The sequence below is a fragment of the Cryptomeria japonica genome, chromosome 8 (assembly GCF_030272615.1).
Source record: "Cryptomeria japonica chromosome 8, Sugi_1.0, whole genome shotgun sequence".
NCBI classification, from domain to species: domain Eukaryota; kingdom Viridiplantae; phylum Streptophyta; class Pinopsida; order Cupressales; family Cupressaceae; genus Cryptomeria; species Cryptomeria japonica.
The window spans coordinates 476329922-476474100 of NC_081412.1; positions in this window are offsets into that span (position 1 = coordinate 476329922).

Consider the following 144179-nt stretch of genomic DNA (forward strand, 5'->3'; position numbering starts at 1 on the left):
AATGAACCTAATACTCTACATTTCCAAAGTATGTTTAATATTGTCATACACTGAGATATAAGCATGACCATTAAGGATAAAATAATGGGGAAAAAAACCCCCAATATGTGCTTGCCCTCTCCAAAGATCATTATGTTAGACCACATGAAATAATTTGTTACTAGGGATGAATTCTTCTCTTACAACCCTACTTGCAATTAGCTCAAGAGAATCGAATGATTGAAGTAAATCTAGGGCATTTGATAAAAATATAGAAAGCAACTGAGAAGGAAAATTGATTCTTCTTGCCAGTGGGAATATAATTTCTTCCCCAATTAGTCGCTTCACATATTTCCTAACCTAAGAATTGTGAACTTTAAACACTTGCCCTAGGATTTCATCTGAAATATGGTCCGTGAAAGGCATTTCCTAGTGTTGAACTGAAACATTCACCCTGTAGTTGTGTGACATACACTGCACATGTGCCAAATGACAGCCTGAGCACCAATGAGTTGTTTGAATTTTGCCTTCATCTCAAGAAGATGAAATTTGTTGCATTTGAAACAAGCCGTATAAAATAGAGTGATTTCACACCCTTTTTCTCCTCTTTAGAACTGAATGCAGGAAGCAGAGTGTTAGACACAATGCACCACTGAGAGGGGGGGTGAATCAGTGGTTCTAAATCTTTTCGCTTTAGCTATCCTATGAGAGCATACCGGTTAATAGATCTAACTCAAAACAAACTTATTGGTTAGTGGAGATATCAACATAAATACAATCACACATAAAGGGATGTCCCATAATACCAGTATGTACGAGGAAAACCCAAGATGGGAAAAACCTTGGTGAGAAATTTTGTTGGAGTCTACTGCTCCAATCCAGCCTCACAAACAAAACTATTACAATGTTTAGGGCACCAACCCAAGGAACACAAACCCCTTATTTAGATCACCAACCCAAGGAGAACCAACTCCTGATTTAGGGCACCAACCCAAGGAGCACCAACCCCTAACTTATTTATGGGCTACAACCCAAAGGATCTACAACCCCTGCACCGAGCTACAACTCAGTGATCACAATAAACATTCAAATACAAAAGTAATATCCTGGTTACAAAAGAGCTTTGCAACTTCTGCACACAACTTCCTTCTATCGGTGAGACACCTTCTCTGCTACATCAGTTCACTCTTCTGCTACTTTTCTCAAGTGTTGCATTGCTGTTAAACTCTACTGGTTCACCTCTCCCCTTGTTCTGCTCTACTGGATCTCCACCTTGCTCTCTGCTCTTTACTAGTACAACACTCTGCTAGTTCTATGTCTGTGTTCTCTGTAGCATCCTTCACTTCTTCTCTGTCGGTATGGACACTACCGATTCTGCTCTGCTACTGGTTGAACACTTCAACTAGGTTCACCCTCACACTCAGTCTCTTCTCAAATATTCTTTGTGTACTCGATTGATTTTCTTCTCACATGCAAAGGTAATACACTTCGCAGCAACACAATATCCTTCTATCAAGCAGCAACTTAACTATGTCTTTAGCCTGCATATTTATAGACTGGTTTTCATGCCAAAAGCCAATTCAAATCTCAAGTGGTTAGGGTCTCCTCATCATCCTTGAGGCAAACCAAATCCAATTAGATCTTGCATGATATGATCTCTTTGACAGTCAAATATACATCTCCGCCATTAGCATGCCTTCTTGATCATGCCTTCTATCTTTGGCAATTTGCTTCCAGTCTGTCGACACAACTCAGTCAATCACCATATATGGCCAAGCTATTTCCTTCACCTACTCTAATCCACACAATCAATTTGTCCTAGATCTCAGGCCACACAACTCTGAAACTCTAACTCAAGCTTTGCAATCACCATTAATTTCAGACCAATCACAACTACCTCACTGACCTCACTTCACCGACCTATTCATGTTTCATCTATCACTTCATGCAAGTTTTCCACTTCATCTTTACATGGCATCACTATCGATATCCATCTCATCACACTATTTTGTTGGTTCATGCCTAGTCACCAAACACACAAATAACCAGTTTCATCTACCGGTAACCAAACCCTACCAGCATATAACACCTTGTTGGTAAACCTTCATGCCTACACCAGTTTAATCTTGTTGGTGTAGTACATCAACCAAGAAACAACCATGTCATTCTACAACAGCTATCAGAAGTAACACATCACGTGTAATTCCATCAGATGAAGGTCTTCCACTCTTTCACATTCTGCTCACTCAATTGTATACTGGTATCCTTGTTTACCATTAATTACCTAGATGATGTGATGTAATCATCCTCCATTAGTTCTGCACTGGTGGCAACTCAACACACCTTCTTCAAATGCATATCAAGTGTGCATCTCTGATCACACTCTCCTGAAACTTCAGTTTGTTGCACTCCTTTTTATCAGGTTAGAACATTATCTTCCTTGTTTCTTCTCTGATGATTCACCAGTTGACATACCGTGTCAATTATCACCAATGTAGATTCTGGTAAATGTGTCTACCGATGGGAAACATAATTTCCTTCTTGCCGGTGAGACACATTGATGACACCAAGTCATCACACTCCAACTTTTATGCATCAACGTTCCTTCAGCATCCCAGTATCACCATGTATATTCCTAGAGAGTCACTACCATCCTTCTTCATCAAATCGGTTCTCCTCTCAACTGGTTTGTCAAGATGACAAACACACCATCTTAGCACACCTTGTTTTCACTTGCTTATCCGGTGTGCATTTTTGATCTCATGCTCTAGAGGCTTCCTCATCTTCCACTTGTACAACTAGTCTCTACATTTCTATCTTAGGGAATCATTTTGTCGGTACAAGTGAGACATTCCTAAGGGGAGGATACATCTTCAACTTGACATATGTCTCAGTGGTTTTCCATATGTCATCCTACACACAGAGACAACATACTCTATCAACCTATCACCTGGCCTGTGATAGCTTCTCCATATGGTGGGAGACTTGCTAGTTATCCTTACACTGGAAATCATGTATTCTCTTCATTATGGTTTGTATCCACTACCATATCAACAACCCTTTTATAGAGTTGTTACATTACTGCACATCAATTATACTATTACATGTCGGTTCTTCCTTCTACATGAAGATGGTCACTTGATTGTCACCAATGACAACACATCAGCTCTTCTCCCTTACCAGTCCATCTTCTATTTTGGTAACATCCTATACCAATTGACATCAATGACAACACAATTCCAACAATCTCCCCCTTTGGCATTGATGTCATATCCGACATACTACATAATCCTTCTCCCCCTTTCATTAATCTAAGGATTCTAAGCACATGTAGTATGCAGTATACTATAAAATATTTCTACCCCTTTGACAACAATGGCAAAGGGCATTGTTAGGGTATCATTCCTCCTTGTATTTGTTGGGCACAAATAAAAATCTTTTGCCCCCTTTTTACCAAGTGCATCTCCCCCTTTGAAGGTTATGCACAAAATCATCTCAATCACCAACACTGGAGATGGAAATCTTAGGTACTGAACAACCCTTAACAACATACACTAGTCTCTCTCCTTCTTTTGCTCAAAACCAGTTGAGGAATAAATTTCTTCTCTTGTGCATGTGGTCCTACCGGTTTGCCAGATTTCTCTTACTTTCAACTGATGACCCATAATCCGATGAGCAATTTCCTTTCCAATATTATCAAGCATCTTCTTAAACTACTTTTGTGTTCAGTATATCTGATATTTGTTAGAAGATATGGCCTTGAACTCCCCCCAAAACACAGAATTTGTATCTTCATCTTATTCAATCAAGTCCTAAATTGGGACTCACATCGATACCTATGACATCCATCATCTTGACCACAATGCCAACTCTAGGTCACATATACAATTGGTTGAGTCATAAAGATGTATGCTCATAAGATAAGCTACTGGACTAATGCATGTCATTCAGGTCCTTTCCAATAACACTTGATACATAACCTCATCAATCTAGGCTACCAGAGTTACTACAATGATCTCTCAACATCATTGACTTATATAACCTGCAACACTGATCAACACTCATATCGGTAACATGTTGCACATATCGATCTCTTATCCCCACCCAAGACACTTTCCTCTTTACCTTTATCTCCCAGTTCCAATGACCTCTACTACTCATTCATCTCACCGGCAGTAGCTTGTTCTTCTTCTTGTCCACTTTCACTAAGGGGATGAATGATATGATCAACATTTAGCTCCTCCTTAGACCTGTATCTCCTTTAATCCATAGGAGATATCACTAGTGCATTGAATGCATAGTGCCTATCCATAGTCCTACTGTCTCGCTTCTTCCTCCATGTTTGCTTGGTCTCACTTTTCTTCCCCTTTTCAGTCCAAGGAGAAGGTTTCTTCTTCTCTTCTGGATTAATCCTTGCACTTCTGGAATCTGCATCATAGCCAAAAGTGGTGATATAGTAGCACACAACATCCATCCCAACTTCATGATTGGGGAACCTCTTAGCATTTCGATTAGACCATCTTCTTCTGGCCATCCCATTGTATCCTGTTGTTGAAACCAGTGGACCCCTTGATCTTATGGGAACAAAGTCTCTTCTACTTTTGTTCCATGCAATATTTTGTCTCTCATATGCTCTATATCTATTTATATGTTGAGCATAGCTACTAAACCGATAGTCATGTGACAAGAAGTTAATTCTTCTGTAGTTATGACTTTTATGACAAGATCCATTACACCTCCAACAAATGACATTATTGTTTCTAGGAAGAACATATTATCTATTCCTAGACATCATTTTGCATTCATCTACCCTATGGCCGTATTCCTTGCATGCAAAATAGTAACCGAAAAGAGGAGGCACATTACTTATAAATTTATTTTTCCAAGCTTGAGGAGACCTTACTGGTTTAGTGTTTCCATTTCTGCTTCTCCAGGTTTGAATCTTGGATCATCCACATCCTGCATCTCTTCCATCCATTTTCTCCTTTTCCTGTACATGCTTTGTCTTATGGACATCAACATTTCCTTGTCTTCTATCGGGAGGAGGTCTTCTCCTATTCATGCTATCGGTAAACTTTCTTCCCTCATCTTTCCTTTTTCTTTCAGATCTACATTGTATCTCCATGCAACACCAGCTTTCCTCTTCATGTTTTCACCGGTTGAAGTCTAGTCAACCTTCTTTCTTGTAGTATCTTTGACTGTAAAGGTTTGGCTTTTTCCATTTTTTCTTTTAGGAGAAAAATTGAATATCTTTGTGGGAGTTCTCCTTGCTTGTAGAGCATTCACCGGTAGCACAACCTAATCCTCCAATATCTTTGGAATGTTTTTATTTACTTAACATTTTGTCCAAGGCCTCAGTATTGCCATCATACCGGATCCTTATCTTGAGCTCATTTTGACATTTCTCAAGGTCTTTCCTGATGCTCTCCATTTCTTCTTTCAGCTTCAGACACTCTTTGTCCTTTGTTTCCACTTCTAGGTGGAGATCCTCACATCTTCTCTCCTTATCATTAAAGATTGATTTCAACTCACCAATCAATCCTTCTGCCTCTTCTAGTTGAGATGTCAATATGTAGATATTTTTATTTGATTCTTCAAGGCATATTCTCAACCTATTGCATTCATCGTGAACTAAATCTTTGTAATTCTTAAAATCCTTTCTAACACTTTGCAGCTCATCTAGTGTACTTACCAGTTCACTTTCAAGATCTACTTCAGCTTCATCTTCATCATAACTCCCAAACACATCTTGTCAGTGGAGTTTGTCTACCTTGTCACACTCTAATGTGTACACATCATTTTTTGTCTCTTGGGCCATGCAGAGATGAGTTTCATCTTCATCAAAACTACAGCAGCTGACCGATCTGCTATCAATAATTCCACATGTCTTCTTTGTTGTTCTTCATGTTTCTACAATCTGATTCAGCAATGCATGGCTCATTTCCATAAATCTTCTTTACTCTATCCCATAGACTCTTTGTTTATTTACATCTTTCCACCCGTGAGGAGACATTACCAATGAGCCCACTGAGTATAGCCTTCATGGCTTCTTCATTGCATATACATCTTCTTTCTTCTTCAGTACCATTGGGAGGACAGACATTTTTAGGGAGACCATTAGCAACCACCATCCAGACATCATAACCTAGGGAAGACAAGTAGACTTCCATTCTAAAACTCCAAATAGCATAGTTTGATCCATCAAACATTGGAGAAGGGATTCACATTACACAAACCATTGTGTCCTTAAGCCAGAATCTACCCAAGCCAGAGAAAGCTCGTCTAACTGGGAACCTATGCTTTGATACCAATTGTTAGACACAATGCACCATTGAGAGGGGGAGTGTGAATCAGTGGTTCTAAATCTTTTACCTTTAGCTATCCTATGAGAGCATACCGATTAATACATCTAACACAAAATAGACTTACTGGTTAGTGGAGAGATCAACACAAATACAATCACACATAAAGGGACATCCCATAATACCAGTATGTACGAGGAAAAATCAAGATGGGAAAAACCTCAGTGAGCAATGTTGTTGGAGTCTACTACTCCAATCTATCCTCACAATAAAAAATATTATAGTATTTAAGGCACCAACCCAAGGAGTACTAACCCAAGGAGCACCAACCCCTGATTTAGGACACCAACCCAAGGAGCACCAACCTATAACTTGTTTATGGATTACAAGCCAAAGGAGCTACAACCCCTACACCGAGCTACAACTCAATGATTACAGTAAACATTCAAATACAAAAGTAATATCCTAGTTACCAAAGAGTTTTGCAACCTCTGTACACAACTTCCTTCTGCCAGTGAGACACCTTCTCTGCTACACCGGTTCACTCTTCTGCTACTTTTCTCAAGTGTTGCATTGTTGGTAAACTCTACCAGTTCACCTCTCCCCTTGTTCTATTGTGTTGGATCTCTACCTTACTCTCTACTCTTTACTGATACAACACTCTGATGGTTCTATGTCTATCTTCTCTACAACTTCCTTCACTTCTTCTCTACCAATATGGACACTACCAGTTCTGCTTTGCTACCGATTGAACACTTCAACCAGGTTCACCCTCACACTCAGTCTCTTCTCAGATATTCTTTGTGCACTCAACTGATTTGCTTCTCACGTGTAGAGGTAATACACTTTGCAACAGCACAATATTATTCTATCAAGCAACAACTTAACTATGTCTTTAGCCTGCATATTTATCGAATGGTTTTCCTACCAAAAGAAAATTCAAATCTCAGGTGGTTAGGGTTTCCTCATCATCCTCGAGGCAAACCAAATCCAACAAGATCTTTCCTGATCTGATCTCTTTGATATTCAACTATACATCTTTGCCATTAGTGCACCTTCTAGATCATGCCTTCTATCTTTGGCAATCTACTCCCAATCTGTTGCCATATCTTAGTCAATCACCATAAATGACCTAGCTGTTTCCTTTGCCTACTCCGAGTTGCACAATCAATTTGTCCTGGATCTTGATCCGCACAAGTCTACAACTCTACCTTGATCTTTGTAGTCACCATTAATGTCAAACCAATCACAACTACCTCACCGACCTTACTTCACCAACCTGTGCATGTTTCATCTGCCACTTCATGCAAGTTTTCCACTTCATCTTCACGTCGCATCACTGTCAGTATCCATCTCATCACACTATTCTATCATTTGATGCCTAGTCACCGAAAACATAAATAACCGGTTTCATTTACTAGTAATCAAATCCTATCGGCATATAACACCTTGTTGGTAAACCTTCATGCCTACACCAGTTTAATCTTGCTAGTGTAGTACATCAACCGGGGAACAACCATGTCGGTCCACAATAGCTATCAGGAGTAATATATCATGTGTAATTCCATCAGATGAAGGTCTTCCACTCTTTCACATTCTTCTCACTCGGCTACATACCAGTATTATTGTTTATCAGTAATTACCTAGATTACACGATATCATCATCCTCCATTAGTTCTGCACCGGTGGCAACTCAACACACCTTCTTCAAATACATATCAGGTGTGTATCTCTTATTACACTCTCCTTAACCTTCATTTTTCTACACTCTTCTTTATGAGGTGATAACCTTATCTTCCTTGTTTCTTCTCAGATGATTCACCACTTGACATACCATGTCAACTATCACCAATGTAGATTCCGATAAATGTGTCTACTGATGGGCAACATACTTTCCTTCTTGCCAGTGAGATACATTGATGATGCCAAGTCATCACAATCCAACTTTTCTTCATCAACCTTCCTTTAGCATCCTCGTATCACTATGTATATTCCTATAGACTCGCTAGCATCCTTCTTCATCAAATTGGTTCTCCTCTCAACTGGTTTGTCAAGATGACAAACACACTATATTAGCACACCTTGTTTTCGCTTGCTTATCGAGTGTGCATTTCTGATCTCATGCTCTAGAGGCTTCCTCATCTTCCACTTGTACAACTGGTCTCTGCATTCAATCACTTGTCTATCTCAAGGAATCATTATGTTGGTACAAGTTATACATTACAGAGGGGAGGATACATCTTCAACATGACATATGTCCCTGTGGTTTTCCATATGTCATCCTGCACACAGAGACAACATACTTTGTCAACCTATCACCTAACTTGTGATATATTTTCAATCTCATGGGAGACCTACTAATTATCCTTATATTGGCAATCATGTAGTCTCTTCATTTTGGTTTGTATACACCACCATATAAACAACTGTTTTACAGAGTGGTTACATTACTGCACATCAATTATACCAGTACATGTCAGTTCTTCCTTCTCCATGAAGATGGTCACTTGGTTATCACCAATGACAACACATCAGCTCTTCTCCCTTACCAGTCCATCTTCTATTATGGTAACATCCTATACCGATTGACATCAATGACAACACAATGCCAACATATAGTATAGCTAGGTGTATTTATTAAGCAGTTGTTACGATAAAAGATACCACCTATTTCTTGAACCTTGAAAAAATATGATAACTTATAGAAGCAAATAAGATATCACATGTGGCAATCTCGCATGCATCGGAGGCTTTGAAGTGGTATGGAGCACAAATTAATACTTGTGAAATCATTTTGTGCATTACATCCTTTATGCAAGAAAAGGACTTTCGCACATGTATTCTTAGAACTTCGATGAATATAAGTACACATACATCTTTTTCCCCTGCCAATTATAATTGCTATTATTATCAATAAAAAGAATGCAAGATTTAAAACTTGCAATATAATGATGATCATACTTGATAATTATCATTCCCGTGTGAGAAACATTCATGATAAAGTTTGCTAACATTCATAAGATATATTGCTTGCTAGTTTCCTATCTTTGTTAAGCACAATTCCTCCTTCACAATGTCTTCCATGTGAGAAAATAGTTTTAAGTCAATGCCATGAATTGTTGAGTCTACTTCTATGTTATTGCACCCCATATTTGCTAGGTTGTCAACTAACCTATTGCCTCCTCTATATGTGTGTGAGATACTGTATGATTTGAACAAATCCAACAGAACCCAAACTTGTGTCAAGATATATTGAATGTGCCAATTAAGAAAAATCAAAAGACCATTCCTTACATAATGAGATATACTATTGTTCTCTGCTCTATCATCAGTTGAAGTGGCTTTGTATGCTTTTTTTGATCTGCAACCATGCCTTATTTCTCACTCATCTTACCTCTATATCCTCATTCTTAGGAAATGAGGTGACCTTTGACCTCAAGATTTATTAATACCTTTAACCTCACTATCTTCATATCATAACTATATCTAGCACTATCCTCTTAAGGCTTGATTTAGAGCTCCTATGACTGTCACAACCTACAATGACTTCTTTTGGTCTAGGTTACTACATTTTCTTTGAAACTCTATCCTTTGTCAATGAATTTTTTGTGTAGAGGATATGCCTTCACAAGTTTTTCTGCTTTAACAGTCCCATATACCTTTGGTCTAGATAGAAAAAAATGCCCTATGAGCTGTTACTCACTATATATTCTAGTAGTTTGACAATTAAAACTATTTTTTTCTGACAGAGATCCTTAATGAAAATCAAAACATCCTTTGAACTTCTTCACAAAAAGACACACAAATGCAGAGAAAGAAAAATAATGCTTTCTACATCAGGGTCTTTGCTTGTTAATCTTTGCTTGGAACTAACCCCATATATTGCTACAATAACAACACTATCTTCCTGTAATAGTCACAAATACTTAGGACAGTCATAACAAATGGGGTTCATTCTCAATTCCCCTTCACATCACTCTCAATTCCCCATACCCGATCATATAACATTAATGATTCATTCATCCATTAATAGCATATAACATTCATTCATTCATCCATTAATATGTTAGGATTCCCAAAGATACTGAGAGTGGGGGTGAATCAATATCTAACCGGTTATAAGATTTTTAAACTTAAAACATGTAAAGCATATCAATACTGTATACCGGTAAACAGAAAGTAATGCAATAAACAAAGATAACAACAACCACATGAAAAACACACCATAACACAGTAGTTTAACGAGGAAACCCGATGTGGGAAAAACCTCGGTGGGATTTGTGACCCAAAATATTCACTAGAATAGAGGCCTACACATGCAGGAAGGCCAAGTGCCTAGAGCTCACTGCTCAATTACAAAATGGGAAGTCTCACTGACTTACAAAATGGATTATATAAATCCAATGTCTTGTACTATTTCAAAATAGCATCTACTATTCCAGATCTAGTACCGATTTTAGCTCTGCTTCATACATAAACCCTTAACCTATAATTGGCATAATAGGTCTGCCTTATTTCGCCTATCTTCATCCTTCATACAATACGCAAAATTTTTCTACAATGATCTCATACATATATGAGTCATTTTCCAACTTTCCAAGTCATCTTACAATGATTTTACAATAATTTACAAAATATATTATAAATAAAATTCATGTCGGCTTCTGTGTTGGTATACTTCCTTTCACTGTCGGTGGTCTGTGTGCTGGTGTAGAGTTTGTCCTTGCTGGTGTCAGTAAATTTTCTTGCTGGTATCATAGGATTGCAAGGTTGCCATCAATGACAAAACCTTCAATCAACTACAATATCTCATTGGAGTGTGCATTTGCCAATAATCTCCCCCTTTGGCATTGATGGCAACACTCATGAGAAAAATCCAAAAATGTCATCCAAAAAGAATCTGCCAGAATTGTCTTACCAAAAATTGTGTACCAAAATAATATGTGCTCCCCCTGAGTTGATGAGCTATTTGCTAATTATTTTTCTCATTACCACTACTCCCCCTTTGGCATCAATGACAAAGGTTGTCAAAGTGTCAACTCAATGTGGTTTCTAGTTTCATCCTTGTAACTGGTTAGTTACAATCTGAAAAAGATCTGCCAATACCAGATTCAGGCTCTCAATGAACGGTTTGCTATCTTTTAATGCGGCCTCTATCCTCTGAATTGTACTAGTGAGGTGTTGCATTTTCTATGTCAGTGTTTTCTGTCCTTGAATTAAAGCCTCAGATATCTCTTTTCTTAAGGAGGTGAGGTAGTCCAATTTTGGACTAAGTCTCCATTTTAGACCTTTTGCCTTTCCTTTTATTCTTTCCTTTTCTTTTTCCAACTTTAGAAGTTCCTCCTCAAAACCTGTTATTTTCTACTCAAAAACTGATAATGGTTCAGATGAATTAATGAAATTATTAGCTAGTTGATTTATTTCTTCCTGTATCTTGCTAATCTTCTGGTCTATATCTACTGTCAAAAAGTTAGTTTTACATGTATCTCTGTACAAGGTTTTAAATTCTTTTAGTGTACTACATAGTTCCAGTAAAAGAGTGTCAAATTGTCTTATACACTTCTTTATTTCTTCTTCAAATAATTTGAGTTTTTCCTTCTCTAGTTTCTCCTTGAATGCTTCCTCATTTATTTGTTCAACTGTCACAGTGTTGTGAGTAATATACTTAGACAATGTGTCAAGTTGATTCAAAGAATCTTTACTATCTACATTACACTTAGGTGCTATCATTTTCAAAATTGGAATGGTGTCATCAATTGCTTTGTATGCTTGTGAGCTACACTCTTTTATCTTCTTAATAGAATCCAAAAGAACTTCTATCACATTTGTTGGTTTGAATTCTGCATTGGAAGAACCAACAATCTATATTCTACCGGTGGGAGCAATTTCTTTGCTTGTGATGACCTCTGGTAGGTCAGTTTGTGTTTGCATTTCTTTAAGCAAAGATTTGGATTGCTCAACTATTGTCGATGGCACTGTCTCTGCATGAACATGTTGTTGTGAGGGAGCCTGTTGCTCTGCCTGTTTCTCAGTGTTGTCACCTGTTGGTTTACCTTCTGTGTTATCTATTGTCGGTGGCTCATTTGCCATATCTGTTTTCCCTATTGAATCCTTATCTACCACAATATTGACTTTCTGAATGTCAATGTTCATTGTTTATAACACCTTAGAATCAAGATTTGTGTCCTCATGTGGTATGCCCATACTCTCACTAGCTGATTGATTGTCAGTGGTAACTACAGGTGGAGTATCTAGAGGCAGTGGGGATAAGTTATCTGTTATTTTTATGTTGGGTGGTCCACAAACCTTACCTTTTCCCTTACCCTTTTGTTAAACCTTGATGGATTTAGGGCTTCAATATTCTTCTTGCTTGTCCTTCTCTACAAGGAATATGTCCCATGCATTAGTTGTTTCCTTTGTTACCTCATTCACTCTACCAACCATAAGTGCTACATGCCGGTGTGCAGTTGAAAATACTGACCGGTTAGCCTCGGAGATCAGTTCATCTATCTCTTTAGGTGAGTTGATAGGATATACAACAAGTAGTTTTTCAATTTTTATTTTCTTATCAAGCTCTACAATAGCTTGCCTTCTAGCTTCAAGTCTTTTGTACAGTTCTGCCGATATTTCATCAACAACTTGCATCAAAAATTTCTTGTAAATATCCAAGTGTAGGATTACACTGTTTTCTAAATTCTCCTTGTCATCAGTTGATAATGAGTCATATAATCTGTTAATGTTTTTTAGCTTTCCATCCCCTGTTATTTCATTGAGAAGTTTGTCAATTGGAGCAATGGTTTGTTGAGTCTTCTTCTTAGGGGTTAACTTCTTCTTTGGAGTTAATTTCTTAGCTGGGGGCCTTACTGCATCTTGTTTCTATCTGGTTCTTCTAGGAGAAGGTGAAGATACCAGTGAAGGTTTCCTTTTTCTCACAACTCTTTTGAATGCAACTGGTATATCACTTTCTGAAGAAGTTCCAACCAGTGAAAGGTGAGTTTCTGGTTGAAGTGCTTCTAACTCATCTTCAGTAATACCAGTTCGTTTAAGTACATCTTCCTTAATAGCTTTTTCTTGCTTGGATCCTCTTCTAACTATTGCTTCAACCATTTTAACCTTTTTCTTTTATTGAATTTGTTTTTCAATAGTCTTAGCACTGCCAAATACCTCTTCTTTAGGTTCCATAGGTGCTTCTAGGAGGGCTTTTGCATATGTTTCTATTATGTGGTCATCAGTTTCATACCCCATTTCAGTAACCCAGATGGTTCTTGGGATAATTGCCTCCATCCAAATTTCATCCTTCTTTATAACAAAATAGATTTCATCCTTATACTTGTTCATAATTTCTTGTGACAGTCTGACTTTGGTATTCATCTGAGCCTTCAATGCCTGAAAATACTCATTTATGTTCTTTTCTTTGTTCTCTCCCATGTTGTTTAGTAAATCTGACAACTGTTTACCTACTGGTATATCAAAACCAAGATTTTTGTTACCGATACTAGGTACTTGTTTGGTTATGTATAGCATTAGACAGACAAGTAGGTTTCCAAATCTGAATGTCCCCTTTTTGTCTTTCTTTATCTTTCCCAAATTGTCAATTAGTTCATCTTTAAGCCATTCACACACATCTATTTTTGCATTATCATTAATCATGTCATAAGCACTCTTTATGCATAGGCTAGAGACTAAATTTAACCTATTTTCATGTGTGGTTTTGTAGCCTAAGATCATACTGATGAATCTAACATTGATATCTGTTACATCATTTACCCTTAAGGATCTCTTATCAGATGTTGTACCTGTTAGGTTAATAACTAGGTCATTTGAGACCTTCTTTATTTTATCAGGTCTGTTACCAGTGGAGGATAACCTTGTCATAGTCTTTACTGCTTCTTTTGTGATTTTGTGAACTAAGTCCAACTAGAAGAATGCACCATGTACCCTTCTTAGTACTATCCTTATAACATCCTTGGGAAAATCTGGGATACTGAGAATTTCAGTGAAACCTAAGATTTCTACTATCTTGTGTTCAGGTTTGATATTTCCGAATTCATCACAAATTATAGATTTATACATATTCTTAATTTCCTCATCACCTAATTCATCTATATGACAATGTATGTACATTCTAGGGTCTTCAACAAAAACTACTCCTTTAGGAATTTGAGAAAATGCACCAATATTATCATCTTTCTTGGTAATTTCGGGAACTAACTAGAATACAGGTCTAGGGTGATTAATAACTTTGACAACAGTAGGGTTTGCAATGAATTCAGGAACAGATGAAGAAGCCATGGTTATAAATACCTTTATCTGCCTTAGGAATGATTGCTTGATGAATTGCTTCACTTCTTTGCTTGGAATGCCTTCGCTCAGGAATTTTCGCGCTCTTGAAGCTTTGAATGCTCGGTGAAATGAAAATGGAGCCAAAACACTTGTTTTATAATGTTAATTTTGCCAACCACCACATTTAATGCTCATCGGTTAAGTAATGACTTAACTTATCTGCCGGTATAGAAGTAATTTCAACTTCTCACCATCGACCGAGGGAATAATAGCATGTTTCACATTTGATTGCCAAACCCTCAAAGGAATTTTCTTCAGTTAGATGAAGAGTCTCCTGCCAGTGGAGTGTTACTCTGTTCTGCCGGTAGAGGAGTATTCCTATCACTATTTAGTTCTGATTTCCTGATCTATTGTTTTGAGAATTCCTGCTTTACCTTTCAAACTAGGACCTTTGTTATTTACCGGTGAGGACTTGCTTCTACAAAATTTAGCAATATGTCCAATCTTGTTATAGGCATAACAAGTCACATTATTTTTCTAAATAGCTTTCCAAAATCCTATGCTGGTTTGTGTTCTGCATTGATTAGATAAATGTCCAAATCTTCCACAAACATAACATCTTACATTCATTCTACAATTTTCTGAATTATGACCAACTTTGTTGCATTTAGAACATTGACTAGTAGGTGTATTGGTATTATGATAATTTCTAGATCAACACTGATTTGCTCTATGACCATACTTGTTACAGTTAAAGCATTTGCCATTAAATTTATAAGCAGTAGGTTTTCTTACCAGTTTGCTTTGATCCTGTGTGTTTGCAGTACTAGAGCTTTCACCAGCTTCAAAGCCAAGGCCACAAGTGTCACCGCTAGGTTTCTGATTCTTCAACAAGTCACCAAGTTCTTCTGAGCTTTTCTTGAATTTTTCTTTGTGTTGATTTGCAGGATCCAATTCTCTTTCCAAGATTTCTTTCTATCTCATAAGTTCATTTGAGTCATTCTGTGTATGCATAAGATCTATCTTCAACATATTATTTTCATAGCTAAGTCTTGTGTTCTCATTTGCAGCATCACTTAGTCTTCTACTCAAATCTTCTTCATTTCTCTTCTTATCTTCAATTTCCTTACCAAATTTCATAGTCATATCCTGCATCTCATTCTTTGTTGCCATGTTTTCTTGTTTCAGCTTGTTTATCAGATCACTAAGAGTTGCCTTTTCATCATTCTCATTTTGCATCTTTTCACAAAATTCTCTTCTCTTGTTTCTTGCAATGGTAATATTTTCTTGAAGTGCTTGAATAATAATATCCTGTGTAGCCTTTAGATCATCTTCAAATTTGATATTTTTCAACTTTTCTGCATCATAATCTGGAGAGCTGCTTCTAATTGCTTCATCAAGTTTTCCATCTCTACCGGTGTCAAGATCTTTCTCAAGCTATTAGACTTTTGAAAATAGAGGACTAGGCTCTGATACCAATTGTTAGGATTCCCAAAGATACTGAGAGTGGGGTGAATCAGTATCTAAACGGTTATAAGATTTTCTAAACTTAAAACATGTAAAGCATATCAATATTAAATATCGGTAAATAGAAAGTAATGCAATAAACAGAGATAACAACAACCACATGAAAAACACACCATAACACAGTAGTTTAACTAGGAAACCCGATGTGGGAAAAACCTCAGTGGGATTTGTTACCCACAATATTCACTTACTGGCTAGTAAGAGAATATTACTGCTACAATAGGGGCCTGCACATGCAGGAAGGCCAAGTGCATAGGGCTCACTGCTCAATTACAAAACGGGAAGTCTCACTGACTTACAAAATGGATTATATAAATCCAATGTCTTGTCCTGCTTCAAAATAGCATCTACTATGCCAGATCCAGTACCGGTTTTAACTCTGCTTCATACATAAACCCTTAACATATTATTTGCATAATAGGTCTGCCTTATTTCACCTATCTTCATCCTTCATACAATACTCAAAAATGTTCTACAATGATCTCATACATATATGAGTCATTTTACAACTTGCCAAGTCGGCTTACAATGATTTTACAATAATTTACAATATATATTATAAACAAAATTGATGTCGGCTTTTGTGTCGGTATACTTCCTTTCACTGCCAATGGTCTATGTGCCGGTATAGAGTCTGTCCTTATTGGTGCCAGTAAATTGTCTTGCCGGTGTCATAGGATTGCAAGGTTGCCATCAATGACAAAACCTTCAATCACCTACAATATCTCATTACAGTGTGCATTTGCCAACATAATAACATATAACAATCATTCATTCATTCATTCATTCATAACATATAAAATTCATTCATTAACATATTCACATTCATTCATTAACATATAACATTCATTGTTTTAGTTTTTACATATTATAAAAAATATGCATGTTGTCATAATATATTTACAATCACTTTTTTTTGTTTCTTTTTTGAAGCTAAATTGAGATGAAGTGGAACATCATTTTTTAAATTATTTGTCCCCCCTTCAGTTGTTATGCCTCCTGCTCATGATCTTAATACATTCCTAGTCGTGTACTCATGATGTGGAGGCTGCTTCAAGGGGGGGTCTGCTACAATAACAAAGAAATGTTAAATTGATATGTTTTATTATTATTATTACAAATATTTCATTAATTAAAAGATCATTAGAGTGGTGCTCTTTACCTGATGGGGCCACGTCATGTTCCTAATCTTGGCTTATATCCTCACGCTCAAAATGATGAACACCCTCTAAATCCTCTATAGTTAAAACACGAAAGGTTACATTAATTAATACACCAATTGCAATTAAATTTTTTTAAAATAAAATTAGAGTGGTGCTCTCTACCTGATGGGGCCACATCATGTTCTTGATCTTGTTCTATATCCTCATGCTCAACATGTTGAACACCCTCTAAATCCTCTGGAGTTGAAAGATGAAAGGTTACATTAATTAATACACCAATTGCAATTAAAAATATTTAAAATAACATTAGAGTGGTCCTCTTTCCCTGATTGGGCCATATTATGTTCCTGATCTTATCTAGCCTGATCATGCTCAACATGTTGATCACGCTCTACATGCTCTAAAGTTGAAACATGAAATGCTACATTAATTAATACACCAATTGCAATTATAGATGTTTAATTATATTAATCCATAATGCGTTTTGTATAGCACATAAATACATCTAGTATCGGGATGCATATGGCCATGACCATCATCTGTAGGTTGTCCTCCACCCTCACCAAGCTGCATTCTAATGCCATGTGCAGTATTATCATTGCTTACCTATTTAAAACAAATAGGCACGTAATTACTTTATGGTGGAAATCAATATTAAATAGATTCCACAAGTATTCAATTTTAAATAAACTTCATTGAGTTTATTTACCTGTGTGTCGAATGAAGTGGAAGCTTGTGTTTTCCCTGTCAAGAATCGTAGGTGTTAAACCATGGCTCCATAGCCTTGCTGGAAGGCAATCTTTAGGTCATCTTGTATGGGCACTCTCTTGAATTTAGAGCCCTGCATTTTTGCATAAGGTCATAAATTTTTCTTAAATGGTGTGAAAAAACCAAAATTGTTTGCAATCTATTATTTGGATGCTCTATTTCATTTATTGATACAATTCATCCAGCTAATTTCATATAACCACCAAAGCCAAGTTTGTGTGGCCCATGTTTTTCTACTCTTTCCTTTGTTGTCTTCGATGTGTCGAACAACCTATGAAAAGTTTAAAATACGTTAGATTATGTAAAAATAAAGAGTGATCAGTATATAATAACATTGTTGATAGTATCACATACCTTCCTTGGCCTAGTGGTGTCTTTCCTTTTTTTATTTTCAGCCTTCTCCTTTCCATCCAACACTAGGTCCTTCCACTCCCTCTCCAGAATCAGGGGGGGCGATCATGCTTTTTGTTCTTCTCAAATGTTACCTATATGGGTCCCTCACATACTTTAGATAGGTACCAACATTCTTAAGGACCTTGGTTTGATTGAATGTGTTATTACCGAACAACACAACTAAACAGTTATTGAGCTCATCTTTTAAATCTTCATTTTGGGCATTCCATCGTGTAAATATGGTGGACCTGAAGATCTCCAATGTAATATCATTTAGATGTTTCTAAAAAACATCATTTCCTGCAAAACCATCATCGGATCATTAGTCTAAAAAGAGTGATAAATAAGTAAATTTTAAATGGATTATATATAATAATAATTAAAATATTTTAAAGTACCTGGGACCTTCTCTATCTTTATGGGAATGAAATCCTCGGTAACCACAAATGTGACTATCAATGTTCTCCTACAATTAATACGGGAAGATCCAATCAATGCTACTAAAACATCACCAATACTAGTGGTCTATGCATCCCCAAATAGATGTCCTAATGCATGTTCTGGCATTTGTTCGCTGCCAAAGGGTGTAGTACATGATGCCTGCATGCTATGTGTTTCTGACATTTTAGTCAATAATATAGGCACAAATGATGGGGTCGGATGATGTGATGTATGTGCAAGAAGATCGAGATCGACACTTGAGCCAACCCCTTCTCCCTGAGCAGCACTTGTAGTACCCTGATCATGGCCAACAACATCATGAGGATGTGAAAAATCCTGTAAAAATAACTCATATTTTAGTTCATGACATAAAAGAGTACAAAATATAAAACCAACTTGCGTTATAATTAAAGATCTCATGATACCTTACTTGCAAGTTTCGTGCTCTCTCAGTCAAGATTTTAACTCTTTTTCTTATCTCATGTGTTTGAGGCACTATGAATAACAACTGAAGGATTTTTTAATCCATTTTTTGGGTCTTCCTTATCATATATAGAGGGTTTCTGGAATGTGGGTCGATGTTATCATCACATAATAGTGACTGCACCTCCCTATGGATGCTCTCCTTTATTGATGGTGCCTTTCCCCAATCATTCAACTATGACAAGAGTATTAGAAACATTATCGAAATTAACATTATCATTGAGTGTGGATTGAGTTGTAGTATGAAAGCCTTGAAGGCAACAAGACAATAGGATTCACTCCCAATTATGTTTTCTTTATAAAAGATCGTGATCATAATCATAATGTGATCAGATAATGAAATCAAGGAATTGACAGTCCTAATTCGAGACAGTAACATGAAACAATGAGGTAAAACTATTGGGTAGAAGCACTTGAAGATGCATCACAATATATGCTCTAGGCTGAAGCCTTCCCCATACGATCAATGTCTCACTATGACAAAATTAAATATAAAAAATATTAGCGAAATGAAACCAAGAGACTTACAAAAAATAACATAATAATAATAATAAAATGGTATATTGGAGTCATTAATTTGAGGTTGGGTAAAATGGTATATAGTATATACCACCCTCATAGTAATTGTGTTTGTATCTATTAAATTCAAATTGTAATCAATTAGCAACTCTTCTCTTGCAGTTATTGATTTTATTACACATACGAATACATGGTTTCCCTTGCGCACCTCAAAAATGCAATTGGGTTTCTTATTTGTTGGCCCAGGTCATGAACTATTTATAAACCCTACAATATTCCCTGATGCTTTTGGCCTTCTCTCAATTTACATGGCCACTCCTTTATTTTGATCCTTATCTTTTAGTTGTATATAATTTGCTGACAGTGCATACCTACGCATACTTCGTGTATGTCGAACCAACTACATCCAATCTATGTAACTGTAAAGGGGTCCAACATATTCCATCAATTCAGTAACTTTGTCATAATAGACCTTTATGTAGTGCATGCAAAATAGGCCCAAACCATGTACTGACGATGGTGTTATGCGATATATACTCACATTGACACAAAAATCAGTGTTTATTGTAGGAAGTTCCTTGGGTACCCATTATTTCCATAAAAGGGCACCTCATTGTCGCCTATGCTCTCATCATCATAAGAACATGACCCCCCTTTAGCAAAAAAAAATTCCATGCGTTTATGGAATTTTCTTCTAATCTTTTCACCTCTAGTTGATCTCCCTCTTTTAGACCTACTACATGTCTTCCTTTCCTCTTCTCTTCCTGAATTTCCCTTGCTCGAGGAAGACAAATATGACAAATACCTATTTGGTGGTACCTGCACTCCATCAAATGAAAGAGATAGTTATGGAAAATTCCTTGAGGTTTTTCACGGTCCATCAAGATGTGATTGAGCATAACTATAAGGTGACAAAGAGAATCTACAAGAGATCATGGACTTAGTAGAGTTTTCCCAGAAGATGGACCTAGTTTTCCTCACCCTTCAACTTGGTCGGTTATTTTTCATGGACTTTAATTTGATTTAAAAAGGCATTGATAAAGGTAAGACATATGTCATCTTGTGTCATTAGAGATCCAAAAGATCATGCAGTGGTAGCAAGCTATGGGAGGATACCAAATGAAACCAACAACCTAGCAGAAGCAAGGGCTATGCTATTTGGTGTTAAATTGGCAATTAAAATTAAGGTCAAGAATCTTATAATTGAAGGGGATTATTAGAACATTATCACAACTTTGATCAAGTCTCAAACCCCCAACTGGCAGTTAGATTATATCATTCAGGAAGCAAGAGAATTTCTCTCTTGTCTAGATTCATATTAGATTATGCATTGCTATAGAGAAGCTAACAAGATGGCAGACATTTTGGCAAATAGAGGATGTGAACAAGAAGAGAAAAATATTACTCTTTCATCAAGGGAGCTCCATGAAGATGAAATTCTAATAGAGAACTTGGGAACAACTCAATTTACAGTTAAATAAATATGATATCTTTGTTGGAGATATCTGGTGGGGTGGTTTCTTGAATAGGGATTTATTTCTTTTTGATTTAGTGCCATGTTAAGTTTTTCTCTCCTTCATATATGAGTTTGGATATGCTTCTCCACGACCCTTTCTTCAATGGGTCTGACAATACACCCTCCAAATTGGTGAGCCCCTAGCTACAATAGCAATAACAAATATTTATGCACTGTATGGGTTCTTAGGGAGCACACTTTGTTAGATCCACAAGGAACGCACTATGCATTCCCTCTTCCAATGGATGATGCCTCAACTCAGGAGTCTGACATTGTTGCATGAGCAGAGCTCGAGAGGGTGATGAATTAGGTTTGATATTAGTTATCTCCCTATTATAATTTTGTTGCCCCCTGTTCATACTTTGTATATTTTGTTGGAAATATCCTATTATCCATAGTTGGGCAGTATTAGTCGAGGTGCTTTTAGTTTGGATCTTGTAATATCTATGTAATTTCTTCTTATTTTATATTAATATATTATAGGCCTTGACCTTTCACTTAAAAAAAAATGTTATTCTTTCTAATGTCAAGCCTTCTAAAAATAGTTTGCTCATGAGATTTCTCAAATTAGCTTCTTTCAACACAAACTCTTCATTCCTTATATCCATGTGTTAATTTTGGATACCCAATAGTTTGGTGCAATGATCTAGTACACTTTGACCTTCAACCATGTTTAGGTTAAATAAATTTATGTCAAAACCCATCATCCAAAATTGATTAAGGTTGATTGCATGCATTCTCCTTGTTTTAGGTTTGCCACAAGATCAAGTTATTTAACAGAAGATCAAGTTATTTAATTGATGAGCTAAAAGGTTCTATAATAAATGGTTCATAAGGCATAACGCTTCTTGTAGGTTTTGCAAAAAACACAATTTTCTGCCCCAATAAGCCCTACCCACTCAATGTAAAAAATCACTATCATTTCAACCCTGTTTAGTAAATTGGAAGGATTTTATAGTGGATTTGAAGATTAAAGGGAGTTGACCAAAATATAGAATGCAACACTTACAATGGATTTGCTGGCACTTGCACTTGTCTGTCCTCTTTCTCCCTCCATTTTTTAATTTCTGGCTAGTTGGATGCTTTGTGGGCATCTTGAAATATTTTTCAATTTTCAAATGGCTAGATGCTTTGTGGGTGGCTTGAAATTTTTTTCAATTTCTAGCTAGCTGGATTCTTTGTGGGCAGATTGGTATTTCAATTGATCTTGGTAGTCATTATGAAAATGGGGGTTCTATTGGGATTGCATACAGAATTGGATTATGCCTTGTAGTGTATCGCAGCCCTAATTCTGTGTTCCTGCATGCACAAGATTCAAATAACAAGCCAAATAGACTATAAGTTCATTTTTATACTTTCAAAAGAAAATTTCAAATTTCAAATTTCAAATACAATTTGGGTCCAATTATTTTCCTTCATTTTAATTATTATGTAAACTTGAAGCACAAAATATCTACAAAACACTTTATTTGAACACCTCCTAGAAGATATCAAGGCCAACAAATAATAATCTAATATTAATGATACATTATAAATTGCTCGGACATTCTAGAATAATATGCACATTTCACTAAATTAATGTGTTGTAATATTATTTATCCATTTTAGTTGGCTTTTGATTAAAGAGTTTGATCTAACATCTAATATCATGAAACATTTCCTCGAAGTAATCTCTTTAGTTTGCATGAATAAACGTCTTCATAGCTTAAATATAAGATAGATACAAATATGTAAATATATGCCAAGTCAATAAGAATAGATGGTGCAAAGTATCCAGATGGTAGATAAGGATATGATGATATGATTGAATCTTTTCTTACACCATGAAAGCTTTTAATAATTTATGATTTTGGGTCTATTTTAAAATGGATAGTTTAAACAAGATGTGCTCTTCATATATGAATTATGATCTTTAATGCATCCTTCACAAGTAGGACATTTTAGTGCTATAAGCAAATTATAAGAAATGGGTGGCCCTAGGAATTCTTGTTTATTATGATTAGGGTTAGCATTAGAATTATGGTTAGGGACATTTTAGTGCTATAGGAAATTTATTATGATTAGGGTTTGGGTTTAGTGTTAATATTTTATTTATAGTCATGGTTACGGTTTAATGTCATGGTCAAAATTATGTATAATAATGCATGGTTTATAGTCAGATTAGCATTAGGATTACAATTTGGTTTAGGTTTATGATTATGGTTAGGGCTAGGGTTTAGGGATAGGGTTACCTAGGATAGGGTTGGAATTATGGTTATGATTCATGTTTACATCATGGTTAGTGTTTGACGTAAGGTTTGGTTTGGGTTAGGGTTTGGATTTGGATTATAATTAGAGTTAAGGTTTAGGATTAGTTTCGAGATTATGTTTAAAAGGGTTAGGATTTAGGATTAGCATATGGTTAGGGTGAGGGTTATAATTATGGTTATGTTAGAGAGAGAAACAAAGGATGCGAAAGGGGGGGAGATAGAGGGGGGAGGGAAGAGAAAGAGTTGTCAAGGAGGGAGGGAGGAGAGAGATGTGGTAAGGGAGGGAGGGAGAGGAGGAGAGAGGATGGAAAAGGAAGAGAGAAAGATTAGAAAGAGTGGGGAGGGAGAGAAAGAGAGAGGCAGACAGAGGGATGGGGTATGGAGGAAGGGAGAGAGGGAGAGCATAATGGTTTATTATTTTCATCCTTGAACCTGATGCTCACTCTTAGGGGATGATCTAAACTTATTTTTGTAAGCAGTATTGGAATTGTCTTTTATATTGTAATAATGGTTCATCTTGCCCCTTACAACACCATACGACCCCTTAGGACATCATATGACCCCTTACAACACCATACGATACCTTAGCATATCATATGGTCCTACTTGGGGTGGTATGGTGTGCTAAGGGATCATATGGTATTGTAAGGGGTCATGTGGGTCCTAAGGGTCATATGGTGTTGTAATGGTGAGAAAATGGTGAATGATAAATCAAGAAGGAAAACTACCTTTTCCCTCAAAGAGAGATGAGAGTTTCTCTATCGATTACCATTCAAGCACTTTTCACCATTACTTTAGGAAGGGGGAGAAGGATAATTCACTAGATTCAATCTCTCCACACAAAGATGGTAGATTGAATTTCGAATGAATTGGGAATGCTAAGTTGATCCCCTCTCCTTTGTTTGATTTAGAAAGGAAATTGATTGAATTATGTAGTGAAACAGTGACAAAGAACTGATTATAACTTGAGATCGGAATATGGGATGAATTTGTGCACTCGGATCTGGCATTAAAATGTCAAGACGAAGTCGCCCTGTGAATTTGAGGAAAAATTGCCCAGACTGTGGTGGGAATGTACACAGTCCTTCAAAAAATCCACGAAAAGAAAAGGGTTTTTCCACCTCTACAAATAGAGCCCGAATCAAAAAGTACTTCTATAAACCTACAACATACACACAAAAAAGAGAAAAATGGGTTGGGATTAAGGATTTGTCTTTAGGTCAAACCCCAATTTTGGAATTAACCAAGTAATGAAAGAAAGTGCTTGCAAGTAGATGTAAATGAAAGACTGAATTGTAAATCACCTCGAGGGAGGTTTTAGTAGCAATGTTGATAGAAATGCTTGTGTGGAATTAAACATTGGAATCAATCTCCTCTTCAATGGTTGAATCATTGACTTGAATGCAACACCTAGCCTTGAAGGGAGACTTGAGAATGCTCAATGCTGGAAAAGAATGCTTGAATTCTTGAATTCTTGATTGGTTGTGAATTTATCACTCATCCAACTTATTTAACTAATTCAAATGAGAGGAATAATTCCCCTTAAATACATGTTAGTGGATTTGATATCATCACGGGCTGACATCGAGGGAGTTTCCTCCTTGAGGCACAACCCACAATGCATGCTCTAGGAAGGGTCTTGCCCCAAAATAGGGTAGGGACAGGGGTGCCATGCCCTTGTTCTAGAAGGAAAAGGGAACCATGCCCCTATCCAAAGGGGGATAGTGGCACCACGCACCTATCTTACCCCACTCTCTAGAGAAAAATGTGGTTGGGGTGATGTAGAGGCCAAGGAAGAAGTTTTTTTTGCAAGTCGAGTAATCTTCGGTCTCTGACCAGGATAGAGGATTTGAGTTTGCATGCATGACGACCCTAATGCAATCGAAAATTGCTAGGGTCATAGTTTTATGACACTACATTTAGCCCCAACTTTAGCGGGAGTATAAGTGTACATCAACACTGTCGGTAAAGTACAAGGAAACAAGATTGAAAGACTTCTACCACGTTAAGGAGGCAAGATGCACCAAGCCCCCAGTGGACTTAGGATCTTATGACTTCAATTGACAAAGTAAAAGGGAAGATCAAGAAGGGGAGAACCATGACTACATGTAGAAAAGTTCCCTTCACTATGAGTCATGAAAGCAAGGATACTAAACATCACAAAGAAAAAACAAAGTTCACTAAGTAGTTCTAAGTATCACAAGAAGGAAAGTATGAGCGGAGTGTATGCCCCCACATTAAAGAGATTGCATGTTCCTTATCGAGAGCAATTGATTTAAGGTAGGATACACCCAAGAGAGAAAGAAAGAGAGAATGTTATCGCAAGGATTTAGCCCCCAATCAAGGAATAAACCCAAGGATAATGAACACAAAACAAGAGGTAGTGTCTCTTTCCTTAGGGTCAGTATGTTGTATGATAACACATGTATACATGTATGTATATGCATATAATAATCTTCATTCCCTAAAGAAGGAAACTACCTTAGAATATAGGGAAGAGAGGATGTCTTTTGATTCAACATGAAAGAGACCAAAAAAAGATCTCAATGCTTTGCATCATCCCCAAGTAGACATTAAGGGAACAATAGAAGAACATGGTTACACATAGAAGAGTGGTCACAAAAGAGAAAGAAAAGAGAGAGAGAAAGATCTACAATGCTAATATTGCTAGTCTAGCACGCCATCCACCTCCCAATCTTGCTGATCACTATTTCAAGAAGAAGAGCAACATGCTAGAGGAGAGATAATGAGCATAGTAGATGGAGCTATCACAAGATCCAAACAAGGACTATGCTCATGTTGTAAGTCACTTTATTTGATTCTAGGAGCTAGGATTAGGGTTTGTGAAAACTCATCCGATAAATGTTTGTTAGCATCAACATACTCATACTCACTATCAGAAGCATTAGGATTTGTATTACCATTATGAATAACATTTTCACCCATTTCTTCATCAAATTTTAAAGAAAGAGGAGCAAGAACATGAATAGGAGTAAAACCATCACGTGTTTTATGTAATTTATGATTTGGAGATGTAGGCTGAACATATTACTTAGGAGAAAAGGGAATCATGTCAATTGTTGGAGTCTGAGGAGATTGAGTATTTTGAGGGATAGCTTCACAAGCTCAAACACGACGTCTTCATCGTTGCTCTCTCACACAAAAATTTTGTCGAGTATTAGTGGAAGGCTCATAAGGAGGAGGAATACTTTAAAAAGTAGGAACGCTTTTCTCCTTAATAGTGGAAGGTTTAGGATGAGGTCTTTTTGGTTGAACAATAGGATAAGTAGGCCTCTTCTCTCGATAAGAGGAAGGAGGTGGAATTGTGCCATAGAAAGGAGGAATATTAGGTATAGGAAGGAGACCAAACCCATTATGAGGAGGAGGTATAGGTATAACCTTAGGAGGAATATTGTTGCTCTCCTTTAGAGAAGGTAAAGTCACATACATACGGGTAGGTTGACAATCTTCCTTAGGAGGGAGATTAGTTCTATCCGCGAGAGGAAGAAGCTCATCTTGAAGAATAATGGGAATGTCAAGTGTTGGAGATATAGGCTGACTTAAGGATAGGTTCATATCATTCTTCCATTTTTTATAAGATTGAAAAAGAGCATCACTCCTTGATGGAAGAGATTGAAATTGTTTAAGCCAAAAGAGATCAATAGGAACACCAGGGATTCTTTCAGATGCATGAAATAATCTATGGCTCATAGTTAAGATTTCTCCATTGTGTGGAAATTTAAGAAACTTGTGGATTAAAGAAGAAATAGCCTTCATGGAAGATAGCCAAGGATAGCCCAACTTCACATGGAATTTCTCAGAAGAAGGTATGATAACAAAGTCAAAATCCACGGATTTAGTATGAACTTCAACATGAAGGGTGATAGAACCAATGGTAGGAGAAGAGAAGCCATCAAATAACTCCACAACCACATTAGAAGTATCATATATTGGTTTATGCAATTTTAAAGTAAAAAGATACTCTTCAATTATGACATTAACCATGTAAGAGAGATCAATCAAGGCACCACAAAAAGGGATATCCTTAACCTTTTCAACTATGTATAAAGGGCCATCGGGTGCTCTAATGGTCTCACTAGGGTCAAATGTAATACAAGGATCCATAGGCATATCTTGTGTTTCTACCATATTAACCAAGTTTGGAGCCATAGAGGTGAATTCGTCAAAAGTGAGAGAATAAGGCACAATCTCAATAACGTTAGAAGTGTGAGATGGCAAGGGATCAGTGAAAATCTTAAGATTTTGATTAGGAGTGATTGATTTATTCCCTTTATCATTCACACCTACCACATATATAGTATTATTATTATCAATCAAGTCTTGAACCTTATTTTTCAATGCAAAACATTTCTTAGTATCATGACCAGGTTGATGATGAAATTGGGAAAAGGAATTGTTATCAAAATAAGGAGAAGCAAGTTTGGAAGGATCAATTTATTTTATAGGATGAATTTTGATAACATTTATGTGCAATAACTAAGACATAATACTATGTAAAGATTCATTCAAAGGAGTATACTATCTTTCTCTTTGGAAAAAATTAGAAAGAGAAGGTACACCTGTTGCAGCATTCGCACGGTTGTTGTTGATTGGATCATTGAACTTGATGAATTGTTTTGCTGGTTTGAACTTTACAAATGGTTGTTAAACACTCTCCCTCCTATCACTCGGAGCCATAAGAGTGGATTGCTCCATTTGACTCATAACCAGTTGATAATTATGGAGTGTTGCGCACAACTGCGGAAAGGAAGTAAACTCAAACAAAAAAAGCTTTTCCCTAATATCTTTTTGCAAATTAGAAATGAAAATTCTTTAAATATCATTATCGCGTACATGAAAAGAAATTTGAGCACAAAAATGATTATATCTATCAATGAAATCAATCACTTTTTCTTTAACACCTTGTTTACAATGCATTAAATCAGTCAAAGTGATTTTAGGACCAATGTTGTTTTGAAATTGTTGGATGAAAGCATTTGCTAGTTGTTGAAAGGAAGTGATAGAATAAGAAGGAAAAGAGCAATACCATTGTAAGGCCTTATCTCTTAGTGTTCTTGTAAACAATTTTGCAAGTAGTCATTGATCATAAGCAAAATCAATACACAAGGTTTGAAATGTTTTGACATGCATAAGAGGATCACCTTTTCCATTATAAAGTTCCAATTGAGGGATCTCCACATGTTTAGGTGGTGTAGCTTTAACAATATCAAGATAAAGTGGGCTCACAACATCAAAGGTAGGCACACTAAGCTTGGATTGACTCTTAGAAGCAATTTGTTTTTGTAAGGAAGAAATGGTTTGAGCAAGATTGTTAATTGCCATTTCAGTAGAAGAATTGATGTTACACATAGGTGATTGAGAAGGTGGTGTGATGTTGTTGAAAGAAGGCATGGACTGAGAATAAGGTGGTGGGACATTATGATAAGTAGGCATTGGTGATGATTTGGTAGGAAAAGGGACACTTAAAGGAGGAATAAAGTTGTTGAATGAATTGCCCCCTTGTGTCACACTGAGTGGTTGAGGAATAGTAGGAATTCTCATGGAAGACATAGGTTAAGATGGATGTTTAAATGAATAAGAAGGATTGCCCCCATGACCTATGGCTATAGGAATGACATTTTGAGTTGAAGTAGCCATGATATTAGATGTGAAAGTAGGAGTAATAGTCATAGGATTAGTTAAAGGAATAGAGGAATTGACTTGTGTTAAAGGTTGTGAGTAACCTAGGGTTTCGGCACAACTCTTGATAGGCATGACATTAGAATCAACAATATGTGCAATGCCACACAATATATCAATTCCATTCTTATCACTTTGAAGCATGCACTTAAGACCTTCAATTAATAGAAGAGCTTCACTATTAGGGTACTCTTGGGACATCCATTATTTAAAGTTGTCAAATTGATTGTCCAATGTAGAAAGTTGATCTAAAGAAACCCTAGTTAAAGCTTCTTCTTAATCATAAGATCCATCAATAGGCACATGATTAGGATAGGAATAATTAGCATGATCCTCATTAATGAAGTCACCCAAATTAGGCTCCATCTCCTCGGTAACTAAACCTTCGGAAGCCTTAATTATAATGATTCGTTTAATGGGGATAAGATAGGTAGGACTAATAGTGGTAAAACTCATGCACTAGAGAGAAAATTTAAATTTTGAATTGTAGAACAAAGTTTACAAAATTGAATAATGCAAAATGCAAGGTAATAATGATTACACAATTTGAACTTTGTTGGGGGAAGAGGATGACACAATTTCCAAAAATGAAAGGAAATTGGAAATTTTAAAATTAGGGCCAAGGGAATACCACTTAATTTTAAAATTAGAATTTTTAAAATCAAGGCAAACAATAATTAACCTCATAATTTTAAAAAAATTCTTGAAAGTTTAAATGTTGAATTTTGAAGGTATTTCTGATTCTAGAGGGTTCAAAAATCGATAAAATCAGCCAATCTTCTGAATTTAGGCTATTAAATAAAGTCATAAAAGTCTCTCGAAATTCCAGGAAAAAAGTCGAGGACCGTGGTGGGAGCGCATATTGTCCTACCAACTTTTTTTGAAATTTTTTAGGGATGGATACTACGATGATTTTAAAGCTAACCCCAAAAAATTGGTGAATTTTACAATCTCTAGATGGGCGAAATGAAGGCGCAAATGTGAAAATAGGACCCTATTAGGGTTTTGAAGAAAAAGAGGATTTGAATTGCAATTTTGAAAAGGGTCAAACCTAATGGATAGGGACACTTTGAAAAATATTTATAAATCAGAATGTAACTAAAATTGATTTGAAATTCACACAAAATCCAATTGATTTTAAAAATTAGGGTTTGATGACCTAACCACTTAATTTTGAAATTTGAATTTTGGGAAAAAGGGGGAAAATTGAAAATTTGAATTGTAGGATTGAAGACAAATCTAAGAACAAACAGAAATCTGAAAATTAAATGAAAATTGAATTTTGGCACAAGTTCAAGATGATATTTTTAAATTAGGGTTTTAACAAGTAACCTCTTAATTTTGTAAATTTTAATTGCAAATTGAACAAGACAATGAGGAAATTGAATTTGACAATCAAGACAATTTTCAAATCTAAGATAACCACAAGCAATTTTTACAAATCACAAGTTCAATTTTAATTTTAAAACCTAAGATTTTTAATCAATTAACCACTAAGTTTGCAAAAAATTGAAACTTGTAAATGAAAAATATGCAAATTGGCTCAAAGGAAAGCATGCAATATGTCGGGTTCACCAAAATGTAATGGTGGGAAAATGGTGAATGATAAATCAAGAAGGAAAACTACCCTTTCCCTCAAAGAGAGATGAGATTTTTGCTATCGATTACCATTCAAGCACTTTTCACCATTACATTAGGAAGGGGGAGAAGGATAATTCACTAGATTCAATCTCTCCACACAAAGATGGTAGATTGAATTCTGAATGAATTGAGAATGCTAAGTTGATCCCCTCTTCCTTGTTTGATTTAGAAAGGAAATTGATTGAATTATGTAGTGCAAAAGTGACAAAGAACTAATTATAACTTGAGATCAGAAAATGAGATGAAGTTGTGCACTTGGATCTAGTAGTAAAATGTCGAGATGAAGTCACCCTATGGATTTGAGGAAAAGTTGCTCGGACCGTGGTGGGTATGTACACAATCCTCCGAAAAATCCGTGAAATGAAAAGGGTTTTTCCACCTCTACAAATGGAGCCCGAATCTGAAAGTAAAGTTGTGCACCTGCAACCTACACACAGAAAAGAGAGAAAATAGGTTGGGATTGGGGGTTTGCCTTTAGGCCAAACCCCAGTTTTGGAATTAACCAAGTAATGAAAGAAAGTTCTTGCAAGTAGATGTAAATGAAAGACTAAATTGTAAATCGCCTCAAGGGAGGTTGTAGTAGAAATGTTGATAGATGTGATTTTATGGATTTGAACATTGGAATCAATCTCCTTTTTAATGGTTGAATCCTTGACTTGAATGCAACACCTAGCTGTGAAGGGAGCCTTGAGAATGCTCAATGCTGGAAAAGAATGATTGAATACTTGAATGCTTGATCACTTGTGAATTTCCCACTCATCCAACTTGTTGAGCTTATGCAAATGAGAGGATGAATTCTCCTTAAATACATGTTAGTGGATTTGAATTTTGTCACGGGTCAACAGCAGGGGAGTTTCCCACTTGAGGCATAACTCACAATGCATGATCTATGAAGGGTCCTACCCCAAATTAGGGTAGGGATAGGGGTGCCACACCCCTGTCCTACCCCTTTCTCTAGGGAAGAATGTGGTCAGGATGATGCAGAGGCCAATGAAGAAGCGGTTTTTGCAAGCCAAGAAATCTTTGGTCTCCAATCAGGCTAGAGGATTCAAGTTCACATGCGTGAGGACCCTATTTCAATCAAAACATTGCTAGTGTCACAATTTTATGGCACTACAGGTGTGCTTAGGGCCCATGTGATTTGGACTTATTTTTGTAAGTAGTATTGGCACAACTTTTTATATTGTAATAATGGTTCATCTTGCACCTCAGGACACCATATGAACCCTTAAGACACCATACGACCCCTTAGGACACCATATGACCCCTTAGGACACCATATGATGCCTTAAGATATCATATTGTCATACTTGGGGTTGTATGTTGTGCTAAGAGCTCTTATGGTGTCGTTAGGGGTAATGTGGGGTCCTAATGGGGCCACACATGTGTTAGAATACCATATGACCCCATAAGACACTATACAACCCCTTAAGACATCATATGGTCTAAAAGGTTCATATGGTGTGCTAAGGGGTCATATAGTGTCTTTAGGGGTCATGTGGAGTCCTAGTGGTTCAATATAGATTTCTAATATTCCTTGTTCATGGAGGCCTAACTCTTTTCCTTGAAAATATATTTTTTAATAAATTATATTACTAATGGGATACTTTTTTCTTTTAAAACAAGATGCAATTAAATTTTGAGGAGGGTCGATACGGAATGAATGATAGTCTCGTGAAGTAAACTGGATTGGATCAAAGTGGAGAAACCCATTTGATAAGTATGAGGTTCATGAATATTTTGGATAGCTTTGAGGCATGGATAAGTTGGACTGGTATGATTGATAGGTTTGTTTAGATGAAGTGGTTTTGTAAGAGAATGAAGGTTGGTATGATAATGATGTTGATTGGCTTGGAGGTTGGTCTGATGGTTGGGGTTTGTAAATCACTATCGTAAACCTAAACCAAATCACAATCATAATGGTAATCTTAACCTTAATCCTAACTTTGACCCTAACCCTAGACCTTGCAAATCTAAATATTCACCCTACTCCTAATTATAATTTTGATCCCAACCCTAATAGTAATTCCAAGCTTACCCTTAATGCTAACCAAAACCCTATTCATAAACTCAAAACCTATTATAATTATAATCCAAACCCTAACCCTAACCATAATTCTACCACTAACCCTAAGTACATAATTCTCACCATGACATTAAACCCTAACCATGACTATAAATATTGAAATCTTAACATTAAACCCTAATCCTAATTATAATAATAAATATAAACCAAACACTAACCCTAATTCTAACCCTACCCCTCATTGTAACCCTAACCCTAATTCTCACCATGACCATGATATAAACCCTAGCCCTAATTATAATAATAAATATAAACCAAACCCTAACCCTAATGCTAATCCTACCCCTCATTGTAACCCTAACCCTAATTCTCACCATGACCATGATATAAACCCTAACCCTCATTGTATCCCTAACAAAGGTTGAAGCTATAGATGTTTTCTTATAAAAAATTTCACAATAGCACCCTAGATAAAATGTCTATTCCCACCTATCGAATGTGAATGTTGTGAAGCATATTTATCCTAATTATCCCAAAAACAATCACATGGGTTTGTTCATATCCTTATATATTTGTATATGATCCATACCTCATAAGCCTTTAGAACAAGTTTTAAGATAGCATGTGCAATCAATGAGGACCTCTGTCCATATGCTATCCGTTGTTTTGCAAGAGTCAAAAAATAAAGGATGTGAAATGGAAAACATTTCGCTATTTCACAGAGTCTAAAAATGAAGGGTGCAAAATAGAAAAGCTATCGTTGTTTCACAGGAGCTAAAATAATGATTTGTGAAATAGTGAAGACATTGCTAGTTTGTGAAATACGAAATTGAGAATTACAAAATAGTGAAGACATTACCAATTCACGAAAGACAAAAGTGAGGATTGTGAAATAGCGAAGAGATCGCCATTTCGCAAAAGACAAAAGTGATAATTGGGGAATATAGAAATCAACTCTATTTCATGAAGGGCATAAACTACCACTTGTGAATTGGTGAAAAGGTCACCATTTCACAATGACGAATAAAGTGGGTTTGTAAAATGTCATCAACAGTATTTAAGCAGATAGTGCACACATGTGGAGGCTAAAAAGAATTAAATGTTGTGAACTTGAATTAAGGAGATGACATTCAATTTAAATCACATCAAAAGTGAAAATTGAGTGTTAAAGAAGTGCGGAAGTGAGAGCCGAGCTGGTGTAAGAAATCATGGGGAGTTGGGAGCTGCAGACAGAGCTGAACAAGAAAGTCCATTTTCTTCTTCACTGCTCAAATTGCATTTAAAATAAAAATGCCTAAGAAGAAGGGGGATGTAGGAAAAAATAAACATCCTCAGGTCCCTTTACAGAAAGCCCTTCTAGATGCATTACCTGGGTCCGTAGATACCAGAACTAAAATAATGTTTCAAGATGTCTGGGGAGAATGTAGAGATGTTGACATTCCTCACACTGGTAGATCCTTTTTCTGGTATTTTTACAATAATAGAGATGAGAAAGTGCCTCAGTCCAATCCTTGGAATCTTGACTTACCGAAGGTCATAGTGCCAAATATGTTTATAGATGTAGAACTTATTGAGGTCTTGGCCCGTAATTATAAAAAATAAACAAGAATAGTCAAGGGAATTGACGGTAACCCTATTTTGGTCATCACAAGATCATGCATTGGAGAATTATTTGGCCTGAATAGGTAGGCAATTACCAAGATTGATAGGGAAGGATATTCGATGGATTATGAAAGGATAGTAAAGATTTTTGGACTACGAGAGGTAGCTTATTTGAGGAAAGAGATAAGGATAACAGACCAATGGCTGTGAATGATAAGGTTCCATTTCCTACACTCGAAATTCTGGATTTCTTTCAAAAAACATATCATGGTTGGTGTCAATTTTATGGTGATAATCATAGAAGTAGAATGCCAATGGATTTAATGTATATGTCCATGAGGATCCAAAACCCTAACATTAACTTGGAATTTGATATTGCTAGTGAGCTTGAAAGAATTTTGCACAATCAACTGGTTTACTGGAATACTAGTAGAACTTTTAAGAATTATTCTCTACTCTATCATTTAATACTCTTCCAAAATAGAAATGTGTTTACAGACTTGATGAAGTTAACTACTATGGATGGTCAGGGAAAAGGACTCCTAGTTCAGTTATGGTGTAGGATATGGGACAAGAACAATAGAGTTTGTGATTATAATGCATTTTGTGATGCCTTTATTATGTGGATATTTAGGGCACTTGGGGTTCAGGTTAATGAAAGGCTTCCTTCAAAGATAAGGGAAGTTCTCAGGCCATTGGAATACAACCCAAAAAAGGGTCACACTCATAATTTTGTTGATTGAATCTTCAAGAATGATCATACTCTCATTAGGGTATATGGATGCAAGTAGGCCCCCCACCAATTTCCATTCTTTGTATCAAAAAGGGTTGCCTTTTTAGAATTTATTTGGCAAATGATGTGGTTTGAGAAAGAAGTGAATGGACCAAGGAATAAGGGGATTTTCTTGCCCCATGTAGTCAGGTATGGTGGATTGTCTATTGGTTTTGGTTCCCCTGAACAAGTTCAGGATAATTTAAAGAAAGTATATTTTCTGAAGGATGGAAGTGAGAGGGTCTATGACCTTGAAATTTATATTAATTATTTTATAAAATAATTTAAACATCAAATTGACATGGTGGAAGGTATTTCCTGTAATTGCATGACTCCTCAAGATGTTATGAAAAGGTTGAAAAAGTGGAACTTATTAAAGAAATTATAATAGGATAGATAGAAGAAGGGGAAACCATGTTTTCATCATAATCAAACCCATGAAATACTGAGGATGGAGTTGTGCTTGAAAGATTTGGAGAAGTTATTTGGAAAAGCTACAAGCAGCGTATCACAAGAGGTTAATCTTGATCCTCCAAAAAGGTATAGAAAATTGATTATCCATGAATCATATTTAGAGAATGCATCAAATTCTCCCCCTCTAAAGAGGCAAAAACAAGATGAGAAGGTAACTGTAGTCCCTTATGATGATTCAGAATGAGAGGGGGATATTAAAGAAGCTTCTAGTGCACTCAAATTACTTGGCAAAGGTGAAGAGGTTTATAGATCACCTGGCTCAACATCAATATTTCAAGAGGAAGTCTATGGCTATAAGGCTCAACTTCCAAAAGGTTAAGAACCTATTGATTTTGTGGATGAAAGGGAAGCCATATCAGCAAGATTTGTTGAAGATGAAGACTTTATCAAAACACAATAATTCAAGAACTTTTGGATTCAAATCAAAATGAAATATTTCAACATAAAGTGATTGAAATTTATGGGGATTGAAGAATATAGACATGAGGAGATTATTCATCAAACACTCAAGGAGTTTCATCTTGATGAGGTTGATTATACCTTGGAAGAGGCTAGAGAAATGGTGCAGAAAAATGATATGCTCATTTTTCCATGTATGACTCTCAAACATTTGTTCTTGCTTGACCAAGTCATAAAACAAGAGGACCCTACATTTGTTGTTGAGTTTGATACTGATGACAAGATAAGTGGATCAGGGTACACTCCCAAAACTGAAGTTTTGGCCACATGGGTGAGTTTTAAGGGCCCTAATAAGCCCAAATTAGTTGACATTGTCAAAGGAAATGATGGAATGACATTAGTACAAATAATGGAAAACACTTCTCCCTTGGTATCAACCACAGAATTAATGCACAAAGCAATCTTTAATAAAGACCAGGTCAAAAATATGCAAGAGCAATTAGAGGAGGCATAGACTAGGGAGACACAAATGAACAGAGCCATCAATCAATTATACCTTGAGAATGTTGTTTTGAAGAAAGAATTGCAAAGATTAAAGAGTAGTAACCAAAGCAAGGAACTATTACTACATAAGGATACCTCCTATGTACCAATTGATGTAAAGGATGATGAAGTGTCAAAAGAAAAAATGGATAAGTATGCAAAGGAAATCACCAATTAAGAAGTATGAATGAAATTCTTTTACAGGAAATCCCTAAGAAGGTGTTAAATGATTTAGAGAAAGTACTCACATACAGGGTTGATTTGGTGATTAGTAAATGTGATGAAGTATATGTTGGATAACAAAATCTATTGGACATGTTAGCAACATTTTATAAACATAAGATACAATTAGATGAACTCTCCGGGAGGTGGAAGCCCTTTCATTATGATTTGATTAGGCTCCGTGAGGTTACTCAGAGGGATCCAGATGCACCTAGTGAAATCAAAGAAAAAAAGGAAATGATCAATACTATTATTAAGGAAATAGATTATATAGAAAAGGAAAAGGGATGAATAAAAGAAAAATTATCCTCCTTCTATAGTATTAAGCATTGGACGATCCCTGAATTCATTGATAAAGAGGGTCATGTAAGGAGTTTGGAAGAATGGAAAATAGAGTATAAAGACATGGTTTTGTAGATCATTTCCCATTTGAAGGAAGATAAATACTTTAGTGTTAAAAGTTTTAACATATTCCTAGATAGGGTTGGTGTATTGGAAAATAGATTCTCAAAGTTTGTGGTCGAAGTTCGAGCAATTACTAGCAAGAAATGGAAAGACTGTTTGCTCAGTATGTCATATATACTCCATTACCAATGGCCTACTCATGTTGAAATCTCAAAATGGGTAGACGAGTACTTAAGACCCTCCAAGATGTCTTCCTAGAGGAAGAAACAAGTACTCGAAGGAAAGGAGCAAACTAGCAGAAAATCACATGTTGAATCAGACCCTGGGATTATTTCTTCCTCATTTCAAGCATAATATTCTCCAAAAAAAATTTTAATAGTTATCTTCCTGATGTGTTAGTTTATTATGTTTTATCTTAAGTTGATAGTTATGAAAGGATGCAATTGTAAACAGTCCGAAGCTTATCGCTTCTCCCCATTTTGTATAAAAGAGAAACCAAGACTAAATTCTAAAAGACATTAGAAAATAGAATAGGAGCTAGATTAGAGGAAGAAGTATACCATGTACTCATACTTTGAAGATTAATATATAGATCCAATTTCATTTCTCTGCAATTGTGGTGTGGAATTACCTTCTTGTCAAATTGGTCCTTTGTGATTATTAATTCAAGGAATTAATTGCCATTTTTAAAACTTGTGCAAAGGAATTCCTTTGTGATTATTAATACATGATAGGCCATCTCTTTGCAAATACTAATGTTTATTAGGCTCAGGAATATGTTGACTACTTGGGGTTTGTTGATATCTTCATTAGAGATAATTAGTTGTTGCTAAAATTATTTTATTTTAGAAAGACATGTCTTTTCATTGAAAAAACACTTATTTTCCCTATATATGGGAAATAATTTTGTAATATTAAGATATACAAAATAGATATGATAATTAATCAGTTGTAAAGACTCTTATTTTCAAGCAATACAAAAGCTAGTTGTCTTATTTTCAAATGTGTTATGGATTTTTTCATTTCCAAATCAGTTCTTTGTTATAATTATCTATGGTTGATAATTTCTACTCTAGGGTAAGTGGATCAAGATGGTGGATAGAAAAGTGGCCACGTGCAAAAAAAAAAAAAAAATTCATAACCCATGCGTGTTTTGGAAATTCAAAAATGTGCTAGGCTTGGTAACACCAAGCCTAGCCAAAAACAATTAAAAAAACAAAAAGTTCCTCAAAACCCATACGGGTTTTGAAGAACATTATATTTTATAATAAAAAATTGAAAGTTCCTCAAAACATGTACGAGTTTTGAGGAACATAAAAAATTTTACAAACCCATATGGGTTTTGAGGAAGTTTTGGCCTAAGTTACCCATACGGGTTTTGAGGAAGTTTTGGCCTAAGTTCTGCATAACCCATATGGGTTATGTAGAACTAGGAACCAAATAGGAAGTGGGGGGAGAGAGAGAGAGAGGGGGGGGGGGGAGGGAGATTGCAAAAAGGATAGGGGGAGAGGAAGAGAGAGGGAGATTGGGAAAAGGATAGAGAGATAGAGAGTATAGGATAAGATAATGAGTGGGAGAGGGAGGGGGAGAGAGAGAGAGAGGATATTGGGAGAGAGGGAGAGGGAGGGAGGAGATGGGGAGAATAGGATAAAGAGAGGGAGAGGGAGGGCAGAGATGGGGAGAATAAGATAAAGAGAGGGGGAGAGAGAGAGAGAGAGAGAGAGAGAGGGAGAGGGAGGGCAGAGATGGGGAGAATAAGATAAAGAGAGGGAGAGGGAGAGAGAGAGAGAGAGAGAGAGAGAGAGAGAGAGAGAGAGAGAGAGAGAGAGAGAGAGAAGGAGGAGAGGGTGAGATACATGAGGTAGAGAGAGAACGAGAAGGAGAAAAGGGTGAGAGACTCGGTAGAGAGAGAAGTGTGAGGGGGAGAGAGATGAGATATAACTCAAGGAGGATAATTAGGGCTCAGAATAGATAGAGACGGTGATGGGGGAAGGAAGATGAGAGAGAGAGAGGAAAAGAAGAGAGACATGCATGCATACAAACATATATACATATATCTATATATAACTATGATATGCATATATACATACATAAACACATATTATATATGTATGTCTATACATATGTGTAGTAAATGATAAGTTTACAAGAGTACAATATTATGTCTTCATAACCCGTACAGGTTTTGTGAAACACAAAATAATGGTTTTAGTCCTACATAAACCATACAGGTTATGTAGAACTGTGAATAGGAATTTTTGTTTTTTAAAACCCGTGGGGGTTTTGGCTTGGTAAGAGGGTTGGAAAATGACCCTAAGGCTTGCAAGCCCATTTTCCCCCCCATTTTTGTCCCTTTACATGTTTTTTCATCTTCCAACATGATTTATTGACTTTTTTGTCATCATGTTTACAAATGATCAAGTGGGTATCTCTAAAATTACCACCATAATCTCAATGTCTTCTCAATTTTCTAACCATATAATTTTTTCTATTTTTGAACAAGATTAGCATAGTAAACTTTAATTTTCTTTACCAGTGCCTTGACAATCCTCACAAACATATGTCTACCATTTTTTTTAATAACTTTTGATATAATTGACCAAATTCAAAATAAATTACATATTATTGTTCTAGACTAGATTCTATACACTTTTAGAAAAAGAAGTTTGCATTTACTCATAAGTTTCTAATTACTCATAACACTTATAAATGACTTTATTTACTCATAAGTTTCTAATTTCTCATACATCAAGGCATAAAAATTTTGGTATCTTTCCAAACATGTTTTGACACATAAAGATTCATTTTACCAATCTTTTCATCCACATGTCAAGAGATAATGAAAGGGAAAGAGAGAATTGATTTCAAATAGGACATGACACTAAAATCTGCATATTAAATCTTGCCCTCCTATAATCATTAAGAACTTTGTTCACATTTATTTATATAGTTAGTTTTTTTTTTTACCACATGATAACAGATTAACCAATATAAACAGTCAGGTCATAACACAAGAAGATTGAACATGATGTCAACTTAGCAGATAATGGCAAATAGAATGCACAACAACTCATATTACTATAGGATAATATAATAAACAATTTAACAAGCAGTTCAACAATAGGGAAATTGTTGGAAATATGAAGGAATTAATTATGTGTTGCATCGATGTTTTGTCATTGATGTCAACACTAGCTGTTGTGGTTGGTTACCGACAGACAGATTTTGGTTACCGGTAGAAGAACTAGTGTTACTGGCAGAAGGGACTATCAGTTGGATACTACTGACATGTTTGGATCAATGGAATATGTTTGGTTTGATCTTTTTGGAGTATGTTTTGTTCATTTGCTATTGACTTGATGATCGGATTCTATCATACACTCTAGTAAGCCTACATCAGTAAGGATTTAAGGTTTTATCGGTAGAGCTTTTCCCAAGAATCTTTGACAGGACGTATAATTGGTGTTGGTGTGGCTTCTAGATGGAATTCAGGATGCAAAAGGTGATCTTAGTTCATACCTTGATTGATTGGAGATATCGATTTGGTGTGGTGGACCCAAATTATGTCCAATACCTATCTAGGTTATGGACTAGTGTCATGTTACATGTTCTCTACACATTACCACGATGATTTATGGACTCGTTAATGTTGTTTTGGTCTAAAGCCGACATGGCATATCATTGTAATATGTAATCAGGCATGGTAGATGCTATCACTAGTAGTTAATTCTTCTGGATTGTTGTCCAATTATATTGAGGTGGTTATAACCTCTCTGTAGTCAATGAGACTCATTTGTAATGAGTAGTACGCTCTAGGCAGTGTACCTTTTTGCATGTGCAGGCCCCTTATTGTATCACATACTTTCTGCAGAAGTATCATCTGACTGTGGGTAGGCCTCCCATCATGGTTTTTCCCTTTACCGTGTTTTCCACGTACAAATCACAATGTTATGTGGTATGGTTGCATTGTATTAATTCTTTGTTTCATTCTTAAGTTTTATTGCTTGTTGGTATCTATTTTTTTTATTTCAGTATTCAATGTTTATGTGCTCTGGTTAAAGGTTATAAAGTGGTTTGATTAATATAATTTGTTCAACTGATTCGCCCCCCTCCCCCCCTCTTAGTTATCCACCAGTTATTCTAAGAATTGGTATCAAATATTTGGTCCTCTTTTGCAGAAGCTTAACCACTTGAGATAGATCCTATGGCAACTAATACTTCAAATCCACCAACAACTATTTTCAGAAGAGAAATCCCTAAGCTTGATGGAACAAACTATGAGATATGGAAAATCCAAATGGAGACTCATCTTAGATGTATTGGCAATGATATTTGGGAGATCACTGAGAAAGGATATACACCTTATGATCTGACATCTAGCAATCCTGCTCCTGCAGACTTAGACAAAAATATTAAAAATGATTGCAGAGCTAGAGAAGCCCTCCTGTGTGCACTCACTGATCATCAAATCATGGGATTGACTGATAAATCATCTGCAAAGGTTATGTGGGATAAATTGAAAACTCTGAATTAAGGTGAACCTACTATCAAAATTGCTAAACTTGATGGTTACCAGGTAAGATATGAGAACTTGAAGATGGAAGATAGTGAAAGAATTGCTACATTTATGGAAAGAGTAAATGAGATTGTCATGGGAATTCAATGTTATGGAGGATATCTGAGTGAAGATGAAATAGTTTCTAAAGTTATGAGAGCCCTACCATTGGCTTACAAGATGAAGGCTGCTGTAATTAATGAATTGAGAACAATGGAAAATACTTCAGTTAACAGAGACATTCTGATTGGGAAATTATCTACTTTTGAGCTTGAAGAATTTGGACCCTCTGGAGCTACAAAGTCTGAACCTTCTTTTCATGCATCATCATCTATTGGAAAAAGTGATTCGAAAGCCCTATATGCAAAAGAATTGGAAGATATGAGGAAAGAGGATGAAGAATTTGAGCAACTCGAAGCCCTGTTTGCTAGAAGAGTACCTAAAGGACCAACAGGAAGTAAGTATGAAGGAAAAACACCTTTTAAATATTTTGCATGTAATAAGATTGGTCATTTTGCATCTAGATGTCCTAAAAGGAACGCAAGATTTGAATAAAGAGTTCATAAATAATTTAAGCCTAATCAAAACAAATATAGATTCAAGAAAAACAAACTATGCTACATAGCGGATGAGGAAGGAGTAAGTGATGACTCAGAAGATGAATCTACAAGAGACTCTGCTAGTGGATCCGACAATGGAAAGGAATGGGTGTTCTATGCTTTAAAGGAAGATGAACCGGAACTGGTTATCAAGAATGAAGAAAAGGCCCTGCCAGCAAACGTTGAATACAAGGATGAATAGGTAATTGATAGTGGATGCTCACATCATATGACTAGAGATAAAAGAAACTTTATGTCCCTGCAAGAATACAATGGTGGTCAAGACATATTTGTGGATGACAAAGCATGTATGATCAAAGGTAGAGGTATTATTTCTCTGGATGGAAAGCATAGTAATCATAATTTCTATTATGTAGAAGGTTTAAAGCATAATATTTAAAGTGTTGGTCAATTGGTGGATAAGGGATTGCAACATCAGTTCAAATATAGAAAATGCAAAATCATTAACAGAACTGGTTTGGAGATTGCAACCGATACTCAAACTGGAGGTAATATCTTTCACTTGAACATTGGTAATAAGACATGTTTCATTGTTCATATTGATGAGATTTGGTTATGGCATAAGAGGTTGTGTCATGCTAATTTTGATTGTATTGTTAAGATCAGTTCAACAAAGGCAGTTAGATATATACCTAAGATTATAAAGCCTCATAATTTAGTATGTAAGGAATGTCAATTGGGAAAGCAAGTTAGAACTTCTTTTAAGAGCATACATGATAAATATAATGATGTTCTTGATTTGGTTCATACTGACCTATGTGGTCCAGCAAGGGCCAAAAGCTTTCAAGGTGATAGGTACTTCATGCTAATAATTGATGATTATTCTAGAATGATGTGGGTGACTTTTCTAAGGGGGGGGGTCTGAAGCTTTTGAGAAACTAAAGATCTTCAAAGAAAAGGTAGAAACAGAAACTGGATTGAAAATCAAATGTCTGAGATCAGATCAAGGCAGTGATTTCACTTCTTATGAATTTAATAGTTTTTGTGAGATAAATGGAATTAAGAGATAGTTATCTTCACCCCAGACTCCTCAGCAGAATGGAGTGGTGGAAATGAAGAATAGAACCATTTTGGATGCAGCAAGAACCATGATGATGGAAGCCAAATTGCCTCACATCTACTAGAGAGAAGAAGTGAGTACAACAGTCTACACATTCAACAAAGTTCATATCAAAGGTGAAACCGGTAAGACTCATTATGAATTATGGTTTGGACATACACCTACTATTAAATATTTCAAAATTTTTGGAAGTAAATGTTATATCAAAAGGGATGATTCAATTGGGAAGTTTTATCCTAGATGTGATGAAGGAATATTTCTTGGATATTCAATTCAGAGCAAAGCATATAGATGTTATAACAAAATATTGTAGAAAATTATAGAGAGCACAAATGTGAAAGTGGATGAGTAATACAGAGATCAATCTATATCATGTGACAGAGAACTGACAGTGGAAATTATCATAACTGAACTGACAATGCCTCAACTGGTACAAGACACTAAGATGGTTACATCGGTACAATCAGAAAATTTAGTTGTGACTGATGATTAGAACAATGAACCTGAAGTTGAGAAGACACCAAGGTATGTAAGATTAAATCATTATGAAGATCAAATCACTGGAGATAGGAAAAAGGGAGTTATGACAAGAAGAAGACTAGCAAATGAAGAGGTATGTCTTATTTCTCAAATTGAAATGGCATTTGTTATTGAAGCTTGTAAAGATAAACATTGATTAAAGGCTATGGAAGATGAATTAGATCAGATAGAGAAGAACAAGACTTGGACTTTAGTTCCCCAGCCTAAAAATAAGAATGCTATTGGAACTAAATGGGTTCTTATAAATAAACTAAATGAGGATGGTCAAGTTGTAAGAAACAAGGCTAGACTGGTTTGTAAAGGATATTCTCAAATGGAAGGAATTGATTATGGTGAGACATTTGCACCAATAGCTAGAATTGAAGTTGTTAGACTATTTCTTTCCTATGCAACATACAAGAACTATAAGGTCTATCAAATGGATGATAAATGTGCATTTTTTAATGGTGAACTTGAGGAAGAAGTATACATTGAGCAACCTGATGGATTTTCACTAACAGATGACAAAGATATGGTTTGCAAGTTAAGGAAAGCATTATATGGATTGAAACAAGCTCCTAGAGCTTGGTATGCAAGGTTGAATAATTATCTTTTGAAGCTTGGTTTTACCAAAGGCAGTGCTGACAGTAATTTATATTACAAAATCACTGATGATGATATTTTGATTATTGAAGTATTTGTTGATGATATCATTTTTGGAGGTGAAGATAAATTATGCATGGAATTCTCTAATAATATGAAGAATGAATTTGAAATGTCTATGATTGGTGAGATGAGATTTTTCTTAGGTTTGTAAATTACTTAAACTAATAAAGGCATTTTTATCTGTCAAACTAAGTATCTAAGGGAATTGTTGAAGAAGTTTGGTATGGATAATTCCAAACCGGTAAGTACTCATATGGTGACAAGTGAGAAATTATCTATCAAAGACACATTTGCACCAGTAAATTTGACAAAGCATAAGTCTATGATTGGTGGCTTGTTATATCTAACTCAGGGTAGACCAGATATTATGAATGCAATAAGTATTGTCTAAAGATATCAAAGTAATCCTATAGAAAATTATGAATGTGCAGTAAAGAGGATATTCCGGTATTCGCAAGGAACAATAGAATATGGCTTATGGTATCCTAGAGATGTTAACTTCACTTTATGTGCATATACAGATTCAGATTGGGCAGGAGATACTGATGACAGAAAGAGAACTTCTGGTGGAGCTTTCTTTCTTGGAAATAAATTGTTTTCATGCATCAACAAAAAATAGTCATGCATTTCTTTATCTACTGCAGAAGATGAATATGTTGCAGCAGCAACTAATTGCACTCAATTCTTGTGGATGAAGCAAATGTTGAAGGATATCAAGGTAAATTACAGTGAACCAGTAGTTATCTATTGTGATAACTCTATAGCTATTTACATATCTAAGAATCTGGTATTTCACTCTAAGACTAAGTACATTTCAATAAAATATAACTTTTTGAAAGAAAAGGTGGAAGAAAAGGAAGTCAAATTGGTTTATGTGAACACTAAAGAGCATATTGCAGATATATTCACTAAACCGTTGTCTAAGGAATAATTTGAATATTTGAGAGACAAGTTAGGGGTATCTACCCCTTTGGTAGAGACTTAACTAATGGAGCAGAGCATCATTTTAGTATGCATCATCAACTTTATCTTTTGCTCCGGATTGATGTAGAGGTGCTACTACTCAGGGGGAGTAGTCAACTTTGAGATTCATAGGATTTTGATATCTATGTCATATCTTTGGCATTGATGTCAAAGGGGGAGAGTTATATGTGCAAAATAATGTCTTAATATGTCATGTGGGAGAGAGATTCAAATCACTTTCAGATTGGACTGCACTCCTCAAGGGGAATTGTTGGGATTTTTCAGTTTCTTCATTGTTATATCTTCTATGAGAAATGTTTGGCATTTCTTGGGACTTAGATGTTTTCTTTTTCACATCTAGTATTTCCACCAATGCCAAAGGGGGAGATTATTGGCAATATGAAGGAATTGATTATGTGTTGCACTGATGTTTTGTCATTGATGTCAACACTAGTTGTTATGGTTGGTTACTGACAGACAAATTTTGGTTACTAGTAGAAGAACTAGTGTTACCGGAAGAAGGAACTATCAGTTGGATACTACTGACATGTTTGTGTTAATGGAATATATTTGATTTAATTCTTTTGGAGTATGTTTTGGTCATTTGGTATTGACTTGATGATCAGATGCTATCATACACTCTAGTAAGCCTATACCGGTAAGGTTTTAAGGTTTTATTGGCAGAACTTTTACTGAGAATCATTAACATGATGCATAAGTGGTGTTGGTGTGGCTTCTAGATGGAATTCACGATGTAGATGGTGATCTTAGTTCATGCCTTGACTCATTGGAGACATCGTTTTGGCATGGTGGACCCAAATTAGGTCTGGTACCTATCTAGGCTATGGACTGGTATCATGTTATGTGTTCTCTGCACATTGCCAGGATGATTTATGGATTGGTTAATGTTGTTTTGGTCTAAAGCCGACATGGCATATCATTATAATATGGATGTATGTAATGATCTTATTGTAATATCTTTTAGCTGGCCAACGTAGTTGATTTAGGCCTTAGGTTTTGTATAAATTGATGTAAGATCTCATTGTAGATCATGGTCGTGGTCATGGAATGAAAAATCATATGCGAAGGAGATTTGGTTAATGTAAGAGGTCAAAGGCCTTTGGTATTGAGCTTAACCGGGACTGTAATCAAGCATGGAAGATGCTATCACTGATAGTTCATTCTTTTGCATTATTGTCCAATTATATTGAGGTGGTTATAACCTCTTTGTAGTGAGTGAGACTCCTTTGTGATGAGAAGTATGCTCTACGCAGTGTGTCATCTTGCATGTGCAGGCCCCTTATTGTATCACTTACTTTCTGCAAAAGTATCATCTGACTGTGGATAGGCTTCCCACCATGGTTTTTCCCTTTACTAGTTTTTCCACATACAAATCATGGTGTTATGTGGTATGGTTGCATTGTGTTAATTCTTTGTTTCATTCTTAAGTTTTATTGCTTACCGGTATCTGTTTCTACTATTCTAATATTCAATGTTTATGTGCTCCAGTTAAAGGTTATAAAGTGGTTTGATTAATATAATATGTTAACAATTGATTCACCCCCCCCCCTCTCAGTTCTCCACCAGTTATTCTAACAGATATAACACCCAAAGAATCATGGAGTAAATCTAGCAAATTACAACAAATCATGTGCAAATTACAACAAGTCATTGATCATGGTCTTCATCCAACTCTTTGTTTGTATCATCTGATTCATATTCAACATTATAAGGATTGGTCATATCATCATCATCATCATTGATATCAATTTCGATAATGTCATCATCCACACAGATATCATCTTCATTAACTTTAACTCTTACATCATCATGATCCAGTTCATCTTCTTCGACATCTTCGTCGGGCAAATCATCAACTAATTGTTGATCCTGATCATCATCTACATCATCTTCTAGTTCTTTGGTATCTTCTTCTTCCACCTCATTATAATTTATTGGCCTTCCTCTTGGATCATGTCTAACAACAAATGACCAACCTGGTTTACTTCGAACCTCTGAGTAAAATACCTACTCATATTGGCTTGGAAGAACATAGGGCTCATTTCCAGCTCACTCGAATGACCTTGTATTAACCATGGTAAATCCATTATAATGTTCAATAACAGTTCTGTCAGGATCATTTTCATTCAATCGTAGCCTGTACCATTGGATGATGAATAGAACTAATTTGAAGGACTTAAAGTCACACTTAAGTATATCATTCAAAATCACATAGTATTGATTTTCTAAAACTTCTATATGTATGTCGCTTCTAGATGAAACATTAGTCACCTAAAAGACTATAGTTATCCTAGAATCACAAGTTTTCTTTGTGTCATCCAACTTTTTGGTTCAAAATTTACAACCATTGCACCACATAGCCTTGTGGTGTTTCACCCGCAATATGTCAAACATATAAAAAATTATTGCATCATCAATTGATAAACATATTTATTTTTGGCTGAATGTATGCAAAGAAAAAAAAATCAACATATATATACATCAATAATATGATTGGAAATAATTAAATAATATAGGTGATTAATATATTTGTACATACCTATTTATCTCTTAAACCATGTGTTAAATCAATTTCCCTTGGTGTAACATTGGAATCTCCATTATGATGAGCTTCTTTAACCAATGAAGTCACACTGTCCCATGTTAATGCGTGACCAGATTGTTGACATCATTCAATCCATACTGTCATCCAATCAAGATTTTTTGCGATGTACAAATGTAGTGGATCCCACTCTTGACTGATTGTATAAAAAAAATTGAAATTCACAAATGACATATAATTAGTTAATTACCATGGTATATGACCTTAATTTATAATTGATTTATATTGAAGATTAATAATTAATTAAGTTTGTCCAAGGGATTGAGCTTAATTGGTTAAAACATTGGGTTCTCACTGTGGAGACCCAAGTTCAATTCCCAATAAGGACATCTAAAATGAATTCTAAGCTGTGACTCTTGGCCTTCAATAAAAATGGGGAAGGTCTAGGGTCAATCTAATCAAACATAATAATAATAATAATAATAATAATTCAAAATACTATGGCTTTGGCCTATTACCTACCAAAAATAATAATAATAATAATTAATTAAGTACAATATACATAAAAACCAAATGTAAAATGTATTCTAATTAATCTCCATGACCATCTTATAATTACCTCTCACTTTCCTCAATCTACCTTTCCCCATCAGGTACTCCCCTTCGAATTTGTTGATGGAGTTGGGATCCCAAATGCGATCTACATGGAAATTTGATGCAAAGTTAGGAAGATATTCAGTAATGTACACCATGATTTGGTATCCATATATCCCTCCACCATGGAACCCTCATGATGTGTTATTTGTCTAACCAAAGCCTTCAAAATTTTCAAGTGCCTCTCAACCATCCACATTGACCTTGTGTGTACAAGTCTACACAATTCAATCTCCTCAATTTGGTGTATGAGGTAGTGTTCTTATGCATTGAAAAATGTCAAAGGAAGACACTTTTGCATTTCACACATTAGATGAGGAATTTTTCTCTTCCAATAATTTATATCTTCTTTATGGATTTCTTTAGATGACAACCATCTACAAGTTCTTCAAGGCGCAAATATATTAACGAGATTTAACAAAAACATACAATATATTACATAAAAAGTAAAACAAATGGCAAATATAAGATCTATACAATGAATTGAACAAATATTGCTACTTACCTCATCTATTTTCCAAGATCATATATAACTTCCTTGACATTGTTGTCAAAGTTGTCTCGGAGAGATAGAGGTAGAACATACTGCAACAATTATAAAATGATCTTTTCATTATTTTTCCAAAAGTAGTAAACATAATACAGTGAAAAGTACATGCAGTATATAAATATATATATATAATATACCAGAATAATTACCTTAATGAAGGTATGCCAATCATGTGTTTTCATCCCTGACCCAAATTCACCTTTCTTTGTTATGATATTGTTTATGTTTGCAGCAAATCTTTTGGGTTGTATGGCTTCTTTTATAGCATTGCTTTCCTGCTCCGTTAATAACCAAGGAAGGGCACTTATATTAATTTGGACTCCATCGCTATTTAATTGAATGACATTTTTCATTGCATGATTGGCTTCCTGAATGTCACTTTTGACATTTTTTTCTTTTTCATGTCTTCCATCCAATATTTTTCATAATTTTTCTATTAAATTATTTATGATATGCATTGTATCAAAAAAATGCACAATTTGTAGCTTCTCATAGTAGGGCAACCTACTAAATTATCTGGGATAAATTTTTCATCCCTGCGGAAGTCGTCCATTAATGCCTTGATGACCTGTTGACATTGTTGGCATTAGGTTGTCATTCATGTCAACTAGTATGGCATGTTCACCGGTGAGTAAGTAGTGGTGATCGGTATGGGTGAAGTAAGACACGACGATGTCAATCCATATATGTGTGAGAAGATAGAAAGGTATGTTATCGGTACACATAAAATGCATCATCTATCGGTAAAGAAGAACCACCGACAAGGCAAAGCAAAGAAACAAAGAAGAAATGAAGGATGTGAACCAATATACACAGAGAAGTTTAATGCTATCGGTAAATGGACTAAGTAGATGGACCAGCATGTTTGACGGAAGGCCAAGTTGATCCATCGATAGAGAAGAGGTCAGCAGGTGTGAAGGTCCACTGATGAAGTTAGGTTATATCGGTAAGTTGAGTTGAACTGGTAGTTTGTCTTGGTCGATGAAGGATGTCAAATTGACATAGCAGACTGAAGATGATACCAAACTGACATTGCAAACCGAGCATAGGTGGATGTTGACAAGGGTGACAAGTGGAAACTAGGTGGCGATCACGCAAAGGTCGGTGAAGTATTTATCGATTTAGTAGTCAATAAGAAGGTCGACATTAATGAAGAACCCAAAAAATCATGGGAGGATGGTAGAATATTGCGGCTCAAGGAAGATAAGGTGACAAGGTGATTGAACTGACCTTGAAAGGTGATCTGATCTTTGTACCCATTTGTCGAAGGAAACAACCAAGCTATTAATGGTGATTAATAGAGAAACACAAAAAAGCATGTCGTAGACATCTCAAAATAGAAAATACACATTGAAAAGAGAGGAGATGGTGGTGTTGTTTGGTGTGATGCAAATCACCACTCTTGAAAATAAAATCAGATCAAATCTAATACAGATCAATTTGGTGAAGGTAAAACCTAACACGACACAGTTTGAATGCAACCTTTAGGGGGAACCCTCACAGATAAATGGGTGAACTCGAGACTCAAATGGATTGATGCTTGATGTGAGGTGTGAGAATAAAGAGAGCCTAAGAAAGAAGAAAGACTATCTATCTAAGAGTTATTTCTTAGAGAGTCAGTGTGTGTGTTAGCAGGTCACCAGTGAGAGGGTTTAACTGGTGGACACAAAGTAACTGGTAAACTATTATAGTCTTAATAGACAAGCCTACCAGTAAGGAGTGATTAGTTAGGAAGGCATCCAAGTATGACACTATTTAAGTGTGTGGATTAGAGAGAGAGAGAGAGAAAGAGAAGAAAGGTTGGGAGTAACCAGTGAGTGATTAGAGAAAGTAATTTGATAACCGGAAGTGTGAGAACCAGTGAAGAAGAGAAGGTTATTAACCAACAGACATTATTTGATCAGGTGTTGCAAAACTCATTTGCAACTAAGTTCTATCATTGCATCAAAATTATATTTCATCACATTACACAGAGTTGGTGCTTGGTGCAGGGATTGGTGCTCCTTGGGTTGGTGCCCTAAATCATTGTAATATGTTGTTTCATTGTGAGGCTGGATTGGAGCAATAGACTCCAACATCATTTCTCACCAAGGTTTTTCCCATATTGGGTTTTCGTCATACATCCGGTGTTGTGGGTTATGCATTTGTATGTTTGGCTCTTCTAATATCCCCTCTTATATTACCAGTAGGTTTGATTGTTTAGTGTTTAGGTTGATAACCGGTATTCCAAGCTTGATTTAAAAATAAAAGTTTTTAAGAACCAATGATTCACCCCCCTCTCAGTGGTACATTGTGTTCAACACGACCTTCATGAAGCATATAAGTTAAACAAATTAATAATGGCAATCATTGTCAATTACAACATGATTGAACAAAACACAATATAAAAATATAAATTCCAAACATATCATATATGATAGATAAACAATTTGATCCAATGTATAACCTTGACAATTAATTCTATTATATTCTAACTTCCATAGGCGAGGAGTCATTCTTCATGGTTTTGATGTTGTCTCTTCTTTCCCATTAATTTTTTTTTTTCAATACTATGATACTTATGATTTCTATGGTGGAAGTTCTTATACTCATCAAACACCTACTTTCCTAAACTTTTTGAACGATGAGATTTCATCTTTGGACCACAAACAAGACATGCAAATTTTCCCTTTGTTTGAAGACTTGCAATATCATATATAATTGGATTAAATATGTCAATTTTTATAATTATACATAAAGAATAGATTATTTAAAAAACATGCATGATATCTACTTCATAAAATTAAATATCATTAAAGTGCAGTGGAACAATATAACATACCACAAAAATGTGTTATCCCTAGTGCATCATGAATTCTCCATACAAGCATTGCATGGAATTGAAATTGTGTTTGTCCTATTGGTCTCGAGACATCATACATAGTGACGCCATTCCATAACTTTAGTAACTCGTCAATAAGAGGCTCGATATATACATTCATATCTTTAACTTGGAACTTATAACCTAGCCTATTGAAGATAAATATTACATAATTATTATAACCATTTTACGATAGTACATATAAATTAATCTACATGACTATTAAATGAAAAAGATATAAGTCATTATGCAACAAATAAGACAAATGAGATGCTACTATGCTAAAGAAAATTGATGTAAGCAAATGCTTGGAAAAATCATTGCCAACATTATGTGCTTCCTCTTTATTGACATCTGTGGAGGAATGTTATTGTTGATTAAAAAAACATGCCACACTGAGTAAATAGATCTCATCTCTCCAAATCGATTGACATTGTCCACTGCCAATGAAAGCCTGAGATTACAAGGTTCTTCTTTAAAGTGTGGCCATTTTTCCTCCATGTCCCTAAATGCAGAACCATTTGCAGGCATTCAAAGAATATCATATTCACTTCTATTTCGTGCATGGTAATCCATAAATTGTGCTAATCTTTCACACCTAAATAATCATTGCATACATGGAATAATATGGGAATATAATGAAGAACCTTGCGAGCCACCTTTTTTGTTAGTTGATCTCTTCGATATCTACTGATATGACATTAAGGGCATTCTTTTACAAATTCATGTTGTTTATGATATAAAATATGATCATTGGTACATGCATCTATTGCTTGATACTCCATTCCAATATCTTTCATAATGGTAAATAAATATCGATATGAGCGAGGTAAAATATTTGATGGTGGTAACAAAAATTCACCTATCAATCTACAACAAAAAAATAATTTGTTAATTAATATAACGAACATTAATGGTACACATTTCATCCTTTATTTACTAGTGATGAACTAACAACAAAATAGATGAAAAAAGATGACATATATAACATACATTAACATCTGTGAGATTTCTATGTTGGATAAACCATTCATAACCTTCAAGTTCACTAGCAACAATAGAGTAGAGAGAAGATTTGTTTGAGAGCCTTCATAAAGAGGCTCGTAAGCCTTCTCAAGTAGAGGTAAATCATGAACATCATCAAAGTCATCTAGATCATCATCATGATTAGAGACGCCACTAAATGTGACATGGAACAATGTATTTTTACCATCATCTTCAACTTTGTTTTTTGGCACATGATCATCTTATTCCATAGGATCATTAACTTCATCTTTGATATTTACAGCTTCGTGTTCCTCCACTTGCAAATCCACATTCTTCACGCCATGATAATCCATATCATGTGCCATAGGGCGCCCCACCTTTATAATAATGATTGACACAAATAAACCATGATCATGATCAAGTGATTTTTTATATATATTAAAAATAATGTTAAAATGATATATTTATAAATTCAATCAATATAAAGGCATATAATGAACAACTTACCAGTGGACAATGTGATATTTTGCCAAGATCAAGGGCACAATGAAAAGTATAAAAAAGAGACAAAAGAATGATAAGAACAAACTGTTTTCTCATCAATATGCAAATGATCAACTAGATTCACCAATACAATGAATATAGGCCTGCTTATATAGGCAAGGCCATATGGATGTATGAGCACACAATCATGACATGTTTCTCAATGAGAAACAAGGGTAGGTAAGAAATACTAGGGGTCGGTAGGAGAAATAATATAATATTCCACAAGAGGTGGATGACGCACCCAATGTGGAGTGTAACAACAAAATAAGACCACAAAAGGTGGAATTTATCATACAAGCTATATCCCTATGTGCACACTTCCCTAAGTGTCTCAAATCCAAACTATGAAGAGATGCATTATCCTAAGTTAACTTAAGTAAAGTACAATAATATCCATAATGAATATTTATTTACACCAACACCCACCCTTAACTAAAACTTAGGGGAATGAAGACTCAAGTCAACAATGCAAGATGGGTCCCGGCTACTAGGCCATGATAGGTACCCATGTACAATATGAAAATGCAAGAAAAAATATGCAATGCAATCTCTCACAAATGGACAAAGAGAGAAAACCCAGTGGGAAAAAAACTCCACCCCAAAAGAGAGATGAATGTACAAAATACTGTCAAAGAAGAAGGAAAAAACCTCAAAGAGGAAAAAGTCCCCCCAGAAGAGAGGAAGGAGAAGTTAGCTGACCCCCCCCTAATGAGACATCCTGCACCCCCAAGAGAGCTTGAAACTGCTGAAATTACTCTCCGTGTAAGGTTTGGTAAATATGTCAGCAACTTGCTCTGTTGTAGGACAATACTGCAAATCAATGACCTACTCCAGAATTAGCTCTCTAATTTAGTGCATGTGGATCTCAATATGTTTGGTCCGCTGGTGCTAGACCTTGTTCTTCAAGATTGCAATAGCACTCTGATTGTCACAATGTAGAACTGTCGGCTGGGCAGTGGTGAACCCAAACTCTATGAGAATCTATTGAAGTCAAATGGCCTTAGTTGCTATGATAACAGCTCCTCGATACTCAGGCTCAGTCAAAGAGAGAGTAATAACATGCTACTTCTTTCTCTACCAACAAATGGGGCCTGAACCAAGGTGAAAACTATAACTTGAAGTAGACTTATGATCATCAAGATTGCTAGCCCAATCAGAGTCTATGTAACCAACCAAACAAAGTCTTGTGCCTCCTGCATAGTGAATCCCATAGTGATGTGTACCCTAGATGTAATGAAGGATGTGTTTGGCAGCTTTCCAATGAAGCTCATGTGGTTCCTGCATGAAGCGGGAAACCGTGCCAACTGCAAATGAAATATCAAGGCGTGTATGACTCAAGTAGATTAGACTACCCACAAGTTGACGATACAATGTGGCATCAACTGGTGGAGAAGGGCACTAAGCCTCAAGCTTGACTCCTAAAAGAAAGCGAGTCAGTGCAAGCTTACAATAATCCATATGAAAGCATGCAAGTAGATCAAGAGCATACTTGGTCTGCAATAGTGTAATCCCAAAAGGTGAGTGTGAAATCACTATCTCGAGAAAGTAGTGCAAAAGACCCAAGTTAGTCATAGCAAATCTGTCATGCAAAGCAGATTTGACCTTGCTAATGATGGATGTAGTGCTCCCTATAATGATCAAATCATCAACATAGATCACAAGTATCAAGTGAGAGTCATCCTATCACAAAATGTGGACATTCGAATTGAAATGACACTTGGTGAACCCTACCTAAGAGAAGAAAGGAATCCATCTTGGTGTACCAAGCCCTGGGTGCCTGCTTAAGGCCACAGAGAGATTTCCTTAGTCTGCAAACCAAGTATCCTGGACGAAACCTTGTGGCTACTCCATATAAATCTCCTCATCAAGGTCACCATGGAGAAAAACACTCTTCACATCCATCTAATGTACAACCTAACCATGAGCTACAGCAATAGCAAGTGTCAAGCGAATGGAGTTCATCTTGGCTATGGGCACAAAGGTCGCAGTATAGTCAACACCTGGCACCTGAGAGAAACCTTTCACAACAAGCCGAGCCTTATACTTATCCACACTACCATCCGCTGCAAACTTGGTTTTATAGATCTACTTACATCAAACCATCTTTCTCCTCTTAGGGAGAGAGACTAACTCCCACGTGTTGTTCCTCATCAAGGAGCTATACTCTTCCTCCATAGCTTGGTCCAAATCAGGAACCCCTGATGCTTCTAGAAATGTTTGTGGATTAGAAGTGGTAGCAATGAAAGCATGTGGATGATCTTGATGTTGTGATAGAGTCCTCCATGTATCTGAAGGATCCCCAACAAGAGAACCCACTGACTCAAGTGTCTGTCGAGCCCAATGAGGTCTAGGTGGAGGAGGAGAACGATGCTCCTCAACTGCACGTGGACCCTACGGAGATGTAACCCTGTGAGTCAGAGTTGAAGGATTCTCATCATCTGAATCACTGGCATCACTATCCTCAATGGAGGAAGGTGGAGGAGGTACAGAGGCTAAGCTAGGAGAGATTTCCTCAAAGTGAACACTCCTCTCAATAAACACCTCATGTGTCTTAGGATCCATCAATATATATGCCTTAACACCCTCAAGATATCCAACAAATATGTAAGGCCGACTCTGAGGTTCTAATGCCTTGCATTTATGCGGAGGTATGTGAGCCCATGCTAGACACCTAAAGACTCTGAAATGTTTCACAATTGGTTTCCTACCAACCCAAGCTTCAAAAGAAGTAATACCTTGCAAAGCTTTGTGAGGGACCCGATTCTTTTTTTGGTGGCACAATTAATAGCCTCTGCCCAAAAGGTGGGATCAAGAGAATGTGCATGTATCTTAAACTAGCCATTTCTTTGAGAGTTCTATTCTTGTGTTGTTTCAACTGCATTCTGTTGTGGAGTGTAAGCAATAGAATGTTGAAGATAAATCCCCTCAAGTGTACAAAAATCCTCAAGTCTTTTGTTCACATATTCCCTTCCATTATATGTACGAAGAATCTTGACCACTTTCCCGAATTGCTTCTCCACACAAGTCTTGAAGTCCTGAAATGTGTCAAATACTTCACTCTTATGAATGAGAAAGAAGACCCAAGTGAAGTGGGAGTAGTCATCAATGAAGTTGAGGACATAGCAGGACTTAGTAAATTAAGCTGTTGGAAATGGACCTACTACATCGTTGTGAACAAGTTGAAGAACATCCAAAGCTCTCCAAGCTTTCCCATTATCAAACTTCTCCTCAGGATGTTTGTCGATGGAACAAACTAAATATACACCCTCAGAAAAAGTGATTTGAGGTAGACCTCTGACCATGTCTTAGTACTGAGCTACTGAAGATAGCGATAGTTGAGGTGACCAAACTGCTCATGCCATAGCTTACTTTATAAATTTGAATGAGTAAGAAAGGCCCTAGAAGGAAAACTTGGCACAAAATGGGAGAATTAATAAAGCCTTGAGTTGTCATTGACTTGTCCCACTACTACCAAAGCATCATCATCAAGTTCCTTTACCACAACTGAATCAGGTGTAAACTCAACCTTTTTCCCATTCCCATAGTGAGTGATTTGGTAGATAGAGAGAAGGTTGGTAGACAAGTTAGGAACATAAAGAACATTCTCAAATGTTCCATCATCAATGTCAACTGAACCTTTCCCTTCAACCTCTACATGTGTATCATCACCTATGTAAATGTGAGGTACCTTACATGGCTCAAATGAAGAAAACCGCTCCTTTGTAGAAACCATGTGATAAGAGGCACCCGAGTCAAGTATCCACTTCTATGAAGAACCTTTTGTAGCCACAAATTCTTGTCCTTTTCCCTTAGAATATGAGGAAGAGGAACGAGATGAATCCCTCTTTGGGTAGGCAAATGGAAAGTTGATGTTTTTTTTCTTAAGAAGATTTGTCAACTCATCAACTTTCTTGGTGTGGCATCGATGCTTATCATGACCATACTTCTTGCAATATGCACAAGTTGGTTTATCATTCTTAGGTGGAGTCCCCTTCTTGGAAGAGGATGAAAAATCGCCTTGTGATGGAGAGGATGATTGCCCTTTTTCTTGTTGTGGCTTTGACTTAGATTGCTTCTTCTTGTTGTTGGAATCTTTGCCTTGACTCCCTTGACTTCCTTGATTAGCCACCAAAGCATTGGACTTTGAAGACTTGAGAAGCCCCATGTTCAACAACTTAGATTGTTCCAATATTAACATTTCTATGAAAGCATCAAATGAAGGCATAGTGTAGGAACTCCCCACTATCAAACGATGAGTTTGGAAGCTAGAAGCAAATGTTGCATATTCAGGTGCAAGCTTGTCCAACAAGTTGAATATCAACTGAGCATCCTTTTTGTCAATTCCACAATCCTTAAGCTTTGCTCTTAGCTCATTTCCTTTGGTGACATAATCTTGGATTGTATCAAAACTCTTGGGATCCAAGTTGGTGAGCTCATTGTCAATCTTGTAACTTCTAATTTCATCAACTTGACCATACAATTTCTGAAACATATCCCAAGCCTCTTTGATTGTTGTACACTTCTCAATGTAAAAAATGAGGTCATCTAATACATACTTATGCAAATTTCCAAGAGCCATGCAATTCTTAGTGAGCCATTCTAACTGAGAATTAGGATCGGCCTTAGGATCTGGTGTTCCTGCTATTGTTCCATCTATGTAATGCGTGAGACATTTTTCTATTAATTTTCTCCATACTTTAATTTTCCATGATGCATAATTATGTGGAGTTAAAAGTGGAAATTTATAAGGAATCATTGCAACAAAAATGAAAGAGCACAAGGAAAGAGAGGCACAATCACACAAGACACCTCCAAATTCACTCAATCAAAGAGCCCCCCTAAAAAAAGATGATTTGGCACTTTATACTTAGTGCCTGTACAATGGGCCACTTACAAAAAATGGCAAAGTGGACTTCTGATTTCAACTTTTACAACTGCCTCAATTAGGCCAAAAGAGACTCAAACTAATAATCCAAGAGATCTAAACTAAGATCCAAGCAATTTACAAGTACCAAATAGGCCAAAAAAGACCAATATCTGAAAGTACAATTTCCACTCAATCTTTGAAATCTGATCATAGATTATGAAAGTAGATGAAAAAATATGCACTTTAAAAAAAACAGCACCTGAAAAGGAGTATGAGCTCAAACGAAGCCTTTGAAGTTGCAAAATTGAGGATTGGATAGTTACAGCTGAGAGAATCTGAAAAACCTGTGCACCAAAATCATAAAATAAGCACACCACTGTGAAGAGAATGAGAAATTAGCCCAAATCAAAAAAAAATTGCACCCAAAAAAGGAGAAAAATTGAGCAAGTTATGAGCCTCCAAAGTTGACCCAAAAATCCAAACTGCTCAATGGAGAGGGGTCTAAATTTTTTTCAAAAAATGTTGTCTGGGCGCTGACTGAGCGGCTGACTGTGCATTGTTGATTGGGCGCTGACTATGCGTTTTTGACTAGGAAGAAGGTACGGACCCGCAAAATTATTATTATTATTTTTTTTTTTTTTTTGAGATCCAAAAATTTCGTACCATACCACCCGAATTGGGCAAAAAATTTCTCCAACACCCAAATTTTGATTTTTGCCAAAATAGATCAAGTTTATGCTTGATTTTTATGGAAATGGCCTCCTAGACACAATGGTGAGGTCAAAAACACTCTAAGATGCCTCCAAAAAATGTTGTCCCTCAAATCCAAAAATAGAAGCCTTCTAAGATGTCTCCAAAAACCAATCAATTGAAGCCCCAATGACTCTGATACCATGTGAGATTTTTCCAAGATCAAGGGCACAATGAAAAGTATAAAAGAGAGACAAAAGAATGATAAGAACAAACTGTATTCTCATCAATATGCAAATGATCAATTGGATTCACCAATACAATGAATACAGGCCTGCTTATATAGGCAAGGCCATATGGATGTATGAGCACACAATCATGACATGTGGCTCAATGAGAAACAAGGGTAGGTAAGAAATACTAGGGGTAGGTAGAAGAAATAATATAATATTCCATAAGAGGTGGATGACCCACCGAATGTGGAGTCTAACAACAAAATAAGACCACAAAAGTTGGAATTTCCCCTACAAGCTATATCCCTATGTGCACACTTCCCTAAGTGTCTCAAATCCAAACTACGAAGAGATGCATTATCCTAAGTTACCTTAAATAAAGTGTAATAATATCTGTAACGAATATTTATTTACACCAACAGACGATAATCATGTCCCCCTTCAACATGACCATGTTGCCTACAATGTTTCTCAGTTGTTGTGATTAAAAGTCTTCTCGTCTTTAAGCCCTTGCAATTATTACAAGGACAAGAAAATTTCCCATCACCCTTTCTTTTAAATCTACCCCACAATCTATCAAGTGTTTCTTCATTTTGTTCTGTACTAATATTATCTGACATGATTTTTCTTTACCATGCTTGAATATTTAGATAAATTGTTGAAACAAGGCTCCAATCAACAAACCTACCCACAAGACCTTCTTGGAACAATTTCTCATTAGGATTTAACACATAACAAGGCCAACTTCATGGATACAAGGCTTCAACAAAGGAACAACATGTTCTTCAAAGGAACAATACTCTTGATCAATAGGACAGTAGGGAACAATGAAACCATGCTTCAAACATATTGCTTTACACATCCATTCATGATATCAATGCACCTTCACAAGGACTATATATGAAATTTGGATTCAGAATTTTGCCACAAGGATCAAACTCTAGGAAAAAGACATTAAACCTTGTAATGCAACCTTTTCCAGTATGCTTTTGTTTTGTAACAACACCCCCATCAAGTTTGTGAACTTACTGTCAAGGATCAAACTTACAAACTTTTGTATGCTCATTACAATTGTTAACCTTCCACATGGATCACCAGGGGATTTGGGGTACTTTCATGGATGTCTACATGCACTTGAGGCAAAATTCAAAATGTCCTTAAGGCCTATAAATAATGGAAGACCAAAAATTGGAAGAAGTCATACTTTGAAAGTTTATTGTGAGGACAGACCTAAATAGTCATCATTTGTTCATCATTATCATACAACTTCATAAAGTAGGTAATAATACATTTGTGATAACAATCATGGTTCTTTAAAATTAAAAAAAAGTGAGATTCAACTACACTTAACAAAAGAAAACTTCCAAACTATAACTGCCACTGTTTTTTGGATAGTTTGACAATGGCCTTCAAATCAGAGACTAAAACAACATAAAAAAATCCTTGTCAAGTGACTATAAAGGAATGTTTAGATTACTCACAATATTATGTCAACCTCAAGTACCAATTGGAATCATCAAATAGGTATGTAATTAAATATATTAGAATAGTCGGCTAGAGAATCAAACTATATACTCATCGGCTTACCACAAATTAAGAAAGTTTGCGCTAACAAAAAAAACTCATTGGAAATAGGTTGACTTTAAGCAGTCATCAGAGTATTGTCGAAATAATGATGAAAATTATTGTTCATCAAAATTCTGACAAACATCAGGGACCAATTTAAAGAAAAAATTAAAATATCACATTAAATTGAAAGGTACCTAACAAAAGAATAAATTAATTCACTTTCATCAAAAAATTTGGTCCAATTTTGATCTCAAATGAGTTAGTGTGTCTCTCTTACACTTGGGATCTCTCTCTAGTCTCTCCCTCAACCCCACCTCTCTCTCTCTCTCTCTCTCTCTCTCTCTCTCTCTCTCTCTCTCTCTCTCTCTCTCTCTCTCTCTCTCTCTCTCTTCTCTCTCCCTCCCCCTCCCCCTCACTTTCTATTTCTCTCTCAAGTCGCTATCTAATTCTATCTAAACCTATTTCCCTCTCTCTCTCCTACTCCCTGTATCTTCTCTCTCTCCTACTCCCCGTATCTTCTCTCTCTCCCTCTCTTTCGCTCTCTTTTTCTCAGCTATCTCTCTCTCTCTTTCCCTCTATCTCTCTTTCCCTCTCTCCCTCCCACTCACTTTCTCTTTCTCTCTCAAGTCTCTCTCCCTCTCACCCTCTATCTAGATCTCTCTCTTAGGTGTCTCTCCCTCCCCCTCCATTTCTGTTTTTTTCTCAAGTATTTATCTTTTCCTCTAACTCTCTTTCCCTCTCTCCCACCCACTCCCTTTCTATTTCTCTCTCAATTCTCTCACCCTCTATCTATCTCTCTCCTCCTCTCTCTGATGTCTCTCTCTCCCATTCTCTCCCTCTATCTTCCATGTCCCTCTCTCCCTCCCATTATTCCCTTCCCCCCTCCCTCCCTCTATCTCTCTCTATCACCCTCTCTCATGTCTCTCTCTCCCATTCTCTCCCTCCCCCTCCCTTTCTCTCTCTCTCTCTCAATTCTCTCTCTTTCCCTCTAACTCTCTCTTTCCTCTCTTCCTCCCACTCCCTTTCTCTTTCTCTCTCAAGCCTCTCTCCCTCTCCCTCTCTCCCTCCCATTCTTTCCCTCCCCCCACTCTCTTTCTCTCTCTATCTCTCTCTCCCCCTCTCTCAAGTGTCTCCCTCATATTATGTACCTCTCTTCCTCCCCTTAACTCTCTCTTTCTCTCTCAAGTCTCTCTCTCCTACTCCCTTTCACTTTCTCTCTCAAGTATTTCTCCCTCTCACCCTCTCTTTTTCTCTAAAATCTCTCTACTTGTCTTTCCCTCTCTCCCTCCCCCATCCTCTCTCTTCTCTCTCCCTCTCTCTCTCCCACACCTAACCTAAGAGAGATAGACCTAAGAGAGAGAGAGAGAGAGAGAGATCCTAAGTGAGAGGAAGGGATGGAAAATGATCAGGAGACCAGAGAGAGCCCAAGTGAGAGAGGGAGGGAAGAAGGGAATGGTTGAGAGAAAGAGACAAGTTGATGGAAAGAGAGGAAGAGACTAGAGATAGAGAGAGCTTGTGTGAGAGAGATAGAGGGAGGAAGGGAGGGGTTGAAAGAGAGAAAGAGAGGGGTTGAGGGAGGGAGAGGGAGAGAGAGAGATAGAGAGCTCAAGTGAGAGAGAGGGAGGGAGGGAGGTAGGAATATCTCTCTCAAGTCTCTCCCTCTTTTTATCAATGCCTACCTTCCCCTCTCTCACTTAGGCTCTCTTCCTAGTATATCCCTCTTTCCATAAACCCCTCTCTCTAAACACCTACCTCTCTCTCTCTCTCTCTCTCTCTCTCTCTCTCTCTCTCTCTCTCTCTCTCTCTCTCTCTCTCGGGATCTCACTATCCTTGGTATTTTCCTTTCTTTCCATCAACCACTTGTTGGCAACAACAATGAAGGAAACCTAAGAGGGGGGATGAATTAGATATCAATAAATTAGATAATTTAAGCACAATTTTAAATATGATCAATTGCAGCAAGAACAAAGATAAGCACGATAACAACAACACACATAACACCAATATTATGACATGGAAAAACTGGTTAAGGGAAACACCACGGTGGGAACCTAGCCACAATAAAATGATACTCTTCAGTAGTATGTGAAAATATTACAATGTGGAATGCATGTGCATTTAGGAACACTTCCTAGACCTCACTGCTCAAAAAAACAATAACCCAGAAGGCTACAACCCTCAAGGAAGGTTCACTACCTTACAAGAACATTCAGAAAACAATCCGATTTACACGAATTATAAGAATAGCATCTCAAAAATCCTAATGATAGTTCCGGTTAAGCACATATGTTTTCTCTGCAACACTCTCTGCTCTACACTTCTCACTAAAAGATGAATTTTCTTTTTCACACATACACCACTCTTTGATAATGTAGGCACAACACTTGTCTCCAAATTACATGAATATGATACCTATTTATACAAATCATCAACCTTGACAACAAGGTTGGCTCAACCCTTAAGACCTAATTATAAAATTACATCACATGATACATATATTAACCATCAAACCAATACAATGCCAAGAGGACATATGATGGACCCAAATCAGATCCTCAAACATGCAACCACCATAAATCTCACCAAGATCGTCAGCAACATGCTACACCACTGACAATGTCACATAACATGAATAACATCACCAGACCCATAAAATCTTTAATAAAACACACAATGATCAATACAAACATGGATAGAAAACACCAACAAGCATGTCAGAACCATCCGCAATAGCTGCACCAAGACCACTTAATCAAATCTTCATCGATCAACACGTTGATACTCAAGAACACTTTAATAGCAGCAAGTAGGACTAGAAAGATAACTTGTGAAGCACCAAATCATGAACCATCTGAATTGAAGATACACATGAACATCCCAAACACTCTCCCAAATCCACAACTCAAGATATAATCATTCTGGAGCACAACAGATCAAATACCAGAACACTAAAAAACCAATCCTCATACTGGAATCTATAACTCAATCAAATCACCACATAGCATCATGAAACCATCATTGAATCAAGTATCTCTAGTTGATTCAACATATCAAACAGATAAACCAGTCAGATCAATTCTCTGCAATCACTGGAACACCAAAACATAGGAATATGTTGACATCAATGACATCATATCTTAGGAGCAGCAATATCCAATAATCTCCCCCTTTGAAATTTATGGCAACATATGAATGTGAAAAAAAATCAATGCAAATAAATAAATCAACACCAACGATCTCCCCTTGAGATCATGCACACAAAGCTTTCAAGATAAGGCAGTTTTTCACATGCTTCTCTCCCCCTTTGACAGTAATGCCAAAGATGCATATAGATCGTGCATCTCTCCCTCTAAGAAGAAAAATTTCTCCCCCTTATGATAGACTCAAAAATCTGAACATCTGAACCTCAGACTAACTACTCTGGCTGAGTAGCAGCACCTGCTCATCAATCAGGATAAGAAGATAAGGCTATGAATGTCACCAAATTTATGCATCTCAATGCATCTAGTTCTCATCAGGAGGGGCAAAGACCCCTAACTTATCTCTCAGATATACAAATGTATCTACAGGCAAAGGCTTAGTGAAAATGTCTACAATTTGATCCTTTGTAGAAACATACTCCAATTTGACTTCTTGCTCACAGACTTTCTCCTTCAAGAAATGATACTTGACTGATATATGCTTTGTTTTAGAATGTAGTATCAAATTCTACATAGACTAAACTAGATCTTACCAAACAACAAGGTTACATTGAACAAGAAGCCATATCGCCAAGACTTGACCAAAGTCACAACGAAGTAGGAGATATCAATATGACACAAAAGACCTGTGAAGCCTGAAAGAAGTCACACTGATAGGCGAAGTCATATCGAAAGATCTTGTATCGACAAGATAGTTGAAAGTTACACCAAAATAGGGACATCGGTATGATACAAAGGAGCTACACAGACCAAAATAGATCTCACTGAAGTACAAAGTCACACCAAACTGCAAATTTGTTGCTAAGACATGAAAGACCTCATACCGAAAAGTTTCAACTCTGTAGATTTTCAACAACACATTTTTGAAGCAAGATTGACAAGACCTGATGGAACTACAAAGCAGTCAGGGCATCTTGCCAAAGTGAGATCTCACCCCTAAGAACACGGACACTCAAAGAGTGGCAATAAACACACTATGAATCGACATGAAAGAGATCCCATGCAATGATGTCAATTTTAAACCACGTGAATCCAACTAGACCCAACACATTTGCACCTCATCTCTTTTATCTTCTGCAACCATTTATTCTCCCATTTAGCATATTGACATCAATGACAACACTATACCAACAATCTCCCCCTTTTCCATTGATGTAAATAGTTAGGAACACTCAGGCCTCTTCTCCCCTTTGACAACAATGGGAAAGGGACTGCCTACCTTTCTCATTTCATCTCTTTTCTCGGCTAGAAATGCTCCCCTCATGACACATATTTTGGAAACACATCTACTAACACACAATTTGGAAACACATTTTGTTGACCCTTATAAGCTATGATAGTCTTCCCCTAAGAACCAAAATCAATATGCCTGAACACATAGGTTCAAGGATGTAGAATGTGAATCACTAAGCTCCCCCTAAACCACAACCCATTAAATCCACTTAAGTGCTAAAGGAAGGAAGGACAATGCCCAACCTTAGTTTGAGATATTCAAAGGTGTCGTTAGGTAGGGGTTCTGTGAAATATCAGCCACAATCTCACCAGTACAGACATATTCAACCTTGACTTCCTTTTTAGCTACCTTCTCCCTCAAGAATTTATACTTGATTGCTATGTTTTTTGTTCTTGATTGCATAGAAGGGTTCTTGGAGATGTTGATTGCACTTGAATTATCACACTTTATGGAGATTGGATCAACAAACTCTACCTGGATGTCCTTGAGTGTTTGTTTCATCCAAAAAACTTGTGAGAAATATGTAGCAGTAGCTATGTATTCAACCTTAGCAATAGATAAAGAAATGTATTCATGTTTTTTGTTGTGCCATGAAACTAATCTATCACCAAGGAAGAAAGCTCCACCACTAATTCTCTTCCTATCATCCACACAACCTGCCCAATCTGCATTTGTGTAGGCTTGCAAAGTAAAGTCATCATTCTTTGGATACCACAAACCATTATCAAGTGTACCCTATATATATCTAAAGATTCTTCTCACAACATTTACATGAGATTTCTTTGGGGCATCTTGAAATCTAGCTACCATGCGCACTGCTTGCACTATATCAGGCCTAGAGGTAGTTAGGTACAACAAGCTTCCAATCATTGATCTATACAAGGTCTAATCAACATTAGGTGACTCATCATCTTTTCTTAGTTTTCATCCAATCACCATGGGTGTTCTGACTTCCATTTGGAACTTCTTCAACATGTTCTTAGCATACTTTATTTGTGAGATGATATACCTTTACCTAATTGAGATATTTGCAAACCAAGAAAGTAGGACAACTCTTCCAACAATGACATTTCAAATTTTGATTGCATTTGATTAGTAAACTCTTTACACAAGACATCCTTATTTCTAACAAAGACAATGTCATCTACATACACAACAATTATGATCATGAGATTGCCATCTATTTTGACATACAAGTTTCTGTCAGCACATCCCTTTTTGAAGCCTTGTATATGTAGATACTTGTCCAACCTAGAGTACCATACTCTACGTGTCTGTTTCAAACCATACAAAGAATTCCTTAATCAACACACAAAGTCTAAATTCCCATTTCATTGAAATCCTTTGGGCTGCTCAATGTACACCTCTTCTTGAAGGTTGCCATTTAGGAGCGTAGATTTAACATCCATTTGATACACTTTGTAGCCTTTGTATGTTGAAAATTCCAAGAATATTCTAATGGCTTCAAGTCTAGCAACAGGGGAAAATGTTTCTTCAAAGTCTATGCCCTCAACTTCTGAGTAACCTTTGCATACAAGCTTGGCCTTGTTCCTTATCACCTTGACCTCTTCATTTACTTGATTCTTGTAAACCCACTTAGTTCCAATGACATTCTTATCAATTGGCCTTGGTACTAAATCCCAAGTCTTATTCCTTTCAATCTATTACAATTCTTCCTCCATTGCCTTCACTTGTTTCTCACTCTTGTTGACTTCATTGTAGTTCCTTGGTTCCATTTAAATCATGAGACAAAAATTTACTTTTTCATTGTTCCTTGCATGTCTTCTCCTTGTTTGTACTCCTTCATTCTTGTTTCTAATGATCTGATATTTAGGATGGTTCTTTTGCACATATCTATTTTGGGCCTTGTTAGTAACTTCTTCTTCATTTTTAAATCACTCTTCCTCTTCATCACAAGGTTCCTCAATCTGATTTAATATATTTTTCTTTCCTTTATGCAAGTCTTTATCAACTCTTACGTTTATACTTTCAACAACTTTCTTAAGGCATTTTTTGAAACACTTGTATGCCTTATTGTGAGTTGGTTAGCCTAAAAAGATTCTTTCATCACACCTTGCATCAAAGCTTCCTATTCCTTCCTTATCTCTTATGATGAAACATTTTCTTCCAAAAACTTTTAAGTATTTGATAAAGGGTTTCTTGTCATACCATAGTTCATGTGGTGTCATCTTGTTGTTCACTCTTAGTTGTGCCCTATTAAGTGTAAATAGTTGTGTGTATTGCCTCCTTCCAGTAGACATCAGGTAGATTTGATTCATTCAACATTGTTCTTGCCATTTACTTGACTGTCATGTTCTTCCTTTCCACAACACCATTTTTTTGTGGTGTTCTAGGAGCAGAATATTGTCTTTTAATTCCATGTAGTTCACAATAATCTTCAAATTCATTTTATGTAAACTCACCTCCTCGATCTAATTCTCAAACAATTCAGCTTCTATCCAAAAAAATTTCAACCATTTTTCTAAAAATTTTGAACCTTTCAAATGCTTGTGACATTTTTACAAGAAGGTAACCCATGTCATCCTTGAAAAGTCATCTATGAGCAACATGAAATACTTTTCACCATTGAGAGATCTTGTCCTAGTGGGACCACACAAATCAATATGCACTATTTCCAATGGCCTTGTAGTTGAGTATTCCTTTGTCTTTAATTTTTCCCTAGTTTGTTTGCCTCTTTGACACTCATCACATATGGTGTTTGTTGGCCTGATAATCTAAGGCAAGTCCCTTACATAACCTTTTATTCTTACCTTGACAAGGTTGTCAAAGTTTATGTGACCTAATCTTCTATGCCACAACCAACTCTCATCTACTAGTCCCATCAATCATTGTGACTTAAAGCATTCCTTCAAATTGTACACATTTCCATCAATCCTCTTACCTTTTGCAGCTAGTTTACCATTGATTTCTTTTCTGATTTCACATTCCTTGGAGTCAAATGTAAACATGTAGCCTTTGTCATGCATTTGACTTATAATAAGTAAATTGTGTTTTAATCCTTCAACATAGTATACATTATGAGCTTTCAGCTTGCTATCAATATCAGTGTTCCTTTTCCTTTTATTTTGATTGAAGAGTTGTCTCCAAATCTGACTAAACCTCCATTCCAATCTTCAAACTTTATGAACTTTTTCTTTGCCTTTTGTCATGTGAATGGAGCATCCACTATCGACAACCCATAGGTTTTCCCTCTTTGTATGCAATGTTGTTTTCACTATTAGACTTGATTCCTTTTTGTCATTTTCTTTTTCTACCCACACTCGTTTGGTTTCTTTTATCTTCTCTACTATAAAATTCTAATTAGATGTGGCTTTTGGTTTCATTCCTAGTGTCTTTTAATGTTTAGCAACCCTTGACTTGTAGTGCTTTTTTATATGACTATAGTTTTGATAATAGTAGCACTTTATATTTTTATTAAATGATGAAACAAAATGTTTTCTATATGACTGAATTATTTTTCTTCTACATTCATAGCTTTTATGACCAAACCCATTGCAGTGATAGCATACAACATTAATATCCCTTAGAACATTAAAAGGGTTCTTGATTTCATAACTAGGAGGAGTTCTATGCATAAGTCTACAATATGACACTTTATGTCCATATAAATTACATTTATAGCAATAGCCATGAGACAGAGAAGCATCCCAATACTTATTGTTGGAATTATTCCTCATTGGACTTCTTGGAGCATCATATTTTGGTCCTCTAATTTTCTTCCTCATGTCCTTGACTTTGTTGAAGCCATCATCATCCAGCTTTGCCTTTCCTTTAAGATTAGCATTATTTTGTCATAGCAACAACATCATTATTTTTCTTTGGAACATTGCTAACCTTGAAGGTTTTCTCAAGACCATTCATGCTTGAAGATAAAAAATGTATATCTCCTTTTGATAACTTATCTCTAGTGCAACATTGTCTAGCTTCATATCCCACACCTGTAGAATATTTTGAATGTTTTTGCTTATGCAGCATATCATTCAATGCAGTGGTGTTGCCCTCATACTTCATCCTTAGCTTGAGATCATCCTTGCACTTCTCAAGCTCTTTCCTAAGATTCACAGCTTCTTGCTCCAAATTTTGACACTCCTTTTCTTTGGATTCCAATTCTAATTTTATCACTTCACTCATCCTTTTGGCTTCCTCTAGTCGAGTTGTCAATGTGTTGATATTCATTTCACACTCCTCAAGTCTCTTGATCAACTATTATTGTTCATCTATGAATGACTTCTTGTATTTGGTGTGCTCTTTATTTAGTCTCTTAATTTCTTCAAGAGCACATAAAAGTTCTCCTTCAAGGTCAACCTCAACATCAACTTCATCTTCCTAATTGTGAGATTTTGCCAATATCAAGGGCACAATCAAAAGCATAAAGAGAGACAATAGAATGACAAGAACAAATTGTATTCTCATCAATATACAAAATGATCAATTGGATTAACCAATACAATGAATATGAGCCTGCTTATATAGGCAAGGCCATATAGATGTACGAGCACACAATCATGACATGTGGTTCAATGAGAAATAAGGGTAGGTAAGAAATACAAGGGGTAGGTAGGAGAAATAATATAATATTCCACAAGAGGTAGATGACCCACCGAATGTGGAGTGTAATAGCAAAATAAGACCACAAAAGGTGGAATTTCTCCTACAAGCTATATCCCTATGTGCACACTTCCCTAAGTGTCTCATATCCAAACTACAAAGAAATGCATTATCCTAAGTTAACTTAAGTAAAGTGTAATAATATCCATGATGAATATTTATTTACACCAACAGCCCCCTTAAGTGCAACTTAGGGGAATAAAGACAAGTCAACAATGCAATATGGGTCTCAGCTACTAGGCCATGATAGGTACCTGTAAAGCGGAAAAATCAAACCCTAGTCGTTCTCCCTTCCCCAACTCCGAGGAGAGAGAAGGGAGAGTCACTAGGGTTGACGGTTTTCACTTAGGAGGGACTTTACATTCAAAAGAGGGGTTGAAACCCACAAGATCCAATCCCACGCAATGCAAGATTGGATTCTATATGAGTTTCAAGGGTTGTGATAGCAAGGATACCCTCTTTTGTAAAGAATGTAGATGGAAAGATTGAACTAGGAATGCATAGAAAGTGAGAAAGATGCGCTTATAAACTGAGATAGGGATATAGGATGAAGCTGCGGACCTGGAATTAGCAGTAAAATGTCGATATGGCGCTGTCCTGCAAATTTGAGCAAAAGTTGACGGGACGATGGCACCCGGCATGCACACGGTCCTCCGAAAAATCCGCGAAACGAAGGGGGATTTGTTCGTCTCTGCACAAGGATTCCAGATCTTCAATTTCAGCTGCGTACCTGCAACCTACACACAGAAAAGAAAAGACAATTGGGGGGTTAGGGATTAGGGGTTTGCCTTTAGGTCAAACCCCAATTTTGGAATTAACCAAGAAATGAGAAATGCTGTAAATGTAAATGTCTATAATGTAAAACAAGTACTAATACCTTGTTGTAAGGATGTTTGTATCCTTATATGCGAAGGTATAGATGTTGTTGTTTGTTGTATTGTTGTATGTTGTATGTAGCATGTAGTATGTGATCTCCTCTTCAATGGTTGAATCCTTGTCTTGAATGCAACACTTAGCCTTGAATGGAGACTTAGAATGATCAATTGCTTGAAGGAATGCTTGAATGATTGAATGCTTGAGTATAGTTTCCACGCTTTTTCCATCATATCGAATGAAAGAGGAAAATGTAGTTTATATACTTGTCAATTAGGGTTGATAGACTGATTTTCCTGACCTTAGGCTGACCAGGAAAGATAATTTTCCAATTTGCAAACAAAAAGACCCGAGACCCCATAGGAGACCGGGCCCAAAATAGGGCCAGGGACCAGGGCGCTGGGCGCTCTGGTCCCACCTCCCGGGACAGCAGGGTGCAAAGGAGGTTTAGGCCAGGGTGCAAGAAAATGCAGTTTTTGGTGTCATGAGCAAGTTTCGGGGTCTCCATTCAAGTTTAGTGTTGCGTCGCCATCGTGAAGACCCAAATGCGGTCGAAATTGCAAGTGTCGCAATTTTAGGATGCTACATTTAGCCCCCACTTTAGCAGGAGTATAAGCGTACGCTCATACTTCTGGTAAAGTACAAGGAAACAACATTGAAAAACTTTCACCATGTCAAGGAGGCAAGATACACCAAGCCCCCAGTGGACTAAGGATCTTACGGCTTCGATTGACAAAGTAAAAGGGAAGATCATGAGGGAGAACCATGACTGTCAGTAGTAAGGTTCCCTCACTATGAGTCATGCAAGAAAGATATCAAAAAATTTCAAGGAAAAGCTAAATTTGTCAAGAAATTTTCAAGTATCTTGAAAAGATATGAACGGGATGTATGCCCCCCTATGTTAAAGTGATCGCACACGCCTCACTGGGGGTGATTGCTTTAAGGTAGTGATACATATAAGAAATGAGAAAGGAGCACGTTATCACAAGGATTTAGCCCCCAAGTGTGAGATAAGCCCAAGGATAATAGATACAAAACACAAAGCACAAGGTGACTTCGCTTTCCTCGGGGTCAGTATGCTATATGATAATTCATGTATATCATATGTATGTATGCATAATTGTTCTTCATTCCCCAATCAAGGAAGGTCACCTAGAAGAAGGGAACAAATGTGTCTTTTGAGTCAACATGAGAGAGATCGAGAGATCTCAATGTTTTGCATCGTCCTCAAGTAGACAACACTAAGGACAACAAATAGAAGAATGAGAGTAACACATAGAAGAAGTAACGAAAGAAATAGAGGAGAAGAGAATCTGCTATGCTAATGAAACTAGTCTAGCACGTCATCTACCCCCTGATCTTGCTGATCAATGTTTCGGGAAGGCAGGGAACATGCTAGAGGAGGAACATCCAACACAGCAGATGGAGCTATCACAAGATCCAAACAAGGGCTATGTTCATATCCCAAGCCACGGTGTTCTTGTCTAGGAGCTAGGATAAGTGCTTTAGAAAATTCATTAGATAAATGGTTATCAATATCAACAAGTTCATATTCACTATCAGAATGAACAGGAGAAGTAGCATTTTCATCATGAATAACATTTTCATCTATATCATCATCAAGATTTATAAAAATAGGATCTTTAACTCACACAGGATCAAGACCATCATGCATCTTATGTTTAGGAGATTTCAGCTCAATCGTCGGCTGAGGAAAAAATGGAATAATGTTTGTTGAAGGTGTTTTGGGGGATTGCAAAGTTTGAGCTCTAAGACGACGCTTTCGCCAATGTTCACGTGCAGAATGATTTTGTCTAGTCTTAGTAGGAAGTTGAGAAGATTGAGGAGGAGGAATGTTCTCATCCTTATCACTTGGGTGTTTAGGTTGTGGTCTCTTAGGCTGAGCAATAGGAGAAGAGGAAGGTCTCTTCTCTCCATAAGAGGAAGGAGGAGGAACTGCTCCATATAAGGGAGGAATACTCGGTTTAGGAAGGAGACCAAGTCCATCATGACAAGGAGGGATAGGTCTACTTTTAGGAAGTTTATTAGATATAAGCATAGTCACATCCATAGGGATGGGTTGGGAATATTCTTGAGGAAAGACATTAGTTTTATCTTTCAAAGGAAGAACTTCCTTCTCAAGAATGATAGGAATGTCAAGTTTAGGTGTTCTAGGTTCACTTAGAGATAGGATCATATCTGTTTTCCACTTTTGATAAGATTTGAAAAGATGATCACTTCGCGGAGGAAGAGATTTGAATTGTTTAGGCCAAAAGTAATCAAGAGGAACGCTAGAAGTTCTTTCAGCTGGTTTAAAGAGACTATGATTGACAGTAAAAACTTCACCATTATGGGGAAATTTCAAACACTTGTGAATAGGAGAAGCAATAGCTTTCATGGAAGATAGCCAAGGATAGCCAAGCTTCACACGAAATTGTTCGGAAGATGGAATAATAGAAAAGTTCACATCAAGGGATTTGTTACGGACCTCAATAGGTAATGTAATAGAACCAATTGCAGGAGAAGAAAATGCATCAAATAGTTTCACAACCACATCTGTTTTGTCATAGATAACTTGATTCAATTGCAAAGTAAAAAGAAATTCTTCAGTAATGACATTAACCATACAAGAAGGATCAATAAGCACTCCACGGGAAGGTGTGTTCTTGACTTTTGCAACTATATATAGAGGACCATCAGGTGCCCTGATAGTTTCACTAGAATCAAATGTGATGGAAGGTTCTTTAGGGATTTTCTGTTGCTCTACAAAGTTAATCACATTCGGATTCATGGACACAAGATCATCAGGTGAGACAGAGGAATCAGTAGTATCAATCACATTAGAGGTATGAGAAGGTAATGGATTAGTGAAAATCTGAAGATTTTGGTTAGGAGGAGCTACAGATGTATTGCCTTTATCATTCACACCAGAAACAGAGATAGTATTATTATCAATCAAATCTTGAATTTTCCCCTTTAAAGCAAAACATTTTTCAGTATCATGCCCAGGTTGACAATGAAATTGACAAAAAGATTTGTTATCAAAATAGGGTGAATTAATCTTTGCAGGATCAATTTGCCTTATAGGAGGAAGAGTAAGCACATTTTGTTCCAATAACTTATTCATAATACTATGCAATGATTCATTCAAAGGAGTAAACTTTCTTTCTTTCTTGAAAAACTTAGAAATAGGAGACACACCTGATGCTGCATTCACATTGTTGTTGATGATGTTTTCATTGAATTTAATGGACTCTTTGTTCGGTTTAAACTTCCCAAATGGTTGTTGACTACTATCACCCTTATCACTCGGAGCCATAGGATGTGATTGTTCCATTTGACTCACAGTCAGTTGATAATTGTGAAGAGTTGCGCACAACTGTTGGAAAGAAGTAAACTCAGAAAATAGGAGTTTTTCTCTAATGTCTTTTTGTAAATTAGAAATAAAGATTCTTTGAATATCATTGTCAGGCACTGGAAAGGAAATTTGAGCATACAAATGCTTATATCTACCAATGAAATCAGTCACTTTTTCTTTAACACCTTGTTTACAATGCATTAAATCAATCAAAGTAACTTTAGGACTTATATTGTTTTGAAATTGTTGAATGAAAGCATTTGCAAGTTGTTCGAAAGAAGTAATAGAATAGGAAGGCAACGAGCAATACCATTGTAGGGCTTTGTCTCTTAATGTTCTAGTAAACAGTTTTGCAAGAAACCTTTGGTCATAAGCAAAATCAGTACATATTGTTTGAAAGGTCTTAACATGTGTTAGAGGATCACCCTTACCATTATAAAGCTCCAAATGTGGAATTTCAACATGTTTAGGGGGAATAGCTCAAACAATGTCAAGAGAAAGTGGGCTCGCAACATCAAATGTGGGCACACTAAACTTAGATTGATTCATAGAGGCAATTTGTTGCTGTAAAGAAGAGACAGTTTGTGCAAGATTGTTAATGGTCGCTTCAGTCGAAGAGTTCATATTAGATGTGTTAGATTGTGATGGAGGTGTTATGTTATTGAAAGAAGGTAGAGAGTAAGGTGGTGGGACACTATGATAGTTAGTCATAGGAGATGATTGGACAGGAGGAACGCTACAAGGAGGAATGGAATGATTAAACGAGTTGCCCCCTTGCGTCATGTTCATTTGTGGTGATATAATAGGAACACTCATTGAAGGAGTGAATGAAGAAGTTGGATTGAATGAAGGAAGAGGGTTAATTGAAGAAGAGGGATTGCCCCCATGACTGGTGATCATAGGAGGAATGTCTTGTATTGAAGTAGTCATTATGTTTGATGTAAAAGTAGGTATACTAGCAATAGGAGTTGTCAAAGGAATAGAATGATTGTCTTGAGTAGGAGGTTGTGTATAACCTAAGGTTTCGGCACAACTTTTCATAGGCATCACATTCGAATCCACAATGTGTGCAATACCATGCAAAATATCAATTCCATTCTTATCACTTTGAAGCATACGTTTTAGACCCTCAATTAAAGGAAGAGCTTGACTATCAGGGTATTCTTGAGACATCCATTGTCGAAAATCGTCAAATTGGTTATCCAATTTTGAAAGTTGTTCTACAGAAACCTCATGGAGAGCTTCTTCATCATTAAGAGGATTAGAGGAATTACCCATGTCCTCGTTAAAAAGACCATTCAAATTAGGTTCCATCTCCTCAGTAATTAAACCTTGGAAAGACTTAATTCTAAGGCTTCGTCTAACGGGAATAGTGTAAGTAGGACTTATTGTTGTAAAACTCATGCACTAAAGAAAGAGAGAAGATTTTGAATTTTAGAGGTAGCAAATTTCAGTAAAACCAGCCAATCTTCTAGATTTAAGCTGTTAAATACAATCAGGACAATCTCCCGAAATTTCGGAAAAAATGTCCGGGACCGTGGCGCTTGGGGTGCACACGGTCCTCGCAACTTTTTTCGAAATTTGCAGGGATGAAAGTTATGATGATTTTACAGCTAACCTGAAAAAATTGAGTGATTTTACGATCCGTAGATAGGCCAAATTAAAGTTGCAATCTCAAAATTGAACCCTACCAAGATTGTCAAAAAATGCAAAATTTGAATTTTGAAAAAGAGAGGGAAACTAAAATTTTGAATTTTATGATTTTAGAGGGAATACCAAAAGCAATGCAAGTTTTGAAATTTGAAAATTGACTCAATTTCACGCAAAATTCAATTTTGAAAGCGGAAATCAAAGTTGTTGTAATTAAGCACTTAATTTCAAAAGTCACAAATTGCAAAAATTTGAATAAATCACTGAAATTTCGAATGAATGCTAACACACTTTTCAGATTTAGGACTGTAAGAAACACAATTTTGACACAAATTTCAATTTCAACAATTTTTGAATGATTAGAAGCCTCAATCCAAGCAATCACTAAACCAACTTTGACTGTAATTTTGAAGGTGTTAAGATTGATAAAATCAGCCAAAATTCTGGATTTTAGCAGGAAAATACAGTAAGATCTCGCTCCCGAAATTTCGGAAAAAATGTCGGGGATGATGGCGCTCGGAGTGCACACGGTCCTCGCAACTTTTTTCCAAATTTTCAGGGATGAAAGATATTTTGATTTTATTGCGGAATCCAAAGTTACAGCCAATTTGGAGACATTTTGATCAGTGAAATTGTCGGACAAAGGTTGAATCAAGAGGGTTTCAAAAATTAGGGTTTGACACTTAACCACTTAATTTTCAAAATTAAAGCATAAATATGAATTGACAATTTGTAAGAGAAGGGAAGATCTGAAACAAGCATTAACAATTAAACATTTCACAAGTTTAATTACTTAAAAAGAAAATTTAGGGTTTTTATGCAATTAACCTCTAAAATTTTGCAAAGGATCAAACATGGAAATGTAATCAAGGAATCCAATTTTTAGATCTAACTATGAATAATCAGAAAGGATGTTCACGTCGGGTTCACCAAAATGTAAAGCGGAAAAATCGAACCCTAGTCGTTCTCCCCTCCCCAACTCCGAGGAGGGAGAAGGGAGAGTCACTAGGGTTGATGGTTTTCACTTAGGAGGGACTTTACATTCAAAAGAGGGGTTGAAACCCACAAGATCCAATCCCACACAATGCAAGATTGGATTCTATATGAGTTTCAAGGGTTGTGATAGCAAGGATACCCTCTTTTGTAAAGAATGTAGATGGAAAGATTGAACTAGGAATGCATAGAAAGTGAGAAAGATTCGCTTATAAACTGAGATAGGGATATAGGATGAAGCTGCGGACCTGGAATTAGCAGTAAAATGTTGATACGGTGCTATCCTACAAATTTGAGTAAAAGTTGACGGGACGATGGCACCCGACGTGCACACGGTCTTCCGAAAAATCCGCGAAACGAAGGGGGATTTGTTCGTCTCTGCACAAGGATTCTAGATCTTCAATTTCAGCCGCGTACCTGCAACCTACACATAGAAAAGCGAAGACGATTAGGGGGTTAGGGATTAGGGGTTTGCCTTTAGGTCAAACCCCAGTTTTGGAATTAACCAAGAAATGAGAAATGCTGTAAATGTAAATGTCTGTAATGTAAAACAAGTACTAATACCTTGTTGTAAGGATGTTTGTATCCTTATATGCGAAGGTATAGATGTTGTTGTTTGTTGTATTGTTGTATGTTGTATGTAGCATGTAGTATGTGATCTCCTCTTCAATGGTTGAATCCTTGTCTTGAATGCAACACTTAGCCTTGAATGGAGACTTAGAATGATCAATTGCTTGAAGGAATGCTTGAATGCTTGAATGCTTGAGTATAGTTTCCATGCTTTTTCCATCATATCGAATGAAAGAGGAAAATGTAGTTTATATACTTGTCAATTAGGGTTGATAGACTGATTTTCCCGACCTTAGGCCGACCAGGAAAGATAATTTTCCAATTTGCAAACAAAAAGACCTGAGACCCCATAGGAGACCGGGCCCAAAATAGGGCCAGGGACCAGGGCGCTGGGTGCCATGGTCCTGGGGAACTAGGGCGCTGGGCGCTCTGGTCCCACCTCCCAGGACAGCAGGGTGCAAAGGAGGTTCAGGCCAGGGTGCAAGAAAATGCAGTTTTTGGTGTCATGAGCAAGTTTCGAGGTCTCCATTCAGGTTTAGTGTTGCACCACCATCGTGAAGACCCAAATGCAGTCGAAATTGCAAGTGTCGCAATTTTAGGACGCTACAGTACCCATGTACAAAATGCAAATGCAAGCAAAAATATGCAATGCAATCTCTCACAAATGGATAGAGGGAGAAAACCCAATGGGAAAAAACTCCCCCCCAAAAGAGAGATGAATGTACAAAAGACTCTCAAAGGAGAAGGACAAAACCTCAAAGAGGAAAAAGTCCCCCCCATAAGAGAGGAAGGAGAAGTCAGCTGACCCCCCCTAATGAGACATCCTACACCCCCAAGAGAGCTCACAATTGTTGGAACTTACTCTCAGTGAAAGGTTTGGTGAATATATCTACAACCTACTTCGTTGTAGGACAATACTACAAATCAATGACCTACTCCTAAATCAGCTCTCAGATGTAGTGCATATGGATCTCGATGTATTTGGCCCACTGATGTTGGACCGGGTTCTTCGAGATTGCAATATCACTCTAATTGTCACAATGTAGAACCGTCGCTCGTGGAATGGTGAACCCAAACTCTGTGAGAATCTATTGAAGCCAAATGGTCTCAGTCGCTACATTAACAGCTCCTCAATACTTAGCCTTAGTCGAAGAGAGAGCAATAGCATGCTGCTTCTTGCTCTGCCAACAAATAGGGTCAGAACCAAGGTGAAAACTGTAACTTGAAGTAGACTTATGATCATCAAGATCACCAGCCCAATCAGAGTCTGTGTAACCAACCAAGTGAAGTCCTCTGCTTGTTGCATAGTGAATCCCATAGTGATGTGTACCCTGGATGTAATGAAGGATGTGTTTGTTGGCTTTCCAATGAAGCTCATGTGGTGCATGAAGCGGGAAACCATGTCAACCTCAAATGAAATATCAAGGCATGTGTGAGTCAAGTAGATGAGACTACCCACAAGCTGACAATACAATGTGGCATCAACTGGTGGAGAAGAACATCGATCCTCAAGCTTGATTCCTGAAAGAAAGGGAGTCTAGGTAGGCTTACAATCAACCATATGAAAGCGTGCAAGAAGATGAAGAGCATACTTGGGTTGCGAAAGAGTGATCCTGGAAGATGACTATGAAATATCTATCCCAAAAAAGTAATGCAAAAGACCCAAGTCAGTCATAGAAAATCTGTCATGCAAAGCAGATTTGACCCTACTAATGATGGATGTGGTGCTCCCTATAATGATCAAATCATCAACATAGAGCACAAGTATCAAGTGATATTCATCTTGTCGCAAAATGTAGACATTCAGATAGGAATGAAACCTGGTGAACCTTGCTGAGAGAAGAAAGGAATCCATCTTAGCGTACCAAACCTTGGGGGCCTGCTTGAGGCCATAGAGAGATTTCCTTAGTCTGCAAACCAAGGAAGTACCCTAGATGAAACCTTGTGTGCTCTATATAAATCTCCTCATCAAGATCCCTATTAAGAAAAGCACTCTTCACATCCATCTATTGTATAGCCCAACCATGAGTTGCAACAATAGAAAGTGTCAAGTGAATGAAGTTATTCTTGGCTACGGGTGCAAAGGTCTCAGTATAGTCAATACAAGGAACCTGAGAGAAACCTTTCGCAACAAGCCGAGCCTTATACTTATCCACACTACCATCCATTGTAAACTTGGTCTGATAGATCCACTTAAATCGAACCATCTTTCTCCCCTTAGGGAGAGGGACTAACTCCCATGTGTTGTTCCTCATCAAGGAACTATACTCTTCCTCACTAGTGTGGTCCTACTCAGGAACCTCTGATGCTTCCCCAAATTTCTATGCATCGAAACCAGTAGAAATGAATGCATGTGGAAGGTCCTCATGTTTTGATCGGGTCTGTGTATCTGAAGCATCCCCAAAAAGATAACCCACTGACTCAAGTGTCTGTCGAGCCCAATGAGGTCTAGGTAGAGGTGGAGAATGAGGCCTCTCAACTGCAAGTGGACCCTGTAGAGACGTAACCCTACGAGTCAAATTTGAAGGAGTCTCATCATCTGAATCACTAGCATCACTATCCATAATGGAGAAAGGTGGATGAGGTAGAGAGGCTAAGCTAGGAGAGATTTCCTCAAAATGAACTCAATGAACACCTCGTGTGTCTCAAGATCCATCAATATGTATGCCTTAACACCCTCAGGATATCCAACAAATATGCAAGGCCTACTATGAGGTTCCAATGCCTTGCGTTTCTACGGAGGTATGTGAGCCCATGCTGGACACCCAAAGACTAAAATATTTCACAATCTATTTCCTACCAACCCAAGCCTCAAAAGGAGTAATACCTTGTAAAGCTTTGTGAGGAACCCGATTTTGGATGTGTGTGGCACAATTGATAGCCTCTTCCCAAAAGGCAGGATCAAGAGAATGTGCATGTATCATATAGCTAGCCATTTCTTTCAGAGTTCTCTTCTTTCTTTGTCCAACTCCGTTCTACTATGGAGTGTAAGCAACAAAATGCAGAAGATCAATCCCCTCAAATGTACAAAAATCCTCAAGTCTTTTGTTCACATATTCCCTTCCATTATCTGTGCGAAGAATCTTGACCACTTTCTCGGATTTCTTCTCCACACGAGTCTTGAAGTCTTGAAATCTATCAAATACTTTACTCTTATGAATAAGAAAGTAGACCCAAGTGGAGCGGGAGTAGTCATCAATGAAGGTGAGGATATAGTGGGCCTTACTAAATGAAGGTGTTGGAAATTGACCTGCTACATCGATGTGAACAAATTGAAGAACTTCCAAAGCTCTCCAAGATTTCCCCTTATCAAACTTCTCCTCGGGATGCTTGCCCATGGAACAAATTGAACATACACCCTCTGAAAAACTAATTCGAGGTAGACCTATGACCATGTCTTTAGTGCTGAGCTGCTGAAGACAGCGGTAGTTGAGGTGACCAAACCACTCGTGTTGTAGCTTACTTTTTGAATTTGAATGAGTAACCAAGGCCCTAGAAGGAGAACTTGGCACAAAGTGGGAGAATGAATAAATCCTTGAGTTTTCATTGACTTGTCTCACTGCTACCAAGGCATCATCATCAAGTTCCTTTACCACAACTGAATCAGGTGTAAACTCAACCTTTTTCCCATTCCCATAGTGAGTGATTTGGTAGATAGAGAGAAGATTGGTAGACAAGTTAGGAACATAGAGAACATTCTCAAATGTTCCATCATCCATGTCAACTGAACCTTTCCCTTCATCCTCAACCTATGTATCATCACCTTTGTAAATGTGAGGTATCTTTGATGGCTCCAATGAATAAAATTGCTCCTTTGTAGAACCCATGTGATAAGAGGCACCCGAGTCAAGTATCCACTGCTGTGAAGAACCTATCGTTGCCACAAATGCTTGACCTTTTCCCTTAGACTTTGAGGAAGAGGAAGGAGATGAATCCTTCTTTGTGTAGGAAGATAGCAAGTTTATGTTTATTTTCTTAAGAAGATTTGTCAAATCATCAACTTTCTTGGTGTGGCATCGATGCTCATCATGACCATACTTCTTGCAATAAGCACAAGTTAGTTTATCCTTATTAGGTGGAGTCCCCTTCTTGGAAGAGGATGAAAAATCACCTTATGATGGAGAGGATGATTTCCCTTTTTCTTGTTGTGTCTTTGACTTACATTGCTTGTTCTTCTTGTTGGAATCTTTGCCTTGACTCCCTTGACTCCCTTGATTAGCCACCAAAGCCTTGGACTTTGAAGACTTGAGAAACCCCATGTTCAATAACTTAGATTGTTCCAATATTAACATTTCTTTGAAAGCATCAAATGAAGGCATAGTGTAGGAACTCCCCACTGTCAAACGATGAGTTTGGAAGCTAGAAGCAAATGTTGCATATTCAGGTGCAAGCTTGTCCAACAAGTTGAATATCAACTGAGCATCCTTTTTGTCAATTCCACAATCCTTAAGCTTTTCTCTTCGCTCATTTTCTTTGGTGACATAATCTTGGATTGTATCAAAATTCTTGGGATCCAATTTGGTGAGGTCATTGTCAATCTCGTAACCTTTGATTCTCATCAATTTGACCATACAATTTCTGAAACATATCCCAAGCCTCTTTGATTTTAGTACACTTCTCAATGTAAAAAATGAGATCATCTGATACATACTTACGCAAAGTTCCAAGAGCCATACAATTCTTAGTGAGCCATTATAACTGAGCATTAGGATCAACCTTAGGATCAAGTGGTGTTGCTATTGTTCCATCTATGTAATGCGTTCGACATTTTTCCATTAATTTGCTCCATACTTTAATTTTCAATGATGCATAATAATGTGGAGTTAAAGGTGGAAATTTATGAGGATTCATGGCAAAAAAAATGAAATAACACAACGAAAGAGAGACACAATCACACAAGACACCCCCCCAAATTCACTCAATCAAAGAACCCCCCCAAAATGATGATTTGGCACTTTATACTTAGTGCATGTACAATGGGCCACTTGTGAAAAATGGAAAAGTGGATTCAACTTTACAAATGCCTTAATAAGGCCAAAAGAGACTCAAACTAATACTGCAAGTGATCTAAACTAAGATCCAAGCAAATTACAAGTACCAAGTAGGCCAAAAAAGACCAATATCTGAAAGTACAATATCCACTCAAAATCTCTGAAAATGGATCATATATTATGAAAGTAGACAAAAAAAATGTACTTTCAAAAAAAAATGGCACCTGAAAAGGAGGTCATATGATCTCAAACGAAGCCTTTGAAGTTGCAAAATTTAGGATTGGATAGGTACAGATGAGAGAATCCAAAATATTCTGAAAAATATGTGGACTAAAATAAGAAAAGAACTACACCACTGCAAAGAGCACAAAAAATTATCCCAAATCAAAAAAAAATTCTCTCAAAAAGGAGCAAAATTGAGCAAGTTATGAGCCTCCAAAGTTGACCCAAAAATCCAAACTGCTCAATGGAGAGGGGTCTAAAAATTTTCAAAAAATGTTGACTGAGCGACTGACTGTGCACTGCTAACTGGGTGTTGATTGTGCACTACTAACTGGGTAGAAGGTACGGACCCCAAAAAATATTTTTTTTTTTTTTTTTTTTTGAAAAAATCCAAAAATTATGTACCGTACCCACTTGAATTGAGCAAAAAACTTCTCCAACACCCAAAATTCAACTTTTGCCAAAATAGGTCGAGTTTATACTCGATTTTTATGGAAACAGCCTCCTGGACGTAATGGTGAGGTCAAAAATGCTTTATGATGCCTTAAAAAAAAGCACAATCCTTCAGATCCAAAAATAGAAGCCTTCCAAGATGTCTCCCAAAATAAATCAATGAAGCTCCAATAGCTCTAATACCATATGAGATTTTGCCAAGATCAAGGGCATGATGAAAAGCATAAAGAGAGACAATAGAATGACAAGAACAAATTGTATTCTCATCAATATACAAAATGATCAACCGGATTAACCAATGCAATGAATAAGAGCCTGCTTATAAAGGCAAGGCCATGTGGATGTACGAGCACACAATCATGACATGTGGCTCAATGAGAAACAAGGGTAGGTAAGAAATACTAGGGGTAGGTAGGAGAAATAATATAATATTCCACAAAAGATGGATGACCCACTGAATGTGGATTGTAACAACAAAATAAGACCACATAAGGTGGAATTTCTCCTACAAGCTATATCCCTATGTGCACACTTCCCTAAGTGTCTCATATCCAAACTACAAAGAGATGCATTATCCTAAGTTAACTTAAGTAAAGTGTAATAATATCCATGACGAATATTTATTTACACCAACACTCATCACTATAAAGCAAATTTGAATTTTTCAAATTGAACTCCATTCTCATTTAGCACTTCCTCAGCCATAAATAGGTTGACTTCATTTTGATTATTACCATCACTTTCAACTGACTCACTTTCGTCGTCTAATACATTACTATCTAAGGTGAAGAGACTTTTCTTCTATTGAAAATTTCTTCTTCTTGATTTGAAAAACTTCTTGCCTTTATTTTCCATACTATGCTCATTATCATCTGCTTTTTCATCCTATGGACACTTAGCAGAAAAATGTCCTATTTTACCACAGTTGAGACATTTGAAGGGGAGCTTACCTTTGTATTTGCCTGAGCCTTTCTTGAGCTTCCAGACAAAATTTGCTTCAGCAATGTCAAAGTCATTTTCTTCAACACTTGTTGCTACTTCTTTCCCTTTCTTAGTTGCATTGAACGTAGCCCCTCTTTTTGATATTTTAGTACTTGACAGTTCTCATTTCATAAGTTGATAATGAACCAAACAATTCATCCATGGAGAAGTTTTTTATGTCTTTAGCTTCTTCAATGGTAGAGACCTTTGTGTCATACTTTTTTGTCAATGATCTTAGCACCTTCTTGACAATTACTTCATCTGAAACATCCTTTCCAAGTTCTCTTATAGAATTTACTATTTTATCCACTCTTTGAAGATAATCAACAATATTCTCTTCTTCCTTCATCTTCAATCCTTCAAATTGTCCTCTAATATTTTGCAGTTTACAATCCTTTGCCTTTACATCTCCCGAAGATTATTTGCAGCTTGTCCCATGTTTCTTTTGCGAATGTGTAGTGCATAAGTTTGATAAATTTTGTATCAGATAGCCCACTCAAGATTGCATTCTTAGCTTTGGCATTATACTCATATTCTCTTTTAGCATCAGGGTCTATAGGAGGAACTTGAGGAATAGTGTAGCCATTTTTAATTGACAACCAGACATCAAAACCTAAAGAGGATAAGTAGGTTTCCATTCTTGTGCACCAAAAGCCATAGTTTGTACCATCAAGCATTGGTGCTTTAGCAGAGGAAGATTCATTCCTAGCCATTTGGTTCACAAACCAGAATCTACCCAAGCTGGAGAAAACTTATCTAATAAGGAACCTAAGGCTCCGATACCAATTGAAGGAACACAAATGACCACTGAGAGTGGGGGTGAATCGATGGTAACAAAAATTTAACTTACTAATTGATCAAAACATTGATAACAGAAAAGCAAGGAGATCAAAAGCACATTCAAACATAGATCAACCACATAACACCAAGTGTACTAGGAAAACCCATTGTGGGGAAAAACCTTAGTGAAAAATGTTGCTAGAGTCTACTTCTCTAATCCAACCTCACAATGAAAAGTATTTCATTACAATGTTTATGGGTACCAACCCAAAGGAGAACCTATCCCTAATCTGAGCACCCACTCAGATGGCATGCACTAAATTGATAATCTAATTTCAATACAATTTGACACCTTGTTACAAATTATTTTAGTAACCCACTATGATTTCTACTTCTATGAAAAGTTTAGCTCTTATCTGGTCAAGACTTTGTCCTCTGCTCTTTATTCTCTACTTTGATCAAACCTCTGTTGTCTTCTAACTTTGTTCATGTATCTTTTTCCTCTGTTCACTCTCTTGCTTTTACTTAGTTTGAATTTTGCCTCTGTGTTTTCCTCACTTTTCTACTCTATCTTCTGCTCTTTTTCTTTTCCCTACACACTATATTCAACATTCATTCTTCAGCTTCACTATTATTTCCTATCCTTCTATTACTCTCTTATTCCACCAACCTAGCATCACATCAAAAAAATGCCTCCTGTTTGGTCATCTCTATACTCTAAGGATTTTCCCACCATAAGGAATTCAAAAAGAAATCTTCTCAATCCTCTGAGAAATCTACCCTATGTAGCGTCCTAAAATTGTGACACTTGCAATTTCAACTGCATTTGGGTCTTCACAATGGCGGTGCAACGTTGAACCTGAATGGAGACCCTGAAACTTGTTTACAACACCAAAAACTGCATTTTTCTGCACCCTGGCCTGATCCCTCCTTGCACCCTGCTGTCCCGGGAGGTGGGACCATGGCGCCTAGCACCCTGGTCCTTCAAGACCATGGCGCCCAGTGCTCTAGTCCCCCAGGACCATGGCACCCAGCGCCCTGGTCCCCCAAGACCATGGCACCCAGCGCCCTGGTCCCTGGCCCTATTTTGGGCCCAGTCTCTTTTGGGCATCGGGTCTTTAAGTTTGCAATTCAGGAAATAATGTTTCCTAGTCGGCCTAAGGTCGGGAAAATCAGTCTATCAGCCCTAATTGACAAGTATATAAACTACATTTCCCCTCCCATTTGAGGGAGGTAAAAAGGAGGAAGACATATGTGTGCAAAAGGCAAAAGCGATATTCAAACATTCAAACATTCAAACATTCAAACATTCAAGCTGTGTGGGGGAAAAAGTGACACTAAGCAAACATGCCCTAATCTCACTTTCAATCACACACTTGTGGAATACGAAAGAGCCTAGAGATATCACACAACTGGCTACTTCTTTCTGTGAAAGAGAGAGCCACAGGCTACCTATTAGGATTTCTATTCCTTTGTTGCAAATGATAGATAAAATGATGCAAGTTCAACTACTAGCCCTAGAGTGCAAGTATGAACTAGTAACAAGATTGCAAGATTGAGATTAAGTGATGAAAAGCTGTAAACACAAGGATAAAAGGAGAATGCAGATGTGTACCTGGGGTTAAAATCTGAGTGGAAATGTTCGGGATAGGGGCCCGGGCGCCACTGTCCTGATTCTGCACCTAAAACTGTTGTTTTGCAACCTGAAAAGCTGTCAGAAAAATGCTAAAACTGCTATCTGACAGAAGGACCAGGGCGCCCAGCGCCCCTGTCCTAGGGACCAGGGCACCCAGGGCCCCTGTCCTGGCAGGACCAGGGCACCCCATGCCCCTATCTTGGTCTTTTGCTCTGCAATTTGGTGTGAAGTTCAGTCTCCGTCTGCTTCCGTCAGATCTGCAACTTGCGGCGTCGTCTGAATCCTGAAACTTGCACTTATATCTGAAAAGGTATGGTGGGTGGCTATATAGGGTTTTGCCTTAGTCAAACCCCCACTTTGGTGATTTCCACCTCCACGAATAGCCAAGTTGTATTGTAAAAGTAGTGTGTGCAGACCTTGTGTGTGTGCGAGATCCTAAAATGCAAGTAAGCAAACTAGAGCAACCTAGAAAGTAAACCCTAATTGCTTGTACATGATAATGTAAGTGCTCTAAATCAAGATGCAAAGTGATCTAAGGCATGAATACAAATGATATAATGAAGCTTATGCAAAGACATGAAAACAACATGAAATCATACCCAACCCCATGGGAGGGGAACAAGCCAATCTTCAGTCAGTGATCCCTTATTGTTCTTCAATGCCTTCAAAGCCCTAAATGGATGAATGAAATTGATGCATGTTGAATGTTGTTGAAGTCTTCAAAGATCTTCTCTTTCGTTGCATAGAAAGCCCTTGAAACCAAAAATCTGGCCCCTTTCCAATGAAGAAAGAGAACTCTTATATATGAAACCCTAGGTCTTAATTTCAACTTTTGGCCGACCTAGAGATTGAATATCCCGCCAATTTCTTGGGGTTAAGCTTTATTTTATGATTGGATTGCACTCCTAAAATTTCAGGAAAAATGTTCGGGACCATGTGCACTCCGGGCGCCATGGTCCTCTCCGGGCGCCATGGTCCCGACAACTTTTCACCAAATTTTCAAGGCCGTCGGATATGATGATTTTAGAGAGAATCTCGAAGTTACAGGTGATTTCGAGATGTTTTGACCCCCGAAATCAAGCCCCCAAGTTCAAAATAGGACCTAATTAGGGTTTTTGATTAAATGATGTATTAGAGGAATAAAATGAAAGGGGCACGCTTTAATGAAAAGGGCCCAACTTTATGATATGGGAGATGATAAAATAGAACCCTAGACCTAATTAATTTAATTAATTAAGTGCTAAAGGGGAAATGCAGTGCAAAATGAAAAATGCGCCAAGGCGGGTGCTAAACTAGGTGTGAAATTGTACCACCCTAGCAAGTGCGTACAATTTACGACGCTACACAAGCATTCAAGCATTCCTTCAAGCAATTGAGCATTCTAAGTCTCCATTCAAGGCTAGGTGTTGCATTCAAGACAAGGATTCAACCGTTGAAGAGGAGATCACATACAACATACAACATACTACATACATTACACCTTCGCATGTAAGAATACAAACATTCTTACAACAAGGTATCAGTACTTGTTTACATTACAAACATTTACATTTACAACATTCTCATTTCTTGGTTAATTCCAAAACCAGGGTTTGACCTAAAGGCAAACCCCTCATCCCTAACCCCCCAATCATCCTCTCTTTTTTGTGTGTAGGTTGCAGGTACGCGGCTGTAATTGAAGATCTGGAATCCTTGTGCAGAGACGAACAAATCCCCCTTCATTTCGTGGATTTTTCAGAGGACTGTGTGCACGCCGGGCACCATCGTCCTTTCAACTTTTGCTCAAATTTGCAGAACAGCACCGTCTCGACATTTTATTGCTAATTCCAGGTCCGCAGCTTCATCCTGTATCCCTATCTTTGTTTATAAGTGAATCTTTCCTGCTTTGCATGCATTCTTAGTTCAATCTTTCTATCTACATTCTTTACAAAAGAGGGTATCCTTGCTATCACAACCCTTGAAACTCATTTAGAATCCAATCTTGCATTGTGCGGGATTGGATCTTGTGGGTTTCAACCCCTCTTTTGAATGTAAAGTCTCTCCTAAGTGAAAACCATCAACCCTAGTGACTCTCCCTTCTCTCTCCTTGGAGTTGGGGAGGGGAGAACAACTAGGGTTCAATTTTTCCACTTTACACCCTACAAATAGATTGACTCCTAACATTAATTGCATCTTCTTCTAGTCTTGGATCTATTTATGAGATCAGATTACTGCATTTAGTAATCTTCACCTGCTCTATGTTGTTATGTCTTGTCGACTGAAGATATTCTGATATTCTCATTATTGTGGTATCAAAACTTTTGGAGCCACTCAACAACTAGCAACTTGTATTCCATTGAATGTGGCCACCTCACCTTTCTACCTGCGATCAGATTAGACTTCAAACTATTCCATTCGATGTATTCATGAAACCCATCTCTGGAAGCAAAAATTTTCCTTCCACCTAGATGGACATCGATTCATTATATATGCTCCACATCCTCAACACTTTCATCTATGTCATCTAGTCAACCTCATTCAACCACCCACGTGGACCACTCACATATCAGCATTGATTGGTTAGGAGAAAGCATGTCATTTTTGGTCTATCTCGACAATTAGAGGCATTTCGCCAAGACTCCTCACAGTCACAGTGAAGTAGAACTCATATCGCTATAGTCTCAAAGGACATGCAAGAAGAATTTTGAGTTATGTTGAAAGGGTAAGTCACACCTAAAAACAAACCTTGTCTGAAAGACTCCATGAGATCACAAAGAAGAGATCATATTGTTATATTTTCAACTAGTCAGCAAGAGGCAAAAGTTGTTTTGTTGAAACACCAAGTCATCCAAAAAGAAAACTATGTCGGCAAGACATCTCAAGGTTACAACAAAAAGACTTTTATCGCAACCGCATCAAGGGTCTGGAAAGAGGAAAAATGAGTCTTGTTGAAAGGAAAAGTCTCATCGACAAAGGGACATGTCAATGAGACACATCCAATGTTTCCTCGAAATAGGAAAATAGGCATGTCGTGGGGGTTCTACACAGACCAAACTAATTATTGGCATTTGATGTTCTGGTGATGCTCTAATGAAGATTGGTAGTCTTTGATGATTGCAGATGCTTAGGAGTTGTCATTGATGAAAACTCCACCTATTGTTTTGATATAGTATAATGTTTTGGTTAATCGGTTCTCTGGAGTATGTCTTATGTGATTAGTTTGCCCAGTGAAGCTCAATGTAAAGGTTTGAGAGAACTTTTCATTTTTGATGAAGCATATTTTGGTTTTTGTGATTAGGAATGATTGGTTAAGTATCAGAAGCTTGTTATCATGCAAATCTACCCTCTGGTATTGATTTTGTCACTTGTTTGAAAATTTGGTATCTATTAGAGCAGCAAAGTAGAGTATTCTTCATGTTTAATGATGTAGTGTGTTTCCAAATTGTGTAAGTCAATTCTGGTGGTTGGAATTGTGTTTGGGAGCTATGTGAGACCTATAGGAAGCATGTGATAATGTGTTTTGGGTCTAGTATAATTTTTTTGAAAATATTGAAGCTGACTTGTAGCTACATGCTTCATGTTGCGTGTTATGTGACTTTTGGAAGCCGACTTGCAGGAGATTAATCCTGCTAATATGGATATATATAAAGATCGATTTGGATGATGCATTTAGAGTGTGATGTAATGTGGTAGACTATTTTGGAGTGATTGAGTGCAGTTTCATGTGCACATTTTGATCTTGGTTGATCTGGTGAGTAGTTGCAAAGCAAAATAGAGCAGATAAGAAGATCAGTTACATTGGATCATTTTGCACCTAATCGGAACTATTTTTTGGCATAGTTTGATGCTATTTCTCAGTTCACTACTTATTTTAACTATTTCATAATAAATTTTAAGGCAATGAGCCTTCCTCTAGATTGTAGCCCTTTGTACTTAAGCAGTGAGCTCTAGTCAATATGTCTAAATTCAAGTGTGTTCCCTTTATGTAATATTATTTTAATAGTGGCCATAGTGGAATAATATCGTGGGTTCAAATCCCACCATGGTTTTTCCCATTTGGGTTTCCACATAAAAAATTTGGTGTTATGATTTTCTGGTTGATTATCTTGTGTTTCTACATTTTACTTTCTTGCATATGCTTCCAGTGGTTTGAGATTAAGTCATAAAATTTGATTACCAATAGATCACTTATTCACCCCCCCCCCCCCCCTCTTAGTGATCCTTGATTCCAACAATTGGTATCAGAGCCTAGTTCCTCCAAGGAATCCTAACCACTTCAGGAAGGTTCGAGAGATTCAATCAATAGATTCTGGTTTACACAGACAACTTTGTGTGGCACTTAAGGATCATGATGCAGCAAGAAATGAAATAAGTTCCTTAAAGAGAAAATTGAATGCAACTGAAGACTTCATTAAGGATTTGAAAGATCAAGTGAACACTTCAAGAGATAAGAGGAAAGAGTTGATGGACAAACTAAAGGAAAAAGAAGAACAATGCATGGAGAATTAGGACAAAGTTGATGAATGTGATAAGCTTACCAGAGATAATGTTGCATTGAAGAATGAGATGAAATCTATTGTGATGATGTTGACTAAGGAGATTGAAGACCAGAAAAAGAATGCAGAAAGTCTGACTCAATCACTAAAAGATAGATCAAATGAACGCTTCAAACTTACCTAAGAGAATGATTAGTTGAAGCTTGAGTTGACACAATCAAGGAATGATGGACAAGAACTTGAAAGACAAATTGTTGTCCTAAGGGAAGAACTTGTTACTGCAAATGAATACAAAGACAAATTCAATGCTAGCTCAGCAAGGCTTGATGAGACGTTGGATAGTTAGAGACATGAAAAAGACATAAGAGGACTTGGATATGAAAAAGGTGAATCCTTTGGTTCTAGACAGAGCAATGCAAAGCCTAAAAACAAGAATCCTTTGGTAAGACAACCTAATGCCTATAAATTAAACGGTAGATGTTTTACTTGCAATAAATTTGGTCATATGGAAAATCAATGCAGAAGTAGGATGAATAATGGAATGGACAATATAAACAATGGTCCTATCTTTACCGGTTAGTGTTCATATGCAATAATTTTGGTCACAAGTCAAATATGTGCTAGCAATAATGACCAATTTTCAGAACAAGAGATGTTATGCTTGTGGAATGTTTGGACATATCTCTAACCAATGCAGGATGAGACCAAACTAGATGAATTTCAGACCTATGTAAAGAAGTGATGTTTTCCATGAATGCAACAAGCCTGGTCACATTGCAAAATAATACAGAAGAAAGAATAATGGTCTGGTAAACAAAGGCAAATCAGATGAGAAAGGAAAAGAAAAAGTAGAAGAAATTAGAGATCAACATAAGAAGATGTGGGTTAAGGAGGACTCCAATGTACAAATTGGCTCCACACCTCCATCTGGTGACGGAACCTCATCTAGTAACTAGGGCTTTTTGGCCTTAGGGGGAGTTTTTCATGCAGATTCATAGAACCCCCTCTTCATAGATCTGTAACCAATTCTGAAAGGTTGATGAAAGTTTAAATCATGTATGCAGATGTTATCCAGAATATTGGATGAAAATTTGAGGCTCCAGTAAGTGATTTCATGAATATCATGGTAACCAATTAAAGCATTTATTACAATGCAGAATTAAGTTATCAGAGGTTTAATGAGATGAGATTGTAGTAGATTTAAAAGATGTGGAGAGAGATAAAGAAAGCCTGAGAATTGCAATGAAGCTTGTGTAGATGAGGTTTTGGATGAGGGCAGAAAAATCTTCAAATCATGTATGTTTTTGCCCAGATTCACTGCAGACATTGATTGGCAAATAAGAGAACTTGAGGGTAAGTTAGCTAGTATAGGACATTCTTTCGCACCTCAATTAATTTTCCCAAGTACCCTTGAAGAACAAATTTTGGATTATGCTACTAAAATAAAGAGTTTGAATCAAGACAAGAATAGAATTCTAAGCAGAGTTGGTGAAAGGAGTTTGATAACTCCCCGGATGGATACCATGTTGGGAGCACAACAAGATGCAATAAGTGCCTTAGGCAAACCTATTCAATGTGACCTTCTCAATCTTGAGATTCATGCATTTATGTACAGTGCTTTAATAAATGTCTTTCATTGTTTCCTAAGAGGATGGAACAAATATTTGAAGTCCTTAAAGGTGACTTACTCAAACATCTTTAAGTTTATATAAATAAGCACATTCATTCATTCATTCTTTTGTTCATATGTGTTGGTGGATTCCCACCCTTTCCCATTGATGTCAAAGGGGGAGAGAGAGAGCAGTAAAAAATGGAGTAATTAGTTCAGGGGGAGTTAGTGTAGATTGAGTGTACATAATTTAGATTTTTGGTGTTAGAACAATTTTGGGATACTTATCATTTTTTACCAATGTCGTCATCAATGCCAAAGGAAGATATTGTTGGCATTTGATTTTCTGATGATGCTCTGGTGAAGATTGGTAGTTTCTAATGATTGTAGATGCTTAGGAGATCTATCATTGATGGAAACTCAGCCTGTTGATTTTATTTGGTATGAAGTTTTGGTTAACTGATTATCTGGAGTATGTCTTTTATGATCAGTTTTTCCAATGAAGCTTAATGTATAGGTTTGAGAGCACTTTTGATTTTCGGTGAAGCGGATTTTGGTTTTTGTGATGGGGGTTGATTGGTTAAGTATTAGAAGCATGTTATCATGCAAATATACCCTCCAGTATTGATTATGTCACTTTTTTCAAGATCTAGTATTTGGTAGAGTAGCAATGCAGAGTATTCTTCATGTTTGATGATGTAGTGTGCGTCTGGATTGTTTAAGTTAATTCTGGTGGTTGGAATTGTGTTTGGGATTTATGTGAGATCTATAGGAAGCATGTGATAATGTGTTTTGGGTCCGATACAAAGTTTTTGAAAAGATTGAAGATGACTTGTAGCTACACGTTTCATATTGTGTGTTATGCAAAATTTGGAAGCCGGCCTGTAGGAGATTAATCTTGCTAATCTGGATATATATAAGACCAATTTGGATGATGTATTAAGAGTGTAGTGTGATGTGATAGACCATTTTGGAGTGATTGAGCACAGTTTCACATGTGCATTTTGATCTTGGTTGATCCAGTGAGCAGTTGCAGAGCAGAACAAAGCAGATAAGCAGATCAGTTGCAACGGATCATTTTGCACCTAGTTAGAACTGATTTTTGGCATAGTCAAATGTTATTTCCTTGTTCACTACTTATTGTAACTAGTTCGTAATCATTTGTAAGGTAGTGAGCCTTCCTCTGAGTTGTAGCCCTTTGTACATGAGCAGTGAGCTCTAAGAAGTATGCCTGAATGCAAGTGCATCCCCTTTATGTAATATTGTTTTGCTACTGGCCATAGTGGAATAATATTGTGGGTTCAAATCCCACCATGGTTTTTCCCATTTTGGTTTCCACACAAAAATTATGGTGTTACGATTTTGTGGTTGATTATCTTGTGTTTCTGCATTTTACTTTCTTGCATATGCTTCCAATGGTTTGAGATTAAGTCAAAAAATTTGATTTCTGGTAGATCACTAATTCACCCCCCCCCCTCTCTGTGATCCTTGATTCCAATAGGTCTTACCGAACAACAAGGTTACACCAAACAAGAAGCCATATCGCCCAGACACAACCAAAGTCACAATGAACTGGGAGATATCAGTATGACACAAAAAACCTATGAAGCCCAAAAGAAGTCACACTGATAGGCAAAGTCATACCTAAAGATCTCATATTAGCAAGACAGTTGAAATTCACACCAAAATAGGGACATTAGTATGATACAAAGGAAATGCATAGCCCAAAATAGATCTCACTAAAGTACAAAGTCACATCGAAATACAAAGGTTTCGCTGAGACATGAAAGACCTCACACCGAAAAGCTTCAAATCTATGGAATTTTAACAATACATTTTTGAAACAAGATTGACAAAACCCGATGGAACTATAAAGTAGTCAAGGAATCTTGCTGAAGTGAGATCTCACCTCAATCAACACAGGAACTCAAAGAGTGGCAGCAGACACACTATGAAGTGACATGAAAGAGCTCCCATGCAATGATACTGATTTTGAACCACATGAATCCAACTCGATCCAACACATCTTCGCCTCATCTCTTTTATCTTCTACAACCATTTCTTCTCCCACTGAGCATGTTGACATCAATGACAACACTATGCCAACCAATGGAAGTCAACAAGTTAAAAGAAGGCTACCTCAGCATTTCATGTATCCATTACATCTTGACTACTAGGGAATGGCTCCATAATTCTGGTACGCTCGAACTTGCACTCAAATCCTTGCTCCAATCACAAGTCTTACTACTTGAATGTTCTCATTATTGATGCCTTGATATGGCTAAACAAAGTGGGTCTTACTCAATTAGGACTTACAACAAGAACATCGAGATTTGTGAGAGACAATAAGGAGAATCAATACAAGGAGTTGTATACCATTATGGATTCAAGATGCAGGTCAAGATAAATAGATTGAGAAAATGCAATGACAAATTTTGTATTTACTTTAATGCAAAAGTTGGAATGCAAGATTCCTTACAAGAATAGAGAAGAAAGTAAGAAAGAAATAATTATCCATGTCATCGTCGCCTGACATAGAGAGTGAGGAAGATGAGGTAAAAAGAGTTGAAAGAGAAACTCCCAGATCAGGCCCACCTACACGACAAGTCCCCCTTCTTGATGAGGATCAACAATACTAGACCCTCTTCACTCCTACACTCTTCACAAAAAACCCTAGAGACATACAAGGTGATGCCTCTCACCAACAAGAAGTCTATAGAATGGGCCTTTATCGGATGCATGGCAACACAAAAGTATATATTGAAAGATATAGGTAAAAGAACAAAACTATGTCACATTTTAGGCCCACTTATCAGCACAAGTTAATTTAAGTAATTCTAACTCAAAATTAATTTAAGTCAAACATATGGTCTATATAGATTCATTATAGATAATTTATATATGGGCCACAACTTTTCCAATTGGAAATGTCTACTAAATATATATTTTATACCACTTTGGGTCTAATCACCAAAAAAAATTAAAAAAATCAATGTTCCAACAACTCCTACTCTTATAAATAATATTTTTTTTGAAATGTGAAAATACCCTTTTATATATCTATAAGTGAATTTTCCAAACTATATATATTTTAATATTTTAATTAGTTTTTATATTTTATTTTTATTAAAAGCAAGTCATCAACACTAAACTATAATGTCGATTATCTTGTCAAGGAAAAATGCTAAAATTTATTTAAAAATTTTGGAAAAAAATATGATGCAGTAGAGAAAAGAATCTATGTCAAGATTATGTAATTCTTTTCTAATTTGGATAAATAATTAATAAAAAAGATGGCGGCAATTGGAAAGAGTTATATTTTAGCACATCCAACTTTTCAAATTTATTGAAAAATATATATTTATAAAGAATAGTAAAAAATATATCCATGCTCTAAAGTTTCAAGTTATCAATATACACAAAAAAAATGAAGAAAAAAGGTAAAATTTACTAAATAAAGTGTGGTGGCTTTTGTAACTTCAATTTCAGCATTTTATCAGCAACTAAATTATAGTGTTTACTTTATAAAAAACTACATTCAATTAATTTTAAAATTTTTTGTTAAAATTACAAACATAAAATAGACAAAAGAATATAAATTTTATTAGTTTACATCATTTCAAAATTCAAAACATATTTTTCACTTTCTATTAATTTAATTTAAAAAGTTGAATCAGCATTTAATTTTAAAAGTTCAATCAGTATTAACCATTTCCTTTATAAAAGTGTGACACAATGTTGTACTTTGGTGCAGGAGCACCTTGCAGACTTTCAAGACCATTTGAGCAATGAAGGCTCTCGGAGGTGTTTGTAGGTTCCTTGAATGTTTTTAAGTTGTAATAAGGTCTTTCAAGACCATTCATTTTGTTTTTATTAGTCATGTAAGGCCTTGATGCCATTTTGTAGTGTAAACTTCGTAGGACCTATTTGGTCAACCATGGTCAAATGACATCCAAAATGTCTAAATGAGGAAAGAATTATATTTTGGCTCCTATGTGGCCTATTTTTAAGGTTTATGATGTGTCCTAATATATTAGATAGGCAGGTGTCATAGATTGTCAAGTTTTGTGCAAAGTTGTCAAGTTTGGATGACAACTTTTATTGTCAATTTGTAACTAATCTCCCTCCAATGGCTACCTAATTAAAATTTCAATTGGATTCAATTGAGGAGGTTGGAGATACCTTTCTTAAGGCCTTGGAGGTTGAGGATAAAGGATTGATGAAGTTCTGATGAAGCTTTGGATGTAAGACAGTGATCAAATTTAATAAACACTCAAAAATTTACACAAATTCGTTGTAACAATGCCTTGTACGAACTCCATGTCCAGGATAAATCATTGATTTGAATAGGCCTATGTTTTGATGTTAATTTTTCTTTGATTTGGCAAGAAAATATTGAGAAATAAGTGAGATATCTGCATTTTTGTGAAAGGTGGTCTGAAAACCCTCCAAAACCAAGGTTTCCGAGGAAATGCTTTCTTAACCCCACATTCCTCTAGCCAAATTGGCTCAAAATATGAGGAATGGTAGGGGAGAAAATTTAATTTAATATTTTTAAGGTTTCTAAGTGGGTCGTTGAACTGGTGAAATTTGGGATCAAGCCCTAGGATAGGCATCCTCATGTGACTAGCCAATTTTGACTATTAAAAATTGTGCAACAACAGAAACAAGAGTGGTGGACCCTATATAATAGTAGATTTGGTGATTTAGGATGTCTGTAGACCTTTCCCATCCATTCTTGTCTTTAGATCAATCCATTGGTGTATGGTTTATTTGTAAAAGTGGCCTAAAAGCCCTATTAGGCCTCCTATAGCAGCAGCGTTTGACCCAATCAATGTAAGAGTTGGGGTCTGAGTTTTGGAAAAGTTTTATGTCACCAAAGGAGACATAAAAAAGTGTTAATATTATGTGGTGTCATTAAGATAATTTCAATTTTTTCCCTTAGAGGCTCAAACCAGGGCTACTAGGAATAGGCATCTTATAGAGGGCAAGTCACCTTGATTGAAACTGTACAACAAAAAGGGTGTTGTCTTGGTTGTAGTCAATGTATCTAGGGTTGGAAAAGAGGTTCTATAGGTTCCATACCTACTCTTTAATGGTGGATTTGTTATAATCCAAGTTGGTCATAGGTGGATACAGGAATTTTAGTTTCAAGGAGAGACTTGATGTGAGAAGTTGTATCTCAATGAGTTGTTTAGGGATCAAAAGGGTTCCCATTGAATAAAGGGAAGTGTAGAGGTGCCCTTTCATGTTGTTTCTAGGATTATCCAAGAATCCATTAATGTTGAGACCTTAATTGAGGGTCTTGGAGAGTGAGTTTGTGTGAGAGGCCTTTGTTCCTTGGGGCTCTACATCATATTGGTATCAGAGCATGTCTAATCATTGGGAGGACAAATTTTGGTGTATGTTAGCAGAAGAGAGCCAAGAAGAGGCTATCATAATGCCTCCAAAGGGAATGTCTGTAGAGGTGGCTAAGAAATTCCAAGAGATGGAAAACATGATCAAGATTGGGGTCCAGGAGGCACTCAAGGCTGAACTAAAGGCAATGAAGAAAGGAAAAGGGCCAAGTGAGGAGACTGATGAAGAAGGGGAGCAAGAGGATGAAGAAGAAGAACCCCAAAGGTAGGAGCCAAAGATACCTATTGATCAAAGACAATTCCTTGAAGACCTAAAAACAATAGGCAAAGACTCTTCTAAAGCCAAGATGGAGATTCCTACCTATAGTGGGAAGATGAATGCTGAAGAACTTGTAGATTGGATAGATGCCTTGAATAATTATTTTGAGTACAAGGAAGTGGCTAAGGAGAAGAAAGTGAAGTTTGCAAAGACCAAACTAAAGGGTGTTCCTTTAACCTAGTGGAACTATACTCAAGGTGAAAGGGTGAATATAGGCAGGAGTATGATTCATTCTTGGGATAGTGTCCAAACTCAAAGCCCGATTCATGCCTGTTGATTATGAAGTGTAGTTGTATAGGAGAATGCAAAATCTGAAGCATAAGGACTTGGATGTGGCTTCCTACATAGAAGAATTTCACAAATTGAGTTTAAGATTAGGGCACCATGAAGATGAAAAGGAGAAGTTTTCTAGGTATTTGATGTTGTCATATTGGCATAACTGATAATGTGAATGGATATTGGCATAATTATTGATGATATTGATGAACCGGTATAAGGACAGTTGGTGATGATATAGTTGAGATGTTGTTTGATGACTTGATGATCAGTTTGTGTTGTCATTGGTGGTAACTATGGTTACATTATTCTATCATGTTATTTAAGTCATCTATGATTGACCGGAAAGCTATGGAATGGATTTGATAGTTAACTGGCAAATAGGACTTTAACCAGTAAATGTGAAACTATGTTATGTTTAAGTAATTGGATCTAGAGATTGACGAGGAATTTGGTGTTGTGGTTTGGAATATGTGTTTGTAACATTGTAATGAGGTTATGACCAAAACCACATCAATTTTTGGTTACTGGAAGTCATGTTTGTGATTGGCTAATGTATTTTATTTAGGGTTTTAGTAGGGTTTATGAACCTGTATTCAAATCTTATAACCGATAATGATTTTGAGTTCGGTGGTGTATTACATTATGTTTTTAAGATGGTGATGACGTGGTTGAACCCGTGTGAAGTGTTAAAATGTTGTTTTGGCATGATTAAAGATGGAATCTCTTAGGAAACAATGAAGAACATAGAAGAATATTTTAAGGGCTTGATTGGTTATCAGATTGAAGTGCGGTGATGATTTATGATCATTCAACGGCTATAATTGATTTGTAATTTGTTGTAATGATCAATATAATGATTTGTAATGATTTATAAAGATCTGTGATGATCTATGATGTAAATCTTAGTATGAGGTTAGGGTTTTGTAACCGACTAAGTTGTAAAGTCTATTTAGGGTAATTTTGTGATGATTTATTGTGTCGATGATCAAAAGAAGAGTGTGTGGCCAAACCAATGTGTGTGTCTGTAAGAGAGAAGAAGATTGGAGCAAAAAAGGATTTGTACAAGTAAGCAAAAAGTGCTATTTTTATATCATACATTTGTTCCCTAACAGTTGTAGCAGACTCAAAATCCCTTAACCAGGTAGGTCCTGATAGGCCTGATTGTATAAATCCCTTCACCGGGTGACTGATTAGCTTGGGTTATAAATTCTTTCACAAGGTTACTACTAACAGAGTAAAGCTCCTAAAAGGGCTGAGGTAAACCCCTTAACCGGGGGGACTCCTAACAGGTTCTGCTCCTAACCGAGCATAATTGTAAGCTCCTAACAGGGTGCATTCCGAAAGAGTGCAAGATCTTTTGGGTACCAATTCCCACCGTGGTTTTTCCCTTTTGGGATTCCACGTGAAAATATTGGTGTTCATATGGTGATTTGTTTGTGTTTGTGTTAAGTTGATATCTTTCTATTACATACATGATATGGAACACTTAAATGAGTAGTTTGATAAATTTGATTAGTAGATTGATTTTAGTGGCTACCGGTACTGGCTATGATCTGTTTTGGTGAAGTATTGATCGATTTGGTTTAAGATTTCAGTTTGTTGTTAATACTGATTCCCCCCCTCTCAGTATTAACCAGATCCTCTAAATAACACTTGAATGGGCTCAAATTCAACATTCAAGATGAGATGAGTCTGATGACTCCTAAAAAAGTAGATGAATGTTTTCAAATGGCTTTGAGGGAAAAAGATAAGTTGAAAAGAAAAGGAGAATAATATGGCATGGGAAGAGGAGGCAAGAACTTTAGAGGAAAAGGAAATTTTGGGGGAAGAGGACAATCTCAAAAACCACAAGGTGAGTTTAGCCAGGAAGAACAAAGTGGAGAGTTGGTTCAAGAGGAGGCTTTAGAGGAAGGAGACCCAATGGAAGGGGTAGATTTGGAGGACTAGGAAGAGGTCCTAGTGTCTTCACAGGGAGATGCTTCAATTGCAACCAAGTAGGACACACTACAAGAAAGTGTCCTGAGAAAGCCTCAAACTCTCATGGTGGAGAGAGAAGGAACCAGTTGATTCAAGAAGAAGATTGCCAAAGTGTCAATTTCTCAATTGGAGGTGCAGCCCCAACCCATGATGGAGAAATATTGATGATGAGGAGAACCATGTTGAAAGTGCCTCAAGTGAAAGAAACCCCTCAGAGGAAGACATTATTCAGAGTCATGTGCAAGGCCTATGGTAAGCTATGTAAGGTAATAGTAGATTCAAGTTCTAATAAAAAATTTGGTTTTCACAGATATGATAGACAAATTAAAGTTGAAACAGTTACATCACGCTAACCCTTATGAGGTGTCATGGTTGAATAAGGGGCAGAAGGTCTTAGTGGATGAACAATCTTGGGTAGAGTTTGAGATAAGGGAGTGTAAGGATAGAATATTGTGTGATGTGATCCCTATGAATGCTTTTCATTTGTTGTTAGGATGTCCATGGAAATATAATGTACAATCCCAACATGATGGGAAAACAAACTCCTTTCTCATAAGCAAAAATGGGAGAAAATAGAAGATGGATCCTTTACCAGATGAGAGTGAGGATAAGAACATTGGGTCAAGTGTCATGTTAGTAAGTGGGAAAGAGTATTTAGACATCCTAAAGGAAGAAGGAACCCCCAGGTATGCTTTTATTTTGAAGCCAAAAAACATACCTAATGTGCCTAGTCACAGTAAGGAAGAAGTTCCCGAGGAGGTGCAACAATTGCTGGACAGGTATAAGAGTAGAATGGTCGAGGAAATTCCTAACACCTTTCCACCCATTAGGGACATAATCCATCATATTGACTCCATACCATGGTCTACATTGACAAACAAACCATCCTATAAGATGACTTTATCTCAAAATGAGGAGATTGCCAAGCAAGTACAACAATTGTTGGATAAGGGGTTGGTGTGAAAGAGTCTTAGTCCATGTGTTGTCCTAACAATCCTAGAACCTAAAAAGGATGGTAAATGGAGACTTTGTACTGATTCTAGGGCCATCAATAGGATTACCATAAGATATAAGTTTCCTATGCCCAAAATTGAAGACTTAATGGATTGTTTGAGAGGGTCTTGCTACTACTCCAAAATTGATCTCAAGAGTGGGTATCATCAAATTAGAACAAGGCAAGGGGTTGAATGGAAGACAACCTTCAAGACAAATGAAGGTCTCTATGAGTGGATGGTGATGCCTTTTGGGCTATCCAATGCCCCAAGCACCTTTATGTGCCTCATGAATGAAGTATTGAAGGACTTCATTGGTAAATTTGTTGTTGTTTATCTTGGTGATATTCTTGTGTTTAGTGATAAAAAGGAGGAGCATTTGGAGAACTTGAACCCTGTTTTGAAGAAGTTGCATGATGAAAAATTGATGATCAACATGGAAAAGAGTGTCTTCATGAAGGAAGATCTTGTCTACCTTGGTTTTGTAATATCCAAGGGGGTTTTGAAGATGGATCCAACAAAGGTGGAGGTTATATTTTCATGACCAACACCCAAGTCAGTAGGTGATGTAAGAAGTTTCCATGGACTGGCAACATTTTACAGAAAGTTCATCAAAAAAATTAGTCATATATGTGCACCTATCATAGACACAATCAAAGGAGGTCAAAAGTGTAAGGTTTCTTGGTCAAATGAAGCAAATGAATCTTGTGAATATCTGAAAAAGAGAGTAGAACAACAACCCATTCTTGTTTTGCTTGATTTTAACAAGTTGTTCATAGTGGAGTGTGATGCTACACTAATACATTTGACCTAAAATTTTGATGGAGGTTTCCAACGAAGAAGGTATATTGTGATCAAATTTGATTTTTTTTGAAAAAATGCCCAATTTCATCGGAATTCTGACGATAATGCAACATTTGGTTTCGACGGAGAAGGAATTAGCAATGACATTTTGGTTTTTTTTGAAAAAGTGCCCGCGTTCGTTGAAATTTCGACGACCGCATGCATTACTTAAAAAAAAAAAAAAGACCAAGTCATTTCATAAATCCCGCATCTTCGTCTCGTCGACCTCTGCCATTACTTCGTCCCGCCTCTTCCTCCTGCCTCTACCATTACAAAATCTTGCCTCTGCAGGGAACCAACCATTGAATGAAGTGGTGTTGTAGGAGCAGCTATACAAGGATACCAAGCAATGAGAAACTTTCTAGCTTCATGGTAGGAATTTTGTTATGTTTTTGTTTTTGTGTTTTGTTAGGAATTTTCAAGTCTGGGCATTATTTAATGTAATAAGGGCATGTTTTGGGCCCATTTGTAAGCCATTTGGCATTTTGTTAGGGGTGTATGGGTTTAGGATTTAAACTGATAACTAGGGAGAACAATCCAATGGGGTAATGAAATAGAATTAAGTGGGGTTCCCTAAGAGCCTCCCTCCCTTGAACTGAATTGTCGAGAACCTAACTTCCTCAACCGGGGGTGAACTACCTCCATCCTTTAGACCGGCTTCAACCCCTCTTCCCTGGGATGGATTCCTCAGGATGGAGAGTAACAACTATGGATTGATCCTCTGACCAAAAAAAAATCAGATAGAATAGATCTTCTTCCACCATAGAATAGTAGGGGCATACAATAGTAGGGGCCTTGACATAACCCCTCTCTCCATTTATCATTTTTCTCATAGACATGACTGTAGAAGCGACCAACGTCCATTTAGCTAATAAACCATCGGTCAATTGATCATTTTTCTCGCAGACATGACTGGTGAAGTGACCAAAATCAATGACCCTAACCTACACCGCACATTGAATGAAGGTTATCTCAGAATCTAAAGTAGTGAAGGTGAGCCTCCATCTGGAATGGGGAACCCCTGCAAGGAGAGGTGTTAGTTGTTCCTTACTGCTTCCCTTCATCTGGTAGAGGCAACAAAGAAAGCAGCCTCGGTGATAGATCCATCTCATGATCCTATGGGCAACTACTACTATAGTTGTCCTTTACTTCTCTATGCTCCGATATCTGCTACTACTCAAATTGAGGTAAAAGAGTAATGGTGAAAGAGTAAGTTAGGATATGTTAGGGGTTTGGAAGGTAGGAAAGTTAATGTGGGGAGATAAATTAAGGATGTGAAGGATAGAATGGGGTTAGGTAGGTGAAGTAAAAGTAAGTGTGTATGAGGTTAAGGTTTAGGATAGGATGTAGGTGTGTGTGTGAAAAAGTGGTTTGTAGCTACAACCACAACACTTCAATTAAGTCATTATATGCATGGTTAATAATTAATAATCAATAAGTAATAAACCATAACAAGTGACTAATTACCTTCTAAAAGATGTGAGTATAAGACTGCTCTCAGATTTTTATAAGCAATACCAGTGACTAGACTACACCAAGATGAAGGATTTAATCTATATGATATTTAACTATATGGATGCAAGATGGATGAATAATTCAAGCAAATAATGGATTCAAGCAATAATGGATGAGTAAAATGGATGCAAGAAATCTAAAAAGCACAATAATCCTCAATGACTCCATAGCGAAATTAGCATGATAATAATCTCCAAGCGTGTTGTCAAAAATCTCTGGGGTAAATCGGAAAGAGAGCTGAAGACTGAATTTATAGAGAATTGCAAGAGAAAAATCTCAATTTAGGATTAATTGAAAATAATTGAGAAATCAAGTTTAGTTAACCTTGAGATAGATTCCAATTATAGTTTAATTGAAATGCATTCAAATTAGAAGTCCAAGTTGCATTGGAAAATAATAATAAATCAATTCCATGCATTTGTGATAAAAATAGATAATTCTTTAATTTATTCAAGAAAAGAGTCTTTTCAATGCAACTGAACTTCTTTTTCTGAAAAGATTTGAGTTCCAATTTTAGAGAATAATTCAATTAAATTGCTTTTATGATTTCAAGTTCTAAATTTAGAAAAAGAAATAATATCTTAAGTTTGATTTCTCTCTCAATTCAATTCTTTTTGTTTAATTTCAATTCAACTCTTGCTTTGTAATTAATTCCTCTTTTGTAATAAATTAATTCCTTTTGCATGATTAAATGACAAATTTATTAATTAATTAAATATGCAAGGATATTTAATAAATTAAATAAGACAATTGATCAAAATGATATTCTTGGAAATGATTCAATTAATTAAATAAATATTTAATTAATATTGAGTAATTGATTTGTCATGTGATTTTTGATGATTAAAGAATTAATAATATGCTCAAGTTTGATTTAATTGCCTTTGGTTAGGACCTTGGTGATGTTGTCGAGATTAGGGGCCCATGGTTTAGATGACCATTTTTAGGGTATTACAGTAGGAAAGTGGAGGAGGTTAAGATAGGGGATATGAAAGGTAGATGGAAGGTAATAATGATAGGAAGTGACGTAAAGGTTATGAGGTGTGGGTTAGAAAATAGGGTGTAGGAAATGGAAGGAAGGGTCATATCACTTTGAGAGTTTTCACCAAGATGAGTAGCCCAAGTATGGACCTCAAATCTTACAAGCCATGAGGATCCACTTGTAGTAGAGGAGCATATACTTGCATCTTGGGAGCTTATTAGGAGTTTGCCTTGAATTTGGGAAATACACATAGAGGAGATAGAATATTGATCAATACACATTACCTAGCCTCATCATGCATAAATACAAGAGGTACAGACTATAGCAAGCACATATCATGAGCCAAAGGATCATATTCAAGAGTTGCTTCATCTCCAATCCTCTACATTTTTAAGATCTACAAATGGGGTTGAGGTTAAGTCTTGGTTACTTAGCTTGGACTTATGCTTTGGGTTGCATCTATATGTGAGAAACTTAAAGGCATAATTTTCAATGCAATTTTTGAGAGGACTTGATTCCACCTTGTGGTACTGGGAGGATAAAATGCACCAACTCACATTGGAAACCCTCTCCAAATACCATTTTGGAGTGCTTCAAAGTGTGTTCTATTTCAAAATATTTTTGACAGAGATGCATAGATGAGTTTCACAATTTACATAATAAGGTTTCATAGTGGCTCAACATGAGAGTTAGTTTTTGGAGTTCTTGTAGTTTGTATATTACATTCAAGACAAGTTACTTGTCAATTATTTCACTAGGGGTGGAAAGCCCAAAATTTCAGTTTTCCTACACATGGCCAATCCAAATGACTTTAGGGTTGCTATGGAAAAGTCTCTTATGGAAAAGGAGGTACATGGGAGGACACAAGAGGAATGAGAGAAGTTTGTAACCAGCTATGGCAAATTCTCTCATTTTAGGTATGAGAGACTATAGGGCTATCAAGCTAGGCCTTCTATGACTCAACAACCTTTTAGAGGAGAATCTAGTGTTTTTAGTAATTAGGATCTTCTAATTATGGTGGGCCTAGCCAACATAGGGTTATATGAGAGGCACATGTTATGTATATGTTAGTATCAGACAGAGAGTGCCCACAAGGTTTTAGAGTAGGTGGACACCATCCTAGGATGTCAAAGTAGATAGTTGATATGTGGGTCTTTACCCTCCCAACCACTCAACATATACCACCATGGGTCTTTACCCTCCCAAACACACAAAGGTCAAAGGAAGATTCACTACTGCAACACTCACTTTTTATGACAGTCTCAAGTACTTAGGACAGTCACTCCTTTCGTGACCATTCTTCTTCACACAACACTCTCTAACATTAATTATGATGATAGTGTAACTCCTTAAACCTTCCACCAACACCTAACTCAATACCAAACTCTTTCCCAATCTCACTAATGGACTAATTAACTCAACTCGCTATGAAATTGTGACAGTCGATGCAAGGTTTAGGACAATAGTAATTAGGATCTTCTAATTATTGTGCGGCCTAGCCAACATAGGGTTATATGAGACAGGGGTAAGTTCAATAGTGATTTCTCCTTCAATTCTTGATTAATTCTTCATTTCCTATTCACTTGGAATTGAATTGATTTTATAATTAAGAAATGAATGGTTTGGTCAGATGCCTCAAAGAAATGTGGTCTAATGAAATGCTATGATTGTAGGATATGCACAAACAATGTTTGTTGAAATGGATTTACAAAATTCCAATGAAATTTGATCGGTGGGTATAAAGTCAGACCCTACAATGGCCAGCAGCCTTTACCCTCTACAACCTTTTCCAGCATTCTTCCAATCTGTGTGAAAATGAGAGCTTGACAACATTCTTTCACTTTTAGCTAGCTAAATTTTTCAAGAATTTTATCTCTAGATTTAATATTTCTTTTCTTACATGAATCTATTAATTTTGAGATAATAGATCTTGCCTTCGTGAATTGATACTAGTTTATCCCTTTAACCCTGATTAATTTATTTAGAGTGTTTAGTTCCATTTTAATCCTTTCTTTTACAATTAAATATTATTAAAAAAATTTATTATTGTTCCAAATTTTGTGGATATTTAGGACTACAAAAATTTTACTAGACCATGCATCTTGGTACTTATTACTTTTAGAAGCTCACTCCTCTAATGTTTGATAAGATAGATATGAATGATTGACCTTAAACTACATATTTTTAAAGATGAAGGTGCATTCGGGGTTTAGATGATCTTCCGTGACCAAGTCAAAGGAAAGTGATATAAACCTATTTTAAAAATTATATTATCATTATACTCAAGCCATTTGGAAAATATAAAAAAATATATCCAATCTCTTAACTATTTTTTTCAAACCTAGCATTTTGTTTGCCCATGTGAGTGCTCCATTCCTAGAACTAATAAATAAAGAGTGTATTCAAGTAGATAAATGAATTAAAATCAATTTGTGATAGTAAACATTCACATAGCATATATAATTTATTTATTTATGATGGACTTTTAAATGTAATAAATTATCTCCTATAGTAATCTCCTAAAGGTGGGACAATTAGGTCTATATATGATGAAAATCAAAATAAATAGTTTGAAGATAATATTAGTTACCTAAAGGATATTCCACTTGATTATTTGGTATATCATAACTATTTTGACAAATTTTGAAACCATTATAGGTACCTTTTGCTTCTTTAGATGAGGCATTCATTCATGTTGAAGTTGTGATAGCTTATTTGCCTCTTTATAGACAACAAATTATCCATACGAATTATCATATATACTTGTAACCTCCATCCCAAACCACCTATTTCACTCTTCTTCTTTTTTGTACCTCTTTTATTCTTCCATTACCTCTTTGCTTACCTAAATTCAATCCAAAACATAGTGTATATAGCATCAAAAAAATTCCATATTTGATTAATATTATCCACAACATATCGAAAAGACAAATACCACACTTACTGTGTCATCAACCAAAAATAATTTACTTACATATTCAAAGAGTTCAATAATGGAGAAACATCTATGCGGTGCTCTACACATGTCCTCGAAGGTTCAAGAAATACTTATCCTCTATTGGTCCAAACTTTAAATCACTTTCCATGCATGAAAGTAATTGCAACCATACACAATTTCCCACCCAATAGATTCTCTCAAACTAGTTTACTATCTTAACATAGGGTCAAGGAAAAGCGGGCCAAAATAGGAATCCAAGTGTCTTAAAAGCCTTCAAGACCATAGAGGTGAGGATTGAATTTCTTTCTTTAGTGGTATCTTTCTCTAGATTAATTAGATGGGGATTCTATTAGGACCTTTTCCTAATTAAAAAATATATATAAAGATTGCATACCTAAATATTGCATTCATAATAGAATAATTTTTTGCAATATTGAGACTAAATTCATAATAGATTTATAGTGATGAATAAAGAAATATTTAAGATTCTCAAAAATTTGATGTTTTCTTTCTCCCAATCATCATTGGATATTGGGTGATCTTTGAGGCGTTATGTCAAGCAGTTCATGTGTCTTATCTAAGCTTACACATTTTGCATGCATGTGTACCTAGGTAGTTACACTACATCTATACTCACTAATCACATTTGGTTGGAAGTTTCTAAATCCATTTCAAACACATTTTGTGCATATCCTGCAATCATAGCATTCCATTAGATTGCGTTTCTTTGATGCATCTCACCAAACAGTTCATGCACTTTCATGTCTATACTTCCACATTTTCCAAACATGTCAAACAGAGAATTTACAACTGTAAGCATCTGATATTAATTGCCCTTACCTTCTGCTTTGATGGAAGCCCATACTTTGTTCCAAAGCTCCCATTTTGGCACATGTAGAGAGTATGTTGGCAAATAAAATTGATCGAAATGGAAATCTATTTGTTGCATTGACTGCATTGCGAGGATGCTTATGTATTTCATTGACAACATAAAGTAGGAAAGGACATGAGAATATCTCCTTGGGGAGGTATTCTATGACAGCTGCGAGGTAGATGAGAGTTTCTTATGCCATTTTCTTTGTTCTATGCAATCAAACGCGGGAACACTATTTGAATTCAAATGCTAATTGTGATTGTATTTTTAACGGAAACGGATGGGAAGGGACGTCAAGGGAAGGAATGGGCCCACAACACACCTAAGTAGTCAAAGCTTAGTGTGTGTTGTTTAAGGCTGCCCCCTTAAGACATCATAATTGATTGGCTCTTCACTCTTAAGACCTTCAAAAGTCTTTAATGGCTTCATTGAGTCCTTTGGTCTTCCAAATGCACCTGCACCAACTTGAATTCTCCTTCAATGCTTGATTGCTTGTTCACTTGGAATTGAATTGATTTTATAATTAAGAGATCACTTGAATTGTAGGTAGACCCCTTCAAATGACACGGTAGGCTTCCTTTTATACCTAATATATGTCTTGAAAGAATTTTATCCTGATGGCTTTAAATTAAAGTACTTTCTCTTCTATCTGGTATTGGTGGAGCAGAGGTTGCATTGCATCATCCTAGGATACATATTTCCGCAGATACAACACAAGTTAAATGTATCCCAGGTTGATGCAAAGCAACCTCTGCTCCAGAGATCACTAGAAAATAGAGAAATAATTTTAATTTAATGCCATTAGGATAAAAGTCTTTAATCAAGATAGATAAATGGTATGCAACTGGATCTATTTGGAATGCATTACCCAAACACTGCAATCGATCAGTCACCTTTGAAAAGAAAGTGGTATGATGAAATATTTAGGCATAAAATAGATGAAATGCACTCCATACTACTGCTGCACAATATTTTGGTCGATGATATTTTTAAAATAGTAAAGGAAGGTGTATGGAACAACCAAATTCTTATCATTATAAACAATGAATATTTTAAGATCCTTTTATGATGTGTAAGTTGAGAATATTTTATGAAAGGTCCCTAAATGAATACACTTTATACTGATTTTAATATACCTTGAAGTGTGCAATATGGAAGGTTTCTATTCTTAATCTCCTACCCATTTCTTAATTTAAAAGATGATATATTTATTAAATATCTCCTCTATTAAATATCTTTATTAACTTGATTTCTCCTTCAATTCTTGATGAATTCTTGATTGCCTGTTCACTTGGAATTGAATTGATTTTATAATTAAGAGATCACTTGAATTGTAGGTAAACCCCTTCAAATGACAGGGTAGGCTTCCTTTTATACCTAATATATGTCTTGAAAGCATTTTATCCCAATGACTTTAAATTAAAGTACTTTCTCTTCTATATGATATTGGTGGAGCAAAGGTTGCATTGCATCGTCCTAGGATACATATTTCCACACATACAACACAAGTTAAATGTATCCCAAGTCGATGCAAAGCAACCTCTACTCCAGAGATAACCATAAAATAGAGAAAGAACTTTAATTTAATGCCATCAAGATAAAAGGCTTTCAAGATAGATAAAATTTGAGTTTGATTGTCATCATTTACTTTACCAAATTCTTCACACGTAACTCCTGAATCAATTTCCTACTCACAAGAATTTTATTAAGTCTCAAATATAGGGAAACAAAAGGCTTCAAATAGAAAACTTGTACCTACAACTAAATCCATTGACTAATCAGAAGAACAAAATTAAGAAATGGTTTGATCATCTGAAAGATGTTGTAGACTTGCAACTCACCAGCTACTTAGTTTTTGCGGGTAATAATTTTTTTGTTTTCGTTATGGTTGTGGTGTTTATAGGGAGACATTTACAAATATATATATATATATATATATATATATATATATATATATATATATATATATATATATATATATATATATATTCACTGTTTAATGGTTTATGGGTTTGTAATGGTAATTTAATGTTCTTTCAGATTTTTGTATATATTCTTTATAATAGCCTATTATATTGATTTGTTCTATTATGGATAATGGTGTGGGTCAAACGACTTTGTCGTCAGTGCATGAAAGTATTGAACAAGTTCTACTTTTAAAAATTACATGAAACATTTTTAATTTATTTGATTAAGTGTTATTTGCAAAACATAATTATCAATGATGTTTCCTTTCTCCAAGAATTGTCTAGGATCTTTCCATCAGATAATATGTAACATCGAATGACTAGATATTTTCATTACAAATGCTTATTTTATTTAATTATTATCTGAGCATGAATTAAAATCTATATATGTACGGAAGCAGAACATACAAGCTGAAGAGTCATGTGCAAGAAAATTTCCTAAACGAAAGCAAGCAGGCATTATCTTGAATGACATGGAAACAAGCTCATCAGCTACCTAGAAGAGAGCAGTTGGAGAATGGCAGAGGAAAGTGTTTAAGGGTGATAAATAGATAGAGAGTATGCAATACAAACAAACAATGTCTGGAGTGTGTGATGTGACATCTCTAATTTATGTCCGGAGGGACTAACTGGTTTTGGAGTTCCTGCGAAACCTATTGGGCCACGCTTGGAGAAAATCAATGTGTTCATGCAAGGAGAACCTTTTTTCTATTATGAGAATGATGCTTTTGCACCGAGGGATATTTGGAAATCAATATCCAAAAATTTCTATAGTGTGGAACCAGAGTTGGTGGACTCGAAGCAATTTTTAGCTTTCAGAAGACCAAGAGGTTATGTACACAATCTCCCAATAGAAGGCGATTTCAAGCATTACCTCTCCCCCCCATGACTATTCAGGAAGAACTTCCTTAGAAAAAGGACTATTGGCCTCCATGAGATCAAAGAAAAAAATTGAAGCATAGACTCTAGACGATGTGGTGGTGTCCTTCGTGAAGAACTTTGCACTATAATTGAAAATTCACGAGAGAAACTGCAAGATAGTGAAGAGAAATACAATCTTGAAAAGTGGGAAGAATGGATCTTGGTTTGGGTGGGGCCAAGTCAGGTGGCTCCTCTAGAGGTTGACGAGATAGAAATCATATTAGGATTTGAAAAAGATCACACTCATGGAACTTCGTGTGCGAGTGATCTATTGCGGTGTTTGGGTAATGCATTCCAAATAGATACAATTGTATGCCATCAGGATAAAAAAATTTAATCAGAAAATTACCCATTTGGAATGCATTACCCAAACACCACAATCGATCACTCGTACATGAAGTTCCACGAGTGCGATCTTTTTCAAATCCTAATATTATTTCTATCTCAACAACCTCTAGAGGAGCCACCTGACTTGGCCCCACCCAAACCAAGATCCATTCTTCCCACTTTTCAAGATTGTATTTCTCTTCACTATCTTGCAGTTTCCCTTGTGAATTTTCAATTATAGTGCAGAGTTCTTCACGAAGGACACCACCACATCGTCTGGAGTTTATGCTTCAAATTTTTTCTTTGATCCCATGGAGGCCAATAGTCCTTTGTTTGAGGAAGTGCTTCCTGAAGAGTCATGGGGGGGAGAGGTAATTCTTGAAATCGCCCTTCTATTGGGAGATTGTGTACATAACCTCTTGTTACTACTTATCAAGTTGCCATTAGTTTTATATCCAAAGTCATTCTATATACTCTAATCAGTTACTACTACCAAAATATTCAGTCGGTATGCATAGAGCAGTCGGTAATAGAAGAAACTAGTCTCAAAGCCCAGTATACACCGAACTGTCTATAGAGTATCATTCTATGTCTACCAAGCAGTAAAGATGATACACCGAGTTGATATACACCGAGTGAAACTTGTTACCAGATTCATTGAACCTGGACATACATATGGAAACGTGTTACAAGATCAAGGAACATAGAACCGTTATCACATTGGAAATTGCACTTAAAGATTGTGTATGATTTCGAGGTCATTTAACCAATGAAATATTTTGTATAGTTATTCATTCGAGAAATCATATTTGTAAGATCGATGGATGAACCAAATCACCGACATAAGAGATCTATTTATATAGCATGGATTAATGAGGAATACATAAGTGTATGAAGCAAGACATGTGTGATACATGAGAAAGCACTAAGTGTTATGATTGTTACAGAGACACAGAGGTCACCGAGAAGGATTTCAGAGAACAGTCAAAGAACAAAGTAAATAGAAGGGTTTACCGAGTTACTTTATGGGTTACCAAGGTATGCTGTAAGCAAGGTAATCTTATTTGAGCACATAGAATATGCTATAACATTCCAGATGTAAAGTTGCAGATATTTGTAATGATTTCATTGTAATATTTTGAGTTATAGAGAAACCTTTAATAGGGTAAAAGACTCTAACCATGTCTATAAATTGTAAAGCCTTTAACCAGGTGCATCATTTAGATTAAGTGTTGTAAAATCCTTTAGCAAGGTAGATCTAATAGATCTTGATACTCCTAATAGGGTAAGCTATCAGAAATAGCTAGACATGTAGCTCTAACCGAGCATCCTTTATTATTGCAGTAGTGAAGTTGTCGGTGCCATCCCCACTACAATTTTTCTCTCTAACCAAGAGTTTCTGCGTAACCAAAATATATGTGTTATGCAATGAATCATGTATGATTGTTATTCATTTGTTTTAGCTTTGTGTTATGTTACAACAGTTTTCAGTTTATGCATAACAGTAAAGATATTGTTGATAAAAGGTTTTGAAGTGTTGATTCACCCCTCCCCTCTCAGTACATTGGCTTTCCATATTGGGCCTAACACCTCTTGCTCTTCTGAAAGCTTAAAATTACTTCAAGTCTGCCGACTCTGGTTCCACACTATAGAAATTTTTGGATATTGACTTCCAAATATCCTTTGGTGCAAAAGCATCATTCTCATAATAGAAAAAAGGTGCTCCTTGCATGAACACATCGATTTCCTCCAAAGCATGGCCCAATAGCTTTCACAGGAACTCCAAAACCAGTTAGTCCCTTTGGACATAAATTAGAGATGTCACATCAGACACTCTAGACATTGTTTGTTTGTATTGCATACTCTCTATCTATTTATCACCCTTTAACACTTTCCTCTGCTTTTCTCCAATTGCTCTCTTCTAGGCAGCTGATGAGCTTGTTTCCATGTCATTCAGGATAATGACTGCTTTCTTTCTTTTAGGAAATTTGCTTGTATGTGACTTTAAAGCTTGTATGTTCTGCTTCCGTATAGATATAAACTTTAATTCACGCTCAGATAATAATTAAATAAAATAAGCATTTATAAAGAAAAGATTTAGTTATTCGATGTTACATATTATCTGATGGAAATATCCTAGACAATTCTTGGAGAAAGGAAACATCATTGATAATCATTTTTTGCAAATAACACTGAATCAAATAAATAATAAATGTTTAATGCAATTTTTAAAAATAGAACTCGTTCAATGCTTTCATTCATCGACGGCAAAGCCGTTTGACCCACCACATCTCTCACCATCAGAATTCTGACGACAACTAATGAAACATCCGACAAGGATGCTATATATCCAATGCCACTTCCATGTCAGATGGTTGTCAAGGAGCAATCATAACATTTGTCAAAAATCCGACGGAAATCCGTCGATATTTGTGGTGAGGGGTACAAATATAGTCGTTGTCGGATTAGTTCATTACATCGTCGGACGACCAACGCAAATGGCATCATCGGGAAGCCTGACAACGAGTTTTTGACAGTAAAGTTGGTCGAAATTCTAACGTGTGGTTTTTGCAAATCCGACAATTAGCCATCGGAAATTAGGCCCAAATGTACTAGTGCTAGTAATCTTTCTGTAGTCACATAAATCTGTCCACTTAATTAAATGAATACTTAGTATTTATTTGATTATTTAACCATCAATTAATGAATTAATTAAATTAATATTTAATTAATTCATCTTAACCCTCTTCTCCTATTAATTAAATAAATTATTCAATTTATTTGATTTAATTCACTTAACCAAATTCAGACCATTAATTAAATAAATAAATCATATTTGTTTAATTAAATCTTCTCTCACATTTAAATAAATTAATATTTATTTAAATCCCCCAAAATCCCACCTCTCACATTTAAATAAATTAACATTTATTTAAATCACCTTTATCCTCTACCCACTTGTATTTTCCTACAAAAGCAAGTTGCACAATTATTTTAAATAAATAATTTATTTAACTCACCTTTATCCTCCACCGACTTGTATTTTCCTACAAAAGCAAGTTGCACAACTATTTTAAATAAATTATTTATTTAAAATCCTATTTATCCTCACCCACTTGAAACCTTTAATGGTTTCCCTTAAAGTATTCAAACTTGATGGCTTTAAAGTCTTCAAACTTGATGGCTTCCTTCTATAGTCTTCTTAAGACTTTAATGGTTTTCCTTAAAATCTTCAAGCCTTTAATGGTTTCCCTCAAAGTCTTCAAGCATTTTAATGCTTTATCTTCATTTTTCTCATTTAAATAAATTAATATTTATTTGAATATTTATCCAAATGCAAATTACACCATTTAATTGAAATAAATGATTTCATTTTAATTGAAAATACCAAAATTTCTCCCACTTGCATTTTCCTACAAAATCCACTTGCATGCCTAAACCCCTTCTAGAATTTTCTAATCACTTCTAAATAACCTAACCCCTTCTCTAAACTTTGTCACATTCCTAAGCAAAAGGGAAGTCACTTCTCAAACCCTCAAAGTCTTTGATAACCATTAAAGGCTTTCAACCTTCAACCACTAAATGGCTCAAAGTCTTTGATAACCATTGAAGGCTTTCAACCTTCAACCACTTAATCCCCAAAGTCTCCAATAACCATTAATGGTTACCTCAAACCCTCCCACATGGTTAAAATATTTGTTTTGACTCAACCTCTACCCAACCCAAAGGTCTCATCAGGCCATTAATGCTTTGACCATGATTATCTCTTAAACATTTGCACAAAGGTTTATCCGTGGATTAACTCTTAATCCAGTGGGTAATCTTAATTTGGACTTGACCCTTAGCCTCTAGATAACCATGAGGTCTTCTCAGGCCTTTAATGCCTCCAACCTCTTCTCTCAACCCAATCCTATGTTGACACTTGTCACCATTTTATTGGTGTCAATTGTGCACATGGATCCCCAACTTTCAAACTTGGCCCTTGATTAAACCATTCAATCTTAACCCTTCATTTCCCCATTTCTTCTATAAATAGAACCCTTCTCCTCAAACAAAAAAAGAGAAGCATTAGAGTATTGTTGTTATACTGGCATTAGCATAGAGCTTTCTCATAGCATCACTATCTACACTTGCATAGCATTTGCTTATCATACTCAACCATCTTGAATCTCCATATGGCATCCATGGCTAGTGCTAAAAGCTGAGAGCTACACTCATTTGGGACTTGGAGAGGAGAGGAACAAGGGAGGAACAACTATGAGCATCTTGATTAGCTATTTTATTCTATGTTTATATGCTTTCTATTTCATGCTTAATAGCTCTCTTGATATGCCTGTTTAGGATAATCTTTTGTTGCTAACACTAACATTTGTTTCTTGTGCTCTTGTGTGTGTTGCCATCAAACAGATTTTCTAATCCTTTTTGCAGAGCATCATTTGGTGAACCGGATGTGAATCCAAACACCAAAAAGATCAACTATTTTTTTAACCAATAACATGTTTGAATGTTGAAAATGTCACACAGGTTGCATTTTTGACATTGTTTTGGTGCATTTGACATTATTTTGGCGCTATTCACCCTATTTCAGTGCTTTTGCCTTCTCTTGTCTTTCCCTTTCTTTTAGTGCGTTTGTGTTAAATAGCACCTCTGTTCAAACGCAGACTAGCGCTATTGTAACAGAACGTTGTACAAATCACTTTGTAACCAAAAAAAAAAAAATTAGGCTTGTAGAAGCCCACCAAATAGGCGGATTTTACTAACTATTTTTCTCTTTTGTGCAGATTTAAATTAGATTAAAAAGTAGATTTATATTTCTTACTAACTTGTTTTTGAAGTTGGTTTTAAAAAAAATGAATTCACTTTTTATTTTGGTTTAAAATTAACTTCACATTTCAAATTTGGGCTTTTAAAAAAAGAATCACACATTTGTTTGGGGCTCTTAAAAAGAATTTCATTGTTCCAAGGTAAAAAGAACCACAAACTTATACAAAACAACTTTATTTCTTGCAAGTTAGGAAACAAACTTTGTTTTGGTGCTTAAAATCAACAAAACAAAATTTATTTTCTTGCATCAACTTAAAAGAAATTTACAATCAACACTTTGTTTTGGGGCAATCTAAAAAGAACAAGCTATTTTTCCTTCAAGCTCAAAAACAATTTTACTTCAAGCAAGACGTGTTTTCAATTCAGTTGACTAGGATTTCAAAGTTCCTAGTTTACAAAATACAATTGCCTTTGAAAATTAAAAAGAACACCATGATTGTTGGAGCAACATCTCCAAATAGATAGAAAATCACATTGCAATGATAGATTAAAAAGAACAAGTGTTTTTTGTGCTTGGCACACTTGTGCAAAGAGTTGGTCAAGTGGTCCTACTTCTAACACACACTATCCTCTCCCTTGGCTTTCGTGGTCCTAGGTGCAAGAGAAAAGTGTTAGTAACACTCAAAATTTTATCTTTTTAAGAGAGGCCTACCAAGATACACATCACTCTTGGGAACGACCTTGAGCGGTAAATCCTTCGAGCCGCTATAGAAATCAGGTGTGAGCGAAAGTTGTAGCCTTAGGTATAGCTGTTCCTACAGTGTAACTGGCCGAAAGGACAAATGGGCCCCACCACCAGTTACAAGGCTCTTAAGTGAGTCACTGCAAAATGAACTTATGTCCAAAAACATCGAACATGACTAAACACCTTTTAGTAGTAGCCCACCCATTCTATTGATTGAGGATATTTGTGATATAATTTAGTGCAAGAGCATAGATGGTTTTGCTCCCAAGATACTCACCATACATATTTCCTTGAGTAGAAACATAGCTTTTTGAAAAGTCACTTGTGGCTTGATAAAAGTGGTGACTCCCCCATCATAGGGATCATCTATTTGTTATGCTTGTGCAAGACTTAGTATATCACATCCTTACCTGCCACGGCGGGATTCATAAGGTATGTAGTACCAAAGTCGAAGAAATATCAAGATGTGGGCTAAATTTATCACAACTGGCCATTTGACCTTAGGGATAAAAAGTGTTTGAAGTGTGTTCATTTTAAAGACCAAGTGCAAATTGAGCCGACTTCAGGCTTTGGAAATACACCTTAAAATACATCTAAAGGAAGGGTCATATACAAGTCCAGAGATTGGGTTGATCTAGACCCATACTCATTTGTACCTTTGAGGCAACATTTTGGTGTTTGTGTGCTTGCTTTGTTTTCTTGTCAAAAAAACATCAAATCAGAAAATCAATCCCAAAAACAAAGTATTCATCCAACCAAACAGCTTTCAAAAACAACCAAAAACATCAAAAACAAAGTGCAAACAACAAAAGAGTCAAAAATTTTATGACCATTCTTCACATCTTGCGAAAGAAGAAGCGTCATCAAAATATCAACTTGAAAAGAAGACAATTAAGCTCAAAGGCTTTGATCAAACGAAGGAAATTTTTCTATATCAATAGACAAATCTTTGTCTCCCATAGAGTTTTCTTGCATCACATGTGTCTCTATCTTCAAGGCAAAACAAATGAATTTGATTCTGAATCATTGAACCGCAGAGCTTTTATGCAATATAGAGCTCTGAGTTATCACAAAAACCAAGGAGGAAAGATTAATCCCAACTTCTTCCCAAACGTCTGTATCACATACAACACAGCTCAAGAAATACCACCAACACCCGAAAGGGAAGAGATAGAGTTTGTCCCATTTATAACACAAAGTTTTTATTGAAGTTGAAAACATTTTCATCCATCATCTCACTCATACATCATCACTTCATCATCAATCCGTCCCAACTCTCAAAACATTAAGAGGTTCTTGTCCCAAGTTCTCTTTTAGATATTGCTTGAAATCAAACACATCACATCACTTTTTAGATTGTTTCTACATCTAGGATAAGGTCATCCTAAAAGACACATCTACGCAGGTTAAAACTAGTTCATGAGTGAATCCTCTCATTACTAGGTAGTTAAATTTGTAACACATCTCATATTTCTCTACACCTTATCACATCAAAACTTATCAAACAAACAAGCAATTCAAAGAAGGAATTTTGGTTACATCCACCTTAAAGGTGTTAGAGATCCACGTGCAACACAATTCACCAACCATCAATCTCTCATTTCAACAAAAACTCATCATCATTTTCACACAACTTCAACAAAAAGCTTATAAACAAAATGGCCCAAACCCGATCACAGTCCAGGCAACGAGAAATAGAAAGGGAAGAAGAAGAAGAGGAAAATCTCAATGAATTTCAAGAAGCACTTGGAGGAAATGCAGATGATGAAAACCCAAGTACTCCCACTCCTGCAACAATAGAAAGGGCTCAGCATAACCCTCTCTTTAACAGACTTTTTGACGAAATACTCAGGAGCAATGCAGATGCTCACTTCTTAAGACTCGCTCAAGAAGGAGAAAAACTCCCCTCTGACTTTGATCTTGCCCAATTAAGACAAGCATCAGAAAGACAAAGTCACCATGAAGAGGAAAGAGGTAGAGATCCCATCAGATATAACATTCCTCGAGGTAACCCACCACCTCCTCCTCCAAATGAAATGGAGATGTTGCGGCAACAAGTCGAGAATCTCACCCAACAGCTTCATAGTGGTGTCAAGACTAACCAATTCTCACTCAATGACATCTGTCCCTATCCTTTTGATAGGAATCCTTACATGCCACCCTTTCCACGAGGATTCGAAACACCCAAATTTGAAAAATATAGAGGAAAGGGGGATCCCCGCGATCATGTCCGAGAATTTCATTCCGCTTGTCTCGAAGTAGCATATGAAGACACATACCTAATGTGCCTTTTTCCCCAAAGCTTGGGAGGAACAACCACATCATGGTTTTCCCGACTACCAGGTGGCATTAGAACATTTGAGGAACTTATCCAAAAATTCCTCGCTCATTACTCTCATAACATTGAACGCGACATCACCATGGCTAATCTGTGCAACACCAAACAAAAACCAGGTGAACTATTCTCAGTATTCCTGCAATGATGGCGCCAAATGTCTAGCAGACGTTCTCTTCAGTTACCTAAACAAGAACTAGTGGAAATATTCATTTCCAACTTAAACGAAGAAATGGAATTTCACCTGGATGTCAAAGACACGGACTCTTTTAATGATATGATCACCAAGGGTTTAAAATGTGAACGGGCACTCATCAAGAAAGGACTCATCAAAATCTTTAATGAACCAAAAGATGGTTCTCACCCGCACTTCAATAGTGATAAACCAAGCTTCTGGAATAAAAACAAGAATATCGTCAATGATGGGGTTGTGGATGCCCGGACTATCCAAAATGCACAACCTGTGGTTCGGTTTGCAGGACAAAATCCTCCACCTCAAAACAACACAAATGTTCCTTCTAATCAAGGTCGCATCACATCTCACAATGAACCTAGACCTCGTCAGCAAAAACAGAAACGCACATACACTCCCTTAGGGGAACCCATTGAAACAGTATTGCGACAACTCATTTCTCAAAATTTGGTCACTCTACCTAAACTATCAAACTATGAGCCTCGGGTCAAACCGGCATGGTGGAGAGATACTGAACACTATGAATTCCATCAAGGAAGAGGACACAAGACAAGTAATTGTCACCGATTGAAAGATCTCATTCAGGATCTTATTGATCGAGGAGAAATTGAAATTGAAGGACATAACCCAAAAACAACCAATAATGATCATCTGATGTTCAAAAATCCACTTCCATCACAAGATCAAAGGGATCCTTCCACTTCCAGACGGGGCACTGATACCACAGATTATACACAGGCTGTGTATAATTACACTGTAAATCATCTGTATGATTCCAATGAACAAGTTGCAACCATAACCTTCAAAAATCCCAACTCAAATTGCAATGTTGTTACGCGTCGTGGCAAAGTTACCATAAAGGCAGCTCCACAAGGCACCACCTCCATCCCAAAGCAGTACAATCTTGTGGAACAATTAGACAAAACCCCTGCTCTTATATCCATTTTAGAGCTTCTGTGCCTATCACCCTCTCATAAAACTATCTTGGATCAAGCACTCCAAGAGGCGTCAGTCCCTGCAAATCTGAATATAGACCAATTTCAAGCCATGGTTGGAAATCTAAAGTCCTCACCTTGTCTCACTTTTTCTGAAAGTGACAACTCTTCCTTCCAACAACCTCATAATGCCTCACTCCACATCAAAGGATTTATTAACCAGCATAGGATCAAGCGAGTCTTGATAGATAATGGAGTAGGCCTGAACATTTGTACACTACAGTTGGTCACAGCATTGGGCTATGCGGTAGAATCAGTGGATCCTTGTAAGAAGATCACAATCAAAGCCTATGACGATGCAGAGCGTTCATCCAAAGGCGTTGTGGTACTACCAATCCGAGTGGGCCCCGTGGTAAAGCACATCATTTGTCAGGTTCTGGACCTTCCTTTGCCATACAATCTATTATTAGGGAGACCTTGGATACATGCCATGCAAGTCATTCCATCTACCTACCATCAATGTATCAAGTTCCCACATAACGGTGTAGAGATCACAATTCTAGGCGATGCAAACCCCTTTGCATTTTGCCATAATATTAGCCATCATCCAGAAATTACTGTTCCCAATAATAGAGAAGCCATTTCCTCCACATCATATATAAGTCCAGCCTCTCTTTCCAGTTCGAACACTACTATACCAAAGCAAGAAAAGCTTAAGATGAAAATAGCAGAGGAAGGTCCCGGGGAATACAACTTGAGTCAACTCTTTTGTGTGGGACAAATGCCCACTTCTCCTAGAACACATGGTAAACCACAGCAGTTACTCCAGCAACCACTAATCACACCCGCATGTGCTTTGACACCTTTCATCCTTGGAAAGAGTCAAGAAGAAGAAACCCAAGATGAGGACTTAGCAAAATGGATCTACAAAGATCCCATCACCACTGATCTACCACAAGTTAAACTTCCTACGGATCAGTATGGCAAAGGCCTCCTCATTATGCAAAGAATGGGGTATGATGGTCAGAGTGCTTTAGGATATTGCAAACAAGGACGACATGAACCTCTACTGCTGGAATTAAAGCCCAAAGGTAACACAGGCCTAGGCTTTGAAAAAGAGATCTTTCCTAAGCTCAGATTCAAAGGAAAACCCAACAAACCATTATGTCAACCTACGGCAAAAAGGATGCCTTTTATCATTAAAGCAACCTCAAGCAACATCCCAACTGCCCCACTTACGCTCAAAACCCCAACACAGCCATCACCAATGCCACTCATCCCACCAAATGAACCAGTAATCCCATCAGCAACACCATTAGTAGCAACAACTGTATCAGAACCCGCAACAGCATCTATGGTACAGTAGTTCCCGCAGAAGCCACTGAGTCAACATTGTCGATACTTCCTGTGCCAGATTATTTTATCCCCATCAAACTTCCTGTAGCACTGATCACTACAAAGGTACATCAACCAATCACACCTGCAGTGTTTAACTCAAAAGACATCCTAGTATGGTATAGCAATCGGATGCTGGAAAGTGATTCAGAGACCGACTCACATGAATGGGAATTTGATTCGGTACAACTTAATACTTCAGATGAGGAAGATGCATCACTACCTCTGCCATGCAAAGATATCCCTATTTATGGAGAAGCACAGATAAAGACCACTTGGGTTCCTGAACTAGAAACGTCTTCCATAGACCCTATGTCTCATCCTACGCTTGATTCTAACAGGGAGAGTACCATTAACGACCTTCACCATAACGTCTTAACCCTCACTGATACATCTCCCACACTTAACATAATCGATGAAGTAATGCCCATTATCCACCCTGAACTCATCGAATGGAACCAACCAAATCCCCCATGTCTTGACCTCTTCCAAAATGATGAGGCCATCATTGACTTTTTGGAATTAAGGGATAACCTACCAAGCGGGGATCACAAAGTTGGATTTGCCATTGAACTTAATAGCGCAGCATACTTCGGGGTGGATGCCAAACCTTTCAGCTGCAAAAATATAACAATAAAACATGGATCTTCCAGTGAAAACCACACTGTGGCACTGTTTGATCCAACAAAAGTAAAAAGAAAGAGTGTATCCAACGGTGAAAACCTCTCTGAGGCGCCTGAGGATGAAGGGTTTGACATTCTCCCTGCTAATGCACAACAGGAATGATCAATGATTCTCATCGAGAAAACCAAAGAATACAATGTGGGGACTCCTGAAAATCCTCATCTCATACATCTAGCATCTCTTCTCACTCCAGAGGAACAGCCTAAGTTTATAGAATTCTTCCAAAAGCATCAGATCAACTTTGCATGGTCTTATGCAGACATGCCTAGGCTTGATCCTGATTTAGTCATGCATCACCTCACCATCGCAGAAGGAGCCAAACCTGTCAAGCAGAAGCTTCATAAGATGCATCCTCAAATTGCAGTACTAGTCAAAACAGAACTCAAGAAACTCCTAGATGTTGGTTTCATTAGACCAATTGATTATGCAGAATGGATCTCCAACATTGTGCCTGTCGGCAAACCAAAAGGGGGCATCTGCATTTGTACTGACTTTAGAGATCTGAATAAGGCATGTCCTAAGGATGACTTCCCCCTACCAAATATCGACATCATAGTGGATCTGACAGCAGGACATGCCATGCTTTCACTCATGGATGGCTTTTCAGTATACAATCAAATAAAGATCGCACCAGAGGACCAACATAAGACAGCCTTCACATGTCCATGGGGCACATATTGCTGGAATGTAATGCCCTTCGGTCTAAAGAATGCAGGAGCCACCTATCAAAGAGCAATGACCACCATCTTCCATGACATGATGCATACCATGATGGAAGATTATGTTGATGACTTACTAGCAAAATCACTCACCAGAGAAGGGCATCTCCACATCTTAGATAAAATCTTTGATAGACTGGAACAATACCATGTTCGACTCAACCCAAAGAAATGTGTCTTTGGAGTGACCTTCGAGAAGCTTCTAGGATACATTATCTCAAGCAAAGGTATTGAGGTCTGTAAGGAAGTAAAGTAGCGGAAACAACTTCCTACACTAACCTTGAGAGGAGAGTAATGCAAAAATTTTTCAGATCGTTACAACAGTTATAGAAAATAGAAATAGATATAATAACATTCATACCACAACACAATGATTTACGTGGGGAAAACCCTTTCGGGAGAAAAACCCCACCCTCCAAAAGCAGCTCAATATTTTATTCAGCAATCAAAAACAGATTACAAAATACTTGCAGAGCAAGCTCTTCGCAGGAGTACCACTAATCAGAGATTCAGAGGCAACTCAATAGCCATGAGACTCTTACACACAACCTCTATCTCACACACCTCATAAATAGGAGATACAATACAAGAAACCGTCAAACGGTATTACAAAACCATGGGCTAAAACCACCCAATAAGGTGTAGCCGACCTTATCTCCCTTCTATGACATGTTAAAGCACACATCAACACGTGTCGCTCCCTTTTACAGCTCATTTATGTATTCGATACAAATTATTTTTCCTATTTCAGGAGTACAAACTTCCGGAGGCCATAACTTGAGAACCGGGTGTCCGATTGACGAACCGTTTGAAGCGCCGGAAAGCTCGCGAAGTGCTCTATCACCTCGTAACCGGCTTCGCCGGTTACGGCAACTTTTCAGGGCGTTTCGGAGCCTCTAAAGTCCCCAAAATTAAGTTTAAACATTTTATTGCACCCCTCCAAGATGAAAACTTTAATATCTTCAAAACTAGCTGTGACCTTGCGACGAAACTTTACCGGAATGCTTATCTAGCCAACCAGAAGCTTCAGGGAGAGTTTCGCACCATTTCGTGCTCAAATAAAAACTTACTATAAATAGTAACCTCACATAAATGCAAGTTTGAGACACCATTTTTCCCAACAAATCTCCCACTTGTCGAACACCTTGCATGAGCGGAAGGGAATGTCAACACAATGAATCAATTGCTAGGGGCCATAAGGCCCATAGACTCTGAACACCATCTGAACTTCTCTGTGCTCACAGCCTTAGTTAAAGCATCTGCAACATTCATCAAAGTGTCCACCTTAACCAGCTTCACCCTACCATCTTCGACCATATCTCTAACAAAATGATACTGAACATCAATATGTTTGGTCCGGGCATGAAATGTCGGGTTCTTAGCTAGGCTAATTGCACTCTAACTGTCACAGTAAACTGTCACTGCACCTTGTTTTATTCCAATATCCGAACACAATCTCTTAAGCCAAATGGCCTCTTTACAAGCATGAGTAGCTGCCATATACTCTGCTTCAGTAGTGGATAAAGCAACCACAGCCTGTCGCTTACTCATCCAACTAATTGCACCACCAAACAAAGTAAACACATAAGCACTGGTGGATCTTCTGCTATCAATATCACCTACCCAATCTGAATCCACATAACCATGGATATCAAGGGAAGTCATGTCTCCAACTGAATTACCATGATAACACAAAGAATACTCTGAAGTACCCTTCAAATATCTGAAGACTCTTTTGACTGCATCCCAATGAACTCTACCAGGATTAGACATATATCTAGAAAGTACTCCCACTGCTTGGGCAATGTCTGGTCTAGTACAGACCATAGCATACATCAAGCTTCCAACTGCACTCTGGTAAGGCACTCTGCTCATGTCTTCCATCTCCAATGGGGATGTAGGACAATCTGAAATAGATAGTTTCATTCCAACTGTAAAAGGAACACTCAATGGTCTACAATTCTGCATGTTGAACCTCTGTAACACTGAATTCACATACTTACTCTGGCCTAGCCATAGCTTTCTGTTCACCCTATCTCTTCTAATTTCCATCCCAAGAATGTGCTTTGCTACACCAAGATCTTTCATTTCAAATTTAGCAGCGAGCTGAGACTTCAGTTCTGAAATCATACCTTTCCCTTTACCAATGAATAACATATCATCAACATACAATGCAATAAATAAGAAATGATCACCATAAGATTTATAATAAACACAGTGATCTGATTTAGAACGTTCAAATCCCAAACTCAACACATATGTATCAAATTTCTGGTACCACATCCTAGGACTTTGTTTGAGGCCATACAAAGATTTCTTCAATTTACAGACCAAATTACTTTTGCCTTTCACCACATAGTGCTCCGGCTGTGTCATATAAATATCTTCCTCCAAATCACCATGAAGGAAAGCAGTTTTCACATCCATTTGCTCAACCTCTAAATCATAAGCAGTAGCAATAGAAAGCAAAAATCTAATGGACGTCATTTTTGCAACAGGAGAAAATATCTCACCGTAATCAACACCCTCAACCTGAGAGTAGCCTTTTGCAACCAACCTTGCTTTATACTTCTCAATGCTTCCATCTGAACCAATCTTTTTCTTGAACACCCATTTACAACCAACAGGTTTTCGTCCTTCAGGCAATGGTACAAGATCCCATGTATCATTCTTTTTCAAAGCTGCCATTTCTTCCTCCATAGCAATCTTCCAGGATTCTGCATCATTCATACCTAATGCCTCTTCTACAGATTTCGGTTCATCCACACTAGTATTCAGAGAAAAAATACATCTCCAATCATCAGGGGAATACCTTTCAGGTGGTTGTCTATGTCTTGTAGACCTTCGAACAAGCTGAGTTGGAGGTTCTTCCTCCTCTTCTGAAGATTCAGAGCTAGACGAGCTCTCCTCAAATTCTTGCCTATCTAGGGGTCTCGATTCAACTCTTTCAGGTGTAGAAGGAAGTTGAATCACATCTTCTTTTTTAGTCTGTTCTGGCTGCAATGTAACAGAAGGAGACTTAATTTCTCTAAAAATAACACTTCTACTATGAATTACCTTTTGTGCAACAGGGTCCCAAAGCTTGTATCCTTTCACACCATAACTATACCCGATGAAGATACATTTCACAGCCTTGTTCTCCAACTTTGTTCGCTTCTCCTTTGGCACATGTGCATATGCCTCGCAACCAAAAAACTCTAAGATGTCTCAATGAAGGCTTGTGACCTGACCATGCTTCCATAGGCGTTTTATCTACAAGAGCTGATGTAGGAGACCTGTTAATCAGGTAGCAAGCAGTGGCAACAGCTTCAGCCCAAAACTTTTGTTCAAGACCAGCACCACTCAACATACTCCTAGCCTTCTCCATCAGTGTCCTGTTCATTCTTTCTGCAACTCCATTCTGCTGTGGAGAATACGGAGTTGTCTTCTGCCTGTTAATTCCACAGTCTTTACAGAATCTATCAAAATCATTAGAGCAAAACTCACCGCCATTATCAGTTCTCAAACATTTTATTTTCTTTCCAGTCTGCAACTCAACCATTGCTTTAAATTCTTTAAAACGACTAAAAACTTCAGATTTACTCTTTAGAAAATATACCCATGTCCTTCTACTAAAATCATCAATAAATGAAACATAATATGTGGATTTTCCAATCGAAGAGACATCTACTGGACCAAACACATCAGAATGGATAAGATCCAAAACACCACAAGTTTTATGAGAACTAGAGTAAAACTGAACGCGGTTTTGTTTTCCATAAATGCAATGCTCACAGAAATCAAAGTCAAGGTTACAGTCATTCAAACCTTCAACAAGGTTTTTATTTTTCAAGGTTCTTAGACCCTTTTCTCCAATGTGGCCAAGTCTCTGGTGCCATAACATAGTCTTCTCTGCAAGTAACTTTGCTTCAGATGAAAGAGCACCCTTAGGTACCCAAAAACCATTTCCATCTGCTGAAGGTGAAACCTTCAAATCTTCCAGTGAAGTATCCGCAGATTTACTTTTTACAGAAGTGCTATTACACTCAATAGTGTATGCTTCAAGCTTATACAAAGTGCCAAACCTGACACCTCTAGCAACTACCATAGCACCCTTAATCATCTTACATCCTGCTTCAGAAAAGACTACCTGCACACCTGCATCTATCAGTTTGCTCACAGATAACAGGTTTCGTTTTAATCCAGGGATATGCAGCACACCATTAATCCTTTTTATTCTACCATCAGAAAACCTGATTCTAACTTTACCTCGACCAACAATGTCTAGTTGTGAATCATCACCCAAGTACACCTTACCTCCATTAAATCCTTCATATTCAGAAAACCAATCTCTATTGGAAGTCATATGAAAAGATGCACCTGAGTCAATTAGCCAGGCATCATTACCTGCATGAGTCGCCAAAGCCGCAATAAATGCATCGCCATCTTCCTTGTCGGACTCAGAATCAGAATCGAACTTTTTCTTTTTCTTCTTCTTTTCTTCTTTGCAGTCCTTACGGATGTGACCCGGTTTACCGCAATTCCAGCAAATGACTTTGGACTTTCCAGGAGATTTCGATCTCCTTTTGGATTTGGACTTGCCGTGCTTCTCATTCTTCTTTCCTTTCTCCTTAGGTCTTCCACGAACGGTTAGGGCTTCCTTTGAACTGATGGATACCTTCCTTCGCATCTCTTCACCGAGTAGGGCACCCACCACGTCTTCAGATTTCAAAACAACAGAAGTACTACCGATAGCCATAACAAGAGAATCCCACGAATCAGGCAAAGAACAAAGCAAGATCTGACATTTCTCCTCCTCATCCATCTTAACACCGACGGATACTAATTGAGCCACAATCATATTGAATGCTTCTAGGTGGTCTGCAATTCGTCCACCCTCTTCCATCTTCAAGGAATACAATTTCTTTCTTAAGAAAATTTGATTTAATAAAGATTTCACTTGATACATCTCACCAAGCTTAGTCCATAGCTTCTTTGCAGAGTTTTCTTCATGGACATTGATTAGAACAGAGTCTGCCAGGCACAGTCTGATTAGACCCTTGGCTTTTCGGTCCATAACATCATACTGAGCTGCCGCAGTAGGATCTGAGGGCCTTTGGACATTCGCATCAACAGCATCCCAAAGATCTCGATCTATTAGCAGATCTTCCATCTTCAGCTTCCACATCTCAAAATTACTTCCATTAAATTTCTCCACCTCTATTCTCCCTGACGAACTCGCCATCTGAATATTCCTGCAACAAGATCAAAAAGTGTCTTCTGCACAAGCTCCCACTCAAATCTGGATTAGTTCAAAAAACCCAACTGCCCACAATTGAAACCAAAGGTGATCAGGCTCTGATACCACTTGTAAGGAAGTAAAGTAGCGGAAACAACTTCCTACACTAACCTTGAGAGGAGAGTAATGCAAAACTTTTTCAGATCGTTACAACAGTTACAGAAAATAGAAATAGATATAATAACATTCATACCACAACACAATGATTTACGTGGGGAAAACCCTTTCGGGAGAAAAACCCCACCCTCCAAAAGCAGCTCAATATTTTATTTAGCAATCAAAAACAGATTACAAAATACTTGCAGAGCAAGCTCTTCGCAGGAGTACCACTAATTAGAGATTCAGAGGCAACTCAATAGCCATGAGACTCTTACACACAACCTCTATCTCACACACCTCATAAATAGGAGATACAATACAAGAAACCGTCAAACGGTATTACAAAACCATGGGCTAAAACCACCCAATAAGGTGTAGCCGACCTTATCTCCCTTCTATGACATGTTAAAGCACACATCAACACGTGTCACTCCCTTTTACAGCTCATTTATGTATTCGATACAAATTATTTTTCCTATTTCAGGAATACAAACTTCCGGAGGCCATAACTTGAGAACCGGGTGTCCGATTGACGAACCGTTTGAAGCGCCGGAAAGCTCGCGAAGTGCTCTATCACCTTGTAACCAGCTTCGCTGGTTACGGCAACTTTTCAGGGCGTTTCGGAGCCTCTAAAGTCCCCAAAATTAAGTTTAAACATTTTATTGCACCCCTCCAAGACAAAAACTTTAATATCTTCAAAACTAGCTGTGACCTTGCGACGAAACTTTACCGGAATGCTTATCTAGCCAACCAGAAGCTTTAGGGAGAGTTTCGCACCATTTTGTGCTCAAATAAAAACTTACTATAAATAGTAACCTCACATAAATGCAAGGTTGAGACACCATTTTTCCCAACAAGGTTGACCCAGCAAAGGTAAAAGCAATCATGGACATGCCACCTCCAAAGAATATCAGTCAGCTAAGGACATTACAAGGACGGCTTCAATCCATCCGAAGATTCATTGCACAACTGGCTGATAAGTGTCACCCATTCACACACATGCTACACAAGAACATCCGCTTTCAGTTGGATGCCCGATGCCAGCAAGCATTTCAGACGCTTAAAGACTATCTCATGAATCCACCATTGCTAATGCCACCAGATCCAAGTAGACCATTGTTATTATATATCTCAGCGACAAGTACAGCATTGGGTGTACTACTGGCACAACATAATGCAGAAGGAAAAGAGTGTGATGTTTACTACATCTCTCGCACACTGGTGGGTTATGAACTCAATTACACACCTATTGAGCGAGCTTGCTTAGCAGTAATCTTAGTAGCCACTAAACTGAGGCACTATCTGTTGACACATAAGGTACAGCTCATTGCAAAGATTGATCCACTCAAGTATTTACTCAACAAAGCAGCATTAATAGGTCGCTTGGCCAAATGGGTGATGATTCTAAGTGAATTTGACATTGAGTACGTGGATCGTAAAGCTATTAAAGGTCAAGTTATTGCAGATCAGTTGGCTGATGCACCACTCATAGGCGATCATCCTCTCATTTCCAATTTTCCAGATGAAGAGATATTCATGATCACAACAGCACAACCATGGAAACTATATTTTGATGGTTCATACACTAGGCACGGCTCGGGGGCAGGCATTCTGTTTATTACACCTCAGGGTGATAGCATCCCGAAGTCTTACAGGCTCACATTTCCATGCACAAACAACATAGCAGAGTATGAGGCCTTGATCACAGGACTTAGGTTAGCTATACAATGGAAATTACAAGAACTGCAAGTATATGGCAATTCCCAACTAGTCATTCGACAAGCAATAGATGAATATCAGACCAAGAATGATAAACTCATGCCATATAAGCAAATGGTGGACAACCTAAAGACATCATTTACTACTATCACTTTTGAGCAGATACCAAGAGATCAGAATCGAGCTGCTGACGCTATGGCTACCATCGCATCTCTCCTAGATCTTCCACAAAATTCAACACGCTACGAGTTCTTGGTAGAACAGCTTTGGATTCCCGCTTATGATATCCCCGAATCCGAAATGATATGTCGCCTTGTCGGTTCTAAATCCCCATGGTACAGTGAATTCTACACCTACCTCCACGATCACACCCTTCCTCCCAACCAATCGAATAACCAACATAAAACCTTCATTCGCCAAACTGCTCGATATACCATTATTGCCGAAACCCTATACCAACGCGGTCTTGATGGTACTCTCCTTTGATGTTTGGAACAAGGTGAGATAACAAAGGCTTTGGAAGAGGTCCATGAAGGAATTTGTGGGACTCACTCAAGTGGTCCGTCACTAGCCAAGAAACTCCTGCGCAATGGATACTATTGGCCATCTATGGAAAAGGATTCCTACTACTTTGTCAGAAAATGCAAGAAATGTCAAGTTCATGGCGACCTGATACATGCACCAGCATAGGAATTGCAACCAATCACAACACCATGGCCTTTTTGTCAATGGGGCCTTGACCTTGTGGGTAAGATTCATCCATCTTCATCCAATGGCCATAAATTCATTATTACCGCCACCGAATATTTCACAAAGTGGATCGAAGCTGTTCCACTTACCCAAGTCACCGGCAAGCAGATCGCCTCATTCATCCTCAACTACATCATCTGCCGGTATGGTGTGCCCATGTCCATCATCACAGATAATGGTCTTCCTTTCAAAAATCAGGATGTCTGTGAACTTTGTGAGAAATTTCATATCCAAGACCACTTTTCCACCCCCTATTACCCACAAGGCAATGGTCAGGCTGAAGCATCCAATAAAAACATATTGAGGATCCTAAAGAAGACAGTCAATGATGTCGGCCATGATTGGCATGTTCAACTAAATCCAGCGCTATGGGCATATCGAACTAGCATTCAAACCCCTATAGGTGCAACTCCTTATTCGTTGGTCTATGGTGCAGAAGCTATCTTACCTATTGAAGTTGAGATCCCATCACTACGAGTTTCCTTGCACAATCAAATCAATGATGAAGCCTACAGAGTATCTCGTCTTCAGGACTTAGAGTTACTTGATGAGAAACGACAAGCTGCATACAATCACCTCAAAGCCTATCAACAGCGCATGAGCAGAAGCTACAATCACCGAGTTAGACCTCGTACATTTGAGGTAGGTGATCTTGTTCTACGAGAAAATCCTCGCAACCAACCAAACCGAGAACATCAGGGCAATTTTGAATCAAACTGGCTGGGCCCATATGTTGTCACTGCTGTGTTCGGGTCCGGGGCATATCAGTTGGCTACATCAGAAGGAGAACCGCTTGCAGATCCAATCAATAGCATGCACCTCAAATGGTTTTATACCTAAGGTGTATAGAGCATCAGGCTCCTCTGCATACTAGAAAATACAGAAAACATTCAGAAAAATGTCCTGAAAAAAAATACAAAAACAGTCAAAAAAAAAAGTAAAGAAAGATCATGCATCCAAACGGTGAACAACCACTCCGGTGGCACCTTGGGTAAGTACGATGGTGAAAACCTGGCAAATAGGCACCACTCGTAAAGGCTATGGCTCCATTGTCTTTCAGACTTGTTGCAATCACATCTACTTCATACATACATCCATCCATCCATCAACCATGGCTTTTTATTCCTTTGCAATTATGATAGTACTCCATACATCTTGCATCCCGCTTTTTCATAGTCATGTCTAAAACTGGGGGCAATGCCTTTAACCTATTGATGGAAGTGGATTCTACATTGTCTTATGATTCATTAATTTCTTCATTCAAACAATCATCAAAAATCCAAAAACATTCAAAAATATCTCGCAAAAATACCAAAAACATTCAAAACAATTCAAAATCCAAAAACATCGACAAAACCATTGAAAAATCACACAAAAACATGGCAACACCTTGTACATACCCATCCATGCAGATACCAAAATAAACATTGACAAACTACTCACACAATGACCATTTACCAATCAACCACACAATCAACATCAACAATCAAACTGTCTTCAACAAGGATGCATCCTTCCTTACCAAAACAAAGACAAAAGTGACGTTTTCTTTGACAAGAAAATTATGTTAAGCTATCAAATACTTGGTTGATTTGTGAGTACAATCATTCGTTTATCTGTATCAGGATCTTGCAGCATTGTTTTGTATCGTTTGCACATTATTTTTGATGAAGTTCTGGGGCATGTACTAATGGTGTCTACATGGGAAGTTCACTAAGCTACGTGATCTTATGCAAAATGTAGTCATAGATCACTACGGCTTGCTGACTACAGCGTATACCTCGACCATATGAGCATGAACTATTACCAAGGATCCATATTCTTTATTCTTTATGTATATACTATTTGTTTGCAGGTACAATGCTCTTTCTTTGGTTCCTCCTACCTCATCCAGACTGGATAAAGGTTTTATCTCTTATTATGGTATGCACTTGTCTCAGGATATGATCAGCCTAAGATCAAGGAGGACGATCCAAGTCATGCATGAAAGGAGATAATCCTTGTCTGTTCTGCAAGCAGTACTCTGGTCAACTTGATCCATTATATCAAGTTGCTTGTATTAACTTGCTATATCAAAATCCATGTAAGAAATACTCTGGTCATCTTGAATCTTTATGTCAAGTTGCTTGTATTTTCTTACAACATTTTAAAGCTCAATGATGAAAAATAAAGCACCATGGATCGTCATTTCATCTCATCTGTATATATTGCATTCCGTTGCATTCCATCCATCCATACATTCATAAATAGCTGAATATCATTCATACATAGTAATGACAATGGATACTCTATTTTCCTCTTCTTCCATAGGAATGTAATAGGTCCTCCATTTCTTCTATCTAACATTGAACCCCTCCCCACCCTTCCCATCTCGATAATCACCATCACATACCCTACATCGTGTCCCAATCAACCTAATCAAGCCACATTCATCACCATCCATCTCTAAATAGGAGGGATTGTGTTTCCTATCCTAAGTCATCTAATAAGTCAAGAAAGTTACTCTATCTGCATAGGTACATCAACTCACGCACACCTAGACTATCAACAGATACTCTGATCAAGTATCTTCAGGTCTCAACAGGTAATCGATTATGGCAAACCTAGACTACAACATGCATTTATCATAATGACCTAGTCTCAACGGGGTTGCCATGATTCCCCACAACCATCCATCACACGCACACACTATCAATTGATCAACCAATCAAACACAATCCAACGGACAATTACATCAATTGTCTACGTCTCAACAAGTATTTTGCTTCATATACCTTGACTTCATCGGGCAATTACATCAATTGTCTAAGTCACATCAGGTCACTTTGATTCACTTACTCAGAATTTATCATGTCCAAGTGACCAACTGACATCAACTGTCACGCTTTGACTTGACCGGGGCAATTAAACCAATTGCACCAGATTGTCTAACCAATTTTGATCAATTGGATAGCATCAATCCAAACCCCACACTACATCTGCTATGTATCTCTTGCATGACCTCAGGGTACTCGCTGGCTTGTTGTTTCTTCATATTCACTCCATTTTCTCCCATTCTTTCATCATTAGTTCTAATTTCTTCTATTCTACATCCCCTCCACTTTTCATTCTTTTTCGAGAGACCGCCCGATTTTTCAAAAAAAAATAATAATAATAATAAAATTTGGCCCATCTCTCGAGGGGGCATACCACCCATTAAATTTACATTTTATGGGGCATTTCTTCACACCTATTTTTCTTTCTTTGAAACGACGCGATAAACCGCACCGTCTCAAAGAGGGGCAAATGTAGTCACATAAATCTGTCCACTTAATTAAATGAATACTTAGTATTTATTTGATTATTTAACCATCAATTAATGAATTAATTAAATTAATATTTAATTAATTCATCTTAACCCTCTTCTCCTATTAATTAAATAAATTATTCAATTTATTTGATTTAATTCACTTAACCAAATTTAGACCATTAATTAAATAAATAAATCATATTTGTTTAATTAAATCTTCTCTCACATTTAAATAAATTAATATTTATTTAAATCCCCCAAAATCCCACCTCTCACATTTAAATAAATTAACATTTATTTAAATCACCTTTATCCTCTACCCACTTGTATTTTCCTACAAAAGCAAGTTGCACAATTATTTTAAATAAATAATTTATTTAAATCACCTTTATCCTCCACCGACTTGTATTTTCCTACAAAAGCAAGTTGCACAACTATTTTAAATAAATTATTTATTTAAAATCCTATTTATCCTCACCCACTTGAAACCTTTAATGGTTTCCCTTAAAGTATTCAAACTTGATGGCTTTAAAGTCTTCAAACTTGATGGCTTCCTTCTATAGTCTTCTTAAGACTTTAATGGTTTTCCTTAAAGTCTTCAAGCCTTTAATGGTTTCCCTCAAAGTCTTCAAGCATTTTAATGCTTTATCTTCATTTTTCTCATTTAAATAAATTAATATTTATTTGAATATTTATCCAAATGCAAATTACACCATTTAATTGAAATAAATGATTTTATTTTAATTGAAAATACCAAAATTTCTCCCACTTGCATTTTCCTACAAAATCCACTTGCATGCCTAAACCCCTTCTAGAATTTTCTAATCACTTCTAAATAACCTAACCCCTTCTCTAAACTTTGTCACATTCCTAAGCAAAAGGGAAGTCACTTCTCAAACCCTCAAAGTCTTTGATAACCATTAAAGGCTTTCAACCTTCAACCACTAAATGGCTCAAAGTCTTTGATAACCATTGAAGGCTTTCAACCTTCAACCACTTAATCCCCAAAGTCTCCAATAACCATTAATGGTTACCTCAAACCCTCCCACATGGTTAAAACATTTGTTTTGACTCAACCTCTACCCAACCCAAAGGTCTCATCAAACCATTAATGCTTTGACCATGATTATCTCTTAAACATTTGCACAAAGGTTTATCCATGGATTAACTCTTAATCCAGTGGGTAATCTTAATTTGGACTTGACCCTTAGCCTCTAGATAACCATGAGGTCTTCTCAGGCCTTTAATGCCTCCAACCTCTTCTCTCAACCCAATCCTATGTTGACACTGGTCACCATTTTATTGGTGTCAATTGTGCACATGGATCCCCAACTTTCAAACTTGGCCCTTGATTAAACCATTCAATCTTAACCCTTCATTTCCCCATTTCTTCTATAAATAGAACCCTTCTCCTCAAACAAAAAAAGAGAAGCATTAGAGTATTGTTGTTATACTGGCATTAGCATAGAGCTTTCTCATAGCATCACTATCTACACTTGCATAGCATTTGCTTATCATACTCAACCATCTTGAATCTCCATATGGCATCCATGGCTAGTGCTAAAAGCTGAGAGCTACACTCATTTGGGACTTGGAGAGTAGAGGAACAAGGGAGGAACAACTATGAGCATCTTGATTAGCTATTTTATTCTATGTTTATATGCTTTCTATTTCATGCTTAATATCTCTCTTGATATGCCTATTTAGGATAATCTTTTGTTGCTAACACTAATGTTTGTTTCTTGTGCTCTTGTGTGTGTTGCCATCAAACAGATTTTCTAATCCTTTTTGCAGAGCATCACTTTCCATAGGGGTTGTCTTGAGTCAAGAGAACAGACCGGTGGCTTTCTTTAGTGTGAAACTCAATGATGCTAAAAGGAAGTATTCTACATATGATTTGGAGTTGTATGCAATGGTACAAGCCTTGAATAAATGAAGGCATTACCTTTTACCTAAATAATTTATTGTTTATACTAATAACCATGCTCTCGGTTTTTTGAATGGACAGGAGAAACTTAGTCACAAGCATATGAAGTGGGTTGAACATCTTCAAGCCTAGACATTTACCATCAAACATAAGAAGGGGTAGGCCAATAAAGAGGTAGATGCATTGAGTAGGAGGGTGTGCATGGTACAAGAAATTTAGTTGCAAAGTGTGGGAATTGATTCCCTCAAGCAAATGTACAAGGATGATGAAGATTTCAGTGAGATATATAAGGTTTGCACTCAATTTTCAGATTCTTATCATTCTGATTTTTTGAGTTTTTGTTGCAGAAAGGATTGTTGTTCAAAGGGAGCTAGTAGTATGTCCCTAGATGCTCCATGAGGGAGAACACTATCAAGGATAAACATTGTGGTTGTTCGGGAGGTCACTTTGGGCTTGATAAAAAACTAGAACAGATGAAAAGGTTATATTTTTTGGCCAAAGTTGCAATCAGATGTTAGGAAGTTTGTTGAAAGTTACAACATATGCCAAAGGGCTAAGGGAACATCATCAAATGCATATTTATATCAACCACTCCCTATCCCTAATAGACCATGGGAGAGTATCAGCATGGATTTTGTTTTGGGTCTTCCTAGGACTCAAAGAGGTTTTGATAGTATTTTTGTTGTGGTTGATAGATTTAGTAAGATGGCTCACTTTTTTCCATGTAAATGTACTAATGATGCTTCCTATATTGTTGGCTTATTCTTCAAGGAAATTGTCAGAATCCATGGTTTGCCTCTCAACATTATGACTGACATGGACTCTAAGTTTGTGGGCCACTTTTGGCGTACATTGTGGAAGAAATTGGGCACTCAATTGTCCTTCACATCAACCTATCACCCTCAGGATGATGGCCAAACTGAGGTGGTGAATAGATCATTGGGGAATTCGCTTACATGTCTCATAAAACAACATGGGGAAGCTTAGGATATGATCATCCCTCAAGTTGAATTTTCTTATAATGATTCTATCAATAGAAGCACAAGAAGAAGTCCTTTTGAGGTGGTCTATGGGATTCATCCAAGAGGTATTCTTGAATTAAGGGATCTACATGGACTGGAAAGAATAAGTGCTCAAGGAGAGGATTTTGCATTGGCCATGAAAGACATTCATGAGAAGGTGAGAGAAAGTCTTCACAAGAACATTGAAAAGTAAAAAGAGAAAGCAAATGAGAGGAAGAGAGATGTGTAGTATAAGGTGGGTGACTTGGTGATGGCACACTTGAAGAAAGAGAGATTTCCAAAGGGGCAGCCAACCAAGTTGCTCATGAAAAATATTTGTCCTTGTAGGATTGTGCATAAATTTGGTCCTAATGCCTATGAGATTGAACTTCCTCAAGGCTTAGGAATATTACCCATTTTCAATGTTTCAGATTTGTTTCCTTACAAAGGTGATGTTATAGGTTTAGATGCAGGTTTGTAATCAGAAGGAGATGAAGGTTGGGTCAAGGATCTACCACCTAGCCAACCCTTGAAGTTGGAGAGAATCTTGGATACCAATGTGGTCAAGAAGACTTATAAGGAGTATCTTGTCAAGTGGAGTGACATACCAAATGAATATTCCATGTGGATGAAAAAAGATGACATTAAAAAGAATGGACATTATGTTGCAAACTTCATTCCTTAAGAGACTTGAGTTTTCTATGCCCCCTGAGCGTATGATGCAGGAGTACCTTGCAAACTTTGAAGACCATTTGAGCAATGAAGTCTCCTAGAGGTGTTTGTAGGTTCCTTGAAATTTTTTAAGTTGTAATAAGGTCTTTCAAGATCATTCATTTTGTTTTGATTAGCCATGTAAGGCCTTGATGTCATTTTGTAGTGTGAACTTCTTAGGACCTATTTGGTCAACCATGGTCAAATGACATCCAAAATGCCTAAATGAGGAAAGAATTGTATTTTGGATCCTATTTGGAATATTTGTAAGGCTTATGATGTGTCCTAATAGTTTACATAGGCAGGTGTCATAGATTGTCAAGTTTTGTGCAAAATTGTCAAGTTTGGATGACAACTTTTGTTGTCAATTTGTAACTAATCTCCTTCCAACTGCTACCTAATTAAAATTTTAGTTGGAGTCAGTTGAGGAGGTTGGAGATAAATTTATTAAAATCTTGTAGGTTGAGGAGAAAGGATTTATGAAGTGCTGATGAAGCTTTGGATGTAAGATAGTGATCAAATTTAATAAACACTCAAAAATTTACACAAATTTGTTGTAATAGTTCCTTGTATGGTCATTGTATGGACTCCATGTGTAGGATAAATCATTTATTTAAATAGGCCTATGTGTTTATTTTCATTTGGCTTTGATTTGGCAAGAAAATACTAAGAAATAAGTGAGATATCTCCATTTCTGTGAAAGATGGTCTGAAAACCCTCCAAAACCAGGGTTTCCGGGGAAATGCTTTCTTAACCCCACATTCCTCTAGCCAAATTGGCTCAAAATATATGGAATGGTAGGGGAGACAATTTAATTTAATATTTTAAGGGTTTCTAAGCGGACTGTTGAACTAGTGAATTTTGGAATCAAGCCCTAGGCTAGGCATCTTCATGTGACTAGCCAATTTTTACTGTTAAAAATTGTGCAGCAGTAGAAACAAGAGTGGTAGACCCTATATAATGGTGGATTTTGTTTTTTGGGATGTGTGAATACCTTTCCCATCCATTTTTTTCTTTAGATCAAGCCATTAGTGTATGGTTTCTTTGCAAAAGTGGCCTAAAAGCCCTATTAAGCCTCTTGTAGCAACAGTGTTTGACCCAGTCAATGTAAGAGTTGGGGTCTAAGTTTTGGAAGAGTTTTGTGTCACCAAAGGATACATCAAAAAGTGTCAATATTTTGTGATTTCATTAAGATAATTTCAATTTTTTTCCCTTAGAGGCTCAAACCAAGGCTACTAGCAATATGCGTCTTGTAGAGGGCATGTCACCTTGATTGAATCTGTACAACAAAAAGGGTGTTGTCTTGGTTGTGGTAAATGTCTTTAGGTTTGGACAGAGGTTCTTTAGGGTCCATACCTACTCTACAATGGTGGATGTTTTATAATCCAAGTTGATCATAGGTGGCTACAAAAGAGTTAGTATCAAGGAGAGACTTGATATGAGAAGTTGTATCTCAATGAGTTGCTTAGGGATCAAAAGGGGACCCATTTAATAAAGGGAAGTGTAGAGGTGCCATTTCATGTTGTTGTCAGGATTATCCAAGAATCCATGGATGTTGAGACCTTAATTGAGGGTCTTGGAGAGTGAGTTTGTGTGAGAGGCATTTGTTCCTTGGGGCTCTGCATCATATTTACCCTTATCCAAAACCTATTGGACCCCCTAACAGGTTCCTAAAGGGATTAAAGAGAGAGAGAAACTAGAGGAAAAAAATTTAAAGGAAATAGCAATACAAACGATTGCCTTAGATCTCACACCTCCACAAACTAACAAGATTTAAGGAGAATCGGAATAGAGAACTATGGACCAAATAAAGAATAGACAATTTGATAATGAACAAAGTGGAGAGAATTCAACAAGTATAAATGGAGATTGCAAAGGTCACCACCAAGGCCTACAATTAGTTGTGCAAGGAATAGAAGAAAGAAAAACTAAAAGAAGCAATAAATTCTCCACCTCTCCAGACTAATATTGAGTCCTCGACCTCTACAACATCATCATCTGACACCTCCACCATTGAGTACATCCAACACTTTTTGGCCCAACAATAGTAATAGCCAGAAGCCTCCACTCAGAAACTTCAAATTTTGGTGGTCAATAATCAGGTAGATATTGGAAACATCTCCCCTCCACAATTTTTTGATGAATATGAGTGTCTAATTTAATTAATTTGAAAAAACATTACACATATCCATAAAAAAAATATTAGAGGGACACAAGGTAACCCCTCAGAGTCACACAGGTAGTGCCCAAAAAGCCAAATAGAAAAAATAATACAAAATTCACTTAAGCGGTGGGAGAAACATCAATAGGAGGCAAAGAAGGATCCCGATCATCTCCTTTACCCCATACATCAGTAGGGTCCAAAATAACATCTCCCCTCTCCACAAATTTCAATTAGGAGATATTTTACAACAATCAAATCAAGAGCATGCTCTAAAATAACATGTGAAAACTATATAAAAGATTGAGGAAGTAATCAAAGACATTCAATAGACATATCCGCATGTCAAGAAGGACCCTTCTTATTCAGCTCCAATACAATTAAGGTTATTGGTGGAAGAACTCTTCCAAGATTCGAACCGACAAAGAGATAGCATTAAACCAAAGGTGCACTAGGAATATGAAAAGATAAAAGAGGATGAGGCAAGACAATGGTGTGCCACTTCTCAAACCACTCTAATGACCCAACCACCAAAAATTCATAGGTCCAAATAGATTAGTTATACCAATTTTTCCTATAGTGGCCAAATATTTTAAACCCCATAAAAACATAGATGAAGCAATTGGAGGTAGAATTTTTTCAAAAATATTAGTAGTATGATGCATTTAAGGATATGGATGGCACAAGATAGGTAAAAATAAAAGACCTCCATGATTAGTACCAATAGGTTCAGGGATAGAAAGATAAAGCCTAGAGGGAATTTAGATAGTTAAGGGAGTTTGTTAGTCTCTAACTAGCTCATATTACTGGTCTCATTCAAGTACATAGACCTTCCTCAAGAATATTCAAATCCCCAACTCCCTTCTAGAGGAACGACATCAACTAGTACAACTAACTGCATATTCATATCAATTAATTGTAAATGGGGAAGAACCATTGAGAAGATTATTTCAAATCCCTTCAAACTATATTCAAGGATATCCTTCCACTGGCTACAGGATCTAACTTGAGGACAAGTCAAATTTTTAATGTGGGGGTGATATTGGCTAGAAAATGGTATATGAACATTGATCCAAAGATATGCTATTTTAAATTGAAAAGGAGGATCTAGAATATGTGCTTTATAAGACAAGTCATACTTTAGGGTTACTATCTAAGGGCTACATCCCATTTAGGAGATATAAGTAGAGAAGATAGATATATTCACCAGAATAGAAGAAAAATAGATGAGATATAAGGGGAGATAGATAAGAGGTATGTATAAAAGAAATACAAGGAATTTAATGATTATATATTGATATATGAATAAAAATACCTTTGATTTTGAGTCTAATATGTCCATGTGATATTTCATTCTAGCTTGCAACTTAGATAGGATCTAGAATACCTTCCTTGTTTCCTCAACAAGATTGAGTCCAAGGTATTAGAATACAACATCAAAAATCCTTTAGTTATAGAACTTTGATTTGTATCTCTCAAATTTCTTACTAACAATAATCTTCTCCACATCTTCCTCATGTGAATCTGATGATACCCTAATCTCAAATCAATTTCAAAAAAATATACTACTCCATGTAACTCATCAATGAGTTCATATATTCTTGGTATGTGATACCTATTTTTGATATTCTTGTTGTTTAAATCCCTATAGTCTGTAAACATTCTCATTATGTCATACTTTTTCTTCAAAAGTACCATTAAAGAGGCAAATGGACTAGAACTAGGCTAAGTATGAATATCATGTCAAGGAGTTCCTTAATTATATTCTTTATGTCCTAATTATAGCCCCTTGGATGATAGTATGGATTTATTATAACAAGTTTGGCACCATGTTCTAACTCAACAATGTGCTCAAACCCCTATCTAGAGGTAACCTTGGAGGCCTATCTTTGAAAATTAAACAATGCTTAACAAGAACTTCTTGAATTTCAAAATGGAAATTATAAGTTCTTTTTTTGGAAGAGATTGTTGGATAGATTATGAATCTCATTTCCCAAGCTACTTGTTCTCTCTTCAAAGTCTCTCCATCTTCTTTGTAGTGACTCCTCTAGGTGCTCCATTTGATAAACCTCTTAGTAAAACTTTGTTCTTATCAGAATAAAATATGAACTCCATGGTTTGATAATGTAGAGGCAAAAGGATGATCTCACAACCACTATTAAGGTCCTCAAAGGTCACAAAACCAATGGGCTTATAACTCCCTCAAACCTCACCATACCCGGGTTACTCATGTGCATGAAAAATGGACCTCTTGGGGCAGCAAAGGGTTAACACATGGAATCTCATAAATCATTGACATTATCAAACTCAAGAGATTTACATGACCCCAAAAACACCTTGTTTCAACCATGACATTGTTTGGAACCCAACTTCAAGGTTACACCCACCCTCACAGTGCACCTAGGCCTAGTAGCCTTCCAAGTAAGGTATGGCATTCAAACAAGGTCTCTACATTGTGTAGACAACCCTATGAAAATAAAATATGGGTTCCTTTCAATAAGTAAAATTACCCAAAATATTTTTACAATTTTTTTCAAAAGATGTTTATGACTGTCATAAAACTATCTTAGTTTTAGGCTTACAAATTAGGCCTTCTCACCAAGGAATTCCACAAATGATCATAAAACAACTCAACACAAGGTACAAACACTTGGTTTCTATCTACACCAAGTACTTTTTATCAATTTTGGGTGTCCATGGGGTTATCTTCTTCATTAGCATTGTCTATAGCAGTCTTATGTCACTTTCTTAGGCTTGTCACATGAAGATGCCAAGCCTAGGGCTTCACCAAACTCCTTCCAAACTCATCCTTTTGTCCCACCACTTTTTAAAAATGAAATAACATACAAAAATGTATCATTCCACCTGATTTCATGATTAAAACCTGATGGAATGAGGAGAAATCATGTTTTTATTGTTTAAACCCTAGATGAGGAGGGTTTCTAGGCAGTTTTCAGTAAAACACTCACCAAATGCACAAAACCAAATCAAATTGCATAAAATAGGTCTTGAACAAAAATTAGGTAAAAATTATTTCAAAAAATTTAGACCTCACATTCTGATCTATCCGTACAAGAAAGTTATGAATGTTGCAACGCGACTGTTACAGAGAAATCTGGGAAGTTGCAGTCAATAAAAAAACCATCTCTCAAAATAATTAATGAAATTCATGATACAAACACCAAATGAAAGGTATTTCACCCCTATATTATAATATGTG